The sequence below is a fragment of the Prionailurus bengalensis genome, chromosome C1 (genome assembly GCF_016509475.1).
Source record: "Prionailurus bengalensis isolate Pbe53 chromosome C1, Fcat_Pben_1.1_paternal_pri, whole genome shotgun sequence".
Classification (NCBI taxonomy): Eukaryota; Metazoa; Chordata; class Mammalia; order Carnivora; family Felidae; genus Prionailurus; species Prionailurus bengalensis.
In genome coordinates, this window is record NC_057345.1 from 211,620,257 (window position 1) to 211,762,722 (window position 142,466).

At 43.8% G+C, this 142,466-nt stretch overlaps 7 protein-coding genes and 2 long non-coding RNA genes across 11 annotated transcripts; 3 read left to right on the top strand and 6 right to left on the bottom strand.

Moving 5' to 3' along the window:
* The first annotated feature begins 253 nt into the window (after positions 1 to 253).
* On the top strand, positions 254 to 11,915 carry LOC122481863 (small cysteine and glycine repeat-containing protein 7-like). 2 transcript variants are annotated; one of them, XM_043578047.1, is made up of 3 exons: positions 254 to 578; positions 6,590 to 6,703; positions 10,408 to 11,915. In XM_043578047.1, exon 3 carries the CDS (start codon positions 11,180 to 11,182, stop codon positions 11,531 to 11,533), a length of 354 nt encoding a protein of 117 aa, XP_043433982.1. In that variant the 5' UTR covers positions 254 to 578; positions 6,590 to 6,703; positions 10,408 to 11,179; the 3' UTR covers positions 11,534 to 11,915. The 2 variants fall into 2 exon arrangements, with proteins under 2 accessions (XP_043433982.1, XP_043433981.1); XM_043578046.1 differs by lacking the exon at positions 6,590 to 6,703.
* Positions 11,916 to 13,860: 1,945 nt separating this feature from the next.
* Positions 13,861 to 15,503, bottom strand: LOC122481865. Its single transcript, XR_006296946.1, has 2 exons — positions 15,264 to 15,503; positions 13,861 to 15,165 (listed from the first exon to the last, which is right to left on the bottom strand). It is a non-coding gene; the product is annotated as an uncharacterized LOC122481865 (long non-coding RNA).
* A 1,509-nt stretch (positions 15,504 to 17,012) lies between these two features.
* LOC122479737 (small cysteine and glycine repeat-containing protein 7-like) lies at positions 17,013 to 18,074 on the bottom strand. Its single transcript, XM_043573456.1, has 2 exons — positions 17,400 to 18,074; positions 17,013 to 17,369 (listed from the first exon to the last, which is right to left on the bottom strand). Exon 1 carries the CDS (start codon positions 18,033 to 18,035, stop codon positions 17,466 to 17,468), a length of 570 nt encoding a protein of 189 aa, XP_043429391.1. The 5' UTR covers positions 18,036 to 18,074; the 3' UTR covers positions 17,013 to 17,369; positions 17,400 to 17,465.
* A 9,019-nt stretch (positions 18,075 to 27,093) lies between these two features.
* On the bottom strand, positions 27,094 to 69,086 carry LOC122481866 (thiamine transporter 2-like). Its single transcript, XM_043578048.1, has 7 exons — positions 68,565 to 69,086; positions 66,437 to 66,632; positions 52,292 to 52,452; positions 49,461 to 50,277; positions 45,087 to 45,279; positions 38,403 to 38,544; positions 27,094 to 27,680 (listed from the first exon to the last, which is right to left on the bottom strand). Exons 3-7 carry the CDS (start codon positions 52,439 to 52,441, stop codon positions 27,507 to 27,509), a joined length of 1,476 nt encoding a protein of 491 aa, XP_043433983.1. The 5' UTR covers positions 52,442 to 52,452; positions 66,437 to 66,632; positions 68,565 to 69,086; the 3' UTR covers positions 27,094 to 27,506.
* On the top strand, positions 55,794 to 69,707 carry LOC122481867. 2 transcript variants are annotated; one of them, XR_006296947.1, is made up of 3 exons: positions 55,794 to 56,178; positions 61,213 to 61,332; positions 69,573 to 69,707. It is a non-coding gene; the product is annotated as an uncharacterized LOC122481867 (long non-coding RNA). The 2 variants fall into 2 exon arrangements; XR_006296948.1 differs by lacking the exon at positions 69,573 to 69,707 and adding an exon at positions 68,665 to 68,775 and having other exon boundaries at positions 55,797 to 56,178.
* Positions 69,708 to 74,909: 5,202 nt separating this feature from the next.
* LOC122481868 (thiamine transporter 2-like) lies at positions 74,910 to 86,845 on the bottom strand. Its single transcript, XM_043578050.1, has 6 exons — positions 86,718 to 86,845; positions 83,015 to 83,166; positions 80,443 to 81,268; positions 78,422 to 78,614; positions 76,856 to 76,997; positions 74,910 to 76,005 (listed from the first exon to the last, which is right to left on the bottom strand). The coding sequence occupies exons 2-6, from the start codon at positions 83,162 to 83,164 to the stop codon at positions 75,829 to 75,831; spliced, it is 1,488 nt and encodes a 495-aa protein (XP_043433985.1). The 5' UTR covers positions 83,165 to 83,166; positions 86,718 to 86,845; the 3' UTR covers positions 74,910 to 75,828.
* A 10,767-nt stretch (positions 86,846 to 97,612) lies between these two features.
* On the bottom strand, positions 97,613 to 100,075 carry LOC122481869 (small cysteine and glycine repeat-containing protein 7-like). Its single transcript, XM_043578051.1, has 2 exons — positions 98,171 to 100,075; positions 97,613 to 97,915 (listed from the first exon to the last, which is right to left on the bottom strand). The coding sequence occupies exon 1, from the start codon at positions 99,608 to 99,610 to the stop codon at positions 99,275 to 99,277; it is 336 nt and encodes a 111-aa protein (XP_043433986.1). The 5' UTR covers positions 99,611 to 100,075; the 3' UTR covers positions 97,613 to 97,915; positions 98,171 to 99,274.
* A 13,317-nt stretch (positions 100,076 to 113,392) lies between these two features.
* Positions 113,393 to 113,743, bottom strand: LOC122479531 (small cysteine and glycine repeat-containing protein 7-like). The gene has a single exon (XM_043573375.1). It carries the CDS (start codon positions 113,741 to 113,743, stop codon positions 113,393 to 113,395), a length of 351 nt encoding a protein of 116 aa, XP_043429310.1.
* Positions 113,744 to 115,954: 2,211 nt separating this feature from the next.
* Positions 115,955 to 116,278, top strand: LOC122479532 (small cysteine and glycine repeat-containing protein 7-like). Its single transcript, XM_043573376.1, has one exon. The coding sequence runs from the start codon at positions 115,955 to 115,957 to the stop codon at positions 116,276 to 116,278; it is 324 nt and encodes a 107-aa protein (XP_043429311.1).
* The last annotated feature ends 26,188 nt before the right edge of the window (positions 116,279 to 142,466 follow it).

Here is a 142,466-nt window from a genome sequence, read left to right on the forward strand (position 1 = left end):
CCTAACCCAGGCTTCGGGTGGGGTGCCAGGGTCACAGAAAAGCTCATGGACGAAGCAACACTTAGACCAAGTCCAGAAAGGTTAAGGCAACCTCTGGGAAGAGGGCGTGTCAGGGGACAGGGCGGGGCTGGGGTCTATTTCAGGCAGAGGCACCTAACTGTGTGCAAAGGTCAGAGGTGAGAGGCAGCGTGACGAACGGGGGCAGCCCGAGTTCGGTGTGGCTGCAGAGTGGAGGGTGACGGTGTCACGTGAGGAGACGGGGCTGGAGAGGTGAGCAAAGTCCGGACCAGGAAAAACATTGCACAAATGGGCGGACATTGTGTTCCACACTGTGCAAGATTCTTTGGAGGATTTCAGTGGACGAGTGATATACTTTGGAGAAAATACCAGTCTGGCAGCACAGGGAGAATGGGCGGAGGGAGGGGCAGAAACCCAGACAAGAAGCTGCTGTGGTGATCTGGGCACTGATGATGGCGGCTGGACCTGCCATACAATGGGACATTCGAGAAACATTTCGAGGTTGAGTGGAGAAGCAAATGGACTCAAGAATCCAAGAGTGGGGGCTCCAGCCTGGACAGGTGGGTGGACACTAGATATGGCAGGTGAACTAACCAGGGCAGGTGGGGAAGCCAGGGAAACGGGTCATTTCATCACCCATGGAGTCAACGATATCGATGGTGGCCGCTGACATTTCTAGCAAGCCTCCTCCCATGTGGTCCACACGACAATCTAAGAGGCAGGTATGAAAATCATCCCCACTGTATACGTAGGAAATCAGGGTTGTGAGGGGAGTCTCTCGGCCTCTGTATGGCGGAGCCTGGATCAAATCCAGTCAGCTGGCTGCCACGCTGGCTTTCTCAGCTCCCAGACGGTGCTGTAGAGCAGGTGTGCAGGTGGGAACCAGCTTTGCCCATCTTGGTGGCCTTGTAGAACCTGGCATGGCGTTCATGGTGGAGGCCTTTCTCCTGGAGTGATTAGAATTGAAAAGCTGCTCCAGGGGCAATGGGGTCTTAAGTCGTTTGTACTCGTCTGACCACACGTATCTTCCCTCCTGCCACAGTCTTTAATAGGGGAGGGTACACCATATTTGTGTTGGTAGGTTTGTGGAGGCATTGAAAGAACGAGTCGGTACTAAACCGTGTTAAATGCTTGTGTAGTAAGCTGCGGGGTTGGGACGAGGGGAGGCCGAGTCGGGCAAGTGCGGTGCCCAGCCCTCTGTTTTGGTAAAATGTCGTTATGGTTTTCATCAGGGACTTCTTGCACCTACTTTGATTTTTTTTTTTTTAAATATTGCATTAAAAATATCGCGATGAGTTCAGGTTTTGGGTGCCACCTTACATTTTCACCCCAGGTGGGTGCCTCATTCACCCCACATTAGCCTTGGGAAGGAGCGTTACACGGATCCAAACATTCCCCACTTACTCTACCGCTGTTATTTCTATGCAGATACAAAAATAGATTTTCGACATGGAACAGTATTCATTTGTTGGAAAGAAATACCACCTTAAATTGGTTATTCGCAGACTGTGACTAGGCGCCCGTGATCCCAAAGACTGGTAAATAAACAGGAAAGCCATCCCAGTTCTGGCGATGGGAACAAGACAGGTTCCACGGAGGAGGGAAGTCAGTTGCAAAAGCTCAGAGAAGGGTGTGGCTTATTTGAGCGGGACAGAGAGCAAAAGAGGCCACCCTCGTACCCCACTGCAGCTCGTCGGGGTATCAGGTCAAAAACAGTTTGCCTGTACTCAGAACTCCTTTTGGACTGAGCATGCTGCATAATCCAGACCAGGGTTTGGCAAACTTTTCCGTCAAGGACCGGATGAATGTCACATGATCTCTGTCGCAATGACTCAATTTAGCCACTGTGACTGGAAACTACCATAGACAACACTTAAATGTGTGAGTGGCTTTGTTCCAATAAAACCTCGTTTACAAAGATAGGTGGCAGGCCAAAAGTGGGCCTTAGCGTGTTGACCCCTGATCTAGACGCTGAACTTTGAAGACAGGAAGTGCAGGGTTGCGGCGTGGTTGAGAGGGCTGGCTCTGGGATCAGGCTGCCTGTGCCGCTGTCCTGACTCCAGTTTCTTTGTGGCCTTAAGACAATTAACGTTCCAGTGTCTTACTTTTTCTTCATCTGTAAACTGGGAGCATGGACAGTATATTCTTTGGAAGGTTATTGCAAGAATCAAGGCAGATAAAATACTTAGAATTATTTCTGGAATATTAAAAGAGCTGAAAAAAAAAATAGGGGTGGGTGGGTGGCTCAGTCGGTTAAACGACCGACTGTTGATTTTGGCTCAGGTCATGGTCTCACGGTTCATGGGATCAAGCCCCGCATCGGGTTCCACACTGGGCGTGGAGCCTGCTTCAGATTCTCTCTCACTTTCTCTCTTTCTCTCTCTGCCCTTCCCCTGCTCATGCACATACACACACCCTCTGTCTCTCTCTCAAAATAAATACACATTTAATTATTAAAAAAAAATTTTAACGTTTATTTATTATTGAGAGACAGAGAGACAGTGCATGAGCGGGGGGTTGGGGGCGCGGGGCAGAGAGAGGAGGAGACACAGAATCCGAAGCAGGCTCCAGGCTCCGAGCTGCCAGCACAGAGCCCGATGCGGGGCTTGAACTCACGGAGTGTGACCTGAGCTGAAGTCGGACGCTCAACCGACTGAGCCACCCAGGCGCCCCGAACTGTAGTCGCTTCTAAGACATAAGCCCATTGTGTTCATTAGTGAATGTATTATGACGAACAAGAATTTTAATAAGACGTTTGCATTTGAGATCCTTGAATTTTTAATGCGGATGGAATTTCCTACCTAGAGTCATCTCATTGGTCTCTCTATAGGTTTTCGTCTTTAATTTATCCTACAAGCTGCTGCCAGGTACGTGCTCCTAAAATACCATTTCTAGGGGCGCCTGGGTGGCTCAGTCGGTTGGGCGTCCGACTTTGGCTCAGGTCACGATCTCTCGGTCCATGAGGTCGAGCCCCGCGTCGGGCTCTGGGCTGATGGCTCGGAGCCTGGAGCCTGTTTCCGATTCTGTGTCTCCCTCTCTCTCTGCCCCTCCCCCGTTCATGCTCTGTCTCTCTCTGTCCCCAAAATGAATAAATGTTAAAAAAAAAAATTAAAAAAAAATACCATTTCTACATGCCACATAATTCGCTTGCAAAAGAAACATCGAAGTCTCTCTGACCTACAGTTCAGACTTAGTTTCAACTTGTATTTGCAGCCTGAATACCTACTAATTCTCTGGAATAAACTTTCCACTATAGGCACATGTGCTTTCTTTTCTGCCTCCTGGAGAAGTCTTGTATTTTCCCTTACGACGTGCAGCCCACCTCGAAATACTCACGTTGGCTAACATTTATGAGGTCTGTCCCAAGCTCTATTCTAAGCGTTTCTGTGTATGATCGTATTTACAGTCCTATGGTATAGGGATTATTATTTTCATCAGGAAATTGAGGTATAGAAAAATCAGGTCCCACCGCTGGAGGTGGAGGGAGGAAGCAGCTCATGCAGGATGGCCCCAGACTGTACCCCCACCCGCTGCTCCTTCCTCCTCTCTACCTGTTCCCATCTGGTTTCCCATTCAAGACTCAGTTTGAGCTCTGCCTGCTTCATAAAGCTTTCCTACTTTCTCTGTGTGATTGGATTTAATTAGCCCCTCCTTGGAACTCTTGCAAGGCTTAATATTCCCTTGGAACTTAATCAGCCCATACTCGGAGTCCACTCTTATTAGGCTATTATTTAAATCTTCTTTGTTCCTCAGTTTACCCAGTTATTTCTTCTCATCTCTCTGATCAGCTGGAGTTACTTAGACGTACATTTCCTTGTGCTGCCCACGTGGCCTGGCACGTAAAATGGGTTCAACAAATGTTTGTTAACTTGGCTTTTGCTCAAGGGTTTATCATCCCAGGTAGAACTATAAGCAGGAAGTTAATTGATAGATGCGCTGAATGGTACCCTCTGTTTACAACAGCCACGCCTGGTTATTTTTAACTGGCATGCTTATGCATTTGAGCCAGGCTTTAGGCAAGAATTTGTGCTACTGACTAATGGGTCACACATTTGAATGCTCTCTGGTTTCCAATGACCAGGCTGTACTGCTGGGGAGTTGGGATTATTGTATCTCCCAACAGGGTGAAGCTGAGCGGACGTTCCCATATCTAAGGTAATCTGAATGCGGTCACACTTTGAGATCTGATCATTGTCCGATGTTATTTTTTCCAGCTTTGGCACAAATTCAAGAGAAGCAAAGAACCCATTCGATGGTATCTGTGTAGGAGTCTAGTCTTTGGCTAACTGTAGGGATTCCTGTACTCTTTTACAGTGGAAAGCATTGTTAAGATTAAATATTATGGTGATCTTGGTGTGCTCTGAGTCCTTATTTCTTTAGTCTCTGTCCTTTCCCAGCTTAACTAATTTTTTCCATCATCCCTTGGGCCCTGGGGAGTATCCCTAAAAGACATCCCCTTGCCACATCCAGTGACATCCATTCTTAAATCTAGGGTGGCAGGCACAACTTTTCTGTCCTTTAGGAGGGAAAGAGGAACACCTTTTTACATAATGTAAAGGTCTCCTATCCTTTCACTAACAAAAAATAAGGGAAACACAGTTAAATGTTCAAGATAAAAACAAATCATTTAATTTCCTTTATAGACATTAAGTAACGTCATGCGGTGCTAATCCCTCCCATGTCAGCCCATTTAAGAGCAGAGCTTCTGAATGACAATTTCAACTCCATCATGATCCTGTCAATATCTTCTTTATTATTTGGATATCTTGTTTGAAAGATGGCCTGGAAAGTGGGTGATGGGGGCCCCAATGAAGAATTTCTCTAAACTTTTTCACCTTGACGTTCCACAAATACACTTGGAGCACATGTACCATATGCAGAAACTTACATATTCACCTAATGGTGGGGAGAATTGATACAAAAACAGGGAGCAATAGCAAGTATATGAAGGGGAAGGAATAGAGTTGACTAGCTCATTAAGCTAGAAGAAGTAGTTGGAAAGCCATATGGGTCACCACAAATATTTATCAGTTCTGCTTCCATGATGTCACGTACATTTAGGCAATGACAGTCCCATCTGAGCCTCAGCTCTATTGGTCTGGGGATTCTGACATGTCTGGTTTGGTCTTGAGAAATGGGGAGGTGGGTCTGCCAGGGGTCACTTGGGATGAAGACTGAGGCACATCCTAACAAAAGCAAAAGCAAGTAAAGTCGTTTTAAGGGACAAGAGCCAGGCGATGGGGTTAATTCCTGTGACCAATGACCCAATTACTAAAGGTCTTTTGAGTGGTTCATGTCGTGGACCTATAGAAGTTGAATCTCATGATGGACTTGGGCAATGAGAAACACTTTCTGTGAGGCCCGGTGGGTCCAGGGTGTGGTACAAGGTGGGGGAAGACATTTTCTCCATTGCAGCAGAGGGACATCAGGGCAAGATGATGTTGGTACAGATGTGGCCAGGAAGGTTGGCCATGGTAGTTACTACGAGACAGTGTGATGGCTGGTGGCAGTGTGGGCTCCATCATGGTATGGCTTTGGCTTAGGACCTTCACCCCTCAAGCAGTACCTGCAGCAGGTGGGATCCACCATGTGCCTTCGTGGTTTTTCCTGCCCCCCGGGTCTCGGACTTGCATCACTGCAGGCCCTGGGGGACTGGCCAGGGGAGAAAAGGGCCCTCTTCCAGGGCCGCTGAGTGTGCTACATTCTTGAGCCCACTGATACCTTGTGGGGATCCCAGGATGATGGTTGTTGGGGCAGGATGTTGCTGGACTCTGAAGAGGGGTGAGAGGACCTACATAATACATAATGATGAGCAACATTCAGTTAATCAACCGATCAGTACATTCAACAATATTTACTGACCACTTACCAAGCGACTACGTAGCAAATCTAGTAAAACACCATGTGTTACTGTTAATGTGATGCTGTTTTCTCTACTGTAATGGGGCTCCTCTCGGGAATGTTCCATGCCCTGCTTACCATTTGTTCCTTCCCTCTCTTCCCCAGTCTCTAGACTGCTGAGGCTCTCAGGCTAAGACTGTTGCAAAAGCCTTTTGACTCATCCCTTTTTCAATTAAAAAAAAAAATTTTTTTTTTAAGTTTACTTATTTATTTTGAGAAAGAGCACAAGCAGGGGAGGGGCAGAGAGAAAGAGAGGCAGAATCCCCAGCAGGCTCTGCACCATCAGCACAGAACCCGCTGTGGGGCTCAAACTCACAAACTGTGAGATCATGACCTGAGCCATGATCAAGAGTCAGAGGCTTAACTGACTGAGCCACCCAAGTGCCCCTAACTGGTCTCTATTTTTGGTCTCGCCTTCTCACGTCCTGGTTCTGTCGTCCGTCCCCTTCCAGAACCCGGAATCCTAGTTCTCACTGACTCCACACCTCTCATGCCTCTTTACCAGAGCACAGGTGTCCCCTGCTCTCTGGAAGCGGAGCGTTCCTATGAACACTTTCGAAAACCAAAGTGGCGGAAAGTGGTGAGTCAATTACCATTAACTTACACGGAGCAAATGCTGAGCGTTCCCAGAACCCCAAATCACCTCTCTTTGGCTTTTTTGCAACCTTAGGACACAGCTTGCCGACAGATGCACAAAATCAATGGGGACAAATCACAGATACTCAGAGACGCAGTTCAAAGGTCTGGAGGCCGGGCCGGATGCGGAGACACGGAGTTGCTGAGGGTGCATCCCGAGAAGGAGCTGGGTGGGGGCGGGGGAGGGGGCTGCTCTTCTGCTCAGGGGCAGTGCTTCCGCTACAAATGCTGAACGCTACTGCGGCCTTTATTGTAAAAGTGAACAACCTCTTGAGATTTCTTTCCGTTAGCGAAAACAGCAGGTCCTAACGTAGGTCTTTGTAAAAGCAAAGTAGCCTAACTACTGAAGGCCTGAGCTTTCGAAACGCGGGGGACACCTGAACCCAAGGATTTCTACCCTTACCTCTACCTATGTTCCCAGGCTCGGCTCTCAGTGTCCTCAGCCCTCCCTGCTCCCCCTGGGTCCCACCTTGTAAGTGCCAGCTGCAGGCCTATGGTGGGCGCTGCCTGGATCGCCCCTCACATTTTCCCATCTCCCATCCTTACTGAAGGTCTTATATGGGAAGGAAGACTTTCCCGCGATAGAGGGTCCCTATCAGTCTTCCCAATTCCTTTTCTCCTACGTAAACTCAGAATCAACTTCTTCTTTTAAACAAATGTTTATTCATTTTGAGAAAAAATGAGAGAGAGTGTGCGCATGAGAGCAGGAGGGGCAGAGAGAGAGAGAGAGAGACAGAATCCCAAGCTATCAGCGCAGAGCCCAACATGGAGCTCGAGCCCACAAACTGCGGGATCATGACCTGAGCCGAAATCAAGAGTCAAACACTTAACCGACTGAGCCACCCAGGCGCCCCCAGAATCAACTCCTTTTTTTCTATAGCTCTGAGAAAGTCAGTGGACAGGGTTATTCTGGTTCTTGTCCATGCATTGGAATTTTTTGCATGGATTCATCTTGCAGATGTCAGTTACTTCGTTGTAAGACAAGGATAATTCAACAACTATTTATTAAATTGTGTACGCTGCTTCCCCCCAAGTTTACTCGATGGAAATCTTAATGTGCCTGAAAACAGAAGTTCAGGGGCCCTTTCAGATAAGAACAGATGAATCTTGAAGGTCAGAGCACTGGGAAGAAATGTGTGTGAGCTGAAGGCACAGAGGAAATGCTTGCTCACTGGGTAGTTATTTAAGCAATTGCATTGCTCTGTCTTTATCCTGGCACAAGAAAGAACAACTACTAAAAATCCACAGGGCATGATCACATTCCAACAAAAAAGTAGCAGCCAGAAATGAATCAGCTATTTTACACAGTGGTTATCTTAGGACTGTAGTGACTGAAGTCAGGTAGGTGCAGGCATGATTTACAGGTCTGTGCAACGGAGAGCCCCAAACCACTTCCCTGTCTTTCTGTTCTGAAAAGCAGGACACAGTTGCATTTACAAAGAAGTCATCTTTAAGACTTTAAAAAAATTCAACTGTAATTAACCTACGGTGTGACGTTAGTTTCAGGTGTACAATGTAGGGATTCCACACTTCCTTACCTTACTCAGTGCTCATCATGGGTGAACTCTTAATCCCCTTCACCCGTTTCACCCAATCGTCCACCCACCTCCCCTCTTGGTAACCATCTGCTTGTTCTGTGTAGTTAAGAGTCTGGGTTTTTTTGCTTGTCTCTTTTTTTAATTTGTTTGTTTGCTGTGCTCCTTAAATTCCACATATGAGTGAGATCACACGGTATTCGTCTTTCTCTGACTTATTTCACTTCGCATTACACCCTCTCGATCCATCCATGTTGTTGCAGATGGCAAGATTTCATTCTTTTCTGTGGCTGAATAATATTCCATTGTAGATAGATGCCACATCTTCTTTATCCGTTCATCTATCGATGGACCCTTGGGTGGCTTCTCTTGGCTATTGTAAGTAATGCTGCAGTAGCCATAGGACTGCATGTATCTTTCTGAATTGGTGTTTTTGTAACTTCTTGGGGAAATACCCAGGAATGGGATTACTGAGTCATATGGTAAATTCTATTTTTAATTTTTTAAGGAATGTCCAATCTGTTTTCCACAGTGGCTGCACCAGTTTGCATTCCCACCAGTAGTGCACTAGGATTCCTTTTGCTCCGTACCCTTGCCAACACCTGTCATTTCTTGTGTTTTTTATTTTAGCCATTCTGACCAGTGTGAGGTGATTGCCCCTTGTAATTTTGAGTTTCATTTCCCTGATGATGAGTGATGTTGAGCATCTTTTCATGTGTCTGCTGGCCATCTCTACATCTTCTTTGGAAAATTGTCTGTTCATGTCCACTGACCATATATTAATTGCATCGTTGTCTTTTGGGTGTTGACTTGTATACGTTCTTTATATATTTTGCATATTAACCTCTTATTGGATGCATCATTTGCAAATAACCTCTCCTATTCATCTTGTGGTTTTGTTGATGCTTGTTGTCACCGTGCAAAAGCTTTTTACTTTGATATAGTTGCAATAATTAATTTTGCTTTTATTTTCTTTGCCAAAAGAGACATATCTGGAAAAATATTTCTTTTTTAAAAAATGCTTATTTATTTATTTTTGAGAGAGAGAGAGAGAGTGAGTGAGTGTGGGGAAGGGCAGAGAGAGAAAGAGGGAGAGAGAATCCCAAGCAGTCTCCACATTATCAGTGCAGAGCCTGACCCAGGACTTGATCCCATGAACTGTGAGATCATGACTTTAGCTGAAATCAAGAGTTGGTCACTTAACCGACTGAGCCACCCAGGCACTTCTGGAAAAATATTTCTGTGGCTGATGTCAAAGAGATTACTGCCTATGTTTTTGTTTTGTTTTTGTTTTTTGTTTGTTTGTTTGTTTTTTTCCTAGGACTTTTATGGTTTCAGGTCTCACATATAGGTCTTTCATTTTGAGTTTACTTTTGTATATGGTGTAAGAAAGTGGTCCAATTTCATTCTTTTGCATGTAACTGCCCAGTTTTCCCAACACGATTTGCTGAAGAGACTGTCTGCTTCCTGTCGTATAGTCTTGCCTCTTTTGTTATAGACTAATTGACCATAAAAGCTTGGGTTTATTTCTGGACTCTTCATTTTGTTCTACTGATCTATGTACTTCTTTTTGGCCAGTACCATACTGTTTTGATTACTATAGCTTTGTAGTACACCTTGAAAACTGGGATTGTGATACATCAAGTCTTGCTTTTTTTTTTTTTTTTTCAAAATTGCTTTGGCTATTCAGGGTCTTTTTCGGTTGCGTAGAAATTTAGGATTATTTGTGCTAGTTCTGTGAAAAATGCTGTTGGTATTTTGATAGGGATTGCATTGCATGTGCAGATTGCTTTGGGTAGTATTTTATTTTATTTTAACAATGTTGGTTCTTCCAACTCATGAACATAGACTATCTTTCCATTTACTTGTGTCGTCTTTAATTTCTTTCACCAAAGTTTTATAGTTTTCAGAGTACAGGTCATTTACCTCCTTAATTAAGTTTTAAGGCTTCTTTAACAGCAACTAAAAAGTAACCTGAAGTGTATCCTGTGTTAAAGGCCCGGTTCATAACATTATTCCAAGCTCCTTTGACTCAGGCTCATTCAGGGGGCTGACAGGACACCTGGGCTTGCCTCATTTGTGTGCCACTCGGACTGTCCCAGGATGGCCGGTAAAAGCAGTTTCATATTCTGCAATAGTCGACAGAACCTGACCTGCAGACTGTGCCGATTGCCTTCACTATTTACCCTTAACTGGAAAGAGTGATCTGAATACGGATGGCCGAATGGAAGCAACCAGTTCAAGGGAGCAGTCCATGGCGGGCTGATCCACGATCACTAGGAACTGAGCCTAGAGGTTTGTTTTTCTCTTTTAATAGGCGGATGATAGCAGAAGCCTGCTCAAGTCTGGCACATGGCTTGGGAATGTTGTGCTCAGGATGTGCTTCTATCGTCTGGCAGAATGTGAAGGACGCTCTGTAATAACCCCTGATAACACTGGATCCCTTCTCCTTGGAACCACAGTCCCCTCCTAACTGATGTTACAGGATGAAGAAACACCCAAGGAACTCTGCCTTGGGAGGACGAAATAATATGACCTGGGATCACCTTTCCCTTTGAATCTCAAAATGTCCTCTTCTGTCTAAAAGGATGCTTCACCACTTCACAAATGGTAATAAATGGTGCAAGAATGAAAAAAAAATCTTTGACCTGGGCTGATAGGACCAAGAAATGTGAAACATACCCAAGGGAAACTCTGACCCACTTAGACTTCTACCAGAAAAAAAATTGCCCCAAATCCTCCAAAACCACCCCCCCCACCCCCAGCAAACAAACAAAAAAACCCAGGATTTCATAGTTACTTCCTGTCTTATTTTAAACAGGGCCTTAAAAAGACAAGTAAAAGATAAATTTAGCAAGGTTTACAAGTCAGAAGGACCCATTAAGGAAGTGCACAAAAGGCCATGTGAGGTTCTGCTATGGATATTTGCATCAACAACAACAACAACAGGGAAGTGGCCTTGAGTCCTGGGTCAGGACTCTCCCCCAGGGTTGGTATATAAGCCCCTCCCCCAGCAGGAGGCGGCACCAGACCTCCCTCACCTCCCGAGTCTCCCTCCTCCTCTCTCCCGAGTCCTCTCTACCGACACCATGGGGTGCTGTGGCTGCGGAAGTTGCGGTGGCTGCGGCGGCGGCTGCGGCGGCTGCAGTAGTGGCTGCGGTGGCTGCGGCGGTGGCTGCGGCGGTGGCTGTGGTGGCTGCGGCGGCGGCTGCGGCAGCTGCACCACCTGCAGGTGCTACCGGGTGGGCTGCTGCTCCAGCTGCTGTCCCTGCTGCTGCGGCTGCTGCGGGGGCTGCTGCAGCGTCCCCGTGGTCTGCTGCTGCCGCCGCTCGTGTGGCTGCGGCTCGTGTGGCTGCGGCTCGTGTGGCTGCGGGAAGGGCTGCTGCCAGCAGAAGTGCTGTTGTCAGCAGAAGTGCTGTTGCAAGAAGCAGTGCTGCAGCTAGGCGGGCAGCCTGGCATCTGGGCACGTGCTTCGAGCGACCCTGCTGTAGGTAAGACGTCCCCCTCCCTCCCGGCCTGCTCCTCACTTTTCAGTCACCAGCATGACCGGAACCTTACCCCCAATCCATCGGAATCCCCCGCTCCTGTAGTTTCTGTCATCCCATCTGCGTGTAATAAACACCAACCAAAGTAATAAATGTGTAGTCTCCTCTGTCAATCGCATTCGAATCTCGCCCTGGACAAAAATGAATCGGGATAGCTAATGTTCTCCCTTCTCGAAACGCCTTTGACTTTGTGTTTATTTATGTCCTGGTTTTGCCACTGCATTTGCCATCTCTGTAAATGCAAAGCAACTGTCCTAATAAATTAGGCTGAACCCGCCTCGAAGATCCATTTCTTTTTTTCTTCCCAGCCTCTAAACCGTCGATCCCTGGGGGAAAATGCATTTCAACCTCAACAGATGAGGCAGATAGTACCTATGTGAAGACAGCGATGAACCAAAGCTAAATTGTTTGCAACACATATAGATGGATTAGTGAATGGTCAACCCACTGTGGGTTTCTCAAGAAGCAGGGAACTCAGGGGCACATCCTCTGTCTTAACAGCTGAATGTCATAGAGGAAACTCTTCCCAAATCTCTCCCTTGATAGAGTCTTAGCAACAGAAGACGGACTGCATGGACATCCATACACATACCTTCCATAGTCATCCAATCACTTAGGGGCATGGTCAAAACTTTTGAGGCTTATCGCTTATGACGGTCACTTTTTGCTCCTAGAGTCTTCTTCTACTGCACGTCCATCCTGATTGTTATGGCCTCGTTGCTGAGAATTACCCCAAAAGGCAACATAAATGGAAGCCTCGGGTTTTTTGCATCTCTTTGCCCGTTAGCTCTGTGGTCCGTGAGTGCTTCCCATTCAGCCATCGCCCGGCTAAGCATCCATACCCTCCTGTGCATCCCTTCCAGAAGTTTCTGCCGGATCCAAGGCAGACGCCACGGAAGGCTGTCTGTCAGCCACCGCAAACTACAGAGTCAGCCTTCAGATGTAAGGTCAGAAGAGGAGGTTTAGATTCAACATAATCAAAATGGGCAACTTCCATCCCACACCTCCAGCTCTGTCCGAAGGAGTCCGCACCACACACACAATAAAATGTGTCCCGCAAACCCCCTTCTGTTAATTTCCCATAGTGCTCCCTCCTGGTTCTTTTCTGTGTAGAAAAGATCAGATTCTTGATCCATCGTGGTTGGTTTAGCAGTGGGCTGAGAGAGAAAGGAGGCAGGGGACTCCCGGCTGGGTCTGGCGGTGGGGCTGGGGCTGAGGGAAGCCAAGCTCCTGGGGTCTGTCTCCCAGGAGAAGGGCATTCTTGCTCCAACACCACAAGTCCACGTGGGGTATTTCCTTGCCATTCTAAGTAGAGCCTGACAAAGACAGATGCTTAAATAGGCTGAAGTGACCAAATGCAATGAAATCACAAAAGGAAACAGGAATTGAGTAACCATGTAAAGTAAGACGCCCAAAGGGAGCCCCTGAAAAGATAGTCTTCCTTCCCCCTGGGAATTCAGAAGATAGGGTTTGAGAAGGGGGTCTGACATGAGCTTCCTCAGACTCTAAGTTGACACCCACCCATCTCTATGTCTGGTTCCTTTTCCGCATCCAAGAGCCCTGAGCTTTTATTTAGTGCCCTCTGACTACTCGGCACTCTGTAGTTACTCTCAGCCTCTAGAGTGTATCCCATGGTCCCCATCCTCTGACTCAACACTTCTGCCTGGCTCCGTCTTTATTTTTTTTTAATTTCTATTTCATTTTATTTTTGAGAGAGAGAGACAGAGAGACAAAGCACGAGCAGGGGGAGGAGCAGAGAGAGAGGGAGACACAGAATCTGAAGCAGGCTCCAGGCTCTGAGCTGTCAGCACAGAGCCTGACGTGGGGCTCGAACTCTGGACTGCGAGATCATGACCTGAGCTGAAATCAGATGCTCAACCAACTGAGCCACCCCAGCCTCCACCTTTAGAACCACCTCCTGTCACATAACTATTCTCAGCAAGAGAGAGTCCCATCCATCTCTCCCCCAGCCTTTCCTCACTGAGGACTCCTTGTGGCAGTTTTCCCACAAAGTAAGGTTGACCGGCCGAATCCTGGGACACGCGGCCCTCCGAGCATCAAAGATGTAGCACGTCTTCAGCTTCTGCTCTCCCCATCCCGCTCACTAGAGATGTGAGCTTATTTTCAGGCAGTAAAAGTAGGAGATGGGGGCTGTCAGGATTGGCTAAGTTGCCATCACTCAGTATTGACATCAACGGGTGAAGAAGGGATCCAGGCAGCAGGGCGAACCGGCAACCGTTCTTGAACTTTTATTTGTCAAACATCGTACTGGGTCCTGGGAGGGACACCAAGACGCAATTCCTTTGTTAGTTAGCTGACAATCTGATATAGAAAAGAAAGTAAGGGTAAATCTGTAATGGCTATTGGCAGAAAAAAAAAAAAAAGCAAAGTCCATATTATATTAAACAACGGTCACTAACAAAACCACGTAAATGAAGGACAAAGCATTAGACTTCTGTATGTTTTGTTACTCTTTTGTTATGGGCTGAATTGCATCCCCCCAAAATCTGTATGTCGAAGCCCTCACTCCCAACATCTCAGAATGTGACTATGTTTGGAAATGGGCTCTTTAAAGAGGTGATTAAGTCCAAAGAAGGTCCTTAAGGTGGGTTCTAAACAAACATGACTGGTGTTCTTAGAAGACGAGAAAATTAGGACACAGACGTGCGCAGAAGAAGACCGTGCGATGACAGAGCAAGAAGGCAGCCATCTTGCAGCTGAGGAGAAAGGCTGCAGACCAAACCCACTGCCAGCTTCATCTCGGGCCTTGAGCCACGGAACTTGGACTTCCCGCCTCCAGAACTGTGAGAAAGTAAATTCCTGGCGGTTAAGCCACCCCATGTATGGTATTTTGTTAGGGCCGCCCTGACAAAACAATACTGCTTTTGGGACACGCCTGATGACTGTCAACAATACGTGTGTTTATGGGGGTCCTGAGTCACAAGCCTAAATTGATGCTGTGGCTTAGCTGAATCTGTGTGACAAGCTGTCCCTGATACTTAAAAGAAAGAAGCATGGGGCATCTGGGTGACTCAGTTGGTTAAGCATCCAACTCTTGATTTCAGCTCAGATTGTGATCTCATGGCTCATGGGATGAAGTCCCACGTTGGGCTCTGCACCGCTGTGGATTCCCAATCTCCCTCTGTCCCTAGCCCCACGCCCACCTCTCTCAAAAATAAATAAATAAACTTTAAATAATCAAGTTGAAAAAAAGAAGGAGGAAATGTGGGGCTGTTGTACCCACAATGTGGCATGTGTGTGCAGTGTGGCTCCTACTTTGCCTGCATACACTCAGCTCTCGCTTCTTCCTCCCGAGCAGGGTCCACACTCATTCCCACTATATGAAGCTATGACAAAATTCACAAGGCAATCAGACAGGATCCATGTATCGGGGCTTGGTGGCGAGGGCTGGAAAGCACGGGAAGAGCACTCTGTGTGAGTGCATATCCCATGTCTCACGTCAGTTGCTTGAACGTGCCTGCCTGTGATCCAATCGCAAATATGGGTCTTCATTTAGGCTGTCTGAATCACTGGGAAAACAAAGTGAGAATAATATCAGATTGGAAAATGAAGACATTTGCTGAGTTCAGTTGAACTACAGAAATATTTCCCTTAAATTGCGACCTACCTCTTTCTTTTCAGCACTCCGTCCGTCTGGGAAATGTGTGCCTCGGGGCAAAAGATGAGGACAGTTATTGCAAAGACAAGGGCCGACCCTCACGTGGCAGTGACGATAGGCTCTGCCACTCTCCAGCTCTGGTCCAAACCAGAGCAAACGTGACAGAGAGGAGTCCACAGGGAACAAGAAGCCACAAGATTCAGCACTATGGAAACCACTCTGGATGTTTTCGAGAACTACCTCTGCACCTCTGATGGAGATGCCTACAGCCAGTATCACACTTGGCCTTGGATTATAATTCTTTGTACACAACCCACCCCACCCAATGACCCTCCAAGGCAGGATCTACTCCATCTTTGAACTGGCTTCAAACCTGCCTTTATAGCTAGGGGTTTCTCAGGGAACATTTGTCAACAGAAAGCACATTCTTCCAAAATATTTAAATCCTTCTAAATACTACTCATAATCTGAATCATAAAATGTCATTTGTATTTCGATTTGTATCTTCCAAGGGAATGAGGCTATTGAGGACCAACTGAATTGTAGTTTCCTTTCGATTTCGGCTCAGGTCATGATCTCACGGTGCATGAGTTCAAGCCCCACATCGGGCTCTGTCCTGATGGCTCAGAGCCTGGAGCCTGCTTTGGATTCTGCATCTCCCTCTCTCTCTGCCCCTCCCCTGCTCATGCTCTGCCTCTATCTTTCTCTCAAAATTAAATAAACATTAAAAAAAAAAAAGAATGGACTACCAGGGCCATCGGGTGGGTCAGTCAGTTATGCATCCAACTCTTGAGTTCCGCTCAGGTCATGATCTCACAGTTTTGTGAGTTCGAGCCCTGAGTCGGGCTCTGCACTGACAGTGCGAATCCTACCTGGGATTCTCTCTCTCTCTCTCTCTGCTCCTCCCCCTCTCACGCTCTCTCTCTCTCTCTGTGTGTGTGTCTCAAAATAAATAAACTTTAAAAATAAATTTAAGAATAAATAAATAAAACAGAATGGACTACCACAGTCTGGCAAAAGGACCCAGATTAGAGGACTAGTCAGAGCCCCTCTAAGCTCATGAGTCTCAAAAATAAAACTTAGAAACATCCATCAAAGTTTAAGTTACTAAGTAAGATCTGAAATGAAGCCAAAAGTAAGCCTGAGCCTTCGCAATACCCCAACCAAGGTTAAATTAATATAAACAGAAAAGAACAAAGAGAAATCCCACATCCACCAAAGCTGACCCACTTAGCACAGCCTGATGGCATTACTTTTTGTAGTTAGGGAGATGGAAAGCTAAACTAATAATACCGAAAGTCTAAATGTGTACTGCTCGCTAAATTCATAGGGGAAAGTGACGGGGCCTGCTCTGCAGGGGTGGGGCTGTGCCCCTGATGCAAAGAATAAGCGGCCCCAGTAGATGGGAATCTAAGGCAAATGCAGCCCTCCATATTTTGGTAGTGGATGTATTTCTGAACATTTGTTTGAAATGGCTCTTTGTGAATAAAACAGCATTTTTAATCAATTAGGGACCCTTGTTTCCCTGTAACTGCAACCATCATCTCAAAACAGAATTCCAGTTGTAGGTGAAGCACTTCCAAGTGCTCTGTTGGTGTCAGTAGCTGAAATGCATGGGCAGCGGGGGCAGGAAGGCTGTTCTCACGGCTCCTTGCCTTGCTCTGCTCTCACTGCCCATCTTCCAAGTGACTTTTAAGTGAGATTAAGATGTTCCGGGAGGGGGGATGCGGTAAAATCAAAACAAAGGCAAAACCACACTTTTCATGCCAGAAGTTTGTATTTATTAGGACATTTAGAAAAACGCTGTCGACAAATAGGAATACAAGATTAAAAAAGGAGCAGAGGTAAAAGCACAGACATGGGAAGGAAATAATCACATAGGTCTAAAGAACGTTAATTGCGATCCTAGCTCACGGAGCCCCATGAGGTCAGCTCTTCATTCAGAGCGAGCATGTTGTGCTCGCGTCCTTGTTTTCACTGTTGGCTATTTGATTAGAAACTTTTCAGATGGGAAACCTGAAAACACCCAAAGCAGAAAAAAAAAACCCCAAACAGGAACCTCAATGCAGGAGCAAAGAGGGTCAGTCTCAGAACAGCAGATGAGGACGGGGGGGGGGGGGGGGGGGGGGGGGGGGGGGGGGGGTGTTAGGCGAATGGAGCAGAGGAACGTTCCAGGGTCTCCTGGGCAGGGACAGAGGCCAGGTGGCCCGCCTAGCTGCAGCACTGCTTCTTGCAACAGCACGTCTGCTGACAACAGCACTTCTGCTGGCAGCAGCCCTTCCCGCAGCCACACGAGCCGCAGCCACACGAGCGGCGGCAGCAGCAGACCACGGGGACGCTGCAGCAGCCCCCGCAGCAGCCGCAGCAGCAGGGACAGCAGCTGGAGCAGCAGCCCACCCGGTAGCACCTGCAGGTGGTGCAGCTGCCGCAGCCGCCGCCGCAGCCACCGCAGCCACCGCCGCAGCCACCGCAGCCACCGCAGCCACTACTGCAGCCACCGCAGCCGCCGCCGCAGCCACCGCAACTTCCGCAGCCACAGCACCCCATGGTGTCGGTAGAGAGGTCTCGGGAGAGGGGAGGAGGGAGACTCAGGAGGTGAGGGAGGTCTGGTGCCGCCTCCTGCTGGGGGAGGGGCTTATATAGCATCTTGAAGCGGGTGGGGACGGAGTCGCCCAGGACCCGTGACCCTGAGCACTTCCTCATTGCCGCAGCTTCCACGATAAGCTCATCTAGGGTTGTTCCTTGTTTACATTCTAGCCGATGACATTTGACCCAATACATTTGCTAATTTTAGCTTTTCTTCTTAAAGTCATTTTATTTTTTTAATGTTTATTTATTTTGAGGCAGAGAGAATATTTATTTTGAGGCAGAGAGAATGAGAGAATGAGCACCCACGTGCACAGGGGAGGGGCAGAGAGACAGAGAGAGAGAGAGAGAGGGAGAGACTCCCAGCAGCCTCCGTGCTGTCAACTCAGAGCCCGACTCAGAGCTCGATCTCATGAACCGTGAGATCACGATCTGAGCCGAAATCAAGAGCTGGACGCTTAACCGACTGAGTCGTGCAGGTGCCCCTTCTTACAGTCATTTTAGAGGCAGACTAAGAGATGCTCACATTTGGGAGGTGATCTCCATTTCCACAGAAACACAGCTGAACCTTTGAGATGTTAACCTAAGAAGGCACTTGATTCCTGCCAGCTCCTTTTCACCTCGGTGATTTTCTCTCCATATATTCAGTTGGAGCCCTCCGCCCCCCACCCCCCACCCCGCTCTAACAGAAACTTCCAAGAGGTCGAGTCCATATGAACAACCAACCGAGTTGAACAAACCATTTGTCTCCGGGTTTGTCACATCTATCACTGTTGTGTGGCTCACACCTCGTTAAATGGGTCCTTTGGTTCTTCCGAGGTTTACATGTTCACAGCTACCTTTCCAAAGAAATGTGGACTATTTTTAAACTAAATGATCCTCTTTTCTCCCTCCACCCCACAAGTTCTCTACTGAAAGTCTTGACCTGACACTCCCTTCTCTCCCACTACACTCCCTCCCTACGTGCTCACATCCAGAACCGTGGCTTCAGTTTCCATGTGCATTTCACGGATCCCTTCCTCCCATTTAGAGTCTCCTCCACACCCCAAATCCACCAACATCCAACTGGTGCTCCGCCCTCTTCCCACGGCTTTTCTGAGGCACCTGCCATGTCCCAGGCCACAGACTCAAGGCATAATCACCAACCCCACGACACAAAAGGTACATTCCTCCACTGCATGCCTTCTCCATCAAATGGACAATCCATTAAAATGTCAGCTTTGAATCCTTTGTTTCTCTCAGCCCCATTTCTGGTCTTCTATCCAATTCTGTTGATTCTGCTTCCTTAAAAGCTCTCAAATCTCTTAAAACCTCTTATCTCTTGCCCCACTGCACCCCGCACCCCAGCTCAAGCACCACCCACTCCCCCCCACCCCTGGTGGTTGAAAGGCTCTAGTCCACATACCACAAAAATAGTTTGGGATCATTAATAACAATGTCAACATGCCCCGGGGACCTTACAGCATTTTCTGTCACTCAGATTCCTGAAGGACAATCTCACTGGACTGGGAAAATAAACTCCGAGCAGCAAGCCATTTACAAAACGTAGTTTGGGGAATCTGTTGATCTCTGAAGATCCCCACGGAGGTCCTCAGAACTCCCTGAAAGGCCAGAGTGCCCCTCCACCAGCACACGCAGTACAGAGCCCGCTTTTGCTCTCATCCTTTTGTCTTCTGTTTTTCCAGCCTCCTTGTTGGTCGCTAGCCCTCAGACCCCACAGGACCCCAGCTACACATTCACCACATCTCACACTGCCTTTCTCCCCACATCGGGCCTCTCCTCACTTCTCAGGCCTCTGCACCTGTGTCCCCAAGGTACCACCACCCTGCTCTCAAAATTGCCTAGGTCAGCCTCCTTAGCAGACATCAACTGATGTCAAAGCCAAAAACTAATTCCTCATCCAGAGCGAAATACACCGAGGATTACACCATTAAAATGCAGACTCTTAAGAGGATTTATTTCCATTTTTAAAATAATCAGGGGTTGCTTGGGTGACTCAGTCCGTTAGGCATCCGACTTCGGCTCAGGTCATGATCTCCCAATTCATGGGTTCGAGCCTCAAGTCAGGCTCTGTGCTGACAGCTCAGAGCCTGGAGCCTGCTTTGGATTCTGTGTCTCCCTCTCTTTCGCTGCCCCTCCCCCACTTGCACTCTGCCTCTCTGTTTCAAAAGTAAATAAATAAAATAAAATTAAATCAAATCAAATAAAATAAATCAGTATGACCTGGGTATAAGAAATCACCATGACAAGGTACCTGGCTGGCATAGTCGGTAGAACATCTGATTCTTGATCTCAGAATCATGAGTTCAAGCCCCCCATTGGGTATGGAGCCTGTTAAAAAAAAAAAAAAAAAAAAGGATAGAAATACTGTTATTGGAACGCCCGGGGGGCTCCGTTGGTTGAGCATCCAACTCTTGATCTCAGATCGGGTCTTGATCTCAGGGTTGTGAGTTCTGGCCCTGAGCCTAATTAAAAAAAAAAAAAAATCACAATGGTATCTTTAGTTTCCCCTGGCCAACAAATGCAATGATGGCATCTGGCCTTGGCAGTGACCTTTGAATCTGTTGCCAATTTCACATCCCCAGCTCCCAGGGTCATTTCTATCGCAAGCTCTTTGAGGTCAGGGACGACACCTTGACCTTCACTGTAGCAGCTCCCTCAGAGCTCGCAGATCACCTGACCCAGGGGCTGCCTGATGACGGGTGTGGTCCGCACGCCCCGCGGGCACAGGCGGCTTGGGAAGACGGAGATGTTGCCTGGTCCCGTTGGTAGCCTCACCACGCTCCTGGTTCCCAGGAAGATTCCCTAGATTTTGTAAGTGTTTTAAACTTAAACTGGAATATAGGTTTATTTAAACAGTAAACTACACAGGTGATGAAGCCAAAGATATCTAAAAGGGAAGCACATAAGAGATGATGCGATTCTTCCCTGTAAATAGAGCCAAATAGCAACAAGGAAGTGGTCACGTGTCTTCCTGCGCCTGCTCCCGGGTTGGTATATAAGCCCCTCCCCCTGCAGAAGGCGGCACCAGACCTCCCTCACCTCCCGAGTCTCCCTCCTCCCCTCTCCCGAGTCCTCTCTGCCGACACCATGGGGTGCTGTGGCTGCGGAAGTTGCGGTGGCTGCGGCGGCTGCGGCGGTGGCTGCGGCGGCTGCAGTAGTGGCTGCGGTGGCTGCGGCGGTGGCTGCGGTGGCTGCGGCGGCGGCTGCGGCAGCTGCACCACCTGCAGGTGCTACCGGGTGGGCTGCTGCTCCAGCTGCTGTCCCTGCTGCTGCGGCTGCTGCGGGGGCTGCTGCAGCGTCCCCGTGGTCTGCTGCTGCCGCCGCTCGTGTGGCTGCGGCTCGTGTGGCTGCGGCTCGTGTGGCTGCGGCTCGTGTGGCTGCGGGAAGGGCTGCTGCCAGCAGAAGTGCTGTTGTCAGCAGAAGTGCTGTTGCAAGAAGCAGTGCTGCAGCTAAGGCTGCGGTGTGCAGAGCCGGTAAGACTTCCTCTCCCCCCGCCTTGAAAATACTCCCTTCCTGTCTCTCTTCGGTGCCTTAAGTCCTTCGATCAGAAGTCCCCGAACCAAGAGAAATTACCTAATGGAAGAAATCCGTATGCAGCCCAGCACCAGAGCAATTGTGCAAATGACTAATGAAGTCATGATTCCGAATACCTGGTTGGCTGGAACTATCCACTGTCTTTCAGTTCTGTCTTTGCCCACTTTTTCTCGTCTTCTTGCATAGTTTTTTCCCCTTTTTTCTTGTGTGTTCTTAGTCATTGCATAATCCTGTCTAAATTTCCTAATAAAATAAAAACTAGAAGTCCATCAAAAGTGTTCTTTTTGCCTTTGTTGTGTTTGGGCATGTGGAATCCTGGTTTGTGCTGAAGATTGCGAGAGAATTTATCTTTGCAGGAAGTCTTAAGAGCCCAATGGCGGCAGCACGTTCAAGGGTGGTCCTAGAAGCCCCTGCCAGGTCTCTGGGGACCAATATCTCCCCTCAGTGAAACTTCACCCTCCTCACAGACCCCTCACTCCCTTACAGCCCCGTGTGCCGTCTCCCCAGAGGTCCAGTTCCTTTGTGTGGATGTATGGACGGACATGCCCCTTTAGCGGCCTATTGAACCCTCCATGGGCATTCCCATCAGGACTCAAATACAGAATTTCATGGTGGGCCTGAGACCATCTGGGCTTGGCACGGGGTCTCTTTTGTTGACACATTCAATCTTTTCCTTCCCTTCTTTCTGCTGTTTTGCGTATACAGTTTTCTTCTTTCCTTTTTCAGTACACCGCAACGTTCAATTACAGAAATCTGAAACATGCATTCGAGCTGTAAATTCTCCCGGTACCTCTGTCTTCTGAACGACCTCTAGCAAAAGTGATAAATGAAAAGGAGATCTGATGAAAGGAAGCCCAGTGGAAAGGGGGTTTTCAGTGCTTCTTTGAGTGAGGAAGTCTTTTCCTCCACTGCTTCAATTTCATTTACAACAAGAGGGTAAGCTGCTCTTTTTTTTTTTCTTCCCTTCTCCTGTTTTCCATTTTCTTTTCTTTTCTTTTCCTCTCTTTTCTCTTCTCTTCTTTCTTTTCTTTCTTCTCCTCTCCCCTCCTTGTCCTTTCCTTTCCTTTCCTTTTTTCTTTTTCTGATTATTTTCTACAGCTTTTTCCAGCCGTTCTATTAGCAGTAGAGACCATAGGCTGACGAGAATTTGGATCACGGTGATCCGGTATTTTCACACATTGATGTATCTGCCCAGAAAGGGTAGGGTGGGGGGGAAGCTATGGCAGATAACATGTTCTAATAAAATACATGAACCACATAGCTAGGCTCAAAAACAAGCGAACTATTTCTGTGGACCAAACATAGAATGGAAATGCCGACTGCAAGGCTGTATTCATGACCTTGCTGGGGTCGGGGTCTAGAAGTGTGCTGTAGGCACGAGGAGAGTGGGAATATGATCACAGAGATCAGATATTCGATGTAGAGAGGGGATGACAGCAAGGCAAACTTTTGGGATTTTGTGCCAGGGTGGGGCCCCTTTCGTCTTGAAAAAATTCTATGACTCTTTTCCACCTGGGGCTCTGGCCTGTGAACTGGTATCCCTCAAAGACATATGGACCTCGTCCCAAGGTCACAAATTGTCTTAAATTATCTGCAGGCTTGAGAACAATCTATGATATCCCACTACACTATGGGATGGGGCTTGGAGGTGGGGCAGGAAAATATTCTAGGAAAACTTCTAGACAGGTAAAAGCCAAGGCAAGAGTTGGGGTAAGGCGAGAGAAAGAGAAAGAAAGGGGAAGCAAAACAGCGCTCACCTAGAGGAAGCTGGCAAAATTTCAAAACCTCCTTGTAGTAGGAAGTCTCAAACATGGTGCCCAACGATCCCTGCCTCCTGGGGTTCACACTCTTGTGAAATCATCTGCTCTTCATTATGTGCTGGCTCTAGGTACAGGTGAAGAGAATGCCACAAAAGTGACAGGATATCACATCCTTGATTAGGTTACAACAGTCTGTGACTTCCATCTTCAAGCCAACCCTTGATTTGTTGGCTTGCACTCTCTGATGAAACAAGCTGACATCTTGGAAAGGCCCACATGGCCAGGAACTGAGGGCAGTCTCCAGTCAACAGCCAGCAAAGAATTGAAGCTCTCAGCTCAGTAGCCACGAGGAGCTGAATCCTGCCAACAATTACATGAACTTGGAAATGCATTATGGCCCAGTCAGCATCCTGCCCCCTTGACATGACCACGGCCTGCTCAACACCTTGACTGGAGCCTGTAAGAGACCCTGAAGTAGAGGACCCAGCTACGATGTGCCCAGATTCCTGGGACTCAGAAACTGTGAGGTAATAAATGTGCAGTGTTTTAAGCCACGAGGCTTAAATATAATGCCTTATATAATGCTGAATAACTAACACACATTTGAAAATATCTAACATTAAGAATGGACAACAAAATAAGCTTGCAACATGAATTCATTTCAGATTAAATTGACTTTGTAGAACTAACAGTGTCTTTTAAATTATATTTTTTTGGATCTTTAACACAATAAGTAAGAGAATGACTTCTATTTTTTAAAAAAAGAAGGATTTATAGTGAAAATACAGGTAAAAACAAAATAAGTATAGATTGATATCAAAATCTCAGGAATAAAAAGATACGTGAGTTGAAATAAAACCTCAATCAACAGAATAAGACACCTTCAAAGAGAGAATTTGTGAATTGCAAGATAGACATTGGCTGCTCACTCAGTATACAACAGAGAAAAACAGAGTCCCAGAGTAGAAACTGAAGTTGTTTGTCTCGACATGATAACTAATCCGAGAAAAGGGTTTTGAAGACTTTTCCATTGGGAAAATTCCTGCCTCCTGTGCCCAAGGATTTCTTTCTACTACCCTCAAGCTTATTTACCTTGGGCTTAAATTCCAGACACTCCTGGATGGATTAGATTTTCGGCAGCTTTTTACTTTAAAAAACATCGGACTCCAAATTATCATGAAGCAATGGTAACATTTTCCATTATGACTGCTCTTGAATATTAAGTTGCTTAAAATTCATTAGAACACTTTCACTCATGCAGATCAAGTAAGAATTTGGTAAATTGTTCATCTACTTCTTTTCTAGGGATACCAACCAGCCAACACCACAAGTATCCATGAGGTAGACTATTCTGACCACTGCTTTGGCTCCATTGTCCATTATGGTAACCATACCCATCTTGTCTTTAGCAACTCAATGTCTCCATGTGGTTCCTGCCATCCTGGGATCCCATCATCTCCATTGTATTTGAGTGTCCCCAGTTCATGGGTAGCAGCTCCCACTGGAATTTCTGACCCATAGAGCAAAGCAGCCACAGGGCTGCTCTCACAAATATATTCTCAAAGTTATGGTAAAAGATGTGTCTTCTGGACCTTCCCATGTTGGGTGAACAAATCCGCATGATAAATCCACTCTAATATTATACTTTGCCTAAGCTTTGGAATACCTTCCTCTATAGCACACCAAGGCATTTCTGGCATTTCAACTTCTTTAGGGTGGGCTTCATGTTTCAGCTAACCAACCAAACTGGCAACCCGTATCAACAAATTCCGCTTGATCCAACTTTATGTTCCCTCTATCATGATCCTACATCCTTAAGGTCCATTTCCACACATATTATCTAGATTTCTCGGTTTCTATACAAGCTGGGGGAACCATGTGTCCCTTTTGGAGTGTAATGCTTCTCCATACATTTTGTATTTTACCTTTTGAGGCCTGCTGAAACAGCTGCCATCATAGGACCCCTCGTTAAGGAGGGGTGGAAGGGCAGCCTCTAAGGGCAAAGACTTGGCAGATCTAGGGGTCAGGTGTCCCCAGCTTTATTGAGATCTGACCATATGTCTCCATTCCAGTTTTCAGGATTTCATTTATTCCCAATGAGTGTCCTCACTTTATCAGGGTTAGGAATTCAATTTATGTTGTAAATCAGCCACTTGCAGAACGAGACTCTGGGTTTGGTTATCAGAAATCTCAGCTCTGTGGCTGCAGGAGATTTGCGTTTGTTTCAGGGATGATATTAGAGATTTCAGGTCATTAATGCAGCACTTTGAGCTGGGAATTTGAAGCCCTGAGGTCATCCTTATTTCTCCCTTATTTTCTCCAGTGAGAATATATATATATATATATATGTGTGTGTGTGTGTGTGTGTGTGTACTGCTCCAGGAGCAGCCTGCCAATTCCATTATTCTCTTCAGGTTAAGTAAAACATCCTGAACTGACAAATACACAGCAATCCAGAACCTCACTTCCTATAGGTATTTCAACTGGGCTGAATATTGTCCCGTCCAAAATTGATGTTCATCTGGAACCTATTAATGTGACTTTATTAGGGTCAACCCTAAATCCAACATGATTGGTCTCCTTATACTAAGAGGGGACTTTGGACATAGAGACACGGACACAAAGGGAGAACATCATGTGACACCAGAAGAACAGACTGGAGTGATGTGTCTACAAGTCAAGGGAGGCTAAGAATTGCCAGCAACTGCTAAAATCTAGGAAGAGGCAAGGAAGAACCCTCCCCGAGACCAAGTTTTCAGAGAGCAAGTATGACCTCGCCAACACCTTGATTTCAGACTTCTAGCCTTCATAACTTTGAGAAAATAAGTTCCTGTTGCTTAATGCCACTCCATTTGTGGCAGTTTGTTATAAGATCATTAGAAAACTAATGTAGTATTTGATTAGGAGGGCCCAATGGTGACACTTGTATGTCTAAAACTACATCATGCCATGACTATTAGTGCTCTCTTTATGACCGGAAATAGATTCATAGTGGCTTAAAACCTAACTAGATTAGATACCCAGTTCCAGGAAACCCAGAAGCAGTTCAGAAAAGTTGGCCTTGTAGATGTGTCCTCTACAACCACTCCTGGTACCAAAATCTGTATCAATCAGGATTCAACCTGAAAAACAGAACCAGTGGAGATATATAGTAAAAAATGTATTTCAAGGAGTTGGCTTACTTGATTGTCAGGGCTGATGAGGCTAAGTTCAAAACTCATAGGGCAGGCCATCAGGACGCGTGGGCTAGAACTCTCAGGCATGACCTGAAGCTCCTGTCCACAGATGGAACTTCTTCTGGGAAGGCTCAGTTCTTCTCTTAAGGCCTTTCAACTGATTGGATTGGTCCCATCTAGATTATCTAGGATAATCTCCCTTACTGAAAGTCAACTGATTGTGAACTTTGATCACATCTGCAAAATACATCACAGCAATACCTCCATTAGTGTTTATTAGAATCAATGAGAAACTTGGCCCAGTCAAGTGGACACATAAGACCGTCACAAATTGCAACAAACTTATAAATTAGTTTGAGAAGAACTGAAATCATTACAACATTCAGTCTTTTCATGTAGGGTCATGGTAAAGTTTAAGGAAAAATCTTCCCTTAATTTTTTGGCCTCCTTTTGGGGGAATTAAATTATTTTCCCCATTCTAACGTTTTTGGTGGTATACAATATGAATACAATACGGTTATCACATATGTTATTTTTTTTTTGAGAGAGAGAGAGCATGTGCTCCCAGGTGAGTGGGGGAGGGGCAGAGAGAGAGAGAGAGAGAGGGAGAGAGAGCATCCTAAGCAGACCTCGCGCCATCAGTGGGGAGTCTGTTGCAAGGCTTGATATGATGACCCTGAGATCCTGACCTGAGCCGAAATCAAGAGTCTGATGCTCAACTGACCAAGTCACCCAGGAGTCCCGGTTATCACGTATTGATCATTTAATATGCATCAGGCCTGTGCTAGAAACTTCTTTATTACCTAGATCAAAACAAATCACACTTTTATGAGGTTGGGCACAGAAAGCTAATATATATCATTAACTCTGGGATATTTCATGTTTCTGTTTTTGGATGGTCCCACTTGTCCGATTTCCATGTTGTTTTGGGATGGACTTCAAAGTATTCAAACAGTACTTAGGGTGTCAGTTGCTCACCGAGGCCATAAAGATGGCTGGTTTCAACTTGGTCAACTCCAGTTTCTGGTTGTACCCTGCTCACCGGCCCATAGCTGAGGTTTTGATGTAGTGTTGATGATAATTCTGTCTTTTACGGTGTCTTAATCTAGGACAAAAAATTAAAATGCCACGTAGTTAGCGCCATATATTTTCAGAACAGTCCGTCTTCTGAGTCCGTGATAGGAGAGACCAGGCTAAAACCGCGTCACTGTGTTCGTATCAGAAATGGAGTCCTCTGGATCATGTGGATTCTGGTCAGTAGTAGAATTACGCCTTCCCTGTCTGCATTTGGCTGAATAGATTATGTAAACGCTTCTCATTAGGAAAATTCCAGCAATAACAGAGAAATAACTCCCATAAATTAAAAACTAAAAGAAGACAAAAAAAAAAAAAGAGAGAAATCATGAATGATATAAAAATGGATGTTCAACACTACAGGTAGGTAATGATGCTTTACTACTAGCTGTGAGATTTTAAACAGATCATGGATCTTCTCTCTGCCTCAGTTTTCCAAATTGTCAAATTACAACAATACCCATATTTACACATTTGTTGCGAGGATTAGATGAGTTATTGCATGTAGGGTGCACAGAAAAGTACCCGCATAGTAGAATTCAATCAATGTCAACTGTTGCCGTAGTTCTGAAGTTCTCCATCTATACAGACTCTATATAGACTTCCTTCCCGTTTTTCTTCCTTTTTTTCTATTCACATGTAGTATATGAAATTGGGAGTTCATTTTTTTCTTAGACCGTAACATGCTTGACAGTGTTCCTATCCAAAATATTGAAATGATATTAATAGATATGTAGAATTTTGGAACCCAGATATATTACTAATGAATACATTAACCTTGAATCATTTTTTTTTTTAATTATTTATTTATTTATTTATTTAGAGAACCAGCAAGAAAGGGGCAGAGAGAGAGGCGGGGGACAGAGGATCCCAAGTGGGCTCTGTGCTGACAGCAGAGAGCCTGATGACGGGCTTAAACTCACAAACCGTGGGATCATAAACTGAGCTGAAGTCGGATGCTCAACCGACTGAGCACCCAGGTGCCCCGACTTTTGATCATTTTTAACGACTCTCCTTAGATATATAGATCAAGAGGACTTAATTATGCTTTATCTTTAAAAAATTTAACTATATTAACTCTTAAAATTTTTGTTTGCATCATATGAATTTTCCCTCCCCACTCCAAACTTTAGATGTCTTTCCATTTTAGATGTGTTTTCTGTAAATAGACCATAGTTGTAAGAATCTAACCTGAAAATATTTTTATTGTCTTTATTTATTCGTTTTTTTTTTTTTTTTTTTTTTTTTTACTGGTCTGTCTAGCTTGGAATCACTTAACTTTTATTTTTGGAAAATTATAAACATTCACAAAAGTGGATAGAATAGTATACAAATGCCCATAAATCCGTGATCTGGTTTCATCAATGATCAGCTCATAGCCAGTCTTGCTTCCATAGAGCCCCAACCACTTACCTTTTCATCTCACAGATTAATTTGAATCTAGTATCATATCATATAATGAATATTTGTTTATATCTTTTTAAAAAATATTTATTTATTTTGAGAGCGAGCAAGAGAGGGCACGCTTGCAAGCTGGGGAGGGACAGAGAGAGAGGATCCCAAGCAGGCTCAGCAATGTCAGAGCCGAGCCCCAGGGTTCCATCTCTTGGGATGAGATGAGATCGTGATCCGAGCCAAAATCAAGACTTGGCCGCTTAACTGAGTCACCCAGGCGCCCCTCAGTTTGTATCTTTAAAAATAGGGATGCATGGGGGCACCTTGGTGGCTTAGTCAGTTAAGCGTCTGACTTTGGCTCAGGTCATGATCTCACAGCTCGGGAGTTGGAGCCCCGAGTTGGGCTCTGTGCTGACAGCTCAGACCCTGGGGCCTGCTTCTCTGCCCCTCCCCCACTCACTCTCTCTCTCTCTCTCTCTCTCTCTCAAAAATAAACATTAAAGAAATAAAAATAAAGATGCACAAAAGCATAACCACAAATAATTATCACACTTAAAAAATTAACAATTAAAAAAATAATTGTTTTCCTTTTTTTTTTCTCATTTTCTTTTTTTCATTTAAAAATTTAAATTTAGGAATCATAACCTGAGCCGAAATCAAGGGTCGAACACTCAACAGCGGACCCTAACAATTCTTTAATATTGTCTAGTCAGGGTTCAAATTTCCCTGCTTGTCTCAGAATAGTTTTACTTTCTGGGTATGAATCAGATTTTAAAGAAGATCCACACATCGTGATTGCTGAATTTCTCAAGACATGATCAGTCTTCATTTTATTTGTTGGAAACCTGTCCTTTCCCAGACTCTGGTGTTTTATGGGTGACATCCCTGGACGTCACTTAATGAGTTCTTCTGCTTCTCCTGTTTCCTGTGTGTTGGCAGTTCAACCCATGAGTTAATTTATTATTTAGCGATAATTAACCTATTTGTATTTTTTACCGCCCTATTTTCCCTATTCCTCACGCTCTTCAATTTTCCCCTCCTTTCTCGAACTCTTTCGTGTGACCGTTTTTCCATGTGCTATGCTTTATTTCTCTCTCCTGTATAATAATTGCATAATCTACGTCTAATTCTTTCCTAGTTACACTTGAAATAGCAGCTCTTAAATAAACAAAGCAGTGGTGTGTTAAGCTCACGCTGCCTCAGGTACAGGCAGTAAGGGGGAGAACTGTCTGCAGAGAACTTCAAAACTGTAGCAAAACTGATTAAAAGTCTGTTGCGTGTCGTTATCGTCACGCTGCGGCAATTTGAACAATGCAGGTGATGAAACCCACCTCCCCACCGGAGGGACTTACACCCCGCTCCCCGCTTGGTGTGTGCCCCCCAGCAGTGTCCCATCGGTAATTCCTGCCCTCCTCTGCAACAGTACAAAACCTTTCGTTCTGAACATCCTTCTGCTGACAGATATCTCTGTTGTCGAGTACTTTGGACATCTTTTAAAGAAACTCCTCAAGATTTAAAATACAACTGTTTTAAATGCTTCGTGTTTTGATTTACTCACACCTTCCTTTCTTCTTTCTTTCTTTCTTTCTTTCTTCTTTCTTTCTTTTTTCTTTGCTTTTCTTTCTTTCTTTCTTCTTTCTTCTCTTTCTTTCTTCTTTATTTGCTTTTCTTCCTTTCTTTGCTTCTTTCTTTCTTTCTTTTTTTCACATTCCTTCTTTTGGGAAATACCTTCCTCTTGGGATAATTTTCCTTCTTCCTCAGGTGCATCTTTGAGAAATTGCTTCTGTAAAGGTTTGTTGGTGAAAACACATTCATCCCATTTCTGTTTGTTTGCAAATGTCTTCACTGTACTCTTGTATTTATTTATTTATTATTTTTTTAATGTGCCCTCAGTTTTATTTATTTATTTATTTTTTAATGTTTATTTAGTTTGAGGGAGAGACAGAGGGAGAGCTCGATGAGTGCGAGAGGGTGAGAGAGAGAGACAGAGAGACAGAGGGAGAGAATCCCAAGCAGGTTGTGTGCTGTCAGTACACAGCCCGACGTGGGGCTGGGTCTCATGAACCATGAGATCACGACCTGAGCCAAAACCAAGAATCCAAACGCTTAACTGACTGAGCCACCCAGATGCTCCTTGCTCTCCTATTTATGTATTTGTTTGTTTTTTCAATTTTTTTCTAATGTTTATTTATTTTTGAGATGGAGACAGAGCGCGAGTGGGGGAGGGGGCAGAGAGAGAGGGAGACACAGAATCCAAAGCAGGTTCCGGGCTCTGAGCTGTCCGAACAGAGCCCATTGCGGGGCTCGAACCCACGAACCGTGAGATCATGACCTGAGCCGAAGTCAGACACTCAACCGACTGAGCCACCCAGGCGCCTTCCTTGCTCTCTTCTAAAACGTGGTTTCTCTTTGTCTATAATTCCAGGCTGGCAGTTTTTGTCTCCGACACTTGAAGTCATTGATTTTCTGACTTCCGCGTGAGCTACTGAAAAGTCCGTTGTCTATTATAATTTCTCTATAGCTGATGTTCTGTTTCTCTATTTTTAAGATTTCTTTTTCTTTGATTTTCTGCATTTAACCCAGTGTGTTTAGATATGAATTTTCTTTGACTTACTCTTTTTGAGATTTTGGGGGGCTTCTTAATTCTGAGAATACATGCTTTTGATTACTAGTGGAAAATTCTCAGTGTATATTTATCTGCCTCTCTGCTACCTTGGAATTTTTTTTAATGTTTATTTATTTTTGAGAGAGAGAGACAGAGAGAGAGTGAGAGAGACAGAGAGAGAGAGAGCATGAGCAGGGGGAGGGGCAGAGAGAGAGGGAGACACAGAATCTGAAGCAGGTTCCAGGCTCCAGGCTCTGCGCTGTCAGCACAGAGCGCACTGCGGGGCTTGAATCCACAAACCTTTGAGATCAGGACCTGAGCCGAAGTCGGATGCTTAACCGACCGAGCCACCCATGTGCCCCTCTATTACCTTTATTATCTTCTCAAAGAACTCGAAATAGATATTTGTTGAACTTTCTCATTTTAATCCCCATGCATATGAATAATTTTTCCACTTCTCTCACTCTCTGTGCTGCATTCTTGGTGATTTCTTCCCATTCAGTAATTTTTCCTATGTATGTGTCTACGTTGCCCGTCACATGTTTAAGTTCCTAATTCTGGTTAGTTCTATTTTTCCCAGATATTCATGACATATCTTGTTCCATTCTTATGTTATTTTCCTCTGTGTACAGACGTGTTAAACATCTTACTTTACATTCTGATGCTAATTCCTCTGTCTCAAATCTCTGTCGGTCTGATTCTTTATTACTTCAGTTGGCTTGCTCATGGTACTTTATGCATGATTTTGGACTTTTAAAAAATCATAATCTCATATTTGGTGGAATTTTATCTGCGGCAGGTTTTTTGATTTCTGCATGGAAGGACAGTCTTCCAGACAGCATTTATTTGGACACGTATAAGTGCCTGGGGCCATTACCAACCAGGGGCACTTTAAATTAAACCCTCAGCTTGAAAAATAATGTTTAGCATGTAGAAATTGGGCCCTGGAATTATGTGAGTGCTGGCTTATGAAGCAAATCTCTAGAATAAATTCCTCTGGCATCACCCCGGTTCATCTTCTTTGCTGGAGGTCCCCCCACCCCCGCCATAATTTCATGTTCTATTTCATCACTCACTCACAGTGTAGATTTGGGGTCGCCACTAAAACCAAAATTCCAGGCCACTGGGAGAATCAGTCCAGCATGTGCTGGAGCACATGATAGACCCGGTGTGCCCTTATCTATCTGGTTTCCTGTTCCTGCTTTGACCTCGGGGGCGTTTTCTTATTTCTTACCAATTCAGCCATTTATTAAAAAATCTTCAATTTATATCCAGGAGTTTTAGGTGTTCTATAGCGTCATGTGTTTTTCTGATAACTAGTCGATGGCTTTAGTGGACGAGGCGTTTCTTATTTTAATATCTTTAAAAGTACATAGCTTTTACGGGGCGTCTGGGTGGCGCAGTCGGTTAAGCGTCCGACTTCAGCCAGGTCCCGATCTCGCCGTCTGTGAGTTCGAGCCCCGCGTCGGGCTCTGGGCTGATGGCTCGGAGCCTGGAGCCTGTTTCCGATTCTGTGTCTCCCTCTCTCTCTGCCCCTCCCCCATTCATGCTCTGTCTCTCTCTGTCCCAAAAATAAAAAAAAATAAAAATAAAAAACGTTGAAAAAAGTACGTAGCTTTTAATGAAAGTCTTTCTTAATATTTTGACATTTGTTTAAACTTTAAACTTAAACAACCTGGACATCCACCCTTCTTCTCCTTCTTCAAATGCAATCCCTTAACCCCAATTCCTCTAAGGTACCTGCATTCAGATCATTTCCACTAGAACAGAAGAGTAGGAAAGCAAGACAATGTCTGAAGGTCAGGACCCAAACTCATTGAAAATCCACGTAAGTATTTTGTTTGATGATGAAAATCTGGCTTCGCCTTCAGCTATTCTTTGGGTTAAGATTCCAAAATAGTTTACAAAGTAGCGAAACCTAAGTCCGACGGAACACGTATCTCACATGTTTGAGGTAATGAGTGTGAACTGAACACGCTCATCTGAGCTATCTACACTGGCAAATATTCCATGATTTCAACACATCTGAAAAATTTCAGGTTTGATGGATGGGAGGCTGCCCAATACCTGAACGAATCCCCATTTCATGCACTTAAAATAATAGCATCGCTGTTCTCCTTTTTGTGAGATAATCTTTCTGTTTAGAGTGCCCCTTCCCTTATTGAGCCCTTTGGGGTTAAAACTAAAAATCCATTTTCATGATTCTAATTTTTATTTAATTTAAGGCAGACGAAAGTACCAGTTATCCTAGCCAGATAATCTAATGGAGTGCGTAATCAGGGTCCATCTGGTCCCAGAGTGGCTGAGTGCAGTGGCTTCCTGCCAAGAGAGCTGGCGAGGATCATTTTGCATTTCTCAGTGAGGACAGGGGAGACAGAGCAGGGCGGCAGCTGTGGTTTTTATGACATTGAGGGATCACTTTACACCAATGCCCTTTCCCTTTTCTTTTTCATGTGTACTTCCCCCCACTTGCTGGTGATAGGGTTCAGGACAATTTACCCCCAAATATGGCACTTTGGCACAGTGAATATTTTTTAACTGAAGGAATCTGAGATATAGCAGGTGCAGGAAGGACTTTCTGAGCGTCCCCTGGAGCAGGTCATAAGACCCTAGTGTCTATATTCGGAGGAAAGGAACATCCTTATCTCCGAAGATAAAGGGACACGGAAAGAAATCTGAATGAACAGGCTGTGTGAAGCTTCCCCAGCTTACTATTCTTAGCTCGTAACCTTCTTGTCCTATCGTATTTTTTCCCCCCAACTCTCTACTCTTTATCAAATCTAGCACAAAAACACTCCAGCTTAACTATTTCTTTGTGTCTTCACTTCCTCATGAAGGCTCCCGCGTTACATAAAACTTATAATCAAACACAGTTGCGTACTTTTGTTAATCTTTGTTACAGAGACCCAGCTGACAACCACGTAGGGTAGGAAGAAACAATATTTTTCCTCCCTACGACATCAGGCGTTGCTCTTCATAGCTTAAGCCTCAAGACTATCCAGGGAGAAGGAGGGTAATGAGATTCATGAATGGGAGTTGAATGAATGGCATCTCCCACGATCAACATGAAATTTCTGGTTACCAATGTGTTGCCCATTCCAAGGGGTATCTCTGCAACTTGGAGGGGGGAGCGGGGTCTGGGGGTGGGAGGGATGGAGGGCTATAGTAATGGGTAACCAACCTGGAAATAGTTGGGTGTCTTGGCGTGAAGCTTGTGAGGTGTTATCACCTCTTTCACCTGACAAAAAGAGTACTTTTTAAAAAATCAGCCTTTTTGGAGTTGTGTGTTACTCACCCATTCCCTCCAAAAGTCCCTCATAACTTTAGACTTAATGGATTTCACTTATTTTTTTTTAAAAACGAAACTTCCCCAGAAAATTATTTTATATCATCAGTATACCGCAGTATTATCTTATGCCTTTAGTAAAGACACACTTTAAAGTTACCACTTCTTACACAACTAGCTCAATTACTCCTTAGCTTTTTCTAGATGAGGTAAAAAGATGCTTTTAACTTTTCTCATGGGCCTTTTCCCCTTAGCCTTTTAGTAATATTCAAAGATGTACATGGAACCTCTTTTCAAGATCTCTGTGGTCCTTTTAAATTGAGAAAGTTATAAAAAGCTTATTCTGTGATAACAGTTTGAGAAATAATGAGAAAATGGGGGACTTAGTTCCGGATGTCTCAACACAGACTTCTCTCTGCTGAATCTCTAAGTCATATGAAAATGCTGACTTAGGTTGTATTTTCTATTTTTTAGATTCCAATCTTTTAAAATGGCACTTGAAATTATAGTAGGAAGCTCATGGGCTATCGTAAGTGCATAATCAATGGCAAATAGGCATTTAGGATTGAGATTTGGGAGTTATTAATCAATATACCTGTATATTCTTGGCTCTCCAAAGTTTAATTCAAGCATATTCAATCAGATTCCTACCCAAAATCAATTTTTAAGAAGGTTGCTTTTCAAAACCAGGGATCTGCAATGAGACTTCTTTTGTCTGGGGAATATTTTATAGAAATAAGATTTGTCTTCTGTTATGCCTTTGGACTAAATATTTTTTGCTTACCCGGCTCTGGCATCCAGGTAAACTAGTCCTTTACTCAGGAGTTGAGTTTTACATTAAGTAACTTACATGAAAGAACCTGTATGAAAATTGTGCTAGCATTGAGGATATTGGCAGAGACTACAAAAGAAGATAGATAGAAATATAATGAAAGATTTTACAGGAGTGCCCCGAATCTAGATTCCCCTTTGTTGCGAAGATAAAACCATTTGGAAATCTTGAATTATCAGGGGAAACAAAGGTGGAGCTTGACTTTTACTGCCAAATTTAATTTTCACCCCCAGCTCTTGATGTTTGCGAGAACTCCTCAGAAAGGTCAAAATGTATTGATTTTCCCACAAAGCAGTCGTTTAAATCAGATTACACAAAATAGTGGCAGAGAGGAGGACAGGCAGATGGACGGGCAATTTTCTTCTCAAGTTCTATTTTGCCTCCTTCTGTTCTAGGAATTCATTAATTTCAGATTAAGACACAATGGATTTGTAGAAAAATGAAGGAAATATCTGGAGGTGTGATATATGAAGAAGTCCTTAGAAACAATAAGTGCATCCTAACAGTGTTGCCTAATGTGAATAATTAGTCTTTTTTTCTATTAAGAAAAGGGAGGAACGTATCCATGTATTGAGTACACTACCGGCCAGGAATGGTGTATTTTACAGGTGGGCATCTAATCTAAGATCTCATAAAGTAGGTTTTATATTTTCTATGTTACTGAACAGAAAACTGAGACATTAAAACAAAACTACATCTCCAGGGTAAGGATAAAGAACTGGGTGGCAGGTGTCAGCGAAAACAAGATTGGCCATAAAATAATTGCTAAATTTGGGTGGTGGGTGCCTGAGACATCATGACGCTATTCTCTCTATTTTTATTTTTATTTTTTTAATTTTTTTTTCAACGTTTTATTTTTGTTTTTGGGACAGAGAGAGACAGAGCATGAACGGGGGAGGGGCAGAGAGAGAGGGAGACACAGAATCGGAAACAGGCTCCAGGCTCTGAGCCATCAGCCCAGAGCCTGACGCCGGGCTCGAACTCCCAGACCGCGAGATTGTGACCTGGCTGAAGTCGGACGCTTAACCGACTGCGCCACCCAGGCGCCCCTATTCTCTCTATTTTTAAAATGTATTTGAAATTTTCCCAAATGAAAAGTTCTTAAGAAATCACTAATGAACATCAAGGTTCAAATCCACTCTTGGTTGTTTTCAAGCTTGCGCTCTCTCGATCACATCACCTACCTAGTAATTTCTAAGAAGCTGGACAGCAAATTTCAAGCTGGGTAATAAACCAGGAATTTAAATTTTATGTTAGAAACTAACAGTTGCTTGTTTTATGTTCTCAAAAAGAATTGAGTCTGAATCAATCTTAGTGTTGTATTTATTCAATGAAGATGTCTTTCTTTCTATTGAACTAGTGTGAGATTAAAATAAACCTCTTTTTAAAAAAAATTTTTTTTAAGTTTATTTTTGAGACAGAGAGAGAGACAGAGCATGAACGGGGGAAAGTCAGAGAGAGAGGGAGACACAGAATCTGAAACAGGCTCCAGGCTCTGAGCTGTCAGCACAGAGCCCGACGCAGGGCTAGAACTCACGGACCGCGAGATCATGACCTGAGCTGAAGTCGGACACTCAACCGACTGAGCCACCCAGGCTCCCTTAAAATAAACTTCTTAAATGTCCCGGTGTCAATTGTGTTTCCTGAAATGACTTCTTTTTCTCTTTCTCTTTTTAAAGAAGACATTTCAATATTCTAAACATTTGCATTGGATATGTAGAGACATGTAAGATCAGCCATTTTGTCCGTAAGACTGAGTAGGCTTACGAAATTTGTGAACTAAGCTTTAATAAGATTGAACTTTAGCCAGAAGAAAAACCTTTAGCTGTGGGTAATGAGAACCACCACTTAAAGTGGAATGACTTCATGGCTCTATTTTAGGTCATTCTTTCACTCTAGCACCTACTTAATGAAAAGGTCACCTGTTTAATAAAAAATTTTCTTAAGAAATAGAATGCATTGGGGTGCCTGGATGGCTCAAATGGTTGGGTGTCCGACTCTTGATTTTGGCTCAGATCATGATCCCAGGGTCGTGGTATTGAGTCACATGTTGGGCTCTAGGCTCAGTGTGGAGCCTGCTTGAGATTCTCTCTCTCTCTCTCTCTCTCTTTCTCTCTCTCTCTCCCCCCGTCTGCCCCTCTCCCCTGCTTGTGTGAGCACGTGCTCTATATCTCTACAATTAAAAAAATTAAAAAAGAACTAGAATATATCTTAACCTCATCATGTTTATATCTCTCAATACAAAATTATTCCATTGAAGACACATATGCTAAATGAAAAAAGCCAGAAACAAAAGGCTGTAGACACTATGATTCCATTTATGACTTAAAAAAATATTTATTTATTTTGAGAGAGAGAGAGAGAGAATGAGAGCAAGCGAGCAGGGGAGGGGCAGAAAGAGAGGGAGAGAGAGAATCCTAAGCAAGCTCCATGCTGTCAGCACAGAGCCCGATGTGGGGCTCGATCTCACGAACCATGAGATCATGACCTGGGTGAAATCAAGAGTCAGACACTCAACTGACTGAGCCACCCAGGTGCCCCATTTATATGACTTTCTGAAATGACAAACCTATAGGGATAGAAAAGTGATGAGTGGGTTTCTGGGGGTGCTGTGGAGAGAGGCGACTGACTGCAGAGGGACATGGGCATTTTCTCGGTGAAGGCACTCTTCTTTATTTTCATGTGGTGGTGGCTACACAGCTGTGTTTTTGCCTAAATTAATAGAACTGTATATACATTTATTTATGTGTCAATTTATTGTATGAAAATTATATCTCAGAAAGTCTGATTACTATGTATAATAATATAAATGTGTGTGTGTGTGTGTGTGTGTGTGTGTGTGTATAGTTTCCAAAGTATGCCTCTGTGTCAGTGAGAGCACAGAATCATGCACTTACCTGTATGGTGACCGGAAGCCCCAGTCCCTGGTTGTCAACCACAGCTATAGTCATGACAGTCTGGATCACCAAGGCAACGAAGGTGTTGATTCCAAATATCAGGGCATAGCGTTCCACGCTGAGGTTAACAGCAATCTGAAATCTAACATTGTACAAATGGAAAGAGCTTTGAAAGCATACATATGTGGGCTTTTAAATACAGAGCAAGGATTCGTGTTGTTCCCAAGACTTGACTCCCCTCAGGAAGCCCAGGCTTCTGTTGACAGTTTCTTGCTAAAAGCTCTTCTAGCAGAGAAAAAGGAGTGAAGGGTAAATGAAATAGTGAAGTGTTGTATTTTCACATTCCATGCGATGTGATGTATTTTAAGAATTTAAAATGAATGAACCTTTTCTAAAATTGAACCAAATATTCTGCAATGAGGGAGCACTGAACATCACTGGATGTGCTGAACATCACTGGCTATGGCTTATCAGTCACTTTTTAACTTAGACGTATCAATGAGTAAATCACAAGTCCCTTTGATGAGTTTTTATTTATTTGGAGATTGTTCACTGGATCACTGACTGTCTACGTTAGCGGTTTCAGAGTCTAATAGGGGAATTTTTCTCTGGAAAACTCACAAATTATTTTCTTTCACAGTTGATTCAATCTGGCATTAGTTCATTTTAAATAATTTATTGGGTTTTTAATGTTACCCAGGCAAGACTGACATGTATGCATTAGAATTGTTCCACCTAATTTAGCTAAGACATTTATAACCTGAATCTATTTAAAAATATGAAAACAAATGGAAAGTTTTAACTATTTTCACATCCCCTCCCCAAATCCACACAGCAAAAAACAATCCAAGCATTTAAAAATTATGTGATTCAATGAAAATGTATTATTTCAGTGCAAAAACTTACCAGTTAAACATAGCAAAGCCCATAAATAATCCTAGATCCCACAAAGTGAATATAACGGGTGGTCCAAATAGGCTTTATATAATTTTGGGATTTTCTTGCTCAGCTAACAATTGTTCCTTTGGAAAGAAATGTTCCAGGAGACAGATGCTTTTGAAACCTAGATTAAGCCAAATGGCAGATTCCCTTTTAGTGTGCAAATTATTCCAGGTTGGAATCTTGATTTAATATTTACAGATGCTTCAACAGCTTATCAGTGATTACTTGGTTTGGGATAAGACCTTTACATGTGGTGGATTCAGATGGAGACATAATACTGACATCAGGCTGACCGTGGCATTGAATCCTAAGATTTTTTCAGTCTAAACCCCAAAACTACCTGAAATTCTGACTAAAATCTTTTGTTTTTAAAATTTTTTAAACAGTATTTATTTTTGAGAGACAGAGCATGAGCAGGAGAGGGGCAGAGAGAGAGGGAGACACAGAATCTGAAGCAGGCTCCAGGCTCTGAGCTGTCAGCACATGGCCCAATAGGGGGCTCAAAACCGCCAATGGTGAGATCATGACCTGAACCAAAGTCAGACACTTGACCAACTGAGCCACCCAGGCACCCCCTGATTAAAATCTTATTTCAATGCTCCTACTGGATTATTTCTATGTAGGCATAAAGCAACCACTGGCCAGGGCTGGTAAGTTCTTGGAAAGAGAATTGTATCCTGTTCGTCCGTGAGGCATTTAGCACTAAATACAGATGAACCTCTGAGATAGTCTATACTTTTATAAGATAGTACCACTTTGAAATTTTATTTGATCATTTACGTCCCACATATTGTGAAAATACAGGATTGGCACTTATCAATTTACCTTATAACTTAAAGGAAAGTAATAGCAACGTTTTCTAAAGCATTAAAAAAAAAATACATTGGTGTGCTGGGATGGCTCAGTTGGTTAAGAATCTGACTCCTGATTTCGGCTCAGGTCCTGATCTCACATTTCATGAGATCAAGCCCCACATTGGGTTCTGTGCTGACAGCATGGAGCCTGCTTGGGATTCTCTCTCTCCCTCTTTTTGCCCCTCCCTCCCTCATGATTTTTCTCAAAAATAAATCAATGAACTTTAAAAGCACATTACTTTGTGCCTATAAAAATAGAATGGTTAGATTAAAAAAAAATCAATAGCCCAATTTTTTTTAATATTGTATTATTGTATTCACTTTTTTTTTTCAAGAAGTGCTAACCAAATGCTTATTATGAAGCAAAAACTAGGATAAAACACCAAGGTATACAATGAACAAGCTTGATTCTATCCTCACAGAGCTTATACTCCAACAGGGAATATTTAACTGTTACCAGATAACTGCTTTGACTAATATTTAATTAAATTTATCAGTTTTTATCATGAAAAAGCTATAGGTAGTAAATATATTTTTGTAGAAAAATCAAATTATTTTTTATGAACTTCTTGTATCCCATGATGGTTGAAACCATGGCTGGTCAATTATCTTAGAATTCCTTCCAAATCTGAACACTAACCCTTTGTACTAGAGATACATGTATCCAACACTTGCCAAATTTATTTGAAAATTTTCTTAGAAGCTGGAGAAGTAATAAGATGTAAATGGAGTTAGAGTGATTGGATTCACCTACAGAGAAAATGATATTCAATCAGTATTCTGAAGGTGGACATGTGTGTGATAATTTCATTCAGCACCAAATTTGACAGATCTATGAAGTCAAGTTCTCTTCTTTTCCCCACGGTGAGTGTGTATCCTGACATTAAGATACTATCTGTTGAGCGCTGTTCAGTAATTAGATAATCTAAATAATGTAGCCAAAGTTAATTATGTCTAAAATAATTCTTCACTAAACCTAACAGTCACCTGACTGAATGGACAAATTAGATGATCACCGAGTTTTATGTAGAACGCTCTGAACATACCGTCTGGGAAAACCCTGATGGTCAGTGTGTGAGTTCCATCGTCACGGGCTCCCAGAATCGCAGCATTCTTACTATTCGTGTGACTTACCCCTCTACTTCTGTATGTCTATAATAAATCATTCTGAGAATTTATCAATACACCAAAACATTTGGGTTGTGTTTTTTTCCAAAACCATCTCATATTCTGACAGTTAATCTAGCTTTTTTTTCCTTCAAATTTTCTTATTTGTTTCTTTAGTAGAACAATATTGACTTGCTTCATGGTATGCGGTAGAAATGCAGATAGCTGTGAACCAATCTGTTCTGAAACATTCAAGAATAATACTTTTATCTTTTCATTGTGTAGAAGCTGTGGCCGGGGACAGTACAAATAACTCTGAAAAAATATTGTTGCTAACTTTCAGGTTCTCCATTTTTCTACATATAGCCATTGAACATTAAACCAAACGGATTTAGGTTTGGCTTGAGTTCTTTTTCCTAATCATAGATTTCGAGGACAAAACAAACAAACAAACAACAAAACAACACAAAACAATTCCAAATATTTTCTAGAACAAAAGTGGGGGAAGACAGAGATCTCGTTAGGATGTTGAAGGTCAGAAAAGACTGAAATAACAATAAGAAAGTAACAGGGTAAGCCAAAAATCATGCTATCCCATTAAGAAAACATAAGTATAGTCAAACTTCTGAAAACCAAATAAAAACAGAAAACCTTAGAAGCAGCCTAGAGCAAAATTACCATCACATTTAGGGGAACAGCAATGAGAATGACAACTAACTCCTTAATGCAAGCTGAAAGACAATGGAAGGATAAATCTTGAACATGCTGAACGGAAAAGCAGAACAAAATATAACAAAACACTATCAACTAAGAATTCTGATCAGCAGAACTGTACTTAGAAATGACAGTAAACTTCATTTTTAAATGCATAAAATTTGAGAGAAATTGTCACCAGGAGGTTTGTACTACAAGAAATGTTAAAGGAAGTTTTCAGGCTGAAGGGAATCAAGAGCAGATGGAAACTTGGATATAGAAAGAGATGAAAAATACTGAGAAAGGTAAATCTATGAGCAAACAGAAGAGATTATTTTTTCCTGTCTTCATTTTTAAAAGATAACTTTCGGTTTATAGCAAATGGAGTAATAACGTATTGTAGGGTTTATAACAGTTACTGAAGTACAATCTGTGAAACAGTACAAGGGACAGGGAGTAAATGGAATTATGTTGCTCTAAAGTATTTATACAAGAAGTGGTACAACATTAATTTATGGAAAACTGATGAGTTAAGAAACCTAATCCCACTAAAGACATAAAGACTTAGCCAAGAAAAACCAATACAGGAAATAAAATGGAATTAATACGAAAGCTCAATTGACTTCAAAAAAAGAATAAAGAAAAAAAAACAAAAAAAACCAAAAAAAGAATAAAGACAAATGAACAGGTGGGACAAATAGTAAACAAATAACAAACTGGTAGACTTAAATGTAAACACGTTACATGGAGTTCATGGGTGAGCTCCTTGAAAGTGTAAATTCACATTTTAAATTAATATTTATGGTTTCTTGGATATGTAAAGTAATGCTTTTCATCAAATTTGGGAACTTTTGGCCATTATGTCTTCACATGTTTTTTTTCTCCCTCTTTGTGTTCTCTTCTTCTGGAACTACATAATGCATATATTGATTGACTTCATGATGTTCCACACGCCTCTAAAAAAGTCTAAGGCCAAACAGCACATCCAAGATTATGCAGCTGATAATGTTAGGTCAAGGAAACTATTTCAGCTGCTTGCTTTATCACTGATCAACTTCCTAACTAAAATGAAACACATTGCCACATAGGAAACGAGGAGCTATATACCTACCTAATCCTTTAGGCAACACTCATCCCCTCTTCAGCTCATTTTCTTTCCTTTTTCATTAATCTAGATAAAATATTTCCTATGTTTCAACCACTGTGTCATTTAACATTTATTATATTCATATGTGGTTTTATAGAACAGCTTCGCCTTTACAACTGCTCTGAGGCTATTCGATGAGTTGTTTCAAAAAGAAACCGATGTGCCATGATTATTCAAGCAGGTAGGGAAAATTGGGAGTGCAAACTAACTTAGTCAAAATTAGATACAATCACATATCATTAAATGATGCTGCTAAAAAACCAAAATCAAAGTGCAGAAACTGGAACACTGGTACACTGTTGGTGGGAATACAAAATAGTGCAGTCACTATGGAAAATAGTGCGGAGGTTCCTCAACAAGTTAAAAATAGAACTACCCTACCATCCAGAAGCTCCCACTTGCGAGTATTTATCCAGAAGCATCGAAATCAGGATCTAGAAGAGATATGAACACTCCCATGTTTGTTACAGTGCTATTCTCAATAGCCAAGATGTGAATAAAGATAATGTGGTATATACACACACATGACTACTATTTGCCCTTAAAAAGAAGGAAATTCGGGGTGCCTGGGTGGCGCAGTCGGTTAAGCGTCCGACTTCAGCCAGGTCACGATCTCGCGGTCCGTGAGTTCGAGCCCCGCGTCGGGCTCTGGCCTGATGGCTCGGAGCCTGGAGCCTGTTTCCGATTCTGTGTCTCCCTCTCTCTCTGCCCCTCCCCCGTTCATGCTCTGTCTCTCTCTGTCCCCAAAATAAATAAACGTTGAAAAAAAAAATTTTTTTAAAAAAAAGAAGGAAATTCTGGGCGCCTGGGTGGCTCAGTCGGTTAAGCGGCCGACTTCAGCTCAGGTCACGATCTCGCGGTCCGTGAGTTCGAGCCCCGTGTCGGGCTCTGGGCTGATGGCTCAGAGCCTAGAGCCTGCTTCCGATTCTGTGTCTCCCTCTCTCTCTGCCCCTTCCCCGTTCATGCTCCGTCTCTCTCTGTCTCAAAAATAAATAAAAAACGTTATAAAAAAAATTAAAAAAAAAAAGAAGGAAATTCTGCAATCTGGGACAACATGGATGAAACCTGGAAACATTCCGTTACATAAAATGTGTCAGTCATAGAAGGGCAGATGTTGCACGATTCCATTTATATGAGGTGTCTAAAGTAATCAGATTCAAAGAAGCGAAGAAGAGAAGGAATGGTGGTTTCCAGGGGCTGGGTGGAGGGGACAATGAAGAGTTGCTACTTCATGTGTATAAACACCGATCTTTCAGTAACGCAACATAAAAAATTTTTAGCGGTCTGATGTACAACATTGTGCCTATAGACAGCAATACTGTAGTGTGCACTTAAAAGTCTGCTAAGAGGCATAGATCTCATGTTGTGTTTTTACTAAAATAAAAAAAAGAGGACTACAAAATAAAAAAAAATCAATAAAATTATTCCATTAAGTAAATAAAATATAAAAAAAGATAAAAAACCAAAATGTAAGGGCATATCACTGTTTATTACTTGTGAGAACTTTGAATTTTCTTTGCCTGATTAATAACTTTAACCAAGTCCCAAGAGAGCTGGTTAAAATAAGAATATAGTTGTATTGTCTCTTATTTTTTTTAAGTTTATGTATTTATTTTGAGAGAGAGAGAGAAAGAGAGAGAGAAAAAGAGGAGCAGAGAAAGAGGCAGATAGAGAATCCCATGCAGGCCCCAGGCTATCAGCATGGAGCCCGACACAGGGCTTGAATTCAAAAACAGTGAGATCATGACCTGAGCTGAAACCAAGAGTCCAAAGCTTAACTGACTAAGCCACCCAGGTGCTTCCCCCCCGTGCCCCCCCCATTGTTGCTTACATTTAGCATTAAATATAACATTGCAAATGCCATCCAGAAGAACTGGAAGAATAAATAAACATATTTTGTTGCTTCAGATTTAGATAAAGAAAGAAATGACAAATACTTACGCTGCTATCGTTATGAGAAGCATGTAACTTGACTTGAATATCAAAAAACCGGCATAGCACACCCAAATATTAGTTGTGTAATGCATGAGAAGCAGAGAACCTGCCTCTGCCGCTGAGAAGATCGCCAGAGCCAGCTCTCCCAGGAGGTTCCAATTGACTTTCACGCAGCCCGCTGTGAAGGCTGCCAGAGCCCCTGGAAAGAAAGGAATCAACGTATATTACATCTTGTCATTCCGTGCATAACAAAGTAGCGTGCCGCTTTGTTAAAATTCACATTGGATAGAAATTGAAGCATTTCCAGGCTTTGGTAAAAAAAAAAAAAAAAGACATCGTGAACATCGATTGAATGAAAATCACTTGATCTGGCTTTGTGAAGTGTACATAACTTTTCCTCTTCAAGTTTGAAATAGATCAACTGAATCTTGGTGTCCATAAATCACACACTGGAATGGACCCGTAGAGCCCATTTTTTCCTTTCTTCTTCCCTTTGCAGAGGATAAAACTCAGGCTCAGAAATTTGGTGTCAAACAAAAACAAATTCAGACTTTGATAGGGAGAAGCTTTATTTAGAAGAAAGGCTTGTAATAGCACACTCTGATTGCCAAAATCTGCAAGCATCTTGAAATCAAACAGAAAAAGGATTTTCTTTTATAGGGTAATCCTTCCCTGTAGGGCAAGCAGACATAAGCAGGATCTTTGAAGGGGAAGCTGGACAAGCAAGGGGAAATGATCAGGGGAGTCTGATAGGAAAGTGTCCCGCTGTGGTCAGCTAATTTTCAGGAGAAACTGATGGGGGCTGGGGCACATTCCGTATTGTGTTGTGTTTACTCAGAGTTGGAGAAGGCAGAACGTCCAGGGATCTGTAGTAAGGAGATGAGTCTGACTAAAGTTCAGTCAAGACGAAGCAGACTGTATGGAATGGTAAATTGGGAATACTTGGCGACCTAGTGAGACGCCAAGTTTTTCAAGCTGAATGCCAGCTCTTGCTTCCATGTCTTTCTCTGTGCCACGTTACGGCTACTCTAGCAAGGAGAGACTCGCTCTCAGTGTCCCTGTCTCTGTTTTCTTTATCTTCTCTATAACATTGATTTAAAAATTTTCTCAAATTCCTGACAGGTACCAAACTTCTTTTAAAGAATTCTCTCTATACACTTTCCCACCATTTGTTGGTTTGATCATTTGCCTTTATACTTGTTCACACATTCATTCACCTACTCACCCATCAAATGTTTTGGAGCTTCTCTGTGGAAAAATGTGGTAAATGTTGGATCCTTGCTCTTGAAAATAGTACAGCCTACTGGAGAAATTGGATCTATCAATTTATAGTGTTAATAAGAGTGTGATAAGGATTGTAAAAACACTGAATTAACTCAAATTTAAACAAGCCATAACCCAGTGGTTCTCACATGGGTCTTTTGCCCTTCAGGGGACAGATGGCAATATTTGAAGACAGTTTTGGTTTTCATGACTTGGCAGGGGTGGTGGTGGTGGTGGTGGTATGCTAACAGGATCTAGTGGGTTAAGACCAGTGATGCTGTGGAACATCTTACAATGCCCAGGACAGCAACCTCACCCCCCCCCCCCAACCCCAAGACAAAGAATTTCCCCAACCGAAATGTCAATGTTGTTGAGGATGAGAAACTTTGACCCAAGCCCAACATGTAGTCCCTAGACATATCCTTAGGACAAATCTATATAATGTGCATTATATACACGTTCTTATAATGTGTTCCTATAACGTGCTGTGAACAAAGTAACCATTTGTCAGGTTTCTTACTACCCTTAGCTTTCTTTCTTAAAGACATGGCTTAGTTTACATGAGGTCTTAAGTCAGCAAACCACTCCTTTTTCTCCTGGTTTTACCTAAAAATTTGACACTAATTAGGATCCTCGCTATCACAAAGAGACTAAAGAACAGCTGTGTTTAGGGGGCTTTTAAAGAATAAACTTTATGAACACTTTACCTTTTCTACACATTATCTGAAGAGAAGAGGATTTTTTTTTTTTTCTCCCTTTTCTCCAGGAGCAAGTCCTTAGAGAGGAAATGGGTTTAAGGTAAACAAATACAAGACCAGGTTTCTAGGAGCCAAAATGGAATTTTTAGAAAGGGAAATGAGAAGACTCTTACCTCAACAATGGACCCTGAAATGTTCAATAAATATGTGGGTGTGGAACACCCCAACTTCAAAAATAATATCTTCAAAGTCTTATTTGATGTGAAAGCTTTGTTATGTCAGGAAAATCCATGTGCGTTGTTGGGCTCACTTCAAAGACAGCTCTGACCTCTACCCTTCTGACTTTAGACCATTAACTCTTGTGTCAGCCCACCTTCCCTCACTCTTTTCACCTCACTCCCTTTGGAAAAGTATTTCAAACTGCACAAAATAGGTTCTGGGAAAAAGGAAGAGTCCATGGACAAGAATCTAAAATTCCCCCAAAACTGCTATAGCTTCTCAGCCAGGAGGGAGATTTTTCAAAAGAAGGAAGCCCAGGACAGGGTTGAAGGGTGAATCTAGTGGTACAAGTTGGAAACCCTCAATCCCCCAGAGACCTTCTCAAGGTCATTCAGTCTTGCTGCCTCTTTTTTGGTGGACAAAATGCAATATCAGAAATCCATCTATGGGTGAATAAGGTTGAAGCAGACACTTGCCAGTCAGCTCAAGGAGAAGCAATAAATACTCGGAAACACACATAGTCTCTTGGAGGGCCCGCCTCTGCCACCTTGCCATTTTCTCCATAATCAAAGATTACTATCGGGGTGCCTGAGTGGCTCAGTCGGTTAAGCATCCGACTTCGGCTCAGGTTGTAATCTCACAGTTTGTGAGTTTGAGCCCCGCGTCGGGCTCTGTGCTGACAGCTCGGAGCCTGGAGCCTGCTTTGGATTCTGTGTCCCGCTCTCTCTCTGCCCCTCCCTCGCTCATGCTCTAACTCTCTCTCTCTCAAGAATAAATAAAACATTAAAAAAAAAAGATCACTATTTGTTAAGGGCTATTGTGGAGGGACACACTTCTTATTGGCTCTTACTAAACATTTGAATGAAAGTATAATACATACGAAGGGCCAGAGAGAAACTTATACAATACAATAACCTGGCTGCGGAGAAGAGATAGGGTAGAAGATTGTGAGAATCCAGGCTGGATTCACTATTATTCTAGAAAATATTTGGATATGGTAGGTAATGGGGAAGCTGAGTATGGAAAATAATCTTAATCAGAAGACAACAAGCTTTGGCAAATTCCCACATGTAGAATGAAGGAAAGATCTAAATATATTATTTAAGTTGTCTTGATGGGAACCTTTGAAATGGTAAAGTAGCTCTTAGAACAGTAGCTTTCATGGGGCACCTGGGTGGCTCCGTCGGTTAAGCATCCGACTTCGGCTCAGGTCATGATCTCACGGTCCATGAGTTCGAGCCCCGCATCAGGCTCTGTGCTGACAGCTCGGAGCCTGGAGCCTGCTTCAGATTCTGTGTCTCCCTTTCTCTCTGACCCTCCCCCGTTCATGCTGTCTCTCCCTGTCTCAAAAATAAATAAACGTTAAAAAAAAATTAAAAAAAAAAAAAAAAAGAACAGTAGCTTTCAAACTTCTTTGACCATAGCCTGAAAAGGAAATACATTTCATATGTCCACTGGTACATTTATATGTGAGCGTAAACAGAATTTTCATAAAATGAAACTTATCCTTATAAGCTGCTATGCTCCCTATTCTCTATTCCATTCCATTCCATTCCATTCCATTCCATTCCATTCCATTCCGTTCCGTTCTAAATTTTCTATTCTGTTCTTTGATTTAAAAGTGCTGGTTAGAAATCCACTACATTAATCTCAAGATCTATATTCTATAAAGGCCCAAATAGTAAATATTTTAGGCTTGTGGGCCACATAGCCTTCTTTGTTTTTATTTGGTTGCTTGCTTGGATTTATTACTTTTACAACCCTTGTCATATATTGTTTTTTTTCCCCTTACAACTTCCTCTTAAAAATGTAAAAAGTATTATCTCTGGTGGGCCATGGGCCATCGTTTGCCCACTTCTATTAATGGTTTGCAAACCATAGTTTAAAGGCTAGTGTTACAGAGTGGTTAGAGAGGAAAGTGATTTGGCAGTTTTACCTTAAACTGTCCAACTCTTTATGGCCAGCGGGACACAAATTCGCAGTCCCTATTTTTAGGGGTGGATTACACTCTTTTCCATGGATAGTTTTGTCAATCTTCCCTTGAATTCATTGCCTTTTTAAAATTTGGTGACAAAAGCTCTTTTCGTTTTCGAAATATCTGGTATTCATTGTTGACATCTCTACAACCAATCTCTCCGAGACTATGATTTGAAAGAATATATTTCCGCCACACTGAAAAGAGAAAGTCTGGTGGACCTACCTCCAAACGTTGCAAGGGCTTCTACTGCTCCATTATAGATTGCAGAGCTCTGGGATGGTGCCTTGTAATCCCACAGGATTTGAACATAGTTCAAAACCTGGTTAAAACCTGCTGTGGAAAAAGCCCACCACAGGGACCAGTAAAAAAGATGCTTTGAGGAGTAGCAACCCTTCAAATCTTGGAACCACTGCACAAAAACTCTCAGCGTTACATTTCCCGGCTTTGGATCGTTCAGCGGATCGTCGTCACCCAGGTTCCCTGAAAAGGTGACTAATCCTTTGCAGGCTGGTTTGCGATCCTTTTGTGGTTCCTTTGAGAAAGCATCCTTTCCCGGTGGCTTGGGAGGAGCTCCTTTGCCGGGTTGTACATGAAAAAACATGCTCTTCTCAGGCATTGGTAGGAACAGGGAGAAAAGAAGGGCCACACAGACAGAGGCCAAGGATATGACGTTGAGGTGAAAGTACGATAGGCTGGCCACGGATACCAGGAGCTGGGCCAGCACCGAGGCCACCGTGTAGGCCACCAGGGTGATGCTCCTGCAGTAGCCGCTCACTTTCTGGTAGTGCTCCGGGCTGACCACGCTGTAAATGTAGGCATAGTAGGCCACCTCGGAGGCGGAGACCATCCCATAGAAGAACTCTAGCACCTGCATGGCTCTCAGTCCTTGACCAAACACAAGCAGCAGCCAGGTGACGACGAAGCTGATCCCCTGCAGGATAATGACTGGCTTGTAGCGGACGTAGTCGGTGACGATGAACACTGGGAGCAGCAGTGCCAGGTAAGAGTATGTCCAGATGGGAAAGACCTCTTTTGTGATCTGTGAGGTTAAACGGGGAGGGTGTGAGGACACAAGCACGAGGAAGCGGAACACACACCTGACATATATCTTATCCACATGACGCGTATCCATCCCAGGACGCATTGCTGGGCCCCCGTCAGTTTGACCCTTCACAGGACTTTCTGACAACACGATGGAAAGCAACGGGAAACTGAAACTCAAGGGAAAGAAGTCCCCAAATCATAGAAACTCATAACATGTGCGTTCCTTCCTCCAGGTATAAAGAAAGAGCGGTTGCCGTTCTCAGTGATCTGCTTCTTACATTTTTAAAATGTAATATGATCTGCCTACGCTCGCCAGGCTGGGAAAAGAGGCCCTAATGCATATACTAAGCCCAACAGTTTTTCCGGGGCGGTTCAGGGCTACTCAGGTGCTGTTCCTGTCCATTTAAGATAGTTTCCTCTCCTCTAACCTTTTAAGGTTAAAAGGAATGTTTCAGGCACTGGCAGAACCTGACCATATTTACCTTTGATTCCCATCAGTATGTAAAATGTGCAGACCATCAGGCTGTCGTCTGGGTGATCAGGAAAATACAGAACAAATGACCAGTTCAAGACTCAGTATCAGAAGAAGGGATCTGTTCTTCGGTTCTTCTGCATTCTTGGCCTCACTTTCTTGGGCTGCTTTGGAGGACCCCAAACCCAAACCAAACTGCTTCGTGTCTTGTCTCTCTCTTGCTCAAATCAGCTTTGGCCACGATTTTCCAGGGAACACTGGTTATATCAGCAAATCATCTGAGCCCATCCACAGTACAGGATAATTTCCGCTTCTGTAAGCGGAATCTACAGCAGATAGAAGATGATGTAAAGAAGGCTGGTAGACCCTCTTTTGGGGTCTCCCTGACCCTCTCAAACCTTAGGATCTCAGATCACTGACATAAACCACCCACTTACTGAGCCTAGGAGTGTCCTTTGTTTTGACCTAATCTGTGCCCTCACCCCTTGAGTTCCCAGGTCCCCCTTTACCTACGTGTTCTCACAGTTTGGTAGAACGTTATTCTTGCTCTTCCTGACACTCAGGGGTAGTCACTAACCCGGGAGAAGATACGTCCCAGATCTGCTTTTTGTGACTGTCCCTGGAGTCTAAATCCAGCCCGGGGCTCTCTCCCAGCCAAACCTGTCTGCACCTAATGGCATTCAAGATTGGCACATGCTTTTCTTATTGGGAGGGAAAAGGGTGGATTGGTTCACAAGGCAGTTTCCTTGGCGTCGGGTAGGGACGCAAGCATGGTTTCTGGGAGAGGGTGGCCGAGGGGGATGCAATTGTTATGCCCCATTTGCTGAATAACCAGCCCGTAAAACAGGTGTGACTCCCCCCCCTCCCCCCCCCGAAGAAATCAAACTGATACAGGGCTTTGTCTGGCCTTGTTATTGTTCGGTGGCTGAAAGTGGTGGTTCTCAAATGTTCGCGCAGATCAGATTCACCTGGAGGGTTTGTTAAACACCAGACATTCAGACTCTGGAGATCTGGGGTGGGGCCTGAAAATGAACATTTCTAACCAGTTTCCCAGTGATGCTGGTGCACTAGTCCAAGGACCACACTTTGAGACCCACTGACTAATAGGCTCCCTAGGATTAGATCCTATGGCCTAACAGCTGACAACGGGCTTAATATTGATATGTAAAGAGGCAAAAAAAATCTTCGGAGGACTTTTTCAGATGCTTTTGCATAACTTTTTCCTTCCCAATCTTACACTACCCTGTAAGGTTTGTATTTATACCTAGGGATGGCTTTATTTCTAAAGGTTCATGATAATCAGCAATGACGTCCTGGAGTATGATTTGTGTGCAGCTGGAAGACTGTTTTGGATTCACCCCATTTTTGTTGAATCAAAAAGTTTTACATTTTTGCGCGACAGACATGCAGAAATTATTAAGACCCGTTTGTTGGCATTTGAGTTTGCGAGAAGTTCTGATATTTTGCTTCTACCCAAAACTTTAGACGCCGGTTTTCACAAGGTGTGAAACTAAGATCAACATGTGAGTACTCTTACCGTGCTGAGGCTTATATTTTTATCTGGTCCTGCTAAATAAGGTACAACAAATGGTTCTGATGGTTTCATCATTGAGAAAAATCCAAAGCAGCAGAGGATGACTGTGGGAAAAACCCAGGAATGGCTTGGTGATGTCTGGCAACAATTCATGGATGGTTACGCTTAAAAAAAAAAAAAAAAAAGCAAGTCAGAAGATTGATGGTTTCTTTTCATAAAACTTGTGTTCTCTTCCCTATGTTCCATTTGTCCTTTGGTCCCAAAAAGGAAACAACGAAAAGCATTGCGACAGTAAATATATACCACAGGTCAAAACGCAGGAACTCGGGGGCGCCCAGGTGGCACAGTCTGTTGAGCGTCCGACTTCAGCCAGGTCACGATCTCGCGGTCCGTGAGTTCGAGCCCCGCGTCAGGCTCTGGGCTGATGGCTCGGACCCTGGAGCCTGTTTCCGATTCTGTGTCTCCCTCTCTCTCTGCCCCTCCCCCGTTCATGCTGTCTCTCTGTGTCCCAAAAATAAATAAAAAACGTTGGGGAAAAAAATTAAAAAAAAAACAACGCAGGAACTCGAGTCTTGCCTTTGCATTTCTTGGTTTAAAGAGAAAACTAATGATTATTTGAAAACACTGCAGTCGGGATTAAATTTCATCTCAGCTGGAATGGCAGGGTCGCTGATGAAAAACCAGTTCCCAGCATTGCAAGCCAGTCAGCCATGCTCTCCTGTAATCTTTCATAGTAGCAAAAAGTCAGGGAATTTCTCCTACGGTGGAAATCTTGGGACTGAGATAAGATTGGTGGAATTTTGATAGACACAGTTGCTAAGCAAATGTCTGCTTCATGGTCCCCATCCTGAGCCTATTACCCTGTAGTGGTTGATGACCTGGAAATTCGTTAATGAATGCTTGAAAATGGTGAATAAAATAGCCTTTGGGGGAGTAAAGATTTATAAAGCAGATAGACCCCTTGCTTCTTCTAAGCATTGAATTCAAAGTAAACATTGGTTTAGCATCAGAAGCCTCAACTAATTAAAACTGTCATCCACCCAGGTGATTTGGATTGTTTGTAATACCTACTTTCAGAAGAATTACATGACACTATCGCATCATGGATGAAATTCAACGGTATTTAAAAGTATTTTTCTGAGTTGATACTTGGTTCCTGCTCTACTTTTTCCCCCACTTATGTTGCTAATACTGAAATGTCAGAACTTCCGTCCGGGAGGATAAACCTTGAGGTTGGCTGACTGAAGGAAGACATGGGTAGCCTGAAGAAAGGCAATCCACTGCTCTGAGAGAATCTCCCTCGCTCAGTCTTCGACCGTTTTTCCTCCCCGAAGCTTCCTGACCCTCTCCAGCTCCTCTCCTGCCTTAGTCTATGCTCTGTCTCCGTTACAGCCCTGGCGAGGCATTATGGCATGGAAGTCAAGGGCAGGGCTCTGGAGTCAATAAGGTCCACATTCTTCTCCGCTGCTTACAAGCATGTAAACTCTGGCAAGTTACCGGGTCTCTTCGGTACCTCGGATTTCTCATCTGTAAAATAGGGAAAATAATACCTACCTCACGTTGTGGAGACTACCCACATCAGTCCATGTTAGAACGATGCCAATCAGTAAGCCTAAACTATGCAGTCTGCAGGGTGGATGGCTTTCAGAGGCACTGATGTATTGACATCCATATCTGCTAGTTAGCCTGGGAGTTCCGTGGGGGCAGGGATTCCTTTTTGTCACCGAGTCTAGCACAGAATCATACATATCAAAGGTCTCCCGGAAGGCGTCTTCAACTCCTTGGTGAAAGTACATCCGTTGGACCAAACAGGGTTTTCTAACTCAGCAAAAAAATTCATATAATAATGAGATATTTCCCAAGTGTTCTGGTTATTTAAAGTTGTCCTCTGGAGTGGGAACTATAAGCTACCATTGGATTTTCAAGAATATGGAGGTTACTCTGAAAATCGTTTTGGAGTAGTGAAAGGGGAATTCCTGGTGAGAAGAACACGGGCTTTGCAGTTGAGCAAATACAGATCTCCAATCCACCTTTTAAGTTGTGTGACCCTGGACAAGTTTCTTAATGGACAGAGGCCTCAGGTTTCCTCACCTGTAGAGTGGATAACTTCCCATTCTACCCCAAGCGTTGGCAGCCAGGGTGTCAAAGAATGTTGAACTCAAAATGGGTGGATTGGTTGGTTTGACTAGACTATGGAATCTGTTCCACCGCAATGGAAGGATTCACGTAGCAAGTGATCATGTGGAGAAACACCAATAAATCTTGAATATGGAATTTGGACTGCGGGTGTGAGGATGGGCTCCAAGTTCGCCCCCTGCTGGTATCTTCGCTTATTGCAAAAAGACGGTGTCATTTGATCTCTGGTGTTTTGCCTGCACAGACCTTCTGGATTGAACTGCTTGCTCTATGGCCTGTGGAAAACTAATGGCTCCCTAGAAAGAACCTTGAAACACGAAGCATACGCTATTCCCTGATATGAGGTCTCTGCTGAGGTTGAAGGGAGCAAAGAACCCAACGTGAAAGATGCAAACATTCCTTCCTCGAACCTTGTTAATTCCAAGGCATTTTTCGCTTTTTAAAATTAATGGCAGAGTTACTGCTTTAAAAAGGGACGACTACTGAATTTACAATCCCGGGTTATCTTAGTGGTGTGGTTGTTAATAGTTCAAACAGATGATAATTCGTAGTTGATTTTTAACCTGTTGCTTCAAAGGTCATTGGAAATTAGTTAAAACGTTACCAAATGGATGCTTCGATTTGCTCCTAATTATGTCAAAATGCAAATTTCTAGTCTTCCTGAGGATGGCGGGTGCGTCGAACGCAGTGGGCTTCTGTTTCGGGACACAGGGCCATTTCAGCTGCTTCAGGTGGGGAGTCCTGCCGCTTTGTGGAGCTGCTGTACTGGAAGGACTGGGTGGGCATCTAATAGATATCCTGGCTATTACTGTGCCGTGCACCTTCTGATAATAGGGTTTTTTTCTGTTGTATTAACTAACCATAGCTGGCTGAACTTACTTGAATTCCTTTACCTCTCCTAGTCCCACTGATTACAAGAAGGTAACAATGATCTACTTTATTGTTTCCGGGGAGTAAATGAGTTCAACAGGAGAGGACTGGGGTTCTGCGTAACGCGATAAATATCAGGGTTTTCCCCTAGCCTTTCTTTGAGAATCTGCTCTAGTCCCATGACTCAGGAAATCACAAGACCAATGAATTGCTGATAACGTTAACAGCTCATATTGATAGCCCCAGCTAAGTTGAATCATTGATCATCAGTACAAAATGTATAAGTAATTTCAAAATTATTTTAAGAGAATAATAAGACACTGAAAAAGTAAGTTTATGGTTTGAGATTAGATTTGCAAGGAAAACTATTCCTTTAAGTACTTAAATAGTCTGAAAGCCCTTTATAACTATTAACTTACATATAAAAGGTCATAAGTCATACGTATTTGCCTTTTAATCAGGCCTTTATGGTCGGGCCATTACGCAGAACACTTGGTCAGTTTAGTTAGGTTCTGCTCCAAATACATGCTGTCCACACCAATTCTTTTCCATGATGTTTTACTAAATTCAGTTAGCATCGTCTCTAAATTAGTGAACATTTCCTGTATATACTTATTAAGAATTAAAAGAAAATAATCTCTATGCTCCAGCTCACCATGACTAAGTATTAAAAGTGGTGGTGTTTTCTAAAATCTAGATTTCTTAAATCAGCTCTCCATGCCAGCACTTTCCATCTGGACCTTGCTCTGCCCTTTCTAACCTGCAGTGTTGTTTAACACACAGTGACCACGTGGCCTCATCATTTTTAAGGGCGATTTGACAGATTTCTTTCTAGTTGACTTTCAACAGCCACATCACTCATCTTGCTGTTCGGAGGTCGTCAGGTAGGACTAGGGACTCATTTCATTGGCACGTTTCCCTCGCATCCAGGAAATCATGAGGACTGATGCATTGTTGATACCGACGTTGGTGCTGGGAGGTGATGTGGTCTGTAACAAATACATAAAAACGTGGAGGCGGCTTTGGAACTGGATAATGGATCGGGGCTAGAAGAATTTGGGGCTATTTGATAGAAAAAAATTTAGAATGCCTTGAAGAGATTGTTGGTGGAAATACTACTGTTTAAGGCAATTCTGTCGAGGGCTCAGAAAGAAGAGAAGAGGGCTACGGAGAAAGTGCCTATTGTCTTAAAGAGGACCTATATCACCAGGAACAGAATGTGGCTAGAAATAGGAATGGTAAAGGTGTTTCTGATGATGTCCCAGATGGGAAGGAAAAGCACGCTATTGGACACTGGAGGAAAGGTGAATTTTGTTAGAAAACGGCAGAGAACATGATGGAATTCTGTTCTGTTGTTGGAAGGAAAGGAGAACTTGTAAGAAACGAATCTGGATATTTTGCTTGGAGAGCTCCAAGCAGTGTTGAAGGCACAGCCTGGCTTCTCCTTGCTGGTTATAGTAAAATATGAGGGAAAAGAAAGAAATTGAGGAAGGAACTGCAAAGCAAAAAGGAACCAGTCTTCAATGATTTGAAAGACTCTCGGCCCATCTAGATAGCATACTTTGCAAACAGTGCCAAGAGCGTAGCTGGACAATCATTTGCTAAAGAGCTCGGCTGTGTGGCTAATGGATCCAATGAACCATGTTAGCAAAAGCTGGGAACAGAGATGGGGTTCCCCAGGAATGCTCCGTGGAGGGCCCTCTTGCCTGATGGTTTGCACCTCTCTGAATTGCACAGGAGTCTGAAGGATCTTTGAGAATTTTATATCCACAGAATCACTACTAGCCTGGACTAACAGGGGCAGGGGAAGCATGAAATGAAAAAAGAATGACCCTGAAGGCAGAGGCACAGATGCAGAAGTGTGGGCTGATGAGATCCCCTCAAGGCCAACACGGGGAGGCTGCCGCCCTATCTGGCCCAGAGGACAGAGCATCGAGCCACACAGGATTATTCTCAGGGCTTGAAATCTGATAGAACTTGCCCTGATAATTTTTAAGACTTCCTTAGGACCCATTACCCCCTTTTTTCCTTTCAATTTCTCCTGTTTGGAAAGAAAATGTCTACTCTGTCCTGTGATATTGTGTTCTGTAAGCAGATACCTTGTTCTCTGGTTCACAGGTGAAGGCGAATTTTACCAAAGGATGAATCATATCCCTTGGGTCTCACCCATATTGATCTATATGATTTAGATGATGAAGTTTGGGACTCTGAATTGATGACAGCCTGGACTTGGAGTGGATGCTGGGATGGTGAAGACCTTTGGAAATGTTGGGAAATGGGTGAACGTAATGTTGCATGTGGGAAGGATGTAAATTTTGAGAGGCCAGAAGGCGGACTGTTATGGGCTGAATTGTGTCCCCCACACAAAGAAAGTATGTTGAAGTCCTAATTCCCAGCACCTCAAAATGGAAATTATTTGGAAACAGGGTTGTTGCAGATATAATTAAGATGAGGTCATCCTAGAGCAGGGCGGGTGTTTATTCCAATATGACTGAGATGCTTAAGGAGAAACACAGGTACAAAGACACACAGGGAGAAGGTGGCCATGTGATAACAAGGCAAAGATTGGAGAGAGGCACGGGGACCTGGGTGGCTCAGCAGGTTAAGCATCTGACTCTTGATTTCAGCTCAGGTCATGATATCATGGTTCATGAGTTTGAGTCCCACTTGGGCGCCTGCTTGGAATTTTCTCTCTCCTTCTCTCTCTGCCTCTCCCCCTGCTCTCTCTTAAAAGTAAATAAACTTAAAAAAAAAAAAAAGATTGGAGAGAGGCATCCACAAACCAAAGAACAGCAAGGATTGCCAGCAAACACCATAAGTTGACTGAGGCAAGGAAGGCTCTTGCCCTATAGATTTCAGAGGGTGGAGGGTCCTGCTGACACCTTCGTTCTAGATGTCTCATCTCCAGAACTATGAGAGAGAGAATACATTTCTGTTGTTTTAAACCACCCAGTTTTGTGGCACTTTTTTTTTTTTTAACGTTTATTTATTTTTGAGACAGAGAGAGACAGAGCGTGAACAGGGGAGGGGCAGAGAGAGAGGGAGACACAGAATCGGAAGCAGGCTCCAGGCTCTGAGCCGTCAGCCCAGAGCCCGACGTGGGGCTCGAACTCACGGACCGAGAGATCGTGACCTGAGTCGAAGTCGGATGTTTAACCGACTGAGCCACCCAGGTGCCCGCACTTACTTTTTTTTTTTTGTTTTTTTTTTTTTACAGTCATCTTAGGAAGCTGATATTGACTTTGATATACCTAATAGGAATTTTTGATAATTTGGACAAAATGTATGATGTATTTCACGTTTAAAATTTTTCATGAAACATATTCTAGCCCAGATTTCTTTGTATTCATACTTTCATTATTGTTAAATATAAAAAGGAAAACGCATCTTTATTTACATACGGAGTGAAATTTCCCAGTTTGTTTTTGTAGCTAATTATAAATATCTTCAGCTAGGTAATAAACATTGTTTATACCCCATATGGTGGTTGTTCAAAAACTGAAATGTTCTCATAAAAGACTGAAATGTTAGGTTTTTAATTTTTTTTTAACGTTTATTTATTTATTTATTTTTTGAGACAGAGAGAGACAGCATGAACGGGGGAGGGTCAGAGAGAGGGAGACACAGAATCTGAAACAGGCTCCAGGCTCTGAGCTGTCAGCACAGAGCCCGATGCGGGGCTCAAACTCACAGACTGAGAGATCATGACCTGAGCCGAAGTTGGACGCTTAACCGACTGAGCCACCCAGGCGCCCCTTAGGTTTTTAAATTTAATGTTGTACGAATTGCAGAAATGATACTTACCCTTTTAGGTCACCCGCTTAAGCAAACTATAATTAAAAATTTTTTTTTCTTTTAGTTTATTTACTTTTTGAGAGAGAGAAAGAGCAGAGGAGGGGCTGAGAGAGAGGGAGAGAGAAGATCCCAAGCAGGCTATGCACTGTCAGTGCATAGTCCAATGTGGGGCTCAAACCCATGAACCATGAGATCATAACCTGAGCTGAAATCAAGAGCTGGACGCTTAACCAACTGAGCCACCCAGGTGCTCCATTAAACTGTATTTTTTAAATAAAAATTTATAAATTTCCCTATGGCTTAGTCACTACTCTACTTGTAAGTTTTATATTGATTTTTCCATTGAGATACTGATGCTTATAACAATTGCTCTCCTTTTTACCGAATCTGTCTTCTTTACCAAGTTATCAAGTTTTAGAAAGAAGCGTGTGACGGTGGCAATGAAGGTGTCTCTTGTACGGGAGGCTGATGTTCCCAGGGCACGTTTAGTAGGGTTCTGTTTTCAGCCAACAGAGCCTTCATCCACCCCCAAGTACTCAGGAAGCCTTTGGGGAAAGAAGAAAAAAAAGGAAGGAAGGAAGGAAGGAAGCCAGTTTTATTGTAGCTGTAGGAAAATTGCTCTAAACCATTCATGCACCTTTATTTGATCTCCTGGTCTGAACAGAGCATAAATTCAGCACGGCTGGCCAGATTAAAAGACTTAACGATGGAAACACCATCCTGCACACGCGATAAACGCGGGCTAGTGCTACAGGGATTTCACGATGCAAACCCTCTTTTTTTTTTTTTCCAATGGGCATTATCACTGCAGACACTTTCTGTTAAAGAAAAGATGACCAGGTTCATTCTAGAACCTTCTTTGATTATTCATGGCAGTGCTACAAATACATTGGGTCCAGTGTATTGTTGGAATGGATGTAACTCCTATTGAGTCAGAAAGAATGGCGTAAAGTGAAAATTGCTGAACAACTGCTAGGTATAGAAACTCCTTTGTGAATTTTTGGGTTTTGACAGGCTGTCCCGAGTCCATTTTTACCCCTTAACTGAAAGCAGCATGGTACAAAAAAAGAAAAAATTGGTAGGAGAATGTGCTAAAACGGGAGACACCGTCCAGTGGGTCTCTCCCCACTCACTGATTCAGCAGGTCTCAGCCTGGAGGGTTGAGACTGGGAATTTTCATTTCTAACAAGTTTCCAGGCGATGCTGAGGCTGCCATTTGGGGGACCTCACGTTGAGAGTCACAGCTTAGCAAACAGCAGTTTGGAGGCAGTTCTGAAGCTGGAAATTTGAATGAGATTTCGGGGTTGGTTTTGGCTTTACGCTCCTTGAAGATTAGACACTAGAGGGCGGTGTGATCCTGGCACACGGGGACAGAGAGCGGATGATGTCCCATCAAATCCAGACCTTTGCTTCAGCCCAGACATCTCTGATTTTTATCTGTTTTGTTTATTGACCGTTCACATAGGAATTTATTTTTTTTTAAATTTTTTTAAATGTTCATTTATTTGTGAGACAGAGAGAGACAGAGCACAAGTGGGGGAGGGGCAGAGAGAGAGAGGGAGACACAGAATCGGAAGCAGGCTCCAGGCTCTGAGCTGTCAGCACAGAGCCCAACACGGGGCTCGAACTCACGGACCGCGAGATCATGACCTGAGCCAAAGTAGGACACTTAACCAACTGAGTCAGCCAGGCGCCCCGGAATGTATTTATTTTTTTCCACATATGAATTTATATGTAAGAGAGGTTCTACTTCCAGGAATAAATTTAAAAGCTGCTCTCTTTTTGCTGGAGATGAGGGGTGAATTGGGGGGGGGGGGCGTGATTTTATGTCCCATTGTTCAGACTGCTTTAGAATTGAAAGATAAATGGGCTCTTTAGAGTCTGGCGTTTCTAAAAGTGTTTTCAATGAATTCAAATTTGATTCATAATAGAAATAGAATTTTGAGACCAAGTAAGTTCAGAAGCATTGGGTTAAGTCAAGTCACACGAGCTCCCTTGCTGGAATGTTCCTCACAATCTTTATGTGTACGTTGGAGTTCCTTGAGAGGGGGCAGAGAATGCAGAGCCACTGTGAGTGTTTTGGAAAGAAACACCAGTCTGGTCCTAATGCTTCATGTCTCTAGAAAGAAGTAAAGACTGGAAGATAACGTGACTGCTGGGTAGTGACAGGGCCTGTCTCCTGACCGCGGCTCAGCGTACCTTCCACAGGAAAACCTACACGACCGTGTGCTGCCCATGCCCAGGTGAGTCAAATGCACTTGGTTTTGGGGGCCTTGAATTCTTCCCGTTCCACCTGTTGGAATACTTTTCCTTCAGGCACCTGAAGGTGGGCTGCATCCCACACGTTCATACAGGTTGTGCTCCAATGCCCCTTTTAACTTCTCAAAACACCCTGTCCGAGATGGTTGTTTTTTTTTCTGTCACTCTCTATATGCTTAATGGTTTTTGTTCAAATCTTCCCTTTGTTTTTGTTAACGTTTATTTATTTATCTTTTGGGGGGGCAGGGGCAGAGAGAGAGAGAAGGAGAGAGAGAATCCCAAGCAGTCTCCCCACTGTCAGCACGGAGCCTGATGCGGGGCTCAAACCCATGAACCGTGAGATCATGCCCTGAGCTGAAATCAAAGAGTCAGACGCTTAACCGACTCAGCCCCCAGGCACCCCTATTTCTTCCCTTTAAAAAGAAGAGCTGTATCCATCCATTGTGGTGTCTACTATATTTAGTATTTAGTAGGTCCTCAATTAGCATTTTTTTTAGGATAAATTACCTAGTGCTATCAAAAAATATAGCGTAAGATTGACTATTGTACCCAACAGGGTTCTCCAGAGAAATAGAACCAATAGGAGTTTTTATATATTGCGTGTTAAAATGGCAAAAACTAGTGTGTTTTATGAAATAGTTCCGACAGGACCCAGATAATCCAAACACGATATGAATTTATGGAAAAATCTCCACTTGCATTTCTGGGTTTAAAATTCCAACATCTGACACTTTCCAGTAACTGTTTAAATTTAATCATATTTTATTTTTATACACCCTGGTATGTTAGAGAATATTCTTCCAGGCTTCAGGAAATTTGGGTTCAAATATTATTAAGGGAGTGGGGATTTTGTATGTATCCAAAGGCCTCTCTGAGAAGGAATTCTATACTGGATTTTACTGCAATTAAGGTAACTGCCTTGGAAAATCCTGGCCACTTTTTTTTTTTTTTTTGAATTTTCCATCTTCCAAATCTCACAGGGGTGCTTCTCGTAAGCAGGCTGACTTGTAACCACACAGTGGAAGCGAGTTCAGGCAAATATCATTCCAGGCTTCCTCCGTGCAGGAGGGAGGATGCCCTGACAGGTGGTTGTGGTGGGGATGATCTGGAGTTGCCGACAGACAAAGAAGCACAGACGTTTGTGAGGTGAATGAGCTTAAGATAAAAATCCACCTTCTGAGGAGCCTTCCCCTGCTGAGTCTCACAGAATTTTTTTTTATCCCTTCTCCTTGACTCACAAGGTCCCTCCTGCCCTGCGGACCATTGAGATAATGGGGGCAGGGAGTGTGTGTATGTGTGTGTGGTGTCTTAGATATAAAACAAAGCCTGGAAATCGATGTGCTGTGTTAAAGAACTCCTGTGTTAAGGACTTGGCTTCTGGTATTCTTAGTGGCAGCGATCTACACGTGTGCGGTCTACAGTGAGCAATACACGCCGTAAGTGTGTTCGCACACACTTGCTAGTAACAATTACCTGGCTGTCTGGTAATTTCATTTTGAAAGGAGGTTAGAGATAACGTTCACCATAGAAGATGAAGTTCCCTGGAAAAGAGTGAGTTGCTTTGGGTGGAATTTCGGCTTTCCGTGGGCAAAGAGGTTTGGGAGGGATGATCTTCCGGATTACCCCATGTTATCTACCACCCACCCTGTTCCTTCACAAGGTGGGCCCCATGAAGACTGGCTTATTTGGGGACCTATTACGTTGACTGTCCTCTTCTTCGAGGTAAAATAAATGCTGATCCAAATTCTATCAATAAAGCTCTTACCTAAGTGGAGCAGGCGACGATGATAGACGCTAAATTACATCAGTCAAGACGAATAATGACAATGAAAACTATTTGCCAGTGGTTGGGGTGAGAGATCTGTTTTCCATTTACTTCTACTTCACAGAGAGTAGGGATATGCTCTTCCATATGGAACGTTTCTGGGGTTTTCTAGGTGTTTCTTGTGTAAGTGGCTGAGGAAATGACTATCTGCGGAGCCATCGATGAGCCATACTGACAGCCATCTGGAAGCCTACTCTCTTCTTTCATTCATCATATTTCTGTTCCGCCTGCCTGTGGGTTGTTGCACAATTCTACAGTTGCACTTTGAGCTGAACTTCTGGTCTTTTCTTCTCCATGACCTCCATGGGCCTACCTACAGCTATTTCCACTGTCCTGGAGAAGCTGAAATTCCTCCACCCTCTGAATTTTGGCTTGAGAAAACCAGAGATCAATCTAAGGGAAGAAACACAATCTCCCACTTGATGGGGATGGAAGAGGACCACAGCCTCTTTGGAGAGAGGAGGAGAAGAATAGGCCACAGTGCCAGGATTAGGCCTCATTTCCAAGGACCCTTTTTCCCATTCGACCTCAGCTCCCCATTCTCCCTCTGTATTGTATTCTCCCTCTGTACTGTATTCTCCCTCTAAGAAGGGATCCAGTCGTCTGGCTGTGTCTACAAACATCTCTTCTTGCTATGTCATCAGCTATGGTCACTGTACTATTCCTTAGCTCCGTTGGGGTATCTGTCCCCCCCGCCCCCCAATATTCCAGCCTTCTCCTTTCGTTCTTTCCCTTATTTCTACAACAGTCATACCAATGCCTTAAGCTCCATCACCTGCCCATGTTTAGATCACATCTGTGTGGAAAAAAACCTCATTCTAAGGGTTTTTGTTTGGATAACATTTCTCAGTTGGTGATTTTGCATTCTTTATCTCGTCTGTTGGATGAATGGCTGAGTTCTCCATCAGGGCTTTCGCCATCTTTCATGGAGTTCCTGGAGTGCCCTTCCAAGAGGAAGTACCAGACTCTCCTGGGTGCAATTTTCAGCTGCTACTCAGAGATTCTCCAGATTCCGATGCACCCCACCCCCAAGCCGAGAACCACTCCGAGACCTCTGCCCAGATTACTTTCCCAAAAAGGGAGCCCCTGAGGGTCAGGTCTGCACGCTGCCGGATTTAGTGCTGCACGAGGCGAGTGTGGAGGGCCACGCTCTTTAAATGACTTGTGCACACAAATATCTGAACTGCTTCAGCCCACAAAAGACTTTCAGCCGCTCCGCACCCCTGGAAGCACGTGGGTAGTCAAGTGAAACCTGTCTTCTCCTGATACCTTTGAATAACCACCCATAATTATTACTTCCAGCGACCTTCTAGAATCTGGCTTTACCGGTCTGTCCACATGTCCTGAGATTCTGAGTGCTCAGCGTGTACTCCAAGGACGCAATTCCCAATCAAAACCAAATCAGTGCTTCCTAACACATACCATCAACAAGCACAGAAAAATAATACCTCCGGCACGTGCCGTTTAACCTAATACCTGCTTGGACGGGCATTGATACTACATGCTTTCTACGCCTCACTTTGAATCCTCGGAAGTTCACAAAGCAGATATTGTCTCAACCTGGCAGATGGGCAGGCAGACGTTCCAGGAGAGATAACGTGGCTTGCCCGGGGTCATGCAGTTTAGAATCCAGTTCTGTAAGGATGTAAAGCTCGAAATCTTCTTCTGCCTGCTCGGTGGGGCGTGCTGATCTGAAGTTCCCTTCTCTCATTCCTTTCAAGTTGTTCTACAGCCTTGCTTCCCTCCTCCTCTGTCCAGGTCGCCCTCCCCCCACCCCCAAATTTCCACTGTGTGACGTACAGCTTCAGGTTGCCGTCTACAACGATGCGCGTCATTAAATGTCACGTATTATCTATCCCTACTGCTATAAGTTGCGGCATGCACACCCTTTTTCTCATTAAAATTAAAAAAAAAAATCTTTATTTTTGAGGGAGAGAAACAGAACGCGAGTGGGGGAGGAACACAGAGAGAGAGGGACACACAGAATCTGAAGCAGGCCGCAGGCTCTGAGCTGTCAGCCCAGAGCCCAGTGCGGGGCTCGAACTCATGAACCGCAAGTTCATGGCCTCAGCCGAAGTCAGAGGCTCAACCAACTGAGCCACCCAGGCGCCCCATTCTCTTTTTCTTATTGAAGGATAAGAATAATTGACATCCAACATCCTGTTAGTTTCAGGTGTACATCACAGTGATTTGATATTTTTAGACCATTATGAAATGATCCTCACAGTAAGTGTAGTTACCATCTATGGCCATACAAAGGTATTACAACATGACTCATTATATTCCCTATGCTGTATAATACATTGGCATGGTTTATTTTAAAACTGGAAGTTTGTACCTTTTCATCCTTTTCATGTATTTTGCCCCTTCCCAGCCCCCCCTCCCCCAATTTGGCTTATGTATCTGTGAGTCTCTTTCTGTTTTGTTTCATTCGTTTTGTTTTTTAGATTCCACATACAAATGAAATCATATAGTATTTTTCTCTGACTTATTTCACTTAGCTTTGTACTCTCTGGATCCATCCATTTTGTCACAAATGGCGAGATTTCATTCATTTCATGGCTGAGTAATGCAGCATGTATTCTTGAAATCAGTTCAGTGGACATTTACAGAGGTTTTCTTTGAACAGTTTAAGCCCCCCACAAGCTGTTCCTTGGGCCGAAGAGATCCTGCGCTATTTATTGCTAGTGGCATCTAAGAGTTGTCAGGCTTTCCGGGATGGGGTGCTTAATTCCCAGCTGGAAAGGTTCCTAGATTGAAAGTTCAGATGCAGGGGGAAGAGCATCTGCACTGACAGCCAGCTCTATCCTTTGGATGCTATGAGGCATCGACCCCTTCTGTTCCAACCTGCTGCTGATGCTGCTAGCCGACTTTCAGAAGTTGTTTCAAGGATGCTTTGCCTCTACCACCACACTTAACAGCATACAATTTTGAGTAAATGTGGCAGCCCCCCTCCAGCCTTGGGCAAATGATAAAAAGCGATGACATTTTAATTATTATTTGATTTACGTACCTTCTCCATCACAAGGAGTATAAATAAGAATTCTACACAAATTATTCTTTTCCTATGACCCTCTCTGTTCTGATATAATTTTTTTTTTCCTCTCTGGAAGGAATACTTGTCCGTATTTTATTTTGCCCTACTGGGACAAAGCAAGGGTGGTCCCCTATTGGGTGAAACCGGTGTCTGAAGCAGGCACTGGAAAGGGGTCTTTGCACACGCTGTTCCCTCCAGCAGAAAAGTAAAGCTTGTCTGGGCTTACCTTTGTGGTCTTAAAAGCGAGAGAAGAGGACGCTTTGCGCAGAAGGAGAGCATTAGTCAGCAAAAAAAAAAAAAAGAAAAAAAAAGAAATTCACAAGGTGAGCACGGCGTTCTGTCCTCTGCTCCGCTGGGACACGAGGCCAGCCGCCGTCAGCCGCGATGTCCAAGTTCCGGTCTGCAGGGCAGATCTGCAACACCTGCTGAAAATCTTGATTGAGCAATGAGGCACGTCGTGGCGTGCTGCGATCCGCAGCAGACCGGAAGGACCGGGCAGAGTTCATTACCACGGATTAATGAGGCCTCCGCCTTTGCATCCGCAGAGAATTGACTTTTTTCCTCGTATTAAAAATAGATCACTGCTATCACATTAACAGCTTCTTGGAGAAGCGAAGTTTTCGGGTTTTCTCAGCACCTATTTTTGTTAGTGGCAAGAAGACCAGTCGGTCACACTCCCGCTACTATTTTACTAGCTTCGTATTTGGATCTCACACCCCGGGTCTTTTCCCAAGTCACAGTGTTCTTCCTTGGAACATCTAGTTGGGTTGAATTTTTGAGGGCACATACTTGCCTTTTTGTTCCATGACATTTTACTTGAATGCTTATCTCCAAAGCTTGATGCATTTCCCACCCCCAACCATTTCCTTTGAGCAAGCCTCCGTTGCTAGAATCTCCAAAGCAATTTGGTCTCTGAGGCTGAAGATTCAGCCACCTGCCTCTCTTTGTTGCCATTGTTAATGAGCTACATCACTTTTTTTTTTTTTCTGCTGTATCACTTACAACCTGCTTTTGAGCCACCTCCTTCCCGACATTTGCAGCTGGTTCCAAGCCAGTATTCTTCTCCCTGTTTGTGGGTGTAGCTCCCAGGGCTGGCACTGGCCAGTCAGCACTGCGGATTTTAGATAATGACCTCGAAACTCACATACATTCTTAGATTAGGTCAGTTGCCCTTATAATTGTTTCCAAAGGTAGGAAAGGAAACAAAAGGAAAGGGCAGTGTTGTCCAAAATTCTCCTTTTGTGTTTAGTAGAAGAGAACAGGGTGTGTGTGGGATGCCTCCCCCCGTGCCCCCCTCCCCCCTCAATGCTCTAAGAACTTGCTGTGGGTATTTTAGCCCCCTCTAACTCTTCAACATTCTCTCCTTAGCTTTCTGGGTCACCCTGACTGTGGAAGAGAAACCCCAAGAGGTGTATACCAAGAGGTATCCAGTGTGATACCTCTGATAACAGTGTCTGTGGAGTGGACACAGTTAAGTTTCCTAATATTGTTTTTCCCCTCACCCAGCCTTTTTTTTAAATTCCCAAGACCTGGAAAATCTAAGCTAGAGATAATGAATTTGTAGAATGATTTCCTTCCCGCTGCCAAAAATGCCTACATCACTTTGGCAACTATGTTTTACACCCTCTTTATAACCCCCCCCCCCCAATTCCTACAGTGTCCTCAGAATAACTATACTAGAAAGTTACAGACCAAAGATGGGGATAAGGTCTGCCAAAATTGGACACCTGTAAATGAAATGTAAGCATTTAGTTAAATTTCATATACTTTCAAATAAAATAACATTTTAGTTTACTCTTTAGCGTTAAAGCAGGAAAAGCCCGGTAAATTTAGATAAAGCCAGCATATGTTGTTCTAATCCGGGCCAGGATCAGATGGAGAAGAAGCTGATGCTGTAGGAAGTAAGGAGAGCTGTTTAATTTCTCTTTCTCTGCCGCAAATAGAAAACAAAGGAGGATTTTTTTTTTTTTTAAGACCTCTGAGTAAAAATACGCTCGTTGCAGGGGCTAGAACAATGCCTAGTTTGTAGTAAGCCCTGAATTAACTGTTAATAAGAGGGCTTAGTACTTTAGAAGGAATCTCTACCAATGCCATTCAGTAGTTTCCTCCTCATGCAGTCTCGTCTCAAAACTTCTCATTTTCCCATTAGTGCAATGGCTGTGGGTTCCCAGACTCACACGTCTGCTCTGCGATGTAATTAGGCAGTAACAGGAGATGTTCCAATTCCGACTGTCTTAGCAAAATGCTAGTAATGTGGTCTTGCCATCAAACCTCAGGCAGCCCAAGAAAAGGGGTGCCTGGCCATGTCACATTTCGAAAAATAATTGCTAACAGTAACGTCAGCCCAGACTTACCGAGCCTTGCCTGTGGGCTGGCCACTTGACGCACGTCTTAACCTCTTTAATCTTCGCGACACTCCGACGAAGTAGGACTGTTCTTGTCCCCATTTTGCAGGTGAGAAAATTGAGGTGCAGAAAAGTGAAGTAACTTTCCCCAGGTCATGCAGCGTGCCGGACTCTCTTCAGCGGGGCGGGTTGGCTGCACGAATGAAACAAATGTCCTTCCATCAAAGACCATCTCGGGCCATCTCCTTCCTTCTTCTGTTGTCGGGGACACAGGAGGTTGGCAAATTGGACCAGTTAGCTTTTCTCAGGTCTGCTGGTTTCTGTTCCTTTCTGGACGAGTCCTGATCTCTGTTTCTCCTGCTTCCAGTATCTGAGATGGCCCAGCTCCCAGTCCTCTGTGCCCCCTCCTGCCTGGCCAAGCTGTCGGGGCATAGTCCACACAGTGAAGTGTGCACCCTGCTCGAGCCAACTTCCTTTGTAAAGTCACACAGAGACTCGGGTTTGGGATCTAGATCTTTCTGGGAATATAGGTGTCTGGGGGCAGGGGAAGGGGGACGGGGGGAGGCCAACATCTTTTCCAGACTGTTGTGACCAAAGAAACCTAATTCAGAATTTCTTTAGAATTTTGTGCTCAGTAGCTTAAAGTCCTAGAACCAGATTTAGAAAAGACTCCCAGCGCCGCCTCCCACCTGGTGTAGACGCCACCCAAACCCTCCCTTCCCCACCTCCCCACAGATGATGTTTTCCAGCATCTGCAAGAGTAAAGGGGCATCAGATGGTCAGCTCACAATGGTGTTGCTTTTACCTTGCTTTTTCACTTTTCACCTGAATAGGAGGTGTTTTGATATGTAGGGAAGAATCTATATGCGTCAGGAAAGAACTAGACATTGTCTCGACTCTGAAGCACGTTCTTCTGAGTTACCTGATCCTAGCCTTTCATCGCCAGGTGGGCTATTTTCCAGACCTGTACACTGTAGATAACTACATGCAACATGAAATAATTCTTATTTCATGCAGGTGAACTCTGCCCAGTAGAGGGACCGTCCTTCCTCCATGTGGTAAAAAACTCTAAATGTTTCCAGTAAGGATGTAAATGAGAAAGGATGCTACATTCTTTTCTGGATGTTGGAATAAATAGTAAAGAAGAAGCCATTTGTCACGTGTCCTGGGTGGCTCTATCACCATCATCCACCTCCTCTCCCCCAGCAGAAGGTGGCACCAGACCTCCCTCACCTCTGGAGTCTCCCTCCTCCCCTCTCCTGAGTCCTCTCTACCGACACCATGGGGTGCTGTGGCTGTGGAAGTTGCGGTGGCTCAGGCGGTCGCTGCGACAGGTGCATCACCTGCAGGTGCTACCGGGTGGGCTGCTGCCCCTGCTGCTGCGGCTGCGGGAAGGGCTGTGGGAAGGGCAAGACGCAGTGCTGTTGCTAGGTGGCTGGGGGGTAAGAGGCCGTGGGGCATCTGCTCCCTCCAGTTAATGACATGTTCCTGTCTGCCTCTGCTCCCACACCTCCCTGCTTGCTATCACCTGGGTGCCCTGGACTTACTCTTTTTTTTTTTTTAATTTTGTAAATGTTTATTTGAGAGAGAGAGAGAGTGTGTGAGCACGGAAGGGGCAGAGAGAGAGAGGGAGACACAGAATCTAAAGGAGCCTCCAGGCTCTGAGCTGTCACCACACAGCCCATTGTGGGGCTCAAACTCATGAATGTGAGATCATGACCTGAGCCGAAGTTGGACATTTAACCAACTGAGCCACCCAGGTGCCCCACTCTTTTTTTTTTTAAGTTTTATTTTTTATTTGAGCAGGTGAAAGTACATGAGTGGGAGAGGGGCAGAGGGAGAGAGAGAGAGAATCTCAAGCAGGCCCCATGCTCAGTGTGGATCCCCATCCAGGGCTCCGTCCCACGACCCTGGGACCATGACATGGGCTGAACACAAGAGTCGGATGCTCAACCAACTGAGCCACCCAGGCGCCCCAGGACTTCCTCTTTGGAACAATATTGCTGGATTTTGAACTCTGTGCCCTTCTCTATCAACTCAATGGTCCCAAACCATTTTATTTGAAAAAATCCCAAAGAAGTCATGGGCTTTGCAAGGATGGAAACCCAGCCAACACCTGAAGATCGGTCATTCCGTGAGCCCAGCCAAAGGGATCACGATCCTGCGTGTTCTCTCTGAGGTGTATTCATGTGGGCTCCCAACTTAGTACTTCTGCTCTGCACCTGTGCGCAAACTGTTTTTATTACCATCACCGTTTTCCATTACTTTCACTATCATTTCCAGTCACCATGTAGGTGTTGCCCAAATTTCCAAATGAAACACAGAAAACAGCCACAGATGGACAAGCGGGCAAAGAAATTGTGATGTGATATGCGTGTGTACGTGTGCATGTGTGCGTGTGTGTAAGTGACAGAAGCCAGAGAAAAATAACTGCCCTTTGAGGTCTCTTGCATGTGGAATCAAAAAAAAGGACAACAAGATCATAGATACAGGGAAGAGGTAGGTGGTTACCGGGGGTGAGGGTGGGACAAACAGGGGAAGGGGGGTAAAAAGAAATCAAAGAGGCAGAAAACAGCCCTGAGTGATTCTGCTTTTATTCTGCTGTGGCTACAGGGGGCCTGCAGGAAGTTTCTGTCATCCCGGCCGAGCTGTACGGATGTGTATATGGAAGCAGAAGGAGCTCAGGGCTGCTGGGCAGGCCACCGCCAGGCCTGGGGCCTCCCCTCCCAGCCACCTGTCATTTTTTCATCTCCTGAGACTGGTAGGCACTTCCCCCGGACGTTTCAGCGCGCACTGCCTTGTGTGCCTCTTCCCGAAAGGCCCAGTGACCCTACTCATTTGTCACACGTGGGTCATGTGCCCTGTAGCGACAATTTCCTCAAGCCAGATCTAAATATTTCACCTACATCAAGGCAAAAGGCTAGAACCTTAACCTTTTTCTTTCTTCTCAGAAATGGTTATTCTCTCGCCATTCCTTTCTTTTTTTGTTGTTTCATGTTTTTTAACGTTTTTATTTTATTTTTGGGAGAGAGAGAGAGAGAGCGTGAGCAGGGGAGGGGCAGAGAGAGGGAGACCCAGAATCCGAGACAGGCTCCAGGCTCCAAGCTGTCGGCACAGAGCCAGACTCGGGGCTCGGACTCATGGACCATGAGATCATGACCTGAGCCCAAGTAGGACGCTTAACCGACTGAGCTACCTAGGCACCCCCCCCTTTCTTTTTTTTAAGTTTTATTTTTTATTTGAGCAGGAGAAAGTACATGAGTGGGAGAGGGGCAGAGGGAGAGAGAGAGAGAGAGAGAAAGAGAGAGAGAGAGAGAGAGAATCTCAAGCAGGCTCCACGCTCAATGTAGTACCCCATGCAGGGCTCTGTCCCACGACCCCGGGATCATGACCTGAGCTGAAAACAAGAGTCAGAAGCTCAACCGACTGAGCCACCCAGGAGCCCCCATCTTGTCATTTCTCTCCCCTTACTTCTATTGTTGATGATTTCGTTTTTTTAGCTTTTATTTTTATTTGTTTTGAGAGAAAGAGCATGTGTGCTTACGCACGAGCGTGTGGAGGGGGTGCGGGCAGAGAGAGAGGGAGACTGAATCCCAAGCAGGCTCCGTGCTGTCGATGCAGAGCCCGATGCCGGGCTCGATCCCACGAACTGTGAGCTCATGACCTGAGCCAAAATCAAGAGTCAGCTGCTTAACCAACTGAGCTACCCGGGTGCCCCATGACTTCTGTTTTTGTTGTTGTTTCTGTAAATCATTCTATGTACAAAACAAAGCATTTAAGATATTTCTCCCTAAGGTGCTCTTACCAATCAAGAAAACCTACCCCTTACAAAGCAAACATTTCCTTACAAAGCAAACATATATTTTAATATATATATTCTAATACATTATATTATATATATTAAATATATATATAAATCATATATATCTTACATATATAATACATACATATATATTATATATAAATCTTTCTCTTTAATGAGATACCAAATAAAAATTTTTCATTTCAAAATACTCTTTTGCCTTCTGTGTTTGTTCCTTTTAATTATAAATGTGCATTTAGGATATTCATGCATATGGCAAAAAAATGGGAAAAAAAACATCAGAATGGTCACGTGTAAAAAAATCTGCCGCTTATTTCCCCTTGTTATTTCTCAAGAGGCTAAACATTTTTTTTTTAAATTAGCATTTCAGTTTGGTTAGGAGTCATTTACACGATGCAAAAAGCATCAAAATCCATGGGACGCTGACACGTCCACCACATTTCTCCTTCCCCGTGTCAGGTCATTGTTATTAGCTTTGTTTGTCCTTCCAGAAAAGTTGTGTGTGTATATAAGCCACTACCCACACTTACATTTACACAAATCAGGAGCTACCACACTCCTGGAAAACCACTGTTTTCCACCTAATGGTTTATTCCACCTCATACTTCTCTCCACCTAATAATTTATTTTATAGGCCTTTACCACGATGTAATGATCTTCCTCATTTTTATCCCGTTCATAGTATTACAGGTGAACATATCGACAGACCATAATACATCATCCCTGTCTCCATGTAACAACCTTTAAATAGTTTCCACTCCTGTGTTCTCAGAAACAGTATTGTCATGAAAATCAGTTGTGGGAGTCACTTCCCAGGTGTGCAGTATAGCAATAGTGTCTATTTCTACCAGAGAAATCTATAGGTGGAAAGATACATGCATTTGTAATTGGGGGTGTGGAGTTTTCCCTCACAGCAACGGAGCTGATTTGTACACGCGCCAACCACCTTTGAGACTGCCCGTGGACCCATTGCCAGAGAACTAAGTGTATCGTTACTCTTCTGGATTATTTTCTAGTCTGCCAGGGGACAAATGGTATCTCTTTGTCATTTAATATACATTGTTCTTAGGAGTTAAACATCTACGTGTCTGAGCCTTATTTTGCTTTCTCTGAATTCCCTGTTCACATGCTTTGCCCATTTTTCTATTAGATGACTGATCTTCTTCTTATCAGTTGGTATCGCTTCTTTAGACATTAAGGAAAGCAGCTTTAATGAGTTGCAATATTTACTCCAGATTACTGTTTGTCTTCTGGGTTTGTTTGCCGTGATTTTTCTCCCACATGTAAGTTTATGGTGTCAATTCATTTTTCTAAATGACTTCGAGGTTTTATGCTACTTTAGAAAGGTTCGAGGTTATAAATAGTGTTTACGTGTTTTTTCTACTATTTTTGTGGTTTCATTTTTTATATCTGTGTACTAATATATATACTGCATATTGATAAAGTTATTTGGCCACTTTTGCACCTAATTTAGTTTTTCTTTGAAAAAAATTCTGCCAATCCTATTAAATATTCCATTTTTTCTTCCTTTGTATAAGATGGTATCTTTATCATAGTCTAAAATCCCATATAAACTAAGGACTAAATCAGAACTTTCTACTCTATTCCAGTGGACTGTCTCTTCGTGTTGCTATGTTATTGTAGTTAAGAGTTTAGTGTAGCATGTTATTCTCTGCAAATAATTTAATCTAATTTTCCCTTGACAAAGCATTTTCTTGGTTCTTCTTTGTTAGGTTTCCAAATAAAATGTAGCATCACCCTTACGCGTTCTGAAAAAAAAAAATGTATTTTTTCCTCTGGTATAGGATTTAACTTATAAACTTATTTAGAAAGCATGATGTCTTTATATAATTTTTCTTCCTAACCAAGGACAAGATAGGCCTTTCTATATGTTTAGGTGTTATTTTGTAATCTTCAGAAGTGTTTGCCAGGCATATTCATATATGCCTTACACATTTATTAAATTGCTAAATAGATTCAATATAATTATTGTTGTATTATTTTTGTCCCACCATAACTCAGGTCTGTAAGTCCCACGCATCTTCTAAATGGTTGTTGTACCACGAAGGCCGTTGATGGCTATCTATTTACTTTCTATACTGTGATCTTAGTTTTTAGTTGCGTCTTCTGGGTGTATGCTTGTAGTCTCTGGAATAATGATAATTTTGCCTCCTCTAGTACAGTTTTTCACTTCTCATTTTTTTGCTTGTCTAACTATGTTGGCTTATACCACTAGTCCAACCAATTGAATAGGAAGAATAATAGTGGTCATCCTTTCCTTGGTTTTGCTAGAAGTAGCAATATCATTACTTTTCCCTAGTAAGTAAATGTTGGCTTTGGGGCTGAGTTTTATTTTCAGTCCAGTGATCGGATTTTAGAATTTGGAGAAAAGTATATCTGAAACACAAATCTTGAATCGGCATTCTATATTTCCATGGCAGACTGCGCAATCTGTCTTCTATTGAAGTTGCGAAGGGCAAGCACAGGTGATTCTCAGCACAGTTCATCCAAAAATTAGAAAGACTCTTTAATATTTTTGCCCACATTATTTTATTTGGCACAAGCACTGCCCTTTAAAAATTAGGCGTTTCCCCCACCCTATTAGTATTTTCTTACTTAAAAATACTTAAAAAGTCCTAGAAATTTCTAGTTAAGTTTCTCTGTTTTACACAGAGATCACACGGACACAGCATTAAAACACCTGTCTGGGGTCATGGTAGGGAGAAAGCTCGTTGTCTCCCCTATGGTCACCAGGAATTGACTTGAATGTCATTCTGTGGATATCCAGGAACGTCTGGAGCTATTCCTGAGGTAGATTTTTAACAACAAAGCTCGGCAGAACACAAAGCGAAAAATAATCATGACCGAATTAAATGGTGATATTACCAAATTTTAGCTTGTGAATAATGCCATGTTATCAGGATTGAAGAGGGATCCTCAGAAATGGGACCAAACCTTGAAATTCTCTCAGAGAACTGCATGCTATATAGAAATATACTGAATAGAAGAAGAAGGAAAATGGCCATGTGACAAAAAATGTCCCCTCTCTTGCCAGTTTCAGCAAGATAAAACAAAGATGTGAGCCAAGCAACAAGGTGAATCTAGTTAGTATTTCTGCTCTGGAGTCGGGAACATCAACTCCAGAACGGCTGGAGTTTCTCGTGGTTTGTTTCCATGCCATTTGCATGTCCTAAAGAGTAATCAGAACCAGAATTTCCCAGTCCTTGCTACTCCCTGGGGTCCCCAGCACGGACTGTTTGACTGAGGTGACGGGACCTGTCGAATGCATCCAGCTGGGCACATAGACATCTGGTCTAAAACCGATATTTTGTTGGGGTTTTGAAAAAGGTTCCTTGAAATCCAGACTTAGGAAGTGTGTCATTTTGTGTCACTCGGTGACTTTGCGACCAGGCGGGTCCTTTCTCAGTGGATGCAGTGGTTGCCATAAGGTTAGAGCTTTGTTTCCATGTTGACATGCCTGGGTCCGTCTGGGTGGGGCTCAGCTGGATTCTGACATGTAGCAGAGCTCTGTGGCTGCTCTTGGAACTTGGTTGAGCAGATGATGTATATGCTTCTCATTAGAAAAATGCCAGCAATAACTGCAAAGTAACTCCCATAAACTAAAAACTAGAGAAAAACAAGTAGAATTAATTAGACACACACAAAATATGACTGTGTCTATTATTGATAATACCCAGTGGTGCTGTAGATTTGCTTGCATTATGAGATAACTAAGACCCAGGATCTTAATATGAGTCATTTAGATTTGCACAATACTTTCTTCTATCTTAGAAGAATCAAGTATGAAAGTGTAAGAAATGCAGTAACTAGGGGTACCTGGGTAGCTCAGTCTGCTAAATGTCCGACTTCAGGTCAGGTCATGATCTCACGGTTTGTGGGTTCGAGCCCCACATCGGGCTCTGTGCTGACAGCTCAGAGCCTGGAGCCTGCTTCGGATTCTGTGTCTTCCTCTCTCTCTCTCTCTCTGCCCCTCCCCCGCTCATGCTCTGTCTCTCTCTTTCAAAAATAAATAAACTTTTAAAAAATTAAAAAAAAAAAAAACAACGCAGTAACTAAGAATGCGGGTTCTGGAGCCAAGGTTGCTTGGGTTCAAACGCCAGCTGACATCATCAATAGTGAAAAAAACCCCACTAAATCCCACTGATATGTGTGTATGTTTGCAGGACAGTGCAACGCCATATGTAATGTCCCCAAGGATGAATTTTAGATAATGAGGTTACTTCTTACATGCCTTATCCCTGCCTTTTCCAGATCCATAGGTAAAATGTGAGATTGGGCTGATTTCAAGTACCTCACTGGAGCAAGGAAAAGGAAATTGCTGACTTAAGCATTTAGCTAAGCAATTCAAGAAACGAAGGCTTGGCAGTGGTGAGGTTGACAAAAACCCTTTGCGATTACCTGGTTATTCTACACTCCCCGCAACACCCGAGGAGGAAACAGCAATCCTGCAGCTTACCTGAATGCTGATAGGCAGGTTGAGTCCTTTCTGATCTACTACGATCACTGTCATAATGGTCTGGATCACCAGGGCCACGAAGGTGTTCATTCCAAACACCAGGGCATAGCGCTCCACACTCAGATTAACTGCAATCTGAAATCTATCGTTAAATGTTGAATTACATTTTTTGGAAACAAAGTACACGTGGGATTCTTACCTTTAAAAGACAGAAACTGAAGATAAATGTGGTGACTTGTTACCCGCACTTTTTGTCTAAATCTCCTCCAGTTTCGACAAAGGGGCAGAGCAAAGAAAGGGAATTAAAAAATACAGTTGAAGGAAATAGGAAAACATTCCTCCTCTCCAATTTAATGCTTCCAGAAATGAAACCTAAATGTTCTCAGGTCTCACTCATAACCTGAGAATATTCGATGCTATCTGATTTTCGATACCTTTTCGCAGCGAATTTTTGTGAAAATGTAAGCACCGCCCAATCTACGGAATCGTTTGGAGCGTTATTCTTTTTATTGTCAATTGTATTCGCAGTTTCAAACTTTTGTAGGTGAATTATTTATTCATTGGAAGATCAGATCATGCCTGGCTATGCAGCTGAGTGAATCTGTAATGTATTTCTGATAATTTGATAGATTCTGTATCTTACAACTCTTGAATGAGTGGCAGATGTATGTTCTCGAGCGCTCTCCCTTGGAACAAAGGTGAAAGGCTTTGGGTTCTGAATATCCTTAAAATGAAAAGAAGTAATGTAATCCTACCTTAACAATGCCCTCACGTTAAAAAAAGAAACGTGATTCATTAAACTGACATATTTCCATGAAAAAAGTAAGCTGCCAACAAACTTTCTTTCTTTTGTTCCATGATCTTTTCCCATGGTGCTTATATTTCCGTGTTTCATCAATTGCTTATCAAATATTTTTCACACATTAAAAACCAAAACTTAATACAGCTTTTGGCTCTACCTCTTTCCTGTGACTTGAAATTCAAATGTTTCCTATCTCTTTGGTTAATACCAAAGCTTATTTCCTATAGTCGGCTTTCTCTGCACTTCTATATACGTAACAAAACATTTTTCACTGTTAAAAAAAAAAAAAAGGTTTCTGGGATATACAGTTTCTTATAATTGCTGCATCTACTTCTTTCAAAATACAACTTTTTATAACTTTCTGAGTATATTTTGCTTCACACAAAAGCATATGCCTACAATTACATAAACCAATGAAATCGGTCATGAAATCTACGTGTGATCATTCAAAATCAGGTTGCACCATACCCCGTGAGGGCAAATGGCTTGCAATAAAAATCACGACCTGACAGTGCATCATTGCTTTTGGTTTATGAACCCACAGAACTTTGTTTTTTCTCTGATGACTGACCTTAGCAACATTCAGAGGGCAAGCAGTTAAATGAAAACACGGCTTAATTGTGTCCAATTTAATATGTAATCAACATTTAATACTGCAATCGATTAAAATCCTTCTGAAATTCTGAAAGAAACTCTCGAAACGCAACAGAAGAGAGAATATGGCGTGGGTTTAGGTGTGGAGAGACACGGCTGGTGATACTTACGCTGCTATGGTTATAAGAAGCATATAGCTGGACTTGAATATTAAATAGCCAGCATAGCATACCCAGATGTTGGTTGTGTAATGCATGAGAAACAGAGAGCCTGCACTAATGATGGAGAAGATCGCTAGAGCCAGCTCTCCCAGGAGATCCCAGTTGACTTTCACAAAGCCCACGGCAAAGGCAGCCACGGCCCCTGGAAAAGAAACATTAAGGGAGATCCAACACAATGACTTTACACACAGGATATGTCAACATGCTCCCTTCAAAAATCCAGGTCATAGGTAAATCTACAAGATGAATATATGGCTTTCACACAAATAGTGTGATCCACCTAAATGTGGATTTATCTTTTTCTCAACCATGCTTTCTTCTGGCTTCTCCCTTTACCTCCTATTCTTCCAGTTTCAATTCGTATCTGCTACATGCCATGAACTGCACCCTGCAGAGGGGCCAGAAAGTTTCTTTACCACAGCAGACTGGGGTACACAGCACACAAACCAGTCAGTGACTACAACAGGTGAAGGGCAGGGATAGAGAAGAATGAGACAGCTGCTTAGATAGTACACCTAGCCCATCCACACTTGCCTTTCTTTATTGTCTTTTTACCGTAAATTTTTTCAATGGGTAACAGATGTGTTGCACTGAGTAGAACCTTTTGGTCTTTATTAGTAATCTTAGTCCTTTAGTCTCCATCTCAGTGTCTTTGAGATCTGGCCTCATTTGGGTGAACTTGATATTGACTTATGGGGTTTAAGAGATTGAGTAACTAGGGCACCTGGGTGGCTCAGTTGGTTGAGTGTCTGACTTTTGATTTTGGCTCAGGTCATGGTCTCACGATTCGTGGGCTTGAGTCTTGTGTTGGGTTTCTGCGATTCGGGCACTGTGCTGAGCATAGAGTCCATTTGGGATTCTCTCTCTCTCTCTCTCTCTCTGCCCTGACCCCCACTCATACTTGAGCATGCTCTCTCTCTCAAAACAAAGAAATAAAAAATAAACTTAAAAAAAAAGAGATTGAATAATTGACAGTAATCAGGGTTAGTCTTTACAGTTCTCTTTAACAAAATGAAAGGTATTTATTTTCAAATGACTAACGTTTGATTAATTCCCTTTCCACATGTGATCCAGGAAAGAACCAGTGCTACAAAGAAATAAAATTATTTTTTCGCCCTGAATTTGGAACATTGGGGAAATAATTTCAATAAACCAATTCCAGTGCAGTCCTGATTTGCAGGAATTAAGATGAGGCCTCCCGAAGGAGAGACGATAAGAGAACAGACACTCCATGAGTTTTCTGACATTTTTTGTAAATGTCAGGGTGTGGAAATCTCTTCCTTCCTAGAAAATATCTTTAAAGTCTCAGTTGAATTTAAGTTCTCATTTACCAGGATATAAATATTTATTGTAAACTTCAAAGGCAGATTTCCTTCTGACATTAGAATCCTGACTCTCACATATATCCCACTTCTCATTTAGATCTCTTAAGAAAGTTACTTTTGGAGCTATCTGGTGTAGAACCTAAAACTGCTAAAGGTGAGCATGAGCTAAATCAAATCCTTTATTAACAAAACTCTTTCCATGGTAATCAGGAAGTCGTAAGAGTTTCATCCATTTTCTAAAATAATAAAATCTACTCACTTACATACACGGTGAGTATTTTCTTTTGGATATTAAAAACAATCCCAGAAGAACAAGGGGCGTTATTAGCACCTTTCCTGTGGATGAAATGGAATCTTAGGAATTTGGCTAGAATTTAATCATTTGGTGCCTAATCCTGAGCTCTCGAGTTATCCATTGTAACTCTACCACGTTAAATAAAAGTGTCATGGTCCTCTTTTTCTTTTTATCTCCTGTACCTTCCATTCCAAAAAAAAAGAAAAAAAAAAAAAGAAAAGAAAAAGAGAGAGAGAGAGAAGATTAATATGCTTTCTGAACAGAACCACTGTGGAGTTGAGTTTAGCAACTGGAGACATAAACTCAATGGGGGTAGCCCATCAAAGGAAGATAAATCAATGTTTACTTACCTCCAAAGGTTGCAACAGCTTCTACTGCCCCATTATAGATGAAAGAATTTTGGGATGGTGCCTTGTAATCCCACAGGATTTGAACATAGTTCAAAATTTGGTTAAAACCTGCTGTGGAAAAGGCCCACCACAGAGACCAGTAAAAAAGATGATGTGAGGAGTAGCATCCCTTCAAATCTTGGAACCACTGCACAAAAACTCTCAAGGCGACATTTCTTGGCACCGGATTGCTCACCCGCCGACCCTCCAGGGTCCCTGAAATGGTGGGTATTTCTGAAGTGGGTTTCTCTTCGCCGCCTGGTGTGGGAACCTTGTAAGTTTCATCTAACACTGCGGTGTTGTTTGCTGGCTTTTGTACTTCTTTGCCGGGCTGTACATGAAAAAACATGCTCTTCTCAGGCATTGGTAGGAACAGGGAGAAAAGAAGGGCCACACAGACAGAGGCCAAGGATATGACGTTGAGGTAAAAGTACGATAGGCTGGCCACGGATACCAGGAGCTGGGCCAGCACCGAGGCCGCCGTGTAGGCCACCAGGGTGACGCTCCTGCAGTAGCCGCTCACTTTCTGGTAGTGCTCCGGGCTGACCACGCTGTAAATGTAGGCATAGTAGGCCACCTCGGTGGCGGTGACCATCCCATAGAAGAACTCTACAACCTGCATGGCCCTCACTCCCTGGCCAAACAAAAGCAGCAGCCAGGTGACGACGAAGCTGATCCCCTGCAGGATAATGACTGGCTTGTAGCGGACGTAGTCAGTGGCGATGAACACTGGGAGCAGCAGTGCCAGGTAAGAGTATGTCCAGATGGGAAGGATCTCATTTGTGATCTGTGAGGTTGAAAGATGGATCACGTGACCACGAAGCGCCAGGAAGTGAAAGAGATAGAAACCTTTTTAGGTAGTACATTGCTATAGTATAAGTGGCTCGCCCACTATCAAATTCTGCGTCCAGTTGGATAGGATAGTGTTCGTATTAGCGAAGAGCACGACAGAAAACTGATTTTCAAGGAAAAGACAGCTCCTCCCCCTTCTCTAAAACCAAACCAGTTTATCAGTTTATGCAAATCCCAACAGAATATATTTGCTTCATGTGCAATCCGAACTCTTAAAATTTAAATAGTACGTACATTTGAGTTAAATTAGTTAACAATCGTTCAACAGACACTTCTGGGATTTTCAGGCTCTTAAAATATACCGTCCCCTTCCTATTCAAAGGTTTTAACGTTAGACAAAGCAGCCCCAATGTTAGAAGAATCGGACAACCTTTACGTTTATTTGATCCATCACCACGTCATAAAAATCCATAGTCTGATGAGCTCACACGAAGACAGCAAAGACTCAATAACCTTGCAGAATTACAAAGTGGGAACAAGTAATGCACAGAAAATTCGGTGCCAAATTTGCCGGGCTCCTTAACCCTCTTCTCTCCCAATGCTACTGGTTGATCTCTGCTTGCTCAATTCTGGCCTCAATTTGATGTGGGCATCACACGGCTATCGTCCGAAATGCAGGGGACCTCAGTGATCATTCAAAGAAAGGAAAGATCGACCAAAGGAGTTGATCTTTGGGGCAGGATGGCTGTGGCAGAGACTCATTCGCACCAGCCTTTGTCCTGTGCCTCTCTGCTGTCTACAGCAACCTCCATGGGTCCCAAGGTCAATGATGATGAACAGTTCAGTGATTTGAAAGGCTAGTGGGACTGAGCGGCACCTCTCAGCATGGGTGCATTAACTGGTCTGTAGTGGTCACAGAAGCAGCCCCCAGCGAGTTCATTGGCTGGTTTTGGACCTGTCTTTGTCCTTTGTTTTGTCTTAGTCCTGACAGGCTTCCATCTGGACAAAACTGGAAACAGAGTCGCCCCTAACTGATATTACATCACCCCACAACAAGTTTGCTTTCCTGTCCTTCGCACCTCACCACCAAATAACTAGCATCAATTAGCTTTCTGGGCAGAGTTGCCCACCCTGCAGTGTTTCTCATGGCTATGGCTGGAGCTTACAAAACCAGCCCACGGTAGCGCTCCCATTGGGTGAGTGCATTTTCTTGTTGCACTTGTTATAAAAAGGGAGGTGAACCTTTTACGTAAGAGAATTCCGTCTTCAGGGGAAGCTAAAACTGGGAGATAAAGCTGTTAATGTCTCACCTGCTGGTTAATGGTTTTTCAAGACTAAGTGTCCTACAGAAATGATGCAATTCTTTACCAGATCCTGCTCCTACCTCGGCAGCCTGAAAGTTTCTTAGGACTGGATCCTGTGCCTGGCAGAGACTTTGCTTTAGGATTTGTTTAACAGATTCCATTGAGACCTGAAAGTCACCATGCGTTGAGACTAATGGTAGGACTCCACAAGAGTTAAGATAGTTATTACACATATAGCTATTACACATATTACACACATTGCAAGTGTGAGGAGGAAAGAGTAGTTTGAATAGTTGTATTAAATGACAAATACCATGAAAATAGGATCACTGAGGTCAGTGTGTTAATGTCTCAAGTTGAAAGAAACCCTAACCCAAAGTCCTGTCCAAATGCTGTAAAATTAAACCACGTTAAGATATGTATATGTATCAATTTACCTCTGAGCTGGTCAGGTTTTTATCTGGTCCAGATAAATATGGGACTAAGAAGGGTTCTGAGGGTCTCATCATGGAGAAAAATCCAAATAAACACAGGATCACGGTGGGATAAATCCAGGAATGGCTCGGTGAAGCTTTGAAACAACCCATTGCTGATCAAATGGAAACAAAGCCAAAATTAGCTGATGGTTAATTATTTTCGGTATCTTGGATATAAAGAAAACCCGACTGCTAAACATTTTGTGAAAGGACAAAATTTCACCTGTCTGCAGTTGAAATGGAAAGGTGAGTGACGAGTAAGTGTTCTCAGATATTCCTTAGGTGCGCCAGTCAAACCCTTCTTTGTCAATGGGCTTGGTCCTCACTATTGCTGGGACAGGGTCACGCTTCCCTAGTGTTCTCCATCACAAACATGATAACGAGTAGTTACTAATAAATGGTAAACAATGGGTTAATCAATGTTCGAGAGTAAGTAAAACATTGATTGGTGAATTACTTGTGTACATGTGGTAGGTGAAGTACCTTTCCGAGGTCAAATGTAACTTAATACCCATTTAGTCGATCAAGTTGCTATGAATCTGCCCACTATATTTTGCACCGTGACCGTGAAATCTTTAACACGTCGAATGGCACGTCTTTATTCACACATTTATCTCTCTATTACACTATCCCTTGATTAATATTGTGCTTGACACATAACGGACACCCAAGATACTTTTGTTAGGTGTCTCCAATCTGAGAATTTATAATTCTTCAGTTAAAAAAAAATTAAACCAGGTACAGATCCAACTGGCCATTTTTCCATGTTTCCCCCCTTTTCCAGATTGATGCTAATTCTATGTTGGGAATGAAAGGCATCGCTTTGTAGACTGTTATTCTGCTTTTCATTACGACTGGGTCCATTTCTTGTCTCAGTCTGCAGCTTTACACCCCTCAGGGGGGCAGGCAGCTCATTAATGGTTTATACTTTGTTCCTAACCCACAAATGAGATTGCTTGAAGTTCAAATTTCAGACAAAAAGTCCAATGGATTATCTGCAATAGGAAAATTCCTTCTTATTCCTTCCTATTTTGGATCAAGCTTTACTTACAAAATATATACATTTTTGGTGGCCTGGGATGAGGTTAAGTTCTCTGAGATAATTTATAGGGAGGAAACTAACTTGTTGTGAGCATGAGGCTTTTCTGCACATTATCTAATTAAGTCCTAATAATAGCTGTAAAATATACACTATTTCCCCAAATTCCCAGGTGAGCCTATGGGAGATCCAAGGTGTCCTACAACTGGCTTCAAGCCACACGGTCAAGATTTGAATACAGATCTCCCTGACTTATCTCTGGGTCCCTTCCCCTGCTCCACTCTGTCTCATTTTGGTGGCCCTATTTCACTGGGCTGCTGGTAGTAAGCCTACTGACAACCTCCCCTTGCAGTGAGGGGAGAAAGTGTTTTCACGAACACATTTGTCTTAAAGATTATGACTTACTACATAGAGCTTCCCAGGTCAATTGTAGTTTGAAAGTGGACCCAAGAGAGGGAAAGTAATGCTCACTCCAGAGGAGCAAGTCATTGAGTGAAATTCCAGGGATCCGGGAAGCGGAAGAAGGATGTGGGGAGGGCCTACTGGGTCACACCATGGGTCTGCCACCCACCCCATCTTTTCATAAGGTGACCTCAGACCGCTGCATGGTTCCTACCTGGAGTTAAATGAGGGGAACACTGTCTGTTTATGTCAACAAAACCCTCAATGAAGCAGCACAGAGACAATGGAAATCAGAATTTGGATGGGATCATAATTGCAAGTAAGGCTGACAACATGAAAATTTTGCCAAGAGCATACTGGGTTTGACTGCCCTCGGCCCTCAATCCTTGGGATTTATCTCTTCCTGAGTGGTTGCTAGAAGCTCCAGAGACCTGATGGGGCCTTCTTTTTTTGTAAGTAATGTTCTCGTGGAAAAGTCTAAAAGTCTATCAGAGGTCGGTAATTCTTGAGGCTTGCCCGTCTTTCAAAGGGTGGTCTTAATGGGGTGATATCTGTGGACTCCACGTCTAGAATATTCTCTCCATCTATGTTGACCATGGATTGTCCACTGACTTCAAGTCGTCACCTTCATCTTCTCCATGCATCTCAGAGAACTAGCAGTGCTCTCAGGGCTCCCTGGGCTGTTAAGAGCCCTCTGGATTACCTGCCCCTTCGTCTCTTAACCGTTCTATTATGCTACCCAGCTGGACCTGGTGAGGAAGGTCACACAGAAAAAGACACTGTATGTCCCACTAGAGTGTAAGCAGGAGGGCGGGGTGTTTTGTTTGGTTGGTTCAGTGCTCTAAGCCTAGTGCCTAGAAGAGTGTCCAACACATGGTATGACTTGCAGAAGGAAGGGGATGAAGGTCAAACCTCGCCACTGAGATCTAGTAAAGATTTGTCCACATTTCCAGAATGTGCTGCTAGCTGCATCAGGTAAAGGTGAGGGAGGTCCTTAAGTCTACAAGCACCTTGCAGTTTAGTTGTGCATCTGTAAAATGGCGTCATGATGCTAACTACGTGTGTGGGCTTTCCATGAGCATCAGGTGCCTTGATATCTGCAAGGGATTTGGTGCCATGTTAGGCATAGGGTTGCTGCTCAAACGCAAGGAATTCCTCTTCCCTTTGCTCTTTTTCAGCTTCGAGGATCCACAGTGATTCTGGCTTAATGAGAAGAAAAGGAGGGAAGGTGTCTGACCTTAGCTGAAGATAATGGGAAATATCTGGGGAGCTCATCCCTGCATCCTAGGAAGCTGGGCTTCCTTCCCTCACTCCTTTTCAAGCCTCTGCCCCACAGAACAGCAAACACATGCTCCAAAGCTAGGTTTCTGGCCAGAGGAAGTAGAAGGCATCTAACCAAACAATAGCAGGTATCCATTAACCAAGAAGGACTGGGCAGAGGAGCTCAAGTTTCCTGGTTTAATGGCAACAGGAACTCCCAGACCCTTACCAAGGCCATGTCTTGCCTAGTGTCTATTCTTCAGGGCCACAGCCATCGTGACTGCCCGCTGGGAGACTTCTCAGAGGCGAATGGCTGTTCTTTCACCTTCCCCTACCCCAAGTTCTCTTTGTCTAGCACTAGCTTCTTTCCATAATCCTTTCCTACGCTGGTCTGTTAACAAGGACTGTATGAACTTGACTGGCATATCAGATGGCCTGGGAGCTTCGTGGGTCAGTAGGTATGGAGGCCCAGGAATCTGTGTTTATACACACAGCGATTCTGACACAGGAGGCCCAAGGACCACTCGCCCGTTACTCAACCCCCCGGGGACACTGGCTCCACGCCACAGCCTTGGATCTTAACAGAGTGGAGGGCGAAGTGGATGGAAACCGTCCAGGGAGCTTTTGCAAAACTACATGTAGACACATAAGACCCCGAAATTCTTTTCTGGCTCTCTAGGGCCTGAAGAGTCCAGGACAGGTGGAAAAATCCTGAGGCAACCGTGGTGTTTTGAATATGCCTCTCACGCTCTGTCTGCCTCGACCCACCAACCCTTTCATGTGCACACATCACTCCCTGTTTGGGACCCATTCCGTCCCATTCAGCCCAAATCTGTTTCTAGCAGGGACCCTGGAGTGCCTGTATCTAGCACTGAATCAACAGCAAGGTTCTGGCTCCTTCAGTTATCACAGCACACAGATGGGTATCTGAAATTCTCCAGCCCAGCATGACCTTTCACCCACCTTCTGAAGGCACTGATTTATTTTTTCTTCCTTATGTAAAAGCCCGCAACTCACACGGGTAAGATGACAACAATCTATCAGCTATTGTTCGCTGGCCTCCTGCTTCACACCAAGCCTCGTATCCGTTATTGTATGAGACACAAGCATTGTATTAGACATTTAATGACTGTCTCTAATCCTTAGAACGATCCTAATTATATACATTACATGTATTTATCTATAGTTATTGGATTTTCATATAACACAATAATCATATGCGGGTATTTGTTATATAAATCATAATTATTAGCTATGATTATGTGAAATAAATATACATATAATTATATAATATGTAATACAGATTTATTATATTTACTATTTTTTTAAATTTTTAAAAGCGTTTATTTTTTGAGAGAGAGAGTGCAAGCAAGGAGGAGCAGAGAGAGAGGGAGACACAGAATTGGAAACAGGCTCTAGGCTCCGAGCTGTCAGTACAGAGCCTGATGCGGGGCTGGAACCCATGAACTGCAAGATCCTGAAGCTGAGTCAAAGTCGGACACTTAACCGACTGAACCCCCCCCAGGTGCCCCTAATTTATTATATTTCATATTACGTGTTATACAGTTGACCCTTGAACAACACGTTTGAACTGCGTGGGTCCACTTACAGGTGGATTTTTTTTTTTTTTGATAAGTAGAGTACAGTACTGTAAATCTATTTTCTCCTCCTTATGATTTTGTTCTCTAGCTTACTTGATTGTAAGAATAGAGTATATAATACATATAACATACAAAATAGGTGTTAACCGACCGTTTTGTTGTCAGTGAGGCTTCCAGTCAACAGCAGGCTAGTAGTAGTTAAGTTTAGGATGTTTATTATGTCAAAAGCTTACTACGTGCATTTTCAACCGCACAGGGCATTGGCATCCCTCATCCCGATGTTGTTTGAGGATCAGTTGTAATTCCATATTTTTTATATGTCTCTAAAATGTCGCCAATTTCTCAGACATGGGAATGGAGCCTCCTCATGGCTCATGGCCACTCCGCTAAGAAAGGTTAAGATTGAGTTCAGGATCGGGTCTGTTGGTGTCACGTTTGCATCTTCCCTCCACTCGGAGGGGTAGGCATCTCCTACTTCTGCGGCACCATTTTCACCTCCTGGACGCTTTCCTCTCATTTCCTCGCCAGGTGTCCCCAGAGTCACTGTCAATGTGGCCCCTGGGTTTCCAACCCAACAATCCAGGTACTGCCCAAATCATTCTCTCCTCCTGGAGAAACCTCTGGCTAATGGTCTCATAAAGTCTGGTGGTATCGATCACTACCTTTTATTTTTATCTTATCGAAGAGATGCTACTCTTTTCTGTCACCAAGACGATGATAGTGATAATCAGATTACACAGTCTATACTTTTTTATATTTGGAAAATTATCTGATTTTTTCCTTGAAGACTTTGTGAGGTAGACAGAGGAGACGGTATTGTCCTCATTGTATAGACGAGAAAATTGAGGGCCAGAGGCAGTCATGTTTGTGCAGGTTTTCACCTTTAATGAACATCAGAGCCTGGACTTTTTTTCCTGTACTTGCCTGTACTTGTTTTTTCCAATTTCAAGTTCAGTAATCTTACCCCTTGCGTGGAGAGGCCTGGTCATACCCTCAAGATTCCAATTCCTTGTTTGTTTTGGGAGAGTGTTTTTCAGGTTGTGGGTGTCAAGAACATTCAGTGAGTTGTAAACAGAATTATTTTTTTTTATGTTGCAGAAAAATATATTAAAAATCCAAGTGCACCACAGAGTGAGCCTATTTTTTTCTGGGCTTCGTTTGGGTTATCAACATATAAACATAGAGAAATGATCACACCTTATATTACATCTTTCTGTGGGACACAGTCACGGGGCTAGAAGTTGCACAGGAGGGGACGCCTGGGTGGCTCAGTCGGTTAAGCGTCTGACTTCGGCTCAGGTCACGATCTTACGGTTCATGAGTTCGAGCCCCGCATCAAGCTCTCTGCTGTCAGCGCAGGGCCCGCTTCAGATACTCTGTCTCCCCCTCTCCCTGCCCCTGTCCTGCTCACACACACTCATTCTCTCTCAAAAATAAATAAACGTAAAAAAAACTTAAAGAAGTTACAGAAGAAAATATAGGACTAAATATTTACACATGTCCCTCAGAAGCACACCTGTTAACATCATAGAACACCTGTTCTGTCTCCAAAGCACTCAGCCTCCACAGCAACGCACCATCATGGAAAAGACTGTCCTTTTGCCACTTTTCCACTGATAATTAATTTTGACCCTGTAATATTATCTTGCCCCTAGAGAACACTCTAAACTTTCCTTCATTTCACTGACTCCAACTCAAGGTCGTGAATTGTATTGATTTTCGGACTTGATGCCTCTGAAAGCAAGATGTCGACCTTTCCCCTTTCTGTGCTTAAGATAATCCTTCTAAAAGTTGCTCCTGCAGTCATAATTCTCACATAGGACTCATATGCTCCATTACTATTTTTTTTTTAAAGGCACAAGAACATTATTTTGGCAGGTGGTTGAAAGAAAATACAATACAAGGACATTCTCCAAAACAAAAGTCAGCTTATCGGACGATCGTGGCTTGAGATCTAGAGTGAAAATGCCAGAAATAACAAGAGAGGCTCAAAGCATCAGCTGCTCCTTCTGGAGGAAACTTGGAGCCGTAGCTGAGTCAACCGCCGAACTTACCTTGGTTGGCGGGGCGGTGTGGGAAAGCGCTTCAGAGGGGGAGCTCTCACTAGCAGCAGCCGCTGGAAGAGGAGAGCGCTGAGCATGCAATTCGGCTTCACCCCCAGCTACAGCTCCCCCCCACCCCCCACTGCAGGGCACCAGTGTTCTCCCTGCCCAGTGGACTAGAGAGCACTTACTTCCAACCAACTGCACCACCTCTGCAATTGCATCACATCACGTGGGCCCCAGTAGTAAATGGTCACGTGCACTGTTGGGGTTATCAGCCAGCACCTGTGACCTTGCCTGAGCTCTGGAGGCCACACTTCTGCCTTGGGAAGAGACCCATCTAACTTATTTTGGAAGTGACATGCTCCTTTCTCTTTTTGGTGGCAAGAAAACAGTGATTATTTTTCATTAACGTCCACCAGGGACCCTTCAGCCAGGTCTGCAGTCTCTTCTCTCAGGTGCTACGTGGGGTCCGGTTCTGGAAGATCTCATGGTTTTCCGGCCACCTCCCTTTCTTCAGGGTATGTGGGATGCTGTAGCCTTCAGAATGAGAATCCCTTTGTTAGGGTATCTAAACCAACTTTGTTTTAAGGTGCTCAGAGACTTTTCTCCATCTCCTAAAAACTTCAAGGTTTACTTGTGTTTCAGCTATGATCAGGTTGGGCTGGGGCGACTTCTCACTAGTTTTGTTTTCATCTGCCTCGGAACAATGTCTTCTTATGCATCGTCTTACGTGTTTCCAGTCTCTTGATATCAGAGTTCATGTTTTTGTCTTCTCTTTCATTCCAATCGTTACCACATATTGACCTTTCCCCACTCCTACTGTTCTTTAACCACAGCCTTAAATCTTTCCAACTGGCTTTTCCAAACGAATGTGCATAGCTTTACCAATAATCTCAAGCGTTCTTTGATTTATAATATTGTCCCTGAAATTCCCAACTTTCTTATATTGGCTGCAAAAGAATGATACTCGTCATCATCATTCTATGGTAGGGCGAAAAGGAAACTTGATTTTACGGTTGCCGGGATCCCATTTGGATCAGGTTGCAAGGTAAACGTAGCACTCCCATTTTCTGCTTGCTGAAGTCTACAGCCATCCACTTTGCTGTATTTCCTTCAGTTGGTTAACTTATCGACTCACTGTGTGAACGAAACCATTTCCATATTTGTGCACACAAAAGTTGTCACGTATTGTTTATCTGTGCCATGGGGGACCCCATTGGGTCCAGGCCAATGTGGACTTTATCCAAACTGCAAGCCCTGTCGGTGTCCTGTTTCCTAAACGATAGGCTATGCGTGTGCACCTGTAAGTATAGCTGTAAAAACTTTGTGGCCGCAAATATTTCTGAGTGTATATTTCCATTTGCGTAGAACAGGCAACTATTAAAAAGCAAGAACCGCAGACACTGGCCCGTGCTGGTGGGCTTCCTGGCTCCTTGGGGAGTGGACTGGGTGGACTTCTTAGCTAGGGGGACTCTAGGTGATCAGATTCCACCACCCACTTCGTGAAGATGGAATTCTCCCACAGCCAAAGCTTTCAGAGCTGTGAGCTCCCTGATGCAGGGGACAAGATGACCTAGTCCAAGTAAAGATTTTTTCCAAACCCCGTTTTCCAAAGGTTTCTTATAACAGAGAGCCTGGAGTGTCAGGGACTTGGTCAGTGGAAAGGCATCATTTTATCAAATCCTCCTTCATGCTTGTTTTGAAGATATTGCCAGAATTAACTGAGGTGCCAACAACTGAGGAGAAAACTATCCAGAATCCCCAGCCTCCACCGAATTCCTGCCCAGTACCCCCTATTAAACATTCTAGTCATCTCAGAGAGGATAGCTGACAAGTCAACTAGCATCTGAAAATGGGCTGGCCTCATTTTCACATTATTCTCCAGAATGTTTACTGCCGTCGAAACACCAATTTCCAACAACAGAGCACCAGACTGGTCATTTAAAATAACCACGAATCTTACAACCTCTAAATGTCAAAAGACTTGGGCAGCTGGTCCAGAGAGATGACATTTGCAAACAGTTTCACTCCCCAGGGTCCAAAGACTTTTTAAAAACAGAGTTTGGGAGGTATTTGTTACACTTTCCAAAAACCCATCTTTCAGGTTTTCAACACTGCCGGCCCAAGCCCCCCACCAGTCAGAAGCAAAGCCAAGGTCTGATTACTGAAAACTGAAATGTATCCTTTTCACGGACAACAGAGCAGAACAACATGCTGAAGTCACGCCTTTCCATCTACTTACTACTTCCTTACTAAAGAAGAGAATATAACTTGGAGCCAAACGTCCAAATAAGTCAAGGAGCCACAGCATGCTTGAATCCAGGCAAGTTGATGCTGGAAGAGTATGGGGAAATGATTCCAGGGAATTGCTTAATTACTGTTCCTCTGTTGAAAATCAGGATCGGAGGTCAGTTTCGCCCTACTGTATGTTAGGCTTCATCTTATTTAAAATGCATTTCCCTGACCTCTACTTCACTCCATACACAAAAACTAATTTGACATAATCAGCTCTAGAAACCACAGAGTACTGTCTAGAAGAAAACGTCTTTAGGACATAGAGGTTGGAAAATGTATCGCTGAAATGACATAAAGGACTCAGCTTACAAGAAATGAATTGATAAACTGGATTTCATCAAAAAACCGTATCTCCTTATCAAGAGATACCATGAGGAAAATGGAAAGGAAAACTACAGAGAAGACTTTACGACCACTAGAATGCCCAAGCACAAAAAAAACTAGCAAACCAAATGCTGGCAAAGATTTAGAGCAGCAGAATTCGTACGCATCGCTTGTGGGAAAGTAAAATGCCACCAACAACTCTTTGGAAAACCATTTGGAAATCTATACAATAATTCCATATACTCACAATAGTGAAAACACAGGAAGCAACCGAAATGTCTCCTAAACGGTGAATGGGGGTGGAATAAACAATATTGAGTATTTAAGCAACGAATGCTGATTTAATCAGCAACATAAGAAATGAGCTATTGCAAAACCTTGGTGAATATTTAAAAAGTTATGCTCTGCCAAAGAATCCAGGCACAAAACTGTGATTCCATTAAGGTATGTAAAGTCCTAAAGCCAGCAAAAAGTAACTTACAGTGATAGATACTGGATCAGTGGTTGCCTGGGGGGTGGGGGGTGGGGCGGGGAGACAGTGGAGGGACTTATTGCAATAGAGCACAAGAACACAAGGGAACTTTCTGGAGTGATGGAATATCCTATGTCTTGATGAGATACAGATACATGGGTGTGTACAATTATAAACATTTGAACTTAAAATCCATATTTTATGTTGTATGTAAATTATATTTCAAGTAAAAAAAAAATACATCGTACTTCCCCTCCCCACTCCCCAGTCTTTAAAAGCATTTCATTGTGGGGCGCCTGGGTGGCTCAGTTGGTTGAGCATCCGACTTCGGCTCAGGTCATGATCTCACGGTTCGTGGGTTCCAGCACCACGTCGAGCCCCACGTCCAGCCCCACGTGCAGCCCCACGTCGAGCCCAACTGGTTTCTGGGCTGACAGCTCGGAGCCTGGAGGCTGCTTGGGATTCTGTGTCTCCCTCTCTCTGCTCCTCCCCTACTCCCACTCTGTCTCTCTCTCAAAAATAAATAAAGATTTTAAAAAATGTTTTTTAAAGCATTTCATTGCATGGGACCCTCCCCAGCCCTGGACTTTGCTTATTGTTGTAAGCACTAAGGTTTTTCCAAATTCTACCAGGGACAATTGGAAAACAGAACAGCATCTTTCAAATTGGGTCTGTCCTAGAAAATTTGGAACGGAAAACAGTGCCCACAAATCAAAACTAGGACAGACCACAAACTTTGTAAGTCTGGCTCCATAGGATACGCTTCAAAATAAAACAGAGGGAATCAGAGTTACCTGTTCCTTTTGTGTCCTGAGTTTATTTCTTTCCAGAACTGAATCCAGTTTCCTGCCTTCAGATTCGGCTGCAGCTCCTTCCTGACGTCCCCTGCTGGGAGTCCTAGTCTCAATGCCCACCCACCCCTCCGGGAGTCTAGAGTCCTTCAGAACTGAGCTGTCAAGAGCAATGGATTTATACACCAAAGCCCACCCCCTTCTTGAGACACTAGAACCCACCCTCTTCCGCAGACATCCTCTTTTGGAATCTCATCAGAAAAAAAAAAAGGAGAAACCAATCTTTGTGAGACACAGACAGCTAGGGAGTTAAACATATCAAAAACACTCACCTGAAGGTTAGCACTAAAATAGTCTAGGGGCACCTGAGAGGCTCAGTCAGTTAAGCGTCCAACTTTGGCTCAGGTCATGATCTCACAGATGGCGAGTTTGAGCCCCGCGTCTGTGCCGACAGCTCGGAGCCTGGAGCCTGCTTCGGATTCTGTGTCTCACCCCCACCCCCCCGCCCTTGCCCCACTCACGCTCTGTCTCTGTCAAGAATAAATAAACGTTACGAAATAAAAATTTAAAAAGACAAAAAGAGAAAAAAATAGTCTAATTTAGTTTCTCTAAAGTTTTGTATTAAGTGACTCAGACCCTCAGAAAACCAAGAAGCAGTACTACCTACTGTCAGCCATTCATAATCCTTTATGTATCCCCACCCCCCCCAAAAAAAACCATAACAAAAACAAACACTAGGGCATCTTTGCTGAAATTAAGCAGTCCACACAGCTTCAAAAGGTGTGAATTAGGCCCATAGATTCAGTATGCAGACCAGAATAGTTCTGCTTTTGGTCAAAACATGGCAAGAGTAGATACAAGTGATCTTTAAGAGACAGGCTTCAGATTCCATTTTGTCCTATATGGTGTCGTTCTGTTTTGCAAATGCGTGAAACATCTGCTGATGAATTACTCAGGCCTTTCCAGGCTGTTTCTTCTCTGTTTGTCTGCGGTTAGATCAATCTAGAATCAGGTGTAGCTGGTGGGATAAAACTGGCAGACGGCTTACATGGCAAGTCAACTGACCATGTCTGGCCACTGAAATGCCGTGTGGGCAACTAGCCCAACACGTGCGGGTAGCTAGCTGTGTGGACCTGGCTAGGGAAAAAATTGTGCTGCAAGGAAAGACTATGCATAGTTTGAGCTATTTTTCAACTATATAAACTGTAGTAACCAATACCAATATGAAAAAAATTTTTTGTTTACTTTTTTTAACTTGCATTCATTTTTGAGAGACAGAGACAGAGCATGAGCAGGAGAGAGGCAGAGAGAGAGGGAGACAGAGAATCTGAAGCAGGCTCCAGGCTCCGAGCGGTCAGCACAGAGCCTGATGCAGGGCTCGAACTCACAAACTGTGAGATCACGACCTGAGCTGATGTCAGCCGCTTAAGCTTAACCGACTGAGCCACCCAGGCGCCCCTAATATGAAATAATTCTTGACTCCAGACACGCAAATGAATTCTATCTAATGAAGGGACAGACCTCTGCTCCCACCCCCATGGAAAACTGGTTTTACCTCTCAATATTGCCGATCTATAAATATACCCATTCTTCGGGTTTTTCTTTGATCTGGCGGTAACAGTATTACCAGTTTCCTTATTTATGAATTAATAACACTTTTAACAAAAATTATCCTTTTCCAAAAATTATCTTTTCGTTCTTATTACCGTTCATCATTATCTCCAGCCTATCCAATTTATTCCTCTGAATCTAAATGATTTGCTAATAGTTGTTAATTACTGAATATAGTATTTAATGTTTTGACCTCTCACTGCAGACCTTCCCAGCTTTAGGCTTCTCTTTTTCATTCCTCTCTCTCTCCAGGTTTGGTGGCCGGTGTGGTTCAGCGACAAGCCCATGACTTTGGAGTCTGAAGCTCAAGTTCCACCTCCCCCACCCTCCTCTCCTAACCCCACCCCTGTTTGTGGCATGTACTTATAACCTCCCTCAAGTCTGCTCTTAAAATGTGGATAACCACACCCACCTCCCACTGTTGTCTCCGGAACTGCTCAATCTGGTTCTCCGCACACATTACTTGCTCAATAAAGCTTCCTTCCCATCTGCCTCCGGCAAGCCACAGAGCAAATTCAACCACAATGAACACAGCTTGGCACTCATAGTTCAGGGAGAGTGACTTCAGAAAAGGTACACAGTAAATAACTTCACCTCAATTCATTTGAATATTTCTCCTTGAATTGGATTCACCATTACCCAACCTTGAGAAACCACTGACGATCTCTGGCCAACAATGACTGAGCAAACTCGGTATTTTTGCCCTTTTCAGCTACTACGAAGACACATTTGGAAGTTTGTTATGTTTGGGTCTATTTAAAAGATGTACCTTACTGAAAACACCCCTTTCTGCCTTAGGAAATACAAACGTGTTCCAGGCTTGGTGAGTACTTCCAGAAAACATTTCCTTTACCCCTTGCACACGTTAAGCACCCACGCCACAACCACAAGCCTTTTGCACATTCACAGCAGCAACACTGACTTGCCAACTAATTGCTGTGCATGTTCTTTCATGAATTAGGCCTCCTTTCCAGAAATATCATTGTAAGGTACGGTTGTGTTTTCCTTTAATTTCAATTGAGGTAGTCTCAGTTGGGGGGGGGGGGGGCGGAGAGGGCTCTGCCCTTCAAAGTTCCCGGCTGCTGCTTCCCTCACCGGGAGCCCTGTCTCCCTTCTTGGACTGGGATTTAGAATTCTGGGCTGAAGTTTCTTTTCGGTGAAAATCTGTGCACGCGGGTGTAACCATGGGGGATGCTGGCCCTTTCCCAGAGTCGTAGTCTTAGTCTGCTTTGCAGATGGCTGAAAGTGAGATTCTCGCCAGACCCACTTGGGTGAGCCTTCAGCACCGAGTTGGCAGGAGAGCGCAGGGGCCGCGCAGCACGAGGCAGCCCGGGGCGCGCTCGGGAATCCGGGCGAGTCCCAACCCGCTCGCTGCAGCGCGGGGACGCGTCCCGCCCGCGCAGCCGCAACCGGGGAGAAGGGGAGCCCTGCAACCTAGGGGTGATGGTGTTTCGGCCAGGAACTCGCCTCCCGCACAGGCAGTCTTACCTATAGGAGGGGGCTGTTGCTCGCCAAATCTCTCACATCCCGGGAGAACGAGCCCCCAGGAAGGGCCCCCTTCGGCCGGGAGGCCGTCCCTTTGGGTCCGGCCAGGAGCTGAAGGTAGGGGCGGGGGAGGGAGCCTGCCACACACGAAGCCCCGAGGCCCCGCCCCCACGTTTTGCATATGCTAATTATAAGAGGAAACTCTGAGAAGTAAATCTGAGGTCTGAGGGCCAGCTCATACCTGCTACACCCTGTACCCCAAAAGAGCAACTTTTATAACAATAAAAGTATTATCCTGATACATCAGTGTGATAAAGCAGGATGAACTGAGTACAGTGTGGATCTATTTACAGATAGATCCTTGCCTATAAAGCCATTTACGTTTCCCCAAATCTTGTGAGAGAGGAACAGCTAGGAAGCCCATTCTACGGATGAAGAAAGCGAGGCAGAAGGCAGTGGGAATAGTAAACGGAGACGTCTGGATTCTTGTCTGGGCATCCCGGCTCCAGAGCTAATGTTTATAATCACGGTGCTCTTTTATTCTGCTTTATTTTTCAAGGTTGTGAGATGGCGTGGTGTTCTTGCCCTTTGAGAATTTGAACAAATAGTTCAAATATTAAGTAGTTTTTGTTAAGCGGAGGTTGTTTTAAAAAGTTCTCGTTGATTAAAATGGAAAAGAAAATGTTTTTGTTATCTTTTGGTAGAAATGGAAAGCCCTCCCCAAAGATTAATACAGTCTGATTTTAAGGACTACGACTGGAAATGAAACTGATTAAAAGTCCTCCAGGCGTTCTGGGTCACTGTCCTGTTGGCTTGGATTTTTCTATTCTCATCCTTCTATGATTTGTGGAAAATCGATTTATAAGTTACCAAGATACACCTTGGGGATGGGAGTACCCTGCTCGTTGTGCAACAGAGTGCCCTTGTACATTGACTGCCAGGCCCTACCAGAGAACCCTGGAATTTTCTTAAAGGTCGAGGGTGTCATAATTTCCTCCCTACCTCTTGCCAAGAGAAGACCTCATTTTGGACCTTGAGTTTACCTCTGTGTTTCTCTGATAGCCCTTGGCCATAGTCTAAGTCACAGAGAGATGATGAAGAATTCATTCATTTGAAGGGACATAAACATATTTGCTGATTAGGTGACCTGAGGTCCAGATTTGGTTCTGTATTATCCAGTGGTGGGAGGGGTATGGGTGAGGTCATAGGCGATAAGAGACTGGCCATGTTGATAACTGTTGACTTGGGTGGTGGTTCTTAGGAATTTATTGTACTGTTCACCACTTCTGTTTATGTTTGGCATTTTCCATACCAAAAGAGTTAAAAAAATCATTTCTTCACGAAGAAGCTGTTTGTTGAGTATATATTATATGCCGGATGCTGTTCTAGGTGCTTGAGATAGTCAGCCAGAGAATGAGAAATCTTTGCTTTGTAGAACGTACATTTCAGTTGTGCATGGGGTGAGGTAGAGAGGACAGCACAAGGTAAACAGGAGAAATTCCTGAATCTTATGGTATTTTAGAAAGTTTCAGGTGTGCTGGAAAAGAAAAGAAAAAAAAAGAGTTGCTATAAGGATGTAGAATGATGCAGGAGAGGGCTAGGGTCTGAGCACTAGGGTGTGCGTGTTGGACAAGCACATATAGAAGATGTAAAGGAGTTACTGGGAGGAGGATGAAAACCTGGGAGAGGAAAGTTTATTAGGGAGGATCAGGTGCTCAGTTGTGTCAAATGCCACTGGGATCCAAGGGAAAAACCCCATAGACAGTGTCAACTTCTCACTTGGTCATCTTACCCAGAAAATGAATGGAGAGTCTCTCATGTTGGTACTCAACATCATGGCGGCAATGCTATTCACAAAAAGTTGACACAGGAGTGGAGAAAAGGCGACCGAAGAAACATGACATGGGATGCTGTTTGGTAATGAACTCTCTCTTGCGTGCGCGCTCTCTCTTTCTCTCAGATATGAACTTTTGGAAGGCAAAGGCTTGCTTTTCTTTAGATCTCCGGTGCTGGCCTAAATACGTGGCCTAACACGGCACTTACGTATCTGCTGGATGAACGAGTGAGGAAAATGGACATGAAGCGATGGAGTGAAACAATGACCTCCCATGTGGGGTGTCCAACACTTACAACCAGAATTCGGTTGCGAACACAGACATCGGGAGGTCATCTGTAGGAAAACACAGGAATTTCCCTCAATGAGACTGACAACCAAAAGTTGGGGCTCTACCCCTCCACCCCCCCCCCCCCCGATTTCTATCTTTGTTATAGAATCCATTATAAGACATTATAGGACTGATCATCCATTAGTTGATTAGTCGCTGTACTGGCCTCAGTCATGGGAAGGTACACATCTTTATAGAATGGAAAGACACATTAGAATAAGCAGATTTTTTTTTTTTTATTAAATAAGAGTTGCCTTTTTTTTTTTTATAGAGACATAGAAATGGGAGGAAGTTAGTGAATGTACAATAGAAAAGTTGACCAAAAGTGATTTTTTGAAGAAAAAGAAATCTTGGCTATCATGGTTTCACTTTACCAAGCTTATGATATAAATCGATCTTTGACACGGGTGGCTGATGTCGCCACAATATAGGTGGTTATTCATCTTTCTTTCAAATGGAGACGGGATTACACGGGTGACCGAGAGTACGCGCTTCATGGTACCTTCTGGAAAACCCAGGGTGAAGAAACTGGTGTCGTCATGATACCACACTGGAGGGAAAGAGCCAGCTCTGAAACCTCAGAGCCCGAGGACAGCATGAGTAGCTCCAAGACATCCAAGGACACAGAACAGGAGCAGGCGGCCGGAAGGACGGAGGGAGGTCTTACGCAATGCGGCGAGCAGAGCCCCGGACAGCTCTTGCCCTGGAGGCAGAGCCGCCCGCCCGCCCGCCTAGCTGCAGCACTGCTTCTTGCAACAGCACTTCTGCTGACAACAGCACTTCTGCTGGCAGCAGCCCTTCCCGCAGCCGCACGAGCCGCAGCCACACGAGCGGCGGCAGCAGCAGACCACGGGGACGCTGCAGCAGCCCCCGCAGCAGCCGCAGCAGCAGGGACAGCAGCTGGAGCAGCAGCCCACCCGGTAGCACCTGCAGGTGGTGCAGCTGCCGCAGCCGCCGCCGCAGCCACCACAGCCACCGCCGCAGCCACCGCAGCCACTACTGCAGCCGCCGCAGCCGCCGCCGCAGCCGCCGCAGCCACCGCAACTTCCACAGCCACAGCACCCCATGGTGTCGGCAGAGAGGATTCAGGAGAGGGGAGGAGGGAGACTCGGGAGGTGAGGGAGGTCTGGTGCCGCCTTCTGCAGGGGTAGGGGCTTATATATCCTCTTTGGGACCCCACCGAGGGCACGTGGCCACTTCCTTGTTGTGGTTTCCACCAGGTTCCCTGGCAGAATGTCACAAGACCCTGAATGTATTTCCTCACCGAGCACCTCTGACTTCATAGGATCGCTTGTTTTCACATTCACCTCTTCCTCAAGTTGTGCTTCTAATAAAACGACACGTTTCTCAGATGTTTCATCTTGTTTGAATCCAGCAGCCTTCAAGTGCAAGTAAGACACACACACACACACACACACACACACACACACACACAGAGTCTCACGTGGCCAGAGCTCATCTGTTTTGTGAGCATCAGGATCCATTGGTGCCAATGATTATCTTTTCCTTGGTTGCACCGGGCCCCTTCTCTGCTTGCACATGGTCTTTGCTGGGTGCCGGGGAAGGTGGGACCCCATGTGCAGAAGTAAAGCACCCACATTTGTCTCTTTTCACATGTCAGAAGTTCTGAGGCTAAAGACTCCAAGAGTTTCTCTCATTGAGTTTCAGATTCACTTTGTCCTTGGCTCATGGGTCCAAATATGGGAAAGTCACTTGAAAGGGATTGCTCTGGGGTTGGAGAGTTTGTGCTGATTTATTTCAGCATGAGCTTCCCACGCTGGCTCATGACTCCCTGTGTTCTGTGCTCATGGGGTAGTGGACAGAGCCACGTTGGCTCCAAGGCCCAGAGAAAGCCATGGTTCCTCTGTGACTCAGTTTCCTTAGTTTAGGTTAAGTTATGTCTACTTTATTTTTTAATTTATTTTTTTAAAGTTTATTTATTTGAGAGAGACGGAGACAGAGCAAGGGGGAAGGATCAGAGAGAGAGGGAGGGAGAGAGAGAGAGAATCCCAAGCAGGCTCCGTGCTGCCAGCACAGAGCCCAACGTGGGACTCGAACTCATGAAAACGTGAGATCATGACCTGAGCCGAAACCAGGAGTTGGACGCTTAACAGGCTTAGCCACCCAGGCTCCCCACTTAACAATTTTCTTAATAGTATTTTCTTCTCTCTGGCTTATTTTCAAGTAAGAACATGGTATATATTATACACGACATACAACACTTGTGTTAATCGATGTTGTATGTTAACATGAGGGCTTCTAGTCAACAGCAGGCTATCAGTAGTGAAGTTTTAGTGGAGTCAAAAGTTATATGTAGAGTTTTAAATGTGCGGGGCTCTGGCGCCCCAATCCTGCATTGTTCAAGGGTCAACTGTATATAATTTAATCCTGCCTAGATTCTTGTTGTCACACATAAAATGATCACAGCAAGATCTTGACTATTACTTATTGGGCTTCCTAGTAAATATGGGAAACTTACTTTTCCACTGTAGCTTCTACTTCTAGCTTTTCTAGAAGAAAAACTAACCAGGGGTATACAATATATAATTCCACTCCAGGTACTTTGCCATGTTTAGTGTCGGCACAGTCCTCAGAGGTAAATGCCATTAGCAGTTCTGGTTGAAAGGGGTCAAGGTACATGCTGAGTGTCACATCTGGGGTCTGAGCCAGGATTCCAACTCAGCTCTGCCTCACTCTGGCGGAACAGAGCAAAGGGCCGATCATGTCCCTTTAATTCTAAGATCTGCTCTGTGTGCTCAGAACCTACAGCTGACATCTCCAGGCTCTGTTTTTCCTTTCAGTCATAGCTTTGAGGTTTGACATCATGAGCAATGGTGACAGTTACCTCCTATCGTATTTAACATACGCTGTGTAGAACAAACGGCTACTTGAGTTTTCTCTGCGGGAGTGCCTGCAATGGCTCGCACCTACTCAGTCACGCGTCACTTCTGAAGGAGTTCCCGTGTCTCCTTACTGCTTGGGTGCCCTCTGCAAATGTCACCGTAGGTGGCAAAGCCTGGGGGAATGGCACATGACCTTTGTTTTCATGACCAAGCTTAATTTCTTGGTTGTTTTTTCATACTTTGTAGTATACCGCAATCGGTCGCTAACAAAAATGGTACTTACCGAACGCTACCTCGACACCACTGTTTTCCTCACCTGTGGCCTCTTGGAAGATTTCTGCTCTTATTCAAGACTCAATGAAAACATCTTCTGTGTACCATCATTGCCCACAAAACATCACTCACTCTTTCCTTCCCACTTTTTCTACTCGTTTCTGAGGTCTTCGTGTCGCCTTCTCTGCGTTACTGCCCCGACTGAGCTCCTTGAAGTCTGGGATCATATTTGTTTCTGTTCGCATCCCGGTACCAGGAACACAGACGTGAATTGATACAGGGGCAGGCTGGTGAGAGTTGAGAATGGTGCAATGGACTGAAGGTTTACATCCCGCCAAAATGCATGTGCTAAACCCCTAACCCCCATTGTGATGGTATGAGCAGGCGGGGCCTTTGAGAGGCGATTAGGTCATGAGGGTGCAGCTGTCATGAGTGAGATTAGTCTCTTATAGAGGGACCCCAGGGACTTCCCTCAGCCTCTTTCCACCTTGTGAAGATACACTGAGAAGTTCGCAGCTAGGAAGAGAGCTCTCACCCAAACCCACGATGCTGGCATCGTCGTCTCGCATTTCCAGCCTTTGGAACCGTGATTGTTAGTGAGTCACCCAGTCTACAGTATTTAGTTAGAGCAACCCAAACGAAGACAGAAGTGATCGGACCAAATAACGTGGGCCGAAGAAGAATCATCCTAGAGGCTTCCAAAAAGAAACTGAAGAGGAAGTGACAGACCTTGAAAAAGATGGGGTCTTCCTGTCCCATCTGTAAGCAACAGGAACTGAGGGGGAAAGAGGGCCGGGGTACGGCCTTGGCCAAAGTAACAAGATGGCAGATTTGTCCCCGGCATTCTCCAGCTCTGTTTTTACGGCGTCTTTCCTGGAGCATTGTCTTTCGATTCCTTGCAACTTAGGCCTCGTGGAAGCCATTTTGGGTTCCCTGGGGCACAATGGTATAAAAAGTTTATGTCCCCAGGCCCTTTTTTAGCAGTGTTCATGCAGCCAGGAGTCAGAAGGCAAGCCTGCTGGTCCAACCATGGCACCCGCCCCTTCCCCTCACCAGGCATCTCTGGCATTGCTCCATATTCCTTTTCTCCCCCCCCCCCCCCGCCTCCCCCGGCCCCGCCATGGGGATGAAAGATGGAAGGAATGGTGGGTTGTGCTAAAACAAGATAGGTCCCGTGGCTTTCGTGTGTGTGCATGAGTGTGTGTGTGCTTTGCTCTTTCTACTTCATTTTTTTTTTTTTTAATTTTTTTTTTTTCAACGTTTATTTATTTTTGGGACAGAGAGAGACAGAGCATGAACGGGGGAGGGGCAGAGAGAGAGGGAGACACAGAATCGGAAACAGGCTCCAGGCTCTGAGCCATCAGCCCAGAGCCCGACGCGGGGCTCGAACTCACGGACCGCGAGATCGTGACCTGGCTGAAGTCGGACGCTCAACCGACTGCGCCACCCAGGTGCCCCTCTTTCTACTTCATTTATTGTTTAAAGTTTATTTGCTTATTTTGAGAGAGAGAGAGAGAGAGAGAGAGAGAATCCCAAGCAGGGTCCGAGCTGTCAGCACAGAGCCCGACGTAGGGCTTGAATTCACGAACCATGAGATCGTGACCTGAGCTGAAGTCCGGTGCTCCTTCTGTTTCACTTTTAAGAAGGGGCTGGAATTTAGTTTCGTTGGCATCACTAGACTTTGCTGTGGTGTTCCTACTGCTGCCTCCTTGTGGTATTTGACAGAAAAGAAACTGATGAGAGCACAAATCAATTCACTCCAACAGCATTTCTGGAGCACTGAGTCCTCATCAGCATGGTGGCAGGGCTGTGTAAGAGTGGGCCAGGCCCTCCTGGACTCACCAGCCACCCCGCGTACTCCACTCCTTCACGATCATATGTCCCAGGGGTTCTCTCCAAACACGTAAAAGGAAAGAAGGATTCCGTGCAAAATACTTTTGTAGCCTTCAAGGGGCTATTTCTAAACATGCATCCTTTGCCAGAGTGCTCTGATGTGGGGCCTCTGGATCTCAAGGAGAGGGTGGCGATTCTGCCCCCTGGGGGACATCTGGCAATGTCTGGAGACAGCTGGGTTGTCATAGCTGGGAGAGAGGTTGTCACAACCAGCTAGTTGAGGCCCAGAGGCCAATGCATAGGACATCCCCCCACAACTAGGAGCTGTCTGGCTGAAAATATCGGCAGTGCCGAGGTTAAGAACCCCTACCACACTGTTGTATCTTTCCAAAGTATTTTCTCATGTAGTTTTTCAAAGTGATATAGTTGCCTGAGACTTGGTGAAAAAAATTATTTCTCAATAATGAAGTCGCATTCAGCTCCTGATACGTATGATGTTCCTTGCTAAGAGGTTCTATAGTGGACTATTTTGTGCCATTATTTGGTCTATGATTTAGAACAGGAATAAGGCTGGGAGTACAGCCAGCATATTGCACATTCTCTATCAGACCATATGGAACGTGCAATATGGGTCATGTCAGTAGCTTTCAAATATGCCTTGAGGGGCGCCTGGGTGGTTCAGTTGGTTAAGCGTCTGACTTTAGCTCAGGTCATGATCTCACTGTGGGTTTGAGCCCCACGTCGGGCTCTGTGCTGACAGCTCAGAGCCTGGAGCCTGCTTTGGATTCTGTCTCAGTCTCTCTCTCTGCCCCTCCCCTGCTCATACTCTGTCTGTCTCTCTCTCTGTCTGTCTCTCAAAAATAAAAATAAACATTAAAAAAATTAAAAAAAAAAGACTCAAGCAGAAATTGGCACTTCTTAGGGCAGTTGGATGGCTCAATCAGTTAAGCATCTGACTCTTGACCTTGGCTCAGTTGTGATGGCACGTTAGTAAGTTCAAGCCCTGCATCGGGCCCTGTGCTGACAGTGTGGAGCCCACTTGGGATTCTGTCTCTCTCCCTTTCTCTCTGCCCACCACCTCCTGCTTGCTCCCTATCTCTCTCTCATAATAAATAAAAATAAACATAAAAAAAAAAAGAAATGGGCACTTCTTGCCTGGCCCAAGTCTGTTTTTTTTTTTATAGTTTTTTCTTTTTTTCTTTTAAAGTTTATTTATTAATTTTGAGAGAGAAAGAGAGCATGAACATGGGAGGGGCTGAGAGAATGGGAGAGAAAGAGAATCCTGAGCAGACTCCACACTGACCATGCAGAGCCTGATGTGGGGCTTGAACCCATGACCTAAGCAGCTAGACACTGTTCTAGGGACCGAGAGTACTTCAATGAACAAAGCAGATAAAAATCCTTATTGTCCTAGAACTATTATGCTCGTTGTGGGAGTGGGACTATATCCTTAATGAAAACGTACATTATCTGATATGTTAGAGGTTAAAGACTACATGTACAAATGGCCAATGGCCAAACCAGATATAAAACAAAACTCTCACTCATAATGGGCAGCAACCAGCCAGGAAACCAACCTTGATCTAAGGAAGCTGCTGAGGCAGCCAATGTATTACCCACGAGTCAGACTTATATAGTCTGACCACCATCTACAGCAAACAATCCAGGAAGCCATATGATAACTCCTGTAATCTACCCCAAACGGTCAGGACCTGACCAGTAGCTGCCAGCTTCCCAAATTTTCATCCCCGCTTCCAGCTTAGGACTAACCATGGAGAGCCACGTATGCACCCCCCACCCCCACAACCAGTAACATCGGGTGCCCTGCTTCTAGTCTGTGTCCATCTTCCCCAGGTCACACGGTCCCAGCAGGGCACACCTGAGACCTCTCCTTTTCCACTATAAATCTCTCCCACATTCAAGCCTCTGCCCAAACGCAAGAGACAGTGGCCGACCCCTTTGTCATAGTGAGCTCTGAATACATAAATAACCTTTGTCTGTTCTCTTTGATCTTCATTTATTTCCACAAGGTTTACTCTCTCTCCTTCTGCCCCTCTGCCCCTCTCATGCATGCTCTCTCTCTCAAATAAAATTAAAAAAAAAAAAAATAGAAAACCCTGGAAACAATGGAAATTTCCATCATCCAGAGAGTAGATGAACAAATGAATCTTAGTATGTTGACATAAAAGAATGCATATAGATGTAAGAAATCCACGTCCAAAGAAAAGCAAAGAAATAGCACAGACTTTAATGACTACTTTGGGTGCAGGGGTGCAGAAAGAAGGGTTGGGATGGTGACCTTTTAGTTAGGATGGGTTAGTTTTAGTTTTAGAAGGGTTGGGATGGCGACTTTTAGTTAGACTAGGATGTCAAGGCTTTGTCCCGTTATATTACTAAAATAATTAGCAAATTAAATAAAGAAGACTATGCTTAGAGTGTATTATGAATCAGAGATTATGGCTCGTTGTTTTCTGGGCTTTGAAAGGCCTTAAAAAAATAAAGTACTGTATTAAAATATAGTATCACGGGGGGAAAAAGAGCAGTATAGGAGAGATTTGGATTGCAGGGAGGGTGAGTAGGATTTCGATTTTATTTTTTTATGTATATTTTTAAAAGTTTAGTTTTAAAAGTTTAGTTTTTTGCATCCATATTATTTTTAAAATATATATTTTTAAAAGTTTATTTATTTATTTTGAGAAAGAGAAAAAGAGGGAGAAGGAGAATGGGGGAGGGACAGAGAGGAGAGAGAGAATCTAAAGCAGGTTCCATGCCCAGCGAGGAGCCTGACTAGGGGCTCGATCCCATACCCATCACCACCTGACCCAACATCAAGAGTTAGACACTCAGCTGACTGAGCCACCCAGGTGTCCCAGGATTTCAATTTTAAATTGAGTGATTCAAATAGGACTCATGGAGAGTATGGGTGACATTTGAGCACAGACAAGGAGTGAACCATCCAGTGGTAAGGTCAAGAGCATTGTGGACTGTGGGACTGTAACAGAGGAGGGTGCTGGGAGCAAGAGTTCAGCAAGGTGATGAGGAGATTGTAGCTCCCCATGTTAGTTTCGGTCACTGCAAACGTCAGCCTCGCCACTGAGTGTCCTGGGCAACCTGGGGAGGGTGCGAGTTAGAGATGAGATCAACTGCCTTTTCACTGCAGAAGGATTACTGTAAACTGTACCTTGAGAGCTGACTATGGGGAGAGGCTGGATGGGGGCAGCTCTACCCTGAGTCTGAGGAATTCTTGCTGGGGGTGGCGATGGGGCCCAGACCTTTGGGGGAAGGGAGCAGGTGGTGAGTGGGTTGGATTCCGATGATGCCACCCATTTTGTTGATCAATCTAACGCAGGACATGCGAACAAGATGGGAGTCAAGGGGTGCCAATGTCTCTTTGGCCTGGGTCACAGGAAGGATGAAGTCATGCTGGAGAGGATTAACCGGGAAGGGTGTATCTGTGAGAAAAGCATTTTTTTTTTTGGTGATGGGGCGGGGGGGGGGGGGGGGGGCGGGTACTGGTAGGAAGATCAAGAATCCGGTTTTCAACTTGTAGATGGTTTCTAATATTTTACTATTATAAGCGATGCTGTAATGAATGTCCAACATAACCCACCCAGGCATTGGGTCAAATCCCAGGGTTCAAATCCCCTTTCTAAAGTTACTAGTTCTGCAGTGACCTCACCTTTTTGGTCTCCTGATTTCTAAAATGATGATAATAATAACAATAATAAACCTAACCAAAATGGTTATTCTGCGGATTAAAGGAATCAGTGCCCAACACAAAAAAGTAAGAGCTTATTAAATGTTAGCTGTGCATTGCATCCTTTCTCTCTTCTGATATTTCCTTGGAGCAACTTCTTAAAGGTGGAATTTTCTAGATCAAACGTTATCCCCGTTTTGCTGATGAAAGTTACAAAATCGCTCTCTATAAAATGTTCATCAGTTGTTCCCATCCACTGTGCGTGATGCTTTCCTTAAACTGTGCAGCCAGCACTAGACATGATTAAAACAATACTTTGTTAATATAACAGATGAGAAAAATCCGTGTTTTTCTTGATTATTAGTGAAGTTCATTGTAAGAAAACATGTGTTTTATATTATGGATGCAAATATATATAATGAGCTCCCACGTATCCAGCTTCAACGATGTATTCTGAGCCAATTATTTTGAAGCCAATTTGTAAGAATTAAAGTATAACTGCAATACCATTGTTATGCTTAACAATTAAGAGTAATTTTTAATTAACTTCTAGTAAGTAGCCATGCTCAAATTTTCACACATATCTTACTCTAAAAACAGTTATCTAATTAGGGTTCTGATAAGACTCACGTATCCCTGCAACTGACTGAAGGGCCCGTACAATCTATTCTTTCTTTCTTTTTTTTTTCTTTTTTTAATGTTTATTTATATTTGAGAGAGAGAGAGAGACCGAGACAGAGCACAAGTACGGGAGGGACAGAGAGAGAGAGAGGGAGACACAGAATCTGAAACAAGCTCCAGTCTCTGAGCTGTCAGCACAGAGCCTGACGTGGGGCGGTGGGGGGGGGGGGGGCTCAAACTCACGAACCGTGAGATCCTGACCTGAGCCAAAGTCAGACACTTAACCGACTGAGTCTCCCAGGTGCCCCTATAGTGTCTATTCTAGCCTGCAGCTCCCCTTGAAGCCCTGTCCACCTTCTTGCCACTTGTCTTCAGTGTAGCATTAATTTTGGGCGACTGAGTTTTGGAGTTGGAAGACTGCACCCCCGTGGAATCATTTAACACCCTGGATTTCCAGTAGTCAGATCCACCTGCCACGATTCAGTGTCTAGTTTTGGACAAGCCTGCTTCATAGGCGGTGTTGTGTTCTTCCATCAAGAGGCATCTATTTGTCTCACTTGTGTGACGTTGGGATCCATGATTAGTCACTACCTACATCCATGAATTCATTAGGGCTGGATTTTCCTTCCTCTGTATTACCTGGACTCCGTCTGCAGAGAGAAATGTCCTCTTCTCTCCTCTTTGGCTACTCTGAGGTACGTTTTATTTTAAAAAAGGCAGAACAATTGTCTGATTCTCCCTCCCACCATTTTTAAAAACGAGTTTCAAAATAATGTGCTAATTTTCTGGCCTCTTCCAAAGATGACTAATGAGGTTTTTTTTTATTTCTTTTTGGTATTACTATGAACTCATGTATTTAAAAATATTTAATGTGTCTCTGTACTTTGCAGCTATTGTTGTTTCTGATGTTCAGATTGTCTTCTCAATACGACTCCGTTACGTTTTGTAGCTTCCTAGTTTTTAGAATGACAAGAGGGCTGGGGCTCATCTTGTCTATTTTATGACCCAAACCAGGAACAACCCAGTTTTCAAGGAGACTTGGTTTATGTTTTTTTTTTTTTTTTTTTAATACTGATTTGCCCTTTGTACATTTTTTTCCATATGGGTTTGTAAGAACTGTTTACATATGAAGATATTTATCTTTTGTCTGTCAGATGAGCACATACAGTTTCCCAGCTTAAAAAAAATGGAGACTTTGTTTATTTTGAATTGTTGGCAGACATTTAAATGTTTAAATGCTGTCCAGGTGCCCCAGCAAATACTTAATATAAGGATAAATATATATAATTAAATACTACATTAAAAATCAGAATAAAGTCTATATTTTGTAATAATCTTCATTTTGTCATATAAATACACAGAAGATAGCACCGTGGTTATTAAAAGGGAAAGAGTAGGTTAACAGTGGACGAAACTGGTGGGCATAATACTAATTAGTCGATCACATTGCCAGTCGGGGTAAACTGACATTGCATACTTCTCAACGCCAAGTTCTGAGGAAAAAAAAAAAAATCACCTGTGTAGTACTTCTGCAAATATGCTTAACTTGAATTTGATCATGAGGGAACAAACACACAAATTCATTTTAAAGGTGATTTTGCAAAAACAACTTTGCCAGGAGAAAAAGAAAATGTTGGAGGCCAACTTAAATTACGTAAGATACATCTTTGATTGGACCCAGGTTGAAAAATTATTAAAAATGTCAATAAAGGCATGCCTGGGTAGCTCAGCTGGTTGAGTATCCAACTCTTGATTTCGGGTCAGGTCATGATCTTGTATCATGAGATCGAGCCTCAAGTCAGGCTCCATGCTAGGCTTGAAGCCTGCTCATGATTCTGTTCCTTTCTCTCTGCCCCTCCCCTGCCATGCTTTCACCCCCTCAAATAAATAAATAAATAAATAAATAAATAAAGTGAATACATAAATTACAAAGCATCCTTGGGATGGAGAAATTGAAGATTGTATATTACATAGTAGCATGTATCACTATTATGTTTCTTAAGTGTGAAAATCGTGTCATTGTTTTGTAGGAGAATATCCCTTTTGGCCAATGCATGCCAATATTTTTAAGGGTGAAGTTTCATATTTGCAACTTACTCTCAAATGAGAGGGACAGATAAAGCTAAGACTGGCAAAATGTTAACCATGGGTGAACTTCAGTGAGTGGTGTATAGGATCTTGCAATATTTTCACAATTTCCTGTAGGTTTGTAATTCTCCAAAATAAAAATATTGGGAAAAACAAAAAGAATAGGAAAACAATGGAAGGAAATATAACAAAATGGTAAAAGTGGTTATTATAAGCAATGTTAACTTTCGCCCTTGTAATTTTCTGTGTTTTGAAATTGTTTATAATGAATTCACATTATTTTGAATTCATAGAAAATATTAAAAATTTTTTTTTAACCTTTATTTATTTTTGAGACAGAGAGAGACAGAGCATGAAAGGGGGAGGGTCAGAGAGAGGGGGAGACACAGAATCCGAAGTAGGCTCCAGGCTTTGAGCTGTCAGCACAGAGCCCGATGTGGGGCTCGAACTCACGGACCTCGAGATCATGACCTGAGCCGAACTCAGACGCCTAACTGAGCCACCCAGGCACCCCAAATAAAAAATATTTTTAAAAGAAGGGGAGAATTACCACTCTATTTTCTTCATTTTTCTCTCTGAATGTTTCACATCAGTTTCCATGATCTGAAGTCACAGCAGGGGGACTCATAAGTTAGGGCAGCAATTCATGCCTTTATGTGGCACTTCCTCACAAATTTGGCAAAGTGCTCTTAACCAGTGAAGAATGGAACGATCTTCACCTCTGTCGTGAGTGTGTTTGGGAACAAGTTCCTCTCATTTGGGTGTGTTTCCTTAGAAATCTGAAGGACAGTCTAATTAGGTCTAATTCTCCGACTAAAGAAGGACCTCCAGGAACTCGAAAACCTGCAGAGAACAAGCTTTGGATGAATTATTTAATGAAACCCATAACTTGACTCTAAGGAATTCCCTGATTTTTTCCCAAATGGCTTTACTCTCAGCCCAACCCGAGACATTGAACACTCTGGCCAATTTGAGGTCAGACACCTGCACCTTGCACAGCAATGAAGGCAGTCACTGTCACAGTCATGGCCACTATTTTGCCTGGACTCCCTCAGCCTCAGGTCCAGAGTTGCTGTGTGTACTTGAAGAGACACAGTGAGTCCGCAGAAGCACAAGAATTCAGAGCACTGCTCTCCCTGACTATGAACGCTCCCCGGGGCTTTAATACTTCTTGGGGGTGATGTCACAGGAACACTATAGTGCTTGGTGGTGCCTTTGCCATCTACAAGCCTGTGGGATTTCCATCAGTTAGGTCTTTCTTCCTAAACTCTTTTGTACCCCCATGGGCACCCCACTCATGCACACTTGCTGATAATACCTTTCGCTTGACTGCGTGTTATAATTTTGGGGGTAGGTGTCTATTTACACAAATGATCTTGTTGAGCTTTCAGATATTCCCTTCTAAGTTCACAGGGATCTCACTCTTTTTTTAAAATTTTTTTTAATTTTATTTTTGAGAGAGAGAGGGAGAGGGAAGGAGAGGGAGTGGATGGGGGAGAGGCAGAGAGAGAGGGAGAGAATCCCAAGCAGGCTCCATGCTGTCAGCGCAGGGCCCAACGCGGGTCTTGATGTCATGAACCGTGAGATCACGACCTGAGCCAAAATCAAGAGTTGGATGCTTAACCGACTGAATCACCCAGGTGCCCCTTTTTATTTATTTATTTTTATTATTTGGATCTCGCTCTTTTTTTGACTGCTGCGCAGTATTCTGATGTAGAGAGACAACATTTAATGTGACCTCGATAGCAGACATTTAGTTTTTTCCTAGTCTTTATGCTGCAACGAATAGACTTACCAATAATACGTTTTTGCCCAAGATGTGAGATTTCTGAGTTCAAAGGCATGCACTTTAAAAAAAACGTGCAGATTGTTAGATTGCTGCCCTGAGAAATAGTGCCATTTAGAACTCTCATCAATATTGGAGAAAAAGGACATCTTTTCCATGCCCATGCCGACAGGCTGCTACTCGTTTGCGAAAATAGCTGGTGGAGACTAGACAAAAAGTGTTCAAGAGATTTTTGCAGGATAAACTTCCTAGTTATCCCTATCCATGCTTATTTAATGGAAACGTGGTGGTGGGGTGTGTGTGTGTGTGTGTGTGTGTGTGTGTGATATCCTCCATGGAAAATCCTTTCTGCAAATGGGATGACAGCCTTTACCTCAAAGCTGCAAAGCTCAAAAGGCTGATTTGTGTACATTTAATGTGAAAATAAAGTTCTAAATTGAGGAGTGGTATCACGTTCTCTTGTAAGGGATTACTGAGGTTGTAGGCAGACCTTGACTTCGCTATAAATCCGTGGAATTAATCTTTTGTAACTGAACTAGAATTTTTCATTCAGTTGAGGAAATCCAGCTGTGGAAAAGACACCATTCCCACGTCAAATTCCAACTGCGTATGAAATCTATATGTTCGTGAAGTTATTTCACCTTGGAAGGAATATGCATGGATGGCAATGACAGAAATTCTAGCGCCCGGGGTGGATTCTATGGAGCCTTGTGTGTGCTTAGCTATTATTGTCAGTCTACTTAAGACCTTCTTGAAAAACACGAACATATTACAAGCTACAATATAGATGTGAGACTGATAGAATATTGAAGAATCTAGTTTTGATTAATGTAGGCCTTCCATTACAGGCATAATTGGTGTTCACAATAAATGCAGGCAACCGGGCGGGGGGGTGGGGCGCTGGGGGCGCTCTTTTCTCCCTGCTCAACACGGCCTGTTCATCCTCCCAGAGAGGTAACCACCAAATAAGAGGCTTTTGTGAGACAACATTTTAAGGACAACCTAGTATAGTTTATTAGACATTTAGAAGGTTGCTGTGTAATAAGCAGAAATACAAAGCGGCAACTGAGAAATGGGGAATCCATCGCACTTAGACACGGCAAAGGCAGACATTGACGGGGGAAGGCAATGAACATGGAATAAAATGGTCTTACTGGTCTGAGCTCAGGGCGGCTGCAGGCTGCTCTTCCGGGCTGGCAGGGGCTCGCATCTTTTAGTTTAATTATTCCTTCGGGTTTAGACACTTCTGAGGTGTGAAGTCTTGAGCCACCTGAAGCAAAAAGAGAAGACGCACAGGCAAGGTCCCAACACAGAGCCCAAAGCGATCAAGCTCACGCAGCAGGGCAGGTAGCCGGGGAGCGCGTGGCGGAGTCTGCCCCCCACGGCTCCTGCCTGGGGGTCGGTGCCAGGACTGCCCCTCCGGGGTCAGCCAAACCGCCAGAGCTATGCAGAGGAATGATCAAGATGTTCTCTGTCTTTCCCCACCGGACGGCCTTGTCCGGGAGGGTCTGGCTCTTGCTCTCCAAGGGTGAAGCCTCACGGACATCTCAGAGTATGAGATACTTAACCGAAGAGAAAAATCCCAGGGAGTTCAGGTGACAAGGAGACAGGGGAGCAGGCAGGTGGGATGGAGGGAAGCCTTAGCCATGGGGACCAGCAGACGCCCCACCCCCCGCCCCCCAGCACCTGCACCCCGCCCACCGCGCGCCTAGCTGCAGCACTGCTTCTTGCAACAGCACGTCTGCTGACAACAGCACTTCTGCTGGCAGCAGCCCTTCCCGCAGCCACACGAGCCGCAGCCACACGAGCCGCAGCCACACGAGCGGCGGCAGCAGCAGACCACGGGGACGCTGCAGCAGCCCCCGCAGCAGCCGCAGCAGCAGGGACAGCAGCTGGAGCAGCAGCCCACCCGGTAGCACCTGCAGGTGGTGCAGCTGCCGCAGCCGCCGCCGCAGCCGCCGCCGCAGCCGCCGCAGCCACCGCAGCCACTACTGCAGCCGCCGCAGCCACCGCCGCAGCCGCCGCAGCCACCGCAACTTCCGCAGCCACAGCACCCCATGGTGTCGGCAGAGAGGATTCAGGAGAGGGGAGGAGGGAGACTCAGGAGGTGAGGGAGGTCTGGTGCCGCCTCCTGCTGGAGGGGGGTTTATATACCAACACCACAAGCTAAGCCCCGGCCTTATTGTTCACCCCTCTTCCTCGTAAACACCTCATGAGGCCTCTCACAGCCTTCCTTATTAGAGTCTTGGCCAGTTCACCTTGCTAATTTTAACTTTGACTTGTCTCTGAAACCTATATTTGGATTAGAACACACGTCCAAGAGGTGTGAGCCCTTGAAAACATAAATGCATATATATTTTTTGCCCCAGGGCCTACTCCAGTGCCTGGCCCATTGTAACTATTTAATAGATAGCTGTTGAGGTAAATAAATGCCTGAAATATTTAGGAGCAATCTTTTTTTTTTTTTTTTTAACACGGGAGTCTGAGTCAAGCGCCAAATAAAAGTCCTGTGTTTCTGTATATACTTCTTGGTTATCTGGGTTAAAAACAACAACAAAACATTATTTTTCTCTCTACTGGGATTCATGACACCCCCCCCCCCTGCCCCGTTGCAAACAAAACAAAACAAAACAAAACAAAATCTTTTGAAAGAATAAGTGAAAACCAGAGTGAAAAGAGAAAAAGTAAGTGTCCGTAAATGCATTCTATCTCACCTGAAAACACGGATATGCTTTTCCCAGCTCCCTGAGATTTTTTGTTTGTTTTTGTTTGCAAGAATTGCTTGGTCATTTACACATTTCTTTTTAACTTGTCTAACGTCAGATGCTAAAGACAGAATTGTGCACAGCCTACTCCTAAATCATCTGTCAAGAGAAATTTCTACTGTAGTTTGTCTGTTAAATAATTGAGAAAACAGGGGCGCCTGGGTGGCTCAGTCGGTTAAGCCTAGGACTTCTGCTCAGGTCATGATCTCATGGTTTGTGAGTTGGAGCCCCACCTCAGGCTCTCTGCTGTCAGCACAGAGTCCCCTTCAGATCCTTCTCTCTCCCTCTGCCCCTCCCCTGCTCTCTCTCTCTCTTTCTCAAAAATAAATAAAACAATTAGGGGCACCTGGGTGGCTCAGTCGGTTGAGCGTCCGACTTCGGCTCAGGTCATGATCTCGCAGTCTGTGAGTTCGAGCCCCGAATTGGGCTCTGTGCTGGCAGCTCAGAGCCTGGAGCCTGTTTCAAATTCTGTGTCTCCCTCTCTCTGCCCCTCCCCTGCTCACACTTTGTCTCTCTTTCTCTGTGCCCCTCCTGTCTCTCTCTCTCTAAAAACTAAATAAACATTAAAAAAAAAATAAAAAAAATAAAACAACTACAAAAATTGAGCAAACAAAAATAAGAAAGGTTTCATCGGGTGGCTGGCTTTCTCTTGCACCTCTCTCCTGTTGAGGACCTGGGTTCAGTCCCGTGTTTCAGACCCACCGGGGCCTGGGAATGTTGATTTGAAATGACTGGTCTCTGTCTGGCTCATTCTCTGATTCCAGGGAGCCTGTGGATGTGATGAGGCGTCCACAGAGGCATGTTCTTGCTGGACTGACTTGAGGACTGAGGCCTGCCGGGCTAGTCCAGCCACTCCAGAGGGGGCACAGAGGAGGAAACCGCCATGGTCTGTCTTGGGGCTTATGCTGTGGCTTCTGGATCAGACACAGCCCGGCTTTGCCTTTGGCAGGCCTGCACTTCCCCCAGAATGTTGGTGTCCCTGGATTTATAAGTGACACCTCTTTTATAAGCTTACTTAAAATGCCCTCCCATGATCTGCTTCTCATCAACCAGGAGGACGTGAGGACCGTTCCCGCCCTCCATTTTGGTGGCTGGGCATCCCGGAGAAGCCCTGCTGTGTGCAGGGAGCCTCCAGAAAGATCTCCGATGGCTCCTGTCTGTCATGCAGGCATCATGGTCGGGGGCCTGGAACGACTTCTTTCCTACAGCGTGGCTATCATTTTTCTAGTTGTGGCCTCAAGAGGCAACACACAGCTATTTCATTCATAATAGAAAACTCAAAGTTTACTAAGGAGGCTGCTGTGCTAAAAATAGCAGTGTTATGTGGCCAGGGACCTCAGGAAGGAAGTAAAGAAAAGGTCTTGTGAGGTCCTTCCATGGAAACTGGGCTAAAAATAAGGGGGGTATTGATATATAAGCCCCTCCCCCAGCAGGAGGCGGCACCAGACCTCCCTCACCTCCCGAGTCTCCCTCCTCCCCTCTCCCGAGACCTCTCTACCGACACCATGGGGTGCTGTGGCTGCGGAAGTTGCGGTGGCTGCGGCGGCTGCGGCGGCTGCAGTAGTGGCTGCGGTGGCTGCGGCGGTGGCTGTGGTGGCTGCGGCGGCGGCTGCGGCAGCTGCACCACCTGCAGGTGCTACCGGGTGGGCTGCTGCTCCAGCTGCTGTCCCTGCTGCTGCGGCTGCTGCGGGGGCTGCTGCAGCGTCCCCGTGGTCTGCTGCTGCCGCCGCTCGTGTGGCTGCGGCTCGTGCGGCTGCGGGAAGGGCTGCTGCCAGCAGAAGTGCTGTTGTCAGCAGAAGTGCTGTTGCAAGAAGCAGTGCTGCAGCTAGGCGCGCGGTGGGCGGGGTGCAGATGCTGGGGGGCGGGGGGAGGGGCGTCTGCTGGTCCCCTTGGCTAAGGCTTCCCTCCATCCCACCTGCCTGCTCCTGCTGTCTCCCTGCATCCTGGACTTTCTGGTACTTTCCCCCTCGGCTCTCATGCTCTGAGTTGAGGTAGCTTTTGCCGTTTTAAAAATAGCCACATGGAGGGGTCACCTGGGTGGTTCAGTCTGATTTCAGCTCAGGTCATGATCTCACAGTTTTGTGAGTTCAAGCCCGGCATCAGGCGCTGTACTGACGGTGTGGAGTTTGGTTGGGATTCATCCTCTCTCTCTCTCTCTCTCTCTCTCTCTCTCTCTCTCAGAATAAATAATAAATAAACTTAAAAAGACAGTCACGTGGACATTTTCTACAATGTCATCCAAGAAAAAGGATGGAGAACACCTTGATGATTGAGCTCAGCAATCGTGACTTCTACTTGGCTTTCTTCTTTGCACTATTTTTCTATCTAGACTTTGAGCCTTTTTGTATTTACTATAAATGGTGTGTTCTTTCTGTGGCCATAGAAGCTTTCTAGATGTTTGCCTAAAAATCACTTAATAAAAGGCGAAAACAAACTCTGACCAGTTGTTATTGCTTTATCTTGTTTTATCCTTGGGGTTATTTTCGTTGAGCTAACATTGATTATGTTCCTCCATGGACTGGGGCCATCAAGGGCACAAAAATAATTATGCCCTTATCCGACGACAATCTAGTCATACACAAATAACCACCAACACGAGGCAGAATAATAAACAAGTCAAGAGGCCATGATGTAGTGTGTTGTGGCAGGAGAGGGTCCAGAGGGTTGGATGGGGAATGACTGTAAAGGACCAGAAAAGCTTCGAGATGCCATTTGGGGGCGTGTTTTAAAGAATTAGTGAGGTTTTGACAGGTGGAAGTGATTAGGGACAGATATTTCAAGCAGAAGGCAAAAAAAAAAAAAAAAAAAAAGGAAGGATTGGAAAGTCGAAGACATATATGGGAACTAGTAAGCTGTTGAGTGTGTCCCAAGTACAGAGCATGTGACTGTATTTGGAAATAACCAATGACAAGACTAGCATTCACACTGCCCTTACAAGCCAGGAGTTCTTCTAAGAACTTACGGGTTTTGAAGGACGCCCTGTTATTATGTCCATTGCACAGAAGGGAAACAGCCAAGAGAGGTTAAGTAACTTGCTGAAAGCTCACGGATGTTGCTGGTGGAGCTCGGGTGTGCCACAAATGCTACAGGTTGGTGGCTTTTGGGAGGGGATGTTTGACTGCAACATAGAGTTAACTGGTTGGTAGAGAGAACTGAAGCTACCTCGGCGATATTGGGGAAAACCATGAGGACCTAATACAATGGCAGAATGGGAACAGCAAGTGTATTTGTGGGGGATGAGAGCATGATACAAAACCCGACAAGTGAGGACCACATCTACAGTCGCCAAATAGGCAAGACTCCAGTGGTGGTTGCTATGGACTGAATTATGCGCCCCTCCATCCCTGTGTTGAAGCCAGAGCTCCGAATGTGATGGTATTTGGAGGTGGCATCTTTGGGAGGTAATTAGGTTCAGACAAGGTCCCGAGGGTGTGACCTCAGGATGGGATTCGTTCCCTTACAAGAAGAGGAAGAGACTCGAGCGTTCTCTGTCTCTCTCTGCCACGTGAGGGCACAGCAAGAAGGTAGTCGTTTGCAGTCCAAAATAGAGCTCTCACCAGAACCCACCCACACACCCCGGTCTCAGACTTTCCAGCCTCCAGAACCGTGAGAAAATAAATCTTGTTGTTCAAGCCAGTGAGTCTGTGGTCTTTTGCTGTGGCTGCCTGGGATAATACCATGAGGTAACAATAATGCATAGTGACTTCTGTTCTTTTCTGAGAGATTTGGGATACCGTACATGACAGCCTGTTTTTAAATTTATGTTAAATATGGTCGACAAATAGGTGAGGAACTGACCATTTCCGTTAAGGTTGTTTGTCTCACTCTGTAAGGTGTGGAGTTAAAGGGAATTGATAACAGCATAAAAAAGCCGTCCAATAAATGACACATTAAATTCTCTTATAAATCGGCCTGATTCTCTTCACAGTGTATTTAATCTACTCCCTTGGCATGGGTATTTTGAGAAGCGGCAGGTCTGCTTGATTTGCTAACCTAAAAAGATCCAGACCTGAAAAAATTGTCTTCTTGGTCTACTTATCTAATCTTGATGTTTTGCATTCATTTCTAAGAGGAAAATTTGGGTTCAGATTGTCGACTGAAAACACGCTTTGTATGGATCACAAGGCTTGGCACGCAGTTTGCTTATAATATGATTAGAATCAGTAGACACTAATCATAATATATGTATATAACCTGTGTGTTTATACGTTTACATGTTATTTATATTTATCATTGTTTTTATTATATATGTTATTTACATGGGTTATACCTGTGTTCTTATATACACATCAGGTTATAGATATGGTATATATGTTATACACAATATTTGCATACCTATATATACACACATGACTTACCACATGATTATTTATGATTTTATGATTTTACGACTTACCACACGATTATTTTCTTCATTCATTGGTAAAACCTAGTGATTTGTGAAGATCTGTTCTGAAGTATAGTTGTTTCTGTAAAGGCTTGCTTCCAAGTTCTTCTGTCTGTTCCTTCCTGATCTTTGGATCAACCGTGACTCTTTCGCTCTTGTGTTTGCTTTCCCACTGTGGCTTCTATGATCCAGGTTAGCACAGGTTAAAGTGTTAGCATCCGAAAGACTTTTGGTCATTTCAAGACAGCTGAAGCAAAGACATAAGGATCTTCAGCATATACTAGCATATGGGATGTTCTGGAATTGTGTGTTGGCTGCCTGGGGAGGAAGAAGGCGAGCATCAGTGAGAAGGATAGGAGGGTGCTGGGAAGGACGAACAGGTAGACAGTGATGGTTGACTTATCTTTCCATGGTAAGATGGGGTCTACCTTAATTTTTTCTTCGGACCTGACTTCTGGTTCTCTTTGCTGTTAGATGTTAAATGACCTGTTTGATAAAGATGCCTGAAGTTAAAACACAGTCTTACTGACTTTTTGTTTTATTCTGTGATTGATTTTCTCTCAACTGTCTTTACCCCTTGGGAAGACCCCGAAGTAACGGTGCCTAAACAATTAGCCCGGTGCCTAAATCTCTCTTATATTTTCAACTGATTCAAGCAATGATTTCTCTTCTATATTTGCTAGACTAATGAAACAAAAATCAGATGATACTTAACTAACCCTCCTGTGATAAAGAAAAATCTATGAGTTTTAGTTTTTATATTAGTTTTTATATATTTAGTTAGATACCTTTCAAGGGTCAATTACTAAGAAATGTTGTAAAACATACTCAACCACATTTTAACTTCTTTCTTGTAAGGGTATCATTTGCTAAGAGTGGCATTCTATATTATGGATCCTCAGGCTGCCATAGTAAACTACCACAGGTTGGATGGCTTAAATAACTGCAATTTTTTTTCTCACAGTTGTAAAGACTGGACATCCATCCAAGATCCCAAGATCGGAGTTTGGGGAAGTTTGGATTCCCCCCCCCCCCCAAGGCCTTTCTCCTTGACTTGAAGATGGGGATCTTCTTGTTGGGTCCTCACATGGCCTTTTCTCTGGGTGGATGCATCCCTGGTGTCTCTCTTCTAATAAGGGGAACACCTGTCATATTGGATTAGACCCCCACCCTTAAGACTTTATTTATCCTTAATTACCTCTTGAAATACAATATGTTTTGTATCTTGTGTGTGCACTTAGCACACTATGGATAAAGCGTTGAATGGGTGTGATAGCTTTCTTGGCCTGACTTTTGTTGGAAAGAAGCTTAGAGTCAACTCTTCTGTCCACTCCAGTGGCCAGCAGGATTGCGTCATGTCTGGATTTCTGTATTAATCTTTCCTCTTAGTGTAACTCACCCAGCTCTAGTGTTCTCTTGCCAACACGTTTTCGACCTTTATCTTTCTGTGCGCTTTTTGTAAACCATCTTAAGTCCTTTGTGAAATGAGTGGAATATAAATAAGCAAGCAAGAAAATAACCGAACCAAAGCCTTTGGCTCTTGAGCCAAAAAAAAAGTTGGTAGTTACTTTTCCTTGCTGGAGCTTCCCAGACTTTAGCTTTTCTGATTCGTTCCTACGGACTCACCCTGAGCGGTTCTCCTCCTGCAAGAGAAATGCATACTTTATGAAAAACCTTTCTTTTTCTTAAAAAAATTTTTTTGGTTAGCATTTATTTATTTTTGAGAGACAGAGGGAGACAGAGTGTGAGTGGGGGAGGGACCAAGAGACAGAGGGAGACACAGAATCCGAAACAGGCTCCAGGCTCTGAGCTGTCTGCACAGAGCCCGATGTGGGGTTTGAACTCACGAACCGTGAGATCATGACCTGAGCTGAAGTCAGACGCTTAACTGACTGAGCCACCCAGGTGCCCCTGAAAAACCTTTCTTTATGTACATTTCTCCACATCGTCCATCTACCTTATTTTGATGAAGAGTGAAAAATGGACCCAATAATTCCTCCAAACACAGAGTTGTGCATAATGCCAAAGGGAGACAGGTAAGTTGGAAGGGAAGAACTTCACCTCACCGTGACACATGACCTTTCCTCTTGTCCACAGAGGTAGGTTTTCAGAGTCCTGTCTTGTTTGTGGAGATTCAGATGTTATGGTTTGAGGATCCATGTAGATTCTTCTTCTTCAAAGTAGACATCTTTTTCGTATATTTTAGAATTGTTCTTCTCTCATCCCTCTTTGCCATCTCTCAAGGCCATGTTTACTACCGATGACTTTTGAGTATTGATTGTCAATTCATTTTTTAAAGATTTAAATCAAAGTTAGCTAACATATAGTGTCATAATGATTTTAGAAGTAGAATTTAGTGATTCATCACTCTCATATAACACCCAGTGCTCATCCCAACAAGTGTCCTCCTTAATGCCCATCCCCCTTTTAGCCCACCCCCCCCCCCAACACCCCTCCAGCAACCATCGGCTTTTTTCTCTGTATTTAAGAGTCTCTTATGGTTTACCTTCCTCTCTCTTTATATTTTATTTTTCATTCCCTTCCCCTATGTTCATCTGTTTTGTTTCTTGAATTCCACATGAGTGAAATAACATAATACTTTCCTTTCTCTGACTGACCTATTTCGCTTAGTAAAACACACTCTAGTTCTATCCATATTGTTGCAAATGGCAAGATTTCATTCTATATCTATATCTATATTATCTATATCTACATCACCTATGCCTATCTATATCTATATCTATATCTATATCTATATCTATATCTATATCTATAGTATCTATATCTATATCACCTATACCTATATCACCTATACCTATATCTATATCTATATCTGTATCTGTATCTATATCTGTATCTATATCTATATCTATCTATCCCACATCTTTATTGATCATAAATAAGTCATTGGAAATTTGGACTCTTTCCATAATTTGGCTATTGTTGATAGTGCTGCTATAAACATTGGGGTGCATGTGCCCCCTTGAATCAGCAGTTTTGTATACATGGATATATACCGAGTAGTGAAATTGCTGGGTTGTAAGGTAGTTCTATTTTAAAATTTTTGAGGAACCTCCACACCGTTTTCCAGAGTGGCTGCACCAGTTTGCATTCCCACCAATAGTGCATGAGGGTTCCCCTTTCTCCAAATCCTCATCAACATCTGTTGTTTCTTGAGTTATTAATTCTAACCATCCTGACCGGTGTGAGGTGGTGTCTCATTGTGGTTTTGATTTGTATTTCCCTGATGATGAGTGATGTTGAGCATCTTTTCATGTGTCTGTTAGCCATCTGGATGGCTTCTTTGGAAAAGTGTCTGTTCATGTCTTTAGGTCCATTGAGATAAGGGAAATAAATGGTTTGATCAAACGCCCCCGAGACGACTCACAGCCTCTTGTTCTGAGATCAGATCGGATGTTTAGCCATCTACCTCTTTGTGTTCCCATATCATGAGCAGTTTCAAAAACCCAGATTATGACTCCATAATGTTTTTTTTAATCCTTGTTTTGTAAAGACTGTTTTGGAGATATCAACCTCCAATTTGAGATTTCTTAAGACCTCACGGTGTCCTTTCCCTGAATAAAACTCACTCTTGACTTCACTCAAACTTTTCTTTCCTTGTTATTCTTGTGTTCTCATTTCTGCACTTGAAAAAAAAATCTCGTGTCTATATGTATGTGGAGTAAAGTGGTACATAGCTAATAAAAGAGCGCAGTGTTAGAAAAATACTTTTTCATCGTCCCAGACAGTAATAACTCTTTGGGTGGACTTTTTTTTTTTTGATAATGAAAAATAAAGCTGACTAGTTTAAAAAAATAGCTTATTACACGTATATCTTCACAATCAAATTGTCAATGCATATTCTGCATTCCAGGGCAGCTCTCTTTTCTGTTGGATGTTTTTTTGGTTAAGACTGTAATCACAAGAACAGTCCTTGACATGTTTGGGATTCATTGAATACCAATTCCATTCTGCAGAGTCTAAACTTTACAAAGGAGGCCACTTAGTAAATCCCATAGCCAGTCAGCTTTTTCCAGCATCAGATACAGATGCCTCCATTTTCTCAGGTGTGAGCAGGAATGCTGCATGTCCGGATGATGCTAATTTATGAGGGCCAGTTGGCTGGAGTCCAGGAGAGGGTATTGAAAGGTTAGCCTGAAGCAACTGGCGAGGGAGATCAAGGCTGGTGTCGGTGACCTCACTCCTGTTTCTATTCTGTGCCTTAGGTTGGTGGCGGTGGTGGGGAGGGCTCATGTTCTTACCTGTGTTCAGTGTCTCATGTGTTCCCTTTCTTTTTCAAAACCTATGCCCGGGAAATACTTGGTAACGGGAGTCACTTATTAAAAGTTGAAGGTGACTAGTCCCGCCCCAGGTTTCATTTAATATTTGAACTGGGAATGGTTTGCCTTTGAAGGAATGTCAGCTGAGATTACGAGCTGGAGCTGGAGCACTTTTGTGATGCTCGCCACAAGCTCTGGTCCAGAGAGGAGAGCTGCCTGCATAGATAGCGCAAAGAGTGGTAATCCGCTTAAATAATAATTATGCAAATAAGAGTTAATGAGACACTAGGTGATCCTCCAACGTTTCTGGCCTTTTGGCAGCAGAGACAAGAGAGTAGAGTGCACCAGATTTAGAAGAGGGCAAAGTTTAATCATTGGCTGTAATGCACCCTTATAACCGTTTTCCTAGGCTCTGTTTTTCTAGCGGGGAAAATAGTATCTTGAATGATTAACACTGTTGGATGGCTACTGTTCTTTTGTCTTCAAAAGAGCATGAGGTATCTTGTGAAATATGTGTGTGCACTCTAAATCAAACCGTAATAACTACCATGGAAGATCCCTCATTTTTCCTTTTTTTGCTCTTAGCCTCTTGCGTCCCATTTACTTCCAGGGGAAGTGACTGAAGTGGGATCATCATGGTATGTATGTGTGCATCATACCTTATACAAGAGATAGATTGTGTCGCACAGATAGCTGCTAGTCATGAATTAATACGCGCCCATGCCCTCCCCTCCACCCCACTCTTTTTGAGTTTGTCTGCCAGTTTCAAGAGTGGAAAACCCAAAGAAGTCCAGACAGACAAAATCGATTTATGTTTGAAGGACAGAGGATTAGACGAGGAAAGAAAATAGGTAGGATCCTAAAAGAAGAAAGCCAAGGCTGAGTTCTTTGGGAATTTATGGGTAATTTTCAGAAGGTGAGGTGACAAAGAGGTTGGCCGTGCTGTCGTGCGGAGGGTGCTTGGGGGACAGGAGGATGCAGATGTTTAGGATGTTTTTCCCTGGCTTCTATAATTTGCTTCCCCCTTTGAACTTTGCCAAGAGATTGCAGTGAACGTTCGCATTTTATTTTTTCCTGGGTAATGTGACTTTGCTTAGAGAGACCATAAGGCAATGCAGCTTTACAAAGAATGTACACATCTGTCTGTCTACCACTCTATCTAAACCTATGTTGATTTTATATTGCAAAAGTCAATCATGCTAATGAAGAAATTTAAATGGTCCAGTATCGGACAAAGTAAAAAGCAAAAGTCCACGGTGAATCTCATCACTTGAGTAGAATCACATTTACTTTTGGTAGCTAGACTCACAGTCCTTTTTTCTACGCATATACTAACATATAGTTAATATTTGCAAAATGAGACTAAGTTCTGTATACTTTTGTGCAACTTCCTTGTTTCACTTGTTAGTACTGCATGGCATCTCTCTGGCCCATGCATATCTTTTAGAAATTTCTGCAACGTTTTCCATCTTACAGGTTTACTATAATTGTTTTTAAAACTTTGTCACCATCAATGGGCATTTAGGTTCTGTCAGATTGTTTGATATTGCAAACAATGCTGCAATGAACATCTTTGAACATATAGAGTCTACCATAAACCATCTTTTAAAAATTATTTAATGTTTATTTATTTATTTTATATATATATATATAGGGGGGGGGGGATGAGGAGGGGAGGTGCCAAGACAGAGAGGGAAATACAGAATCTGAAGCAGGTTCCAGGCTCTGAGCTGCCAGCACAGAGCCCAACGTGGGGCTCGAACTCCCGAACCACGAGATCATGACCTGAGCTGAAGTTGGACACTTAACCGACTGAGCCACCCAGGCGCCCCCATCTTTAAAAAAAAGGAAAAGACCTTTATGATCCTTTGTATTTCTATGTTATCGGTTGTAACATCTCTTTGATTTCTGATTTATTTGAGTCCTCTCTCTTTTTTTCTTGGTGAGTCTGGCCAAAGGCTTGTCTATTTTGTTTGTATTTCCAAAGAACCAGCTTTTAGTTTTATTGATCTTTTCTGTTGTCTTTTTTTTTTTTTTTAATTTTTTTTTTCAACGTTTATTTATTTTTGGGACAGAGAGAGACAGAGCATGAACGGGGGATGGGCAGAGAGAGAGGGAGACACAGAGTCGGAAACAGGCTCCAGGCTCTGAGCCATCAGCCCAGAGCCCGACGCGGGGCTCGAACTCACGGACCGCGAGATCGTGACCTGGCTGAAGTCGGACGCTTAACCGACTGCGCCACCCAGGCGCCCCTCTGTTGTCTTTTTAGACTCTATTTCATTTATTTCTGCTCTGACCTTTGTTATTTCCTTCCTTCTACTAACTTTGAGCTTTGTTTGTTTGTTTGTTTTTTCCTAGTTATTTGAAGGATAAAGTTACATTGTTCATTTGAGATTTTTCTTATTTCTTGATGTAAGTGTTTATTGCTATGAACTTCCCTCTTAGAACTGCTTTTGCTGCATCTCATGGTATATTCCATTTCCACATGTCTCATGGGATTTTTTTGATTTCTCTTCCTATTTCTTCCATGACTCATTGGTTGTTCAGTAGCAGACTATGTTCACATATTTGTGAATTTTCCAGTTTTCTTCATTTCTAGTTTCATATCATTGTGGTCAGAAAAGATGCTCGATATGATTTCAGTATTCTTCAATGTATTGCGACTTGTTTTGTGGCCTGACATATGATCTATCCTGGAGAATGTTCCATGTGCACTTGAATGTGTATTCTCTTGCTTTTGGATGGACTGTTTCTTATATGTCTATTAAGCCCACTTGGTCCAATGTTTCATTTAAGGTCAATATTTCCTTACGGATTTTCTGTCTGTATGATCTATCCATTGATGTAAATGAGGTATTAAAAACCTCTAGTATTTTATTAACTATTTCTTCCTTTAGGTCTGTTAATATTTGCTTTATATATTTAGGTGATTCTATGCTGGGTGCATAAATATTTACAAATGTTATAGCCTCTTGTTGGATTGACCTCTTTATGATTATGCAATGCCCATAGTTGTCTCATTACTCTTTTTGTTTCAGGTATAACGTTATTTTATCTGATATGTTTATTTATCTGATATAAGTATAGCTACTCCAGCTTTCTTTTGGTGTCCATTTGTATGAAATATCTTTTTCCATCCCTTCACCTTCAGTCTCTGTGTGTTCTTATATCTAAAGTGAGTCTCTTGTAGGCAACATATAGATGTCTTTTTTTTTATCTATTCAACCACTTTATGTCTTTTTATTGATGTGAATTAATTCTTGATAGTTCTGTACTTACTACCATTTTGCTAATTGTTTTTTGGGTATTTTATAGTTCTCTATTCCTTTCTTCTTTTTTTGCTCCCTTTCTTTGTGATTTGATACTTTTCTTTAGTGGAATGCTTCTATTCCTTTCTGTTTAATTTTTGGGTATTTACCATATAGACTTTCGTTTTGAGGTTACCACAAGGTTTACATATAGTAGTTTTTATCTAAAACAGTCTGTTTTAAGTTGATAACAACTTACATTTGAAATGAAAGAGACATTGCAACTGATACCACAGAAACACAAAGGATAATAAGAGGTTATTATGAACAATTATATGCCAGCAAATCGGACAACCTAGAAGCAATGGATGAATTGCTAGAGACACACAACCTAAAATACTGAATCATGATGAAAAGGAAATCTGAACAGACTGGTAACTAGTAAAGAGATTGAATCAGTAATCAAAAACCTTCCAACAAGCCAAAGTCCAGGGCCGGATAGCTACACTGGCAAATTCTACCCAACATGTAGAGAAGAATTAATGCCAATCCTTCTCAAACTCTTGCAAGAAATGGAAGAGAAGGGAACTCTTTCAAAGTCATTTTATGAGGCTAACATCAGTCTGATACCAAAACCAGACAAGGATGCCACAAGGAAATGATAGGCCAATATCCCTGATGAACATAGATGCAAAATACTATTAAACCAAATTGAACAATACACTAAAAAGATTATACAACACCTAAAACCAATATGATATCTTATGTCAGCTACACTTCAGTTTAAAAAACTGGGCTATAAAAATGGATTATACACCATGCTCAAGAGGTATTTATTTCAGGGATGCAAGAATGGGTTGGCATCTAAAAATCAGTCACTGTGATGCACCACATTAACAAAATGAAGAATAATCATGTGATCACCTCAATAGGTGCAGGAAAAGAAGTTAACAAAACTTAGCTTCAATTCATGATAAAAACTTTCAACAAAGTGGGCATTACAGACATAACAAAGGCCATAAATGATAATCCCAGAGCTAACATCATACTCAACAGTGAAAAGTTTAAAGCTTTTTCTCTAAGATCAGGAGCAAGAGAAGGATGCCTACTCTCACTACTTTTTTTCAACATGGCATAGAAAGAAAAAGAAGTAAAAGGCATATAAATTGGAAAGAAAGAAGCAAAACTATCACTATTTACAGATGACATAATGTTATGTACAGAAAACTGTAAAGACTCCACCAAAAAACCACTGTAACTAATACACAAATTCAGTAAAGCGCAGCATGCAAAACCGATACACAAAAATATGTTGTGTTTTTGTGCAATAATAATGAGCTATCAGAAAGAGAAATAAAGAAAACAATCCCACTTACAATTGTATCCAAAAGAATAAAATACCTAGGAATAAATTTAACAAAAGAGGTAAAATTGTATGTTGGAAACTACAAGACATTAGTAGAAGAAATTGAAGAAGACACAAATGAATGGAATGATATTCTGTGCTCATGGATTGGAATAACCAGTGTTGTTAAAATGGCAATACTACCCAAAGCAATCTACAGATTCAGTAGAAAATCTCTATTAAAATTTCTATGGCATTTTTCACAAAAAGAACAAATAATCCTAAACGTTGTATGAAACCACAAAAAGCCCCAACTAGTCAAAGCTATCTTGAGAAAGAAGGAAAAGCTGGAGGTATTGTGCTCTCTGATTTAAAACTCTATTGTAATTCTATATTAAATTAAAACAGTATGATATTGGCAAAAAAGATAGACACAGAGATCTATGGAACAGAATAGAGTCTAGAAATAAATCTGTGGATACATGGTTAATTTATGACAAAGGAGCCAAGAATATTCAATGGGGAAAGCACAGTCTCTTTATTACATGGTATTGGGAAAACTAAACAGCTACATGCAAAAGAATAAAATTAGACCACTATATTATACCATATGCAGAAATAAACTCAAAATGGATTAAAAACTTGAACATAAGACCTGAAGCCATAAGATCTGTAGAAGAACACGTAGGTAGTAAGCTCCTTGACTTAGGTCTTGTGTGTGATTTTTTGAATCAGAAACCAAAAGCAGAGGAAACAGAAGCAAAAATAAACAAGTAGGACTGCATCAAACTAAAAATCTTCTGCACAGGGGGGTATATTATAAAGGAAACCATCAGCGAAATGAAAAGGCAATCTACTGACTGGGAGTGAATATTTGTAAATTATATACCTGGAAAGGAGTTAATGTCCAAAATATATAAAGAACTCCTATGACTCAATATATGAAGAACTCATACAACTCAAGAAAACCTAATAATCCAACTGAAAAATGGGCAGAAGACCTGAATAGGTATTTTTCCAAAGAAGAAATACAGACAGACAACAGGCACATGAAAAGATGCTCATACATCTTTACATCCTTAATCACTGAGGAAGTGAAAATCAAAGCCACAGTGAGATGTCACCTCACACCTGTCAGAATGGATATTACTGAGAAGACAAGGAATTACAAGTGTTGGGGAGGATGTGGAGAAAAGGAGACCGTCTCGCACTGTTGGTGGGAATGCAAACTGGTGCCGCCACTCGGGAAGACAGTGTGGCCGTTCCTCAAAAAATTAAAAATAGAACTACCCTGCGACCCAGCAATTGCACTACTAGGTATTCATCCAAAGGATATAAAAACACTATCACTCATTTTTTTAAATCGGATGATTTATTTTTTGGGTGTTGAGTTGTATCAGTTCTTTGTATATAGCTGGATACTAATCGCTTATCAGACATGTCATCGGCAAATATCTTCTTCCATTCCATAGGTTGCCTTTTAGTTTCGTTGATGGTTTCCTTCGCTGTGCAGAAGCTCTTTACTTTGATGTAGTCCCAGTAGTTTATTTTTGCTTTTGTTTCCCTTGCCTCAAGAGGCATGTTTCGAAAAATGTTGCTACAGCTTATGTCACAGAGCTTAGTTCCTGTGTTCTCTTCTAGGGATTTTTATGGTTTCGGGTCTCACATTTAGGTCTTTCACCCATTTTGAGTTGATGCTTGTGTGAGGTGTGGGGAAATGGCCAAGTTTCATTCTTCTGCATGTAGCTCCCCGCTTCTTCTTATCTTAAAAGGAGAGGGCAAGGGAACTCACGCCCAGCTGGAATCCATGACCTTGGCTTAGGCTTAGAGCCTTCCCTTGTGGCTCAGCATACTTTCCTGAGCTTGTAAGTTCAAATCTCTTTTTCTTCCCGGCTCCCAACATTGTCACCCTAGTAGAGAAAAAGACGCATTTACGTCAAAGCAAAAACTGTCGGAAAATGAATGAACTGGCACTATGTGAAAAGTCATTCGTAAAAGTCAGATACCGATACCAATAATCACGAGACTGTGTGACAATCGTTACTGGAGTAATATATACAACCTGCAATGAAACGGAGAAAAGGAAATTCTGGGGTGCTAGGGGAGATATAACGAGGGGAAGCAGCTTCATGAAGACAGAGTGAGTGTGGGTTCAGGCAGAAACCGCCCGGTAAAACAGTCACGAGCGCGAGAAAGGCATGTGGGGTGGGAAAGCCTGTGCGATGGTGCATGACAACAGGTGGTGGAGGTGACCCACGGTTAATTCTGAACCCCCCGTGGACCTTTGTAAACCATGCAAAACCAGACTTTATCCTCCAGGCAGCCGTGAACCAGCCAGGACTTTGAAGCAGGGGAGTGGCGCGATCAGATCTGGGCTCTCCAAAGTCCTTTCTGCTGAGGCAATAGGAGGCAAAGGGTTTGAACAAGAGGTTCACGTTCCGGGGCGGGGGCGGGTATTACAAATGACCAGGAAACTTGGCGAATGATTCGGAAATTGTGCAACCACCGGGAGAGCATTACAAGACTCCTGTGAAGTGGGCTCTCTGCCGTTAAACATGAGCTATTAAGCACGGTGAGCCGCGGGGAGAGGTGGGCACCTCAACAGAAAATGATGATATGACAACGGTTGGCCCTTACCGAGCGTCTCCCGGGGGGATTTTCCGAGCACCTTCTACACATTAGCTCATAGAATCCATGCAACGATTCCATGATATAAATTCTGTTTTCCCTCCCTCTTATGGATAAAGACAACGAGGCACACGGAAGCGTTAGGTGATCTACCCCACGCTCCCTGAACAGGTCACAGAGCGGCTCCTGAATTCAGGCCGCTTGACGCCTGGGCTGCAGCTTTGAAACACAGCCCTGCGCTGCCACCTGGTGGTCAAGTGCGGGAAGTGCGACAACACGGGTGTGTCCGGGGCCTGTGCGAGGTCACAGAGGGCGAGGGGGAAGGTGTGAACTTGGCGCAGAAGTTAGGAAGACATTTGAGGCGGAGGGCTGGAGGACACTTGAGACATTTGAGGCAGAGGGAGCATGGCAGGAAGGTTCCAGTCTTGGCACCATGCGTGCAGAACATGATGATCTTGGTGGGCCGGGAGGAAAGTGGGACACGCCAGGAAATGAAGTGGTGATGTCACGGAGAGCAGATTATAGGGGACCTCTTAGGCTCACAGGGGACTGGGACTTTGAACTCAAGCGGATGGGAAACCACTGAAGAGCAAACCACAGGAGCAACGGGGCGAGATTCCCATTTGACGCAAATTCCCCCATTGCTACGGGGGAAAAGGATGTGGGAGACGAGACCAGGGCAGGAGGCCAGCAGAGCAGCCGGAAGGAGACAACGAGCTGTGGCAGAGGGAGGGAGGACAGCGTGGTCAAGGAGGGCTTGGGGGGGGGCAAGCGGTCAGGATTTGGGAGTGGACGCATGATGGTGGGGTCTGTGGTCACGATGATCCGAGGTGGAGAGGAAGCAGGGACAGCAGCAGGTTCAGGGACACCAGGAAAAAGACACGGTTACTGCTGTTCCTTGCTTCTGAGGCTCCCATAGCAGTGGCCCTCAATCAGGGAAGCTTTGGGGTCTGAGAGATATTTGGGTCTCATAACTGGTTTCTGCTGATCATCCTGCGGTTTCCAGGAGAGCTCCTACAGCAAAGAATCACGAGACCCCAAATGTCAATGGGGCCTGCCTCAACATACACTGAGCTCGGTGTTGGCTGTGTGGCTGCTGGGCCAGGGCCTCAGAGAAGACCACTGGCTGGCTGGGTCATGTTGTGTGCATTCTGCACCCCCCCCCCCCCCCCCCCCGCCAAGGCTGCTCCAGGAGCCATAGCAGAAGGACACTCGTAGCCATCAGCATACTGCCTTACAGAAACAAGGCCCTGTGCTCCAGGCAGATTCCCAGGACATCCTACATGGGGCTGAGTTCATCCAGGGATCCCCCCCCCCCCCCCGCTTCAGGATGGGTTAGTAGGTTTCTGTGAGCTAAGAAGTGCATTCCAAGGCTCAGACGGCTAGATCACAGCCTTATCTTTGAGGAAGCCACTGGTCAAAGTTGGCGGTTAATGGGAGTAAAGTTCTTCTTTGGGCGGATATTACTTTGTGGTGAGGGTAAGTTCAAGGCTTTCCTCCTTTCCTTTCTCCAGGGCCATCTCCTTACGAGCAGAGACATGGCCAGCTACCCTGGCTGGCCATCCAACACTTGACTTTGGGATTGATCCTCAGCAAAACATGAATTATTTTTCACTGTTGGTGCTCTGGATAGCGAGCAAAGGAGCTTCAGTTCTAAGAATAGGGTGGTAAACCTACAATGGTGAGTGGGTGAGTGAAGGGGGTGTCTGTCTCTCTGGGATGCCTATGGAGCCCTCACTCTGCCCAGCAGCCCTTGGCCACGTCAGCTGCCCAGGTGGAGATACATCCCACCATGCTATTACCCCTGAGTGACTGACCGTTGAGAACAATTTTCTAAAGAACCATCCCTTTTTTGTACACGCAGGAGGACCTGGAAGACAGAGAGGAAACTGCCTTATGCTAATTCACAGACTCTTCATACAGTGAAACTTCACATGGAGTCTAATACATCGTTTCCTTGGGGCAAAGCCAATGTTTAAGAAAACACTGGGTTCTCTTAAATGTTTAAGAAAACTCACTGGGTATGGGTTTTCGTTAGAAAAACCACAGGTTAAAGTCTAGACAGGTGATGCACAAAGAGATGGAGACTCTGTACCCACAGACACCCTTCTTGGGTGCCAAGGATACCCAAGTTAAAGAGAAATCAGGACAAGCGTGGTAAAGCCCAGCTTGCTCACGTTTGCTAGAAATAAGCTTTGTCGTTTTAGCTCGCTGGCTGACTCAGTTTCTCCACTGGTTTTGAAAAATGACACTATTTGCTTATACCGGGGGTGGCGTGGGAACCCTTGTTTAAGTGTTTTGTAATAATAAGATAAAAAGGATAAGTGAGAGGAACAAAATGCGGATGGCTGGGCCAGTGACGATACCCATCATTCTTCTATGTCAAGAACTGTCAACTGTTTCCTCTTCTCACATCCCCTCCCCGCTGGCCACTAGGTATTCATTTCTGTTGTCTTCGGATGCGGTGGGGGCAGTCCGGCAAGTGCTTTCCTGTGAAATGGAGACACGGGAAGCTGTACAACGGTTTATCATTCTCCGACAGGAGCCTTCAGCCATTGTCCACTGTCATCACTGCTTTGCTTGTGAGCTGTTTCTACTTACTAAGTAACAGAGGTGAAAGAAACGAGTAAGGGGTGAAATAGGCTATCGCTCCATTGGCCAATGCGCAGGCGGTCTCCGCCCCCATGTGCTACAGGACGAGGCCCATCTTTCTTCTGTGAGGTGTTGAGGCCTGGGTCCCCAGCCAGAGACCAGAGATCAGGCCTGGAGGGGAGCGCCTTGTTAAACACAAACTCTCCCCCCCTCAAGTGGCCTTTGAACAGCTGGACAGGACCAACTCGCTCCCGAGGGTGGTCTGTCTCCTGCCAGACTTTTTAAAAGAAAGCTCTAGAATCCTAAGAGGCAGACTAGTTTAACTTTGTGACACTCCTTTACAGCTCCAATTCACGGGAACAATCCCTCTTGCTGAGCACTGTCGGAGTTTGTAGTTTGTTCATGATGTATGACGCTCTCAGAAGGAGATTGCTTGGAAATTGTTCCCCTGTGGCCCTCTGTGTGCCAAAAACATTGTCGTCTTGGCTCATTGATTAATTTGGAAATTCTCGAGGACCTGGGAGCCTTCCCAGTTAGGGCACCTAGAAAAGCAGTGTGAGACATACGTCCCGGGGTAGGTGTGGGAACAGATGCTGAGTGAGGCACCCCACACCCGGCCTGTACCTGCTCTCCCGGGCTCTACCTGATGAGCCTGTCTCTGCTTCTCTCTCTTTAGATGGAAACGTGCCTTGATCGCCACGTGGAAGTCAGTCCCCTTTTAGCCCCTGTGTTAGTTTCCACCTTGAACGTGGTGGCTCCAAGCGACACCCATCTGTTCCCTTACAGTTCTGGAAGCCGGAAGTCTGAAATCAGTCCCAGTGGGATGAAGTCAAGGGGGAGCCTCCCTGGCTCCCTCTGGAGGCTCTGGGGGGAGAAAGGCTGCCTCGCCTTTTCTAGATTCTGGAAGCCTCCCGCATTTCCTGGCTCGGGCCCTTTCCCCTCATCCCTCCGCCCCTCCCGGCTGCTTCCCGGTCCACGGCACTTTTCCCTCCACGTTAGTCAAACTGGGCGACTCAGAGACTCATGTTTAGTCTGGGGGAAAAGCCTCATGAGGCCTGAAAATACTTGCGGAACAGGAGGCAGACGCAACTACACTAAAAGCAAATGTTTTAGCTTTAGGAAGTGTTATTTGGTCAAAGAAACTGCTTCCTCTAGAACCTTTAGGAATTCAACCTGCTGGCAAACCAAAACACGTGTTTGCGAAAGCTACCGCTTTTTGTTAGACTTTACGTTTTTATTGTATGTGTTGTTACGATTGGCACGATTCCACCAATCCCCCCCCCCCCCCCCCCCACCCAGCTCTGTCTGACGGGCCTTTTCCTTAGCGTTTCCTAATGTCCAGAACTCTTTCCCCTCTGATCACGAGTCATGGAGTTTTGAGCTGTGCCAGGGTGCTGTCCCACACGCCTCAGCTGAGGAAAGAGACGGCCGGATGTCCGAGGAGTATTTGATTTTCTCGGTGTCGGAAGCGGTGAACGTCCTGGAGAACACGGTCGAGTGCTTGACGGAGACAGAGGCAGTAAATGCAGTCGGCTTCAGCGTTGATCTGAATCTCAGGGAATCTGGCTCTGCTCTAACCAGCTGACATGCTGGGGGCCAGCCAAATGCCTTCTGTAGTCATTGGCTCCTCACTAGAAAGAGAAAGAACTTTCCTACGTGATCTGCGGCTCCCCCTCCTTCTCCCCCATAAGAGAAGATTCTTACAGGTGAAGGCTACTCAACGAGTTTCTCCACAATTTGTCAAAGGCCTTATGAGACCTTCTCCAGGTACCTTTCTTCTTGAGATTCCCCAGAGGAACTAGAGTAAGCACGCAAAGTGCAAGGCGAACAAACAAATCCGGAAAACAAACGAGAGAGGGTTCGAAAGCTCTAGGACGTCCTATTTATTTGCTTCTTGGCCTGTGTGGTGCAAAGCTCAGGTGATACTGTATGTGGGAAGTTCACGCTTCTCAGTGGCCTAGTCAAGCCCTGCAAACCACAGAGTACGCCCCACTGGCCGGCACCAAACTGAACCTGCCCTCACGGACCACATGCCGTGGTATCTCTCTGTTGCTTTCTTCCCTGGGCTTCAGCTCGGTCAGCTCAGGGGGGTTCCCGCTGGGTGTGCGAGCATCTTCTGGTTTTCTGACAGTAACAGGGATCTGTCCAGTTCCAGGGCCTGTTGTGGTCACCCCACTGTCCTTCCTCTATTCTCCCATCGTACCCAAATTTCGGTTAATTTTTAAAATGAAGACTTCTTGTCTCTTCGTGTGTAGGTTTAGGCTCAATTAAGAGGAAGGTGTAGAAATTTTGCCTCTAACCCCTGCCCCTGCACATAGAGGGCCTCCCCACCAAAACCCCAGAGTGGTGCATTTGCTACAACGGACAAACGTGCGTTGACGCATCATTATCACCCATAGTCCATAGCTTACACTAGGGTCACTGTTGGTGTTGCACATTCTATGGGTTTGGACACATATATAATGAAATTCAGCCACTGGTATGCATTCGTGTGCATTGTAGAGTATTTTCATTGCCCTGAAAATTCTCTGTCTTCTACTTTTTCACCCCTTCCCTTTGCCCCAGCCCCTGGCAACTGCTGATCTTTTCGCTCTGTCCGTGGTTTTGCCTTTTCCAGAATGTCATAGAGTTGGAATCAGACAGTATACAACCATTTCAAATTGTCTTCTTTCACTTCGTAACATACATTTATGGTCCCCCCCCCCCCCCCCCGTTTTCCCACATGGTCTGGTAGCTCACTTAGAGCCAAATAATACTCTGTTGTCCGAATCTTCCATGGTATATTTACCATCTCACCTACTGAAGGACATCTTGGTTGCTTCTGAGTTTTGGCAATCGTGAATAAAGCTGCTGTACATATCTGTGTGCAGGTTTTTGTGTGGACAGAAATGTTCAACTCCTTTGGATAAATACCAAGGAACCAGGTGCTGGATCATATGTTAGGAGCATGTCTGGTTTTTGTAAGAAACCTCCCAACTGTCTTCCAAAGTGGCCGCACCATTTTGCTCCCCAGCAGTGAATGAGAATTCCCCTTGCTTCCCCATCCTCACCAGCATTTGGTGCTTTCGGGGTTCTAGATTTTGGCCATTCTAATAAGTGTGGAGTGATATCTCAATGTTGTTTTAATTTGCATTTCCCTGACGACAGATGCTGTGGGGCGTCTTTTCATATGCTTATTTGTCGTCTGTATATCTTTAGTGAGGGCTCTTTGACTTATTTTTTAATCCGGTTGTTTGTGCTTTCATTATTGATAGGTAAGAGTTCTGGTATATTTTATGTTAGTTTACTTGTTTACTTTTATGTTATTTGAATTTTTTTTTAACATTTATTTATTTTTGGGAGACAGAGGCAGAGTATGAGCAGGGGAGGGACAAAGAGAGAGGGAGACACAGAATTCGAAGCAGGCCGCAGGCTCTGAGCTGTCAGCACAGAGCCTGACGCGGTGCCCGAACCCACAAACCGCTGGATCATGACCTGAGCTGAAGTCAGACGCTCAGCTGACTGAGCCACCCAGGCGCCCCTATTTTTATGTTATTTTTTGAGAGAGAGAGAAAGAGAGAGAGAGAGAGAGAGAGCGCGCGCGCGCGCGCGTGCGCGCGCCCAAATGGGGGAGGGGCAGAGGGAGGGAGAGAATTTTAACCAGGCTGTGTGCTCAGTATGGAACCTGATGCAGGGCTCCATCTCACCACTGTGAGATCATGACCTGAGCTGAAATCAAGAGTTGGCTGTTAAACCGACTGAATCACCCAGGCATCCCGAGAGTTCTTAGTACATTGTAGATACCAATCCTTTCTCAAATGTGAATTTTGCAAATATTTTCTCCTGGTCTGTGGCCTATCTTTTTATTTTCCTGACATTGTCCTTGCAGAGCAAACAATTTTAATTTTAATTTTAATGAAGTCCAGTTTATTGATTATTTCTTTTATGGCTTGTGACTGGTGTTTTATGTAAAAAAAAATCATTGTCTTACCCAGGTCATGTAGATTTTCTCTTATGTTATCTTCTAGGAGTTTTATGGTTTTGGGTTTTGGTTTCTGTGGACTTTTAATGCAAACACTTCAGGTTTCTCTTTTGTATCCTTGTCTTTGCATATGATGAGCCTAACTGCTTAGGACATTTTGCTTATGAAAATAGGTCCCTCTCTGAGAGTATTTCTGACAGCAGGTGTTAAGGTAGTGGCATAGTTATTCTCAGCATACTTAGTTATTCTATAATATTCATGGAGGGGAAGGTGGACATTGTCTAGGGTAAGAGGACTCGGGCTCCAACAAGAATATAATCTTGCTTTGAGAGCACCACTTTATTTCTGAACCAAATAGTACAAAATAAATAGACAGTTGCTTTTCAATAACAGATAATTATTGTCTCCAATTTTTTCTTGGGCTTTCTTATGATTATAAATGCCTTTTACTGAACATAATAATGAATTACTTTACCCTTTCTCCATATCTCAACTCTTTACCTTTTTTGACTGAAGTGAGATAAACAGAAAAGAGGCCGAAGGGTAGATGACAGATCACCAAATATGGCATTGGAAGACCTGGATTGAAGTCTTGGTTCTCCTGGAAAAGTCACTCAGCTGATTCGGGCCTCCATTTCACTATCTGAAACATGAGTGTTTGTCCCAGACGACCTCTAAAGTTTCTGTGAAAATATCACTGAGCTCTAAGTAGGTCACTTTTCACAGTCGATTTTTCCACATCTAAGGTGACCCTAGAAAGACTTTTCAAATCTATGTAAGTCAGTTTAAAAAGAAAGACAAAGACTATGAGAGGAAATGATGAGTCTATCGTTTTCCATTTCTTAATTTTTAAAATCAAAGTTCTGGTATTGTCTATCAGAATTTCCACTGATCGTGGAAAGGCCATTGGACTTCTCTGTCTTTGTCATTGATTAATAATCTTTCATTTCTGTTCCACCTGGAATTATAGAGGGTTCTACGTCTTTAACTTTTTTGGTGGTTTGGTAGAGCGTGCGAACGCCGTCAGTGCTGATTTCCAAGAAACATTGATTTTGAAATTTATCCTTGGTATTGTGGAGATTTGTCCCTTCTGATAGAAACTGGAAAAAAAAATCTCCCCCACACCTTGAAAACTGATGTGAAAAGTGATGCTAACAGTAAAGGTCATTCTTGTAAAAAAAAAAAAAAAAAGAAAAATGTTGACATTTACGTGTTTTGGTTCACTTTTTTCTTCCTTCCTATGTGCTGACAGGTGCAGTCCCAATCCACATGATTAATTTTTACTTGTTTTTTACTTGGCATCACTTCAAACAAGCCATTTGTTTAAGATGAAAAAAACATAAGAATGTGCTACTATAAATTCATGGTTTCTGCTCCAAGTTTTAGGTTGCTGGGGGGGGGGGTTGACCTTTAGAGAGACTCTGGTAAGAGGCAGTTGGGATTCTACAATGTTTGCAGTATTATGTGATTTTTGTTGAGATGGAGAATATGGTGGGGAGCAGATGGGAGAGATAGAAGTGGGTAGAGGCCACCCTGGGCGCCATATCTCACTGTCATGTCCCAGAATCACTTGATTTTTCTCTAAATTCTTCCCGTGAAGACTGCAAGGAAAAGGAGAAGAAAGGAAATCTTCTGTCATGAGACAGAAAACAGCAGAGAGGCCTACGTGGGGTCTTAGGAACCAGAGAGAGGAAGAACTGACTCTTGCATCTGGTGGTAGAGAAGCAAGGCCTTGTACAAGTTAAATTTCCCCCCGAAAAGCAGGAGAAATGCAAGGTGAAGCTAAGAAAGTCATAACTTTGCTTTGACTGGGCTCGAGTTTGTGCATTGATATTTTATCTATTTGAGAATGTCCTCTTCTATTTGGGAGTAATTTCAGACTTGCAGAAAAGTTATGGAGACAGTACTGAGGGGATTCCTGTGTATCCTTCACTTGCCTGTCCTAATGCGGCCAGCTTCCGGCACCTTGCCATATGCAGCAAGACTGAGTCTCACTGGCACTTTCTTATGAATTAAACCCCAGACATCACTGGATTTCACCAGTTTCCCGGTAATGGCCCTGTTCTGTTCTAGGATCCTTGCTTGGTGAGCATTCTACATTGAGTCGGTCTGTCTCAGTCTTCCGTGGTCTGTGACAGATTCTCAATCTTTCCTTGTTTTCCATGACCTCGACAGTTTTGAGGAGTCAAAGCTTTCTCATTGTTATCTTCTGTAACTTAATTATTTTATTTCATTTTATAAAAATCCTTTTTTTTAAAAAAAAAATAAGAGATGGCCCATCGAATACCTGGGAAATAGCAGTGTCTGTCACCATTACCTGCTCTGAAGCTACCCATTGGGTCAATGTTTTCCCAATGTAAACATGGAAGGCTGTGCTTGGGAGAAGACAGCTGGCTTCTATGGAGAACGCCTAGGAAATTATTTTATTTTATTAACAGTAAGGGCTCCGGGAGTAGAGCTGGAAAGGAACTATTTTTTTTTCCCAATTCGGAGTGTTAGTGACTTAACCAAAAAAGAGTGCCAGTTTCTTCAAACTCTGGGCCGGTAGGAAGGCAAGAAACACTTTTCTTTGTTCTCAGGATGAGTAGGGTATGTGGGAGGTTCACAGTAAATCCTTTTTTTTTTTTTTTTATTCATAGCTTTATGAAGATATAAGTCACATGCTGTTTGAAGTGTGCAATTCAGTTTTTTAAGTGTTTTTAATTTCATTCAATACTTTTCAATATATTCACACCATTGTGTTACGATCATCACGATCTTATTTTAGAACATTCTCATCTCCCGGAAAAGAAAGCCCCAGCACTTTGGCATTCATTCCCCATTCTTCCTCCACCCCCAGCCCCCCCCCTCTTTGGACTTGCCTATTCTAGGATGTTTCATATAAATACGATAATACACTATGTGGTCTTTTGTGTCTGGCTTCTCTTACTTGGGATAAAGTTTCTGGGGTGCACCCACACTGTAGCAAGTTTTAGTGCTTGACTTTTTAGGTTTTTGTTGATGGATGGTCCATAAGATGGACATGTCACTTTATTTATTTATTTATTTATTTATTTATTTATTTATTTATAAATGCTTATTTATTTTGAGAGAGAGAGAACAAACAGGAGGAACAGAGAGAGAGGGAGGAGAGAGAGAAACCCAAGCAGGTTTCACACTGTTAGTGCAGAGCCAGATGCAGGGCTTGGACTCAAGGACCGTGAGATCATGACCTGAGCTGACATCAAGAGTCAGACGCTTAGGGGCGCCTGGGTGGCTCAGTCGGTTAAACATCCGACTTCGGCTGGGGTCACAATCTCGCGGTCCGTGAGTTCGAGCCCCGCGTCGGGCTCTGGGCTGATGGCTCAGAGCCTAGAGCCTGCTTCAGATTCTGTGTCTCCCTGTCTTTGACCCTCCCCCGTTCATGCTCTGTCTCTCTCTGTCCCAAAAATAAATAAACGTTGAAAAAAAAATTAAAAAAAAAAGAGTCAGACGCTTAACTGATTGAGCCCCCCTGGGTGCCCCAAGCCTCATGTTTATTTTTAAGAGCTGACTCCACGAAAGGGAGAGGAGAAAGCTGGCGAAGCAGATGACGGTGTGACCTCAGTGAAATAAGAGCAAAGTTTAGTTTGACTTTTTCAAACGGCTGGTTTTCCATAACATGTAAATTTCTCGAAAGCAGAAATGATGTTTCTCTGCCTCACGCACCATGTGTCTGTCCGGCCCTGCCTGATTCCCAGCACTGCAGCCTGGGCCACCTGGGTTCCCTCCCCCTCCCCCCCCTCCCCCCCAGTAGCACAGAATCACTCCACTCTCAGGACCTATTTTTAATCTTGCAGGTGGAGAATGGATATAAGAAACCTTACCTAACAGAGTTTCGATGTGACCCATGACAAGGTTAAGAACAACGATGTGTTCCGATATAACAATAGATGATCTGTTAAAAAAAAAAAAAAACAACTACACAGAGAAATGCATTCTGTGATCAAATACATTTAGGAAATACCTTATGTTCTTCCTCTGAAGATTGAAAATGAGTCTGAGTATACGAATGTCTCCGAAAACATCAGTTTAGTGTTTGGTTAACGTTGCCTAGCTTAGGGCCGCCAAGATCACCTTTCACCTTTTCCAAGGGTAATGGGGGTCCACAGAAAAGTGTGGAAGGTGCTTCTTTTGAGGAACGCTTGAGGACTCTGCCCCTTGCCACTGGCCCAGCCCTGAGTCTGTGCTGCCACCACGGTTCCTGGGCTCTGCCCTGGTTGTGGGGCCAATGTCATATCTCAGGTCATGGTCCTAGAGATGGCCCTGTCTTGTGATTCTGCTCCAGCAGTTCACCCCCAGGGCCCCCAACCCTGCCCCCAAAACTCAGCCCAGAGGCTGGGGCTCGGTCAGGCCCCGTTGGGTTTCCCCATTGTACTTTATATCTTCATCAGCTTCACGGGGTAGGCTCCATAGATTGTTTGTCATCCTTGGGACACTCGGTGTGTGTCATGCTTGTGTCCTGACTACAGTCTTCTGCCTGGATGACCTAGAACGTGCACAACCCCCAGGTCTGCAGTTTTTATCCGCTCCATTCCTGTCCCACTCCCGGCCCTGGTCCCAATAACCCAGGATCCTTTGTCCCAGAGCAGTTTATTGATCTCAAGGTGCCATGTTTAAGATATGACAGTGCCCCTCTGGAGTGTTTTGCACAAAGTAGACACACAAGATTTGTTGCTGAAATGACAGCCGGGGGTGTCAATGCTCATCCTATTCTGTGTTGTTGCTGAAGGAGCATGAGTTTTAGAATCAGGCAGACCCAGGTTTTGATCTTGGCCCCGGCACTTAATTGTTGTTTGACCTTGGACCCGATACACATTTCTCTGAGTCTCATTTTTCTTATCTGTAGAATGGGCACCAATAAGCCTGCCTCACATGGTTCTCATCAGCATGGGTTTAAGACACCATCATTGTTAGCAAGAATCCCCTGATTCTGGCCTGAGTCTTCCCAAATACCATTTTGAGAGACACGAGAATTAATAATAAATATGAAATCTCTTGCCACAGAACTTTTGTATGTTATAGGTTAGAATTTGAAAAATCACTTAGAACAAGGCCGGGTGCATAAGGTGTATAAGTGCTGAGGGAATGTTGTAAAACAAAGACATTTCCCTATCTTCTCTTAAGGATCCATGCACCATTGGCGTCAAGAAGAAAACCAAAAACTCACTTCCATGGGACTGCTCGTCCCAACAGGGCTTGGGTGCATTGCCCCACATTGGTCGGTTCCACCGTGGTGACGCTGGGCCACAGAAGATAACCGGAACCCTCAACTGTGTGGAGAACCGGATCCCCGTGCTAGCTGAGAGGTGAAGCTCAATTGGCCTTTTAGAGAAATACTCCCACCCGCAGGAAAGAAAAGCTAGGTAGACAGACATGCATACGTCTGATTCTCAAACCATGAAGCAATCCCGGAGGTATTCACCTTTATCTCAAATACTATCTTGAAGCCCCCCCATCCTCCTTACTAGTAACTGCCCCCGCCCCCACCATGGATGCTTCATCCACTCAACTTCAACTCCAGTGTCACAAGCTTCCTCCCTCATCCGGCTTCCTGT

Bases quoted from the DNA above. Each gene is read 5' to 3' on its own strand.
- LOC122481868 (XM_043578050.1), bottom strand. From the start codon at position 83,164: ATGGGTTGTTTCAAAGCTTCACCGAGCCATTCCTGGATTTATCCCACC. The intron at 78,615-80,442 runs GTAAGTAAACAT...TTTCTTTTCCAG, and splicing joins AGCTGTTGCAACCTTTGGAG to GGGCCGTGGCTGCCTTTGCC. The intron at 76,006-76,855 runs GTAAGCTGCAGG...GTTTTTCTCTAG, and splicing joins ACCTGCCTATCAGCATTCAG to TTTTTAGTTTATGGGAGTTA.
- LOC122479737 (XM_043573456.1), bottom strand. From the start codon at position 18,035: ATGTATTGGGTCAAATGTCATCGGCTAGAATGTAAACAAGGAACAACC.
- LOC122481866 (XM_043578048.1), bottom strand. From the start codon at position 52,441: ATGAATTGTTGCCAGACATCACCAAGCCATTCCTGGGTTTTTCCCACA. The intron at 45,280-49,460 runs GTAGGTCCACCA...CTTTCTTTCCAG, and splicing joins AGCCCTTGCAACGTTTGGAG to GGGCTCTGGCAGCCTTCACA. The intron at 38,545-45,086 runs GTAAGTATTTGT...GTACAATGTTAG, and splicing joins CTTCTCATAACGATAGCAGC to ATTTCAGATTGCTGTTAACC.
- LOC122481869 (XM_043578051.1), bottom strand. From the start codon at position 99,610: ATGGGGTGCTGTGGCTGTGGAAGTTGCGGTGGCTGCGGCGGCTGCGGC.
- LOC122479532 (XM_043573376.1), top strand. From the start codon at position 115,955: ATGGGGTGCTGTGGCTGCGGAAGTTGCGGTGGCTGCGGCGGCTGCGGC.
- LOC122481863 (XM_043578047.1), top strand. From the start codon at position 11,180: ATGGGGTGCTGTGGCTGCGGAAGTTGCGGTGGCTGCGGCGGCGGCTGC.
- LOC122479531 (XM_043573375.1), bottom strand. From the start codon at position 113,743: ATGGGGTGCTGTGGCTGCGGAAGTTGCGGTGGCTGCGGCGGCTGCGGC.